The sequence below is a fragment of the Ovis canadensis genome, chromosome 21 (genome assembly GCF_042477335.2).
Source record: "Ovis canadensis isolate MfBH-ARS-UI-01 breed Bighorn chromosome 21, ARS-UI_OviCan_v2, whole genome shotgun sequence".
Lineage (NCBI taxonomy): Eukaryota > Metazoa > Chordata > Mammalia > Artiodactyla > Bovidae > Ovis > Ovis canadensis.
The window spans coordinates 1,607,308-1,749,271 of NC_091265.1; positions in this window are offsets into that span (position 1 = coordinate 1,607,308).

The window sequence follows — 141,964 nt, forward strand, 5'->3', positions numbered from 1 at the left end:
CAGATGTGTCAGTCCATTCCAGAGGAACCTGTTTTCCCTGCACTGCCTTGACGTTCAAGCCGAGGATGAACTCCCACCACGTGTGCACGTGGGACAGCCCTGTGGGAAAGCCTCGTGGGAAAGCCTCGTGGGAAAGACTCGAGGGAAAACCATAGATCCTTTGATCCACGCGGCGGACTGCGTGACACTGCTGCTACCGCTCTGGAGGAAAGCGCAAGTGCATGCCCGCATTCGAGACGAGGACTGACTCCCCTGGGGAGACTCCAGAAGTACCCCAAGATCCATGTCAGCACTGGAGAGGAATCCTCAGGTTCCGGCCCCGACTCCACACAAGGTCTTAGGCCCCGGCATCGACGGGAGAGGAATCCCGAGAGGCCCACGAGGAACTCGCATGGGGACTGGCCTTTCCTGAGGCCACCAGAGCGGGTCCCTGAGGTCCCCGTCGTAAGTCGAGAGCACCTGCCGCAACTCGAGAAAATCCAGGAGGTTTTGCCCTCCAGGCGAGATGAGGCCCATTTCCGCTGAGGCTTCTCGAGGCTAATCACGTCTAACCACTGGAACTTCCAAAGGGTCCTTCACACCCTTGCTGCAACTCAAGAAGTTCCCCGACATACCCGTCTCCACTCGAGAGGAAGCACGTGGGGTCCCGCACACATCCAGGGGAGCCCCGTTTCCGCCTCCTAGCTCGAGATGAGGGATCCTTTCCCTGTTTCTTAGGGAAAGAATTCCCGGCGTTCCCGTCGCATCTCAAGAGGAGGCGCTCTCCACAGGAAAGGCGAGAGGAACTCCAGGGTCGTGCCACCATTCCAAGAGTCCCCCAGATGTGTCAGTCCATTCCAGAGGAACCTGTTTTCCCTGCACTGCCTTGACGTTCAAGCCGAGGATCGACTCCCACCACGTGTGCACGTGGGACAGCCCTGTGGGAAAGCCTCGTGGGAAAGCCTCGTGGGAAAGACTCGAGGGAAAACCATAGATCCTTTGATCCACGCGGCGGACTGCGTGACACTGCTGCTACCGCTCTGGAGGAAAGCGCAAGTGCATGCCCGCATTGGAGGCGAGGACTGACTCCCCTGGGGAGACTCCAGAAGTACCCCAAGATCCATGTCAGCACTGGAGAGGAATCCTCAGGTTCCGGCCCCGACTCCACACAAGGTCTTAGGCCCGGCATCGACGGGAGAGGAATGCCGAGAGGCCCCCGAGGAACTCGCCTGGGGACTGGCCTTTCCTGAGGCCACCAGAGCGGGTCCCTGAGGTCCCCATCGTAAGTCGAGAGCACCTGCCGCAACTCGAGAAAATCCAGGAGGTTTTGCCCTTCAGGCGAGATGAGGCCCATTTCCGCTGAGGCTTCTCGAGGCTAATCACATCTAACCGCTGGAACTTCCAAAGGGTCCTTCACACCCTTGCTGCAACTCAAGCAGTTCCCCGACATACCCGTCTCCACTCGAGAGGAAGCACGTGGGGTCCCGCACACATCCAGGGGAGCCCCGTTTCCGCCTCCTAGCTCGAGATGAGGGATCCTTTCCCTGTTTCGTAGGGAAAGAATTCCCGGCGTTCCCGTCGCATCTCAAGAGGAGGCGCTCTCCACAGGAAAGGCGAGAGGAACTCCAGGGTCGTGCCACCATTCCAAGAGTCCACCAGATGTGTCAGTCCATTCCAGAGGAACCTGTTTTCCCTGCACTGCCTAGACGTTCAAGCCGAGGATCTACTCCCACCACGTGTGCACGTGGGACAGCCCTGTGGGAAAGCCTCGTGGGAATGCCTCGTGGGAAAGACTCGAGGGAAAACCATAGATCCTTTGATCCACGCGGCGGACTGCGTGACACTGCTGCTACCGCTCTGGAGGAAAGCGCAAGTGCATGCCCGCATTCGAGACGAGGACTGACTCCCCTGGGGAGACTCCAGAAGTACCCCAAGATCCATGTCAGCACTGGAGAGGAATCCTCAGGTTCCGGTCCCGACTCCACACAAGGTCTTAGGCCCCGGCATCGACGGGAGAGGAATCCCGAGAGGCCCCCGAGGAACTCGCATGGGGACTGGCCTTTCCTGAGGCCACCAGAGCGGGTCCCTGAGGTCCCCGTCGTAAGTCGAGAGCACCTGCCGCAACTCGAGAAAATCCAGGAGGTTTTGCCCTCCAGGCGAGATGAGGCCCATTTCCGCTGAGGCTTCTCGAAGCTAATCACGTCTAACCACTGGAACTTCCAAAGGGTGCTTCACACCCTTGCTGCAACTCAAGAAGTTCCCCGACATACCCGTCTCCATTCGAGAGGAAGCACGTGGGGTCCCGCACACATCCAGGGGAGCCCCGTTTCCGCCTCCTAGCTCGAGATGAGGGATCCTTTCCCTGTTTCGTAGGGAAAGAATTCCTGGCGTTCCCGTCGCATCTCAAGAGGAGGCGCTCTCCACAGGAAAGGCGAGAGGAACTCCAGGGTCGTGCCACCATTCCAAGAGTCCCCCAGATGTGTCAGTCCATTCCAGAGGAACCTGTTTTCCCTGCACTGCCTTGACGTTCAAGCCGAGGATCGACTCCCACCACGTGTGCACGTGGGACAGCCCTGTGGGAAAGCCTCGTGGGAATGCCTCGTGGGAAAGACTCGAGGGAAAACCATAGATCCTTTGATCCACGCGGCGGACTGCGTGACACTGCTGCTACCGCTCTGGAGGAAAGCGCAAGTGCATGCCCGCATTCGAGACGAGGACTGACTCCCCTGGGGAGACTCCAGAAGTACCCCAAGATCCATGTCAGCACTGGAGAGGAATCCTCAGGTTCCGGTCCCGACTCCACACCAGGTCTTAGGCCCCGGCATCGACGGGAGAGGAATCCCGAGAGGCCCCCGAGGAACTCGCATGGGGACTGGCCTTTCCTGAGGCCACCAGAGCGGGTCCCTGACGTCCCCGTCGTAAGTCGAGAGCACCTGCCGCAACTCGAGAAAATCCAGGAGGTTTTGCCCTCCAGGCGAGATTAGGCCCATTTCGGCTGAGGCTTCTCGAGGCGAATCACGTCTAACCACTGGAATTTCCAAAGGGTCCTTCACACCCTTGCTGCAACTCAAGAAGTTCCCGACATACCCGTCTCCACTCGAGAGGAAGCACGTGGGGTCCCGCACACATCCAGGGGAGCCCCGTTTCCGCCTCCTAGCTCGAGATGAGGGATCCTTTCCCTGTTTCGTAGGGAAAGAATTCCCGGCGTTCCCGTCGCATCTCAAGAGGAGGGGCTCTCCACAGGAGAGGCGAGAGGAACTCCAGGGTCGTGCCACCATTCCAAGAGACGCCCAGATGTGTCAGTCCATTACAGAGGAACCTGTTTTCCCTGCACTGCCTTGACTTTCAAGCCGAGGATCGACTCCCACCACGTGTGCACGTGGGACAGCCCTGTGGGAAAGCCTCGTGGGAAAGCCTCGTGGGAAAGACTCGAGGGAAAACCATAGATCCTTTGATCCATGCCGCGGATTGCATAACACTGCTGCTACCGCTCTAGAGGAAAGCGCAAGTGCATGCCCGCATTCGAGACGAGGACTGACTCCCCTGGGGAGACTCCAGAAGTACCCCAAGATCCATGTCAGCACTGGAGAGGAATCCTCAGGTTCCGGCCCCGACTCCACACAAGGCCTTAGGCCCCGGTATCGACGGGAGAGGAATCCCGAGAGGCCTCCGAGGAATTCGCATGGGGACTGGCCTTTCCTGAGGCCACCAGAGCGGGTCCCTGAGGTCCCCGTCGTAAGTCGAGAGCACCTGCCGCAACTCGAGAAAATCCAGGAGGTTTTGCCCTTCAGGCGAGATGAGGCCCATATCAGCTGAGGCTTCTCGAGGCGAATCACGTCTAACCACTGAAACTTCCAAAGGGTCCTTCACACCCTTGCTGCAACTCAAGAAGTTCCCCGACATACCCGTCTCCACTCGAGAGGAAGCACGTGTGGTCCCGCACACATCCAGGGGAGCCCCGTTTCCGCCTCCTAGCTCGAGATGAGGGATCCTTTCCCTGTTTCGTAGGGAAAGAATTCCCGGCGTTCCCGTCGCATCTCAAGAGGAGGGGCTCTCCACAGGAGAGGCGAGAGGAACTCCAGGGTCGTGCCACCATTCCAAGAGACGCCCAGATGTGTCAGTCCATTACAGAGGAACCTGTTTTCCCTGCACTGCCTTGACGTTCAAGCCGAGGATCGACTCCCACCACCTGTGCACGTGGGACAGCCCTGTGGGAAAGCCTCGTGGGAAAGCCTCGTGGGAAAGACTCGAGGGAAAACCATAGATCCTTTGATCCACGCGCCGGACTGCGTGACACTGCTGCTACCGCTCTGGAGGAAAGCGCAAGTGCATGCCCGCATTCGAGACGAGGACTGACTCCCCTGGGGAGACTCCAGAAGTACCCCAAGATCCATGTCAGCACTGGAGAGGAATCCTCAGGTTCAGGCCCCGACTCCACACAAGGTCTTAGGACCCGGCATGGACGGGAGAGGAATCCCGAGAGGACCCCGAGGAACTCGCATGGGGACTGGCCTTTCCTGAGGCCACCAGAGTGTGTCCCTGAGGTCCCTGTCGTAAGTCGAGAGCACCTGCCGCAACTCGAGAAAATCCAGGAGGTTTTGCCCTCCAGGCGAGATGAGGCCCATTTCCGCTGAGGCTTCTCGAGGCTAATCACGTCTAACCACTGGAACTTCCAAAGGGTCCTTCACACCCTTGCTGCAACTCAAGAAGTTCCCCGACATACCCGTCTCCACTCGAGAGGAAGCACGTGGGGTCCCGCACACATCCAGGGGAGCCCCGTTTCCGCCTCCTAGCTCGAGATGAGGGATCCTTTCCCTGTTTCGTACGGAAAGAATTCCCGGCGTTCCCGTCGCATCTCAAGAGGAGGCGCTCTCCACAGGAAAGGCGAGAGGAACTCCAGGGTCGTGCCACCATTCCAAGAGTCCCCCAGATGTGTCAGTCCATTCCAGAGGAACCTGTTTTCCCTGCACTGCCTTGACGTTCAAGCCGAGGATCGACTCCCACCACGTGTGCACGTGGGACAGCCCTGTGGGAAAGCCTCGTGGGAAAGACTCGTGGGAAAGACTCGAGGGAAAACCATAGATCCTTTGATCCACGCGGCGGACTGCGTGACACTGCTGCTACCGCTCTGGAGGAAAGCGCAATTGCATGCCCGCATTCGAGACGAGGACTGACTCCCCTGGGGAGACTCCAGAAGTACCCCAAGATCCATGTCAGCACTGGAGAGGAATCCTCAGGTTCCGGCCCCGACTCCACACAAGGTCTTAGGCCCCGGCATGGACGGGAGAGGAATGCCGAGAGGCCCCTGAGGAACTCGCATGGGGACTGGCATTTCCTGAGGTCACCAGAGCGGGTCCCCGAGGTCCCCGTCGTAAGTCGAGAGCACATGCCGCAACTCGAGAAAATCCAGGAGGTTTTGCCCTCCAGGCGAGATGAGGCCCATTTCCGCTGAGGCTTCTCGAGGCTAATCACATCTAACCACTGGAACTTCCAAAGGGTCCTTCACACCCTTGCTGCAACTCAAGAAGTTCCCCGACATACCCGTCTCCACTCGAGAGGAAGCACGTGGGGTCCCGCACACATCCAGGGGAGCCCCGTTTCCGCCTCCTAGCTCGAGATGAGGGATCCTTTCCCTGTTTCTTAGGGAAAGAATTCCCGGCGTTCCCGTCGCATCTCAAGAGGAGGGGCTCTCCACAGGAGAGGCGAGAGGAACTCCAGGGTCGTGCCACCATTCCAAGAGACGCCCAGATGTGTCAGTCCATTACAGAGGAACCTGTTTTCCCTGCACTGCCTTGACGTTCAAGCCGAGGATCGACTCCCACCACGTGTGCACGTGGGAGAGCCCTGTGGGAAAGCCTCGTGGGAAAGCCTCGTGGGAAAGACTCGAGGGAAAACCATAGATCCTTTGATCCACGCGGCGGACTGCGTGACACTGCTGCTACCGCTCTGGAGGAAAGCGCAAGTGCATGCCCGCATTCGAGACGAGGACTGACTCCCCTGGGGAGACTCCAGAAGTACCCCAAGATCCATGTCAGCACTGGAGAGGAATCCTCAGGTTCCGGCCCCGACTCCACACAAGGTCTTAGGCCCCGGCATCGACGGGAGAGGAATCCCGAGAGGCCCCCGAGGAACTCGCATGGGGACTGGCCTTTCCTGAGGCCACCAGAGTGTGTCCCTGAGGTCCCCGTCGTAAGTCGAGAGCACCTGCCGCAACTCGAGAAAATCCAGGAGGTTTTGCCCTCCAGGCGAGATGAGGCCCATTTCCGCTGAGGCTTCTCGAGGCTAATCACGTCTAACCACTGGAACTTCCAAAGGGTCCTTCACACCCTTGCTGCAACTCAAGAAGTTCCCGGACATACCCGTCTCCACTCGAGAGGAAGCACGTTCGGTCCCGCACACATCCAGGGGAGCCCCGTTTCCGCCTCCTAGCTCGAGATGAGGGATCCTTTCCCTGTTTCGTAGGGAAAGAATTCCCGGCGTTCCCGTCGCATCTCAAGAGGAGGCGCTCTCCACAGGAAAGGCGAGAGGAACTCCAGGGTCGTGCCACCATTCCAAGAGTCCCCCAGATGTGTCAGTCCATTCCAGAGGAACCTGTTTTCCCTGCACTGCCTTGACGTTCAAGCCGAGGATCGACTCCCACCAGGTGTGCACGTGGGACAGCCCTGTGGGAAAGCCTCGTGGGAAAGCCTCGTGGGAAAGACTTGAGGGAAAACCATAGATCCTTTGATCCACGCGGCGGACTGCGTGACACTGCTGCTACCGCTCTGGAGGAAAGCGCAAGTGCATGCCCGCATTGGAGGCGAGGACTGACTCCCCTGGGGAGACTCCAGAAGTACCCCAAGATCCATGTCAGCACTGGAGAGGAATCCTCAGGTTCCGGCCCCGACTCCACACAAGTTCTTAGGCCCGGCATCGACGGGAGAGGAATCCCGAGAGGCCCCCGAGGAACTCGCATGGGGACTGGCCTTTCCTGAGGCCACCAGAGCGGGTCCCTGAGGTCCCCGTCGTAAGTCGAGAGCACCTGCCGCAACTCGAGAAAATCCAGGAGGTTTTGCCCTCCAGGCGAGATGAGGCCCATTTCCGCTGAGGCTTCTCGAGGATAATCACGTCTAACCACTGGAACTTCCAAAGGGTCCTTCACACCCTTGCTGCAACTCAAGAAGTTCCCCGACATACCCGTCTCCACTCGAGAGGAAGCACGTGGGGTCCCGCACACATCCAGGGGAGCCCCGTTTCCGCCTCCTAGCTCGAGATGAGGGATCCTTTCCCTGTTTCGTAGGGAAAGAATTCCCGGCGTTCCCGTCGCATCTCAAGAGGAGGCGCTCTCCACAGGAAAGGCGAGAGGAACTCCAGGGTCGTGCCACCATTCCAAGAGTCCCCCAGATGTGTCAGTCCATTCCAGAGGAACCTGTTTTCCCTGCACTGCCTTGACGTTCAAGCCGAGGATCGACTCCCACCACGTGTGCACGTGGGACAGCCCTGTGGGAAAGCCTCGTGGGAAAGCCTCGTGGGAAAGACTCGAGGGAAAACCATAGATCCTTTAATCCACGCGGCGGACTGCGTGACACTGCTGCTACCGCTCTGGAGGAAAGCGCAAGTGCATGCCCGCATTCGAGACGAGGACTGACTCCCCTGGGGAGACTCCAGAAGTACCCCAAGATCCATGTCAGCACTGGAGAGGAATCCTCAGGTTCCGGCCCCGACTCCACACAAGGTCTTCGGCCCCGGCATCGACGGGAGAGGAATGCCGAGAGGCCCCCGAGGAACTCGCCTGGGGACTGGCCTTTCCTGAGGCCACCAGAGCGGGTCCCTGACGTCCCCGTCGTAAGTCGAGAGCACCTGCCGCAACTCGAGAAAATCCAGGAGGTTTTGCCCTCCAGGCGAGATGAGGCCCATTTCCGCTGAGGCTTCTCGAGGCTAATCACGTCTAACCACTGGAACTTCCAAAGGGTCCTTCACACCCTTGCTGCAACTCAAGAAGTTCCCCGACATACCCGTCTCCACTCGAGAGGAAGCACGTGGGGTCCCGCACACATCCAGGGGAGCCCCGTTTCCGCCTCCTAGCTCGAGATGAGGGATCCTTTCCCTGTTTCGTAGGGAAAGAATTCCCGGCGTTCCCGTCGCATCTCAAGAGGAGGCGCTCTCCACAGGAAAGGCGAGAGGAACTCCAGGGTCGTGCCACCATTCCAAGAGTCCCCCAGATGTGTCAGTCCATTCCAGAGGAACCTGTTTTCCCTGCACTGCCTTGACGTTGAAGCCGAGGATCGACTCCCACCACGTGTGCACGTGGGACAGCCCTGTGGGAAAGCCTCGTGGGAAAGCCTCGTGGGAAAGACTCGAGGGAAAACCATAGATCCTTTGATCCACGCGGCGGACTGCGTGACACTGCTGCTACCGCTCTGGAGGAAAGCGCAAGTGCATGCCCGCATTGGAGGCGAGGACTGACTCCCCTGGGGAGACTCCAGAATTACCCCAAGATCCATGTCAGCACTGGAGAGGAATCCTCAGGTTCCGGCCCCGACTCCACACAAGGTCTTAGGCCCGGCATCGACGGGAGAGGAATGCCGAGAGGCCCCCGAGGAACTCGCCTGGGGACTGGCCTTTCCTGAGGCCACCAGAGCGGGTCCTTGAGGTCCCCATCGTAAGTCGAGAGCACCTGCCGCAACTCGAGAAAATCCAGGAGGTTTTGCCCTCCAGGCGAGATGAGGCCCATTTCCGCTGAGGCTTCTCCAGGCTAATCACATCTAACCGCTGGAACTTCCAAAGGGTCCTTCACACCCTTGCTGCAACTCAAGCAGTTCCCCGACATACCCGTCTCCACTCGAGAGGAAGCACGTGGGGTCCCGCACACATCCAGGGGAGCCCCGTTTCCGCCTCCTAGCTCGAGATGAGGGATCCTTTCCCTGTTTCGTAGGGAAAGAATTCCCGGCGTTCCCGTCGCATCTCAAGAGGAGGCGCTCTCCACAGGAAAGGCGAGAGGAACTCCAGGGTCGTGCCACCATTCCAAGAGTCCACCAGATGTGTCAGTCCATTCCAGAGGAACCTGTTTTCCCTGCACTGCCTAGACGTTCAAGCCGAGGATCCACTCCCACCACGTGTGCACGTGGGACAGCCCTGTGGGAAAGCCTCGTGGGAAAGCCTCGTGGGAAAGACTCGAGGGAAAACCATAGATCCTTTGATCCACGCGGCGGACTGCGTGACACTGCTGCTACCGCTCTGGAGGAAAGCGCAAGTGCATGCCCGCATTGGAGGCGAGGACTGACTCCCCTGGGGAGACTCCAGAAGTACCCCAAGATCCATGTCAGCACTGGAGAGGAATCCTCAGGTTCCGGCCCCGACTCCACACAAGGTCTTAGGCCCGGCATCGACGGGAGAGGAATGCCGAGAGGCCCCCGAGGAACTCGCCTGGGGACTGGCCTTTCCTGAGGCCACCAGAGCGGGTCCCTGAGGTCCCCATCGTAAGTCGAGAGCACCTGCCGCAACTCGAGAAAATCCAGGAGGTTTTGCCCTCCAGGCGAGATGAGGCCCATTTCCGCTGAGGCTTCTCGAGGCTAATCACATCTAACCGCTGGAACTTCCAAAGGGTCCTTCACACCCTTGCTGCAACTCAAGCAGTTCCCCGACATACCCGTCTCCACTCGAGAGGAAGCACGTGGGGTCCCGCACACATCCAGGGGAGCCCCGTTTCCGCCTCCTAGCTCGAGATGAGGGATCCTTTCCCTGTTTCGTAGGGAAAGAATTCCCGGCGTTCCCGTCGCATCTCAAGAGGAGGCGCTCTCCACAGGAAAGGCGAGAGGAACTCCAGGGTCGTGCCACCATTCCAAGAGTCCACCAGATGTGTCAGTCCATTCCAGAGGAACCTGTTTTCCCTGCACTGCCTAGACGTTCAAGCCGAGGATCCACTCCCACCACGTGTGCACGTGGGACAGCCCTGTGGGAAAGCCTCGTGGGAATGCCTCGTGGGAAAGACTCGAGGGAAAACCATAGATCCTTTGATCCACGCGGCGGACTGCGTGACACTGCTGCTACCGCTCTGGAGGAAAGCGCAAGTGCATGCCCGCATTCGAGACGAGGACTGACTCCCCTGGGGAGACTCCAGAAGTACCCCAAGATCCATGTCAGCACTGGAGAGGAATCCTCAGGTTCCGGTCCCGACTCCACACAAGGTCTTAGGCCCCGGCATCGACGGGAGAGGAATCCCGAGAGGCCCCCGAGGAACTCGCATGGGGACTGGCCTTTCCTGAGGCCACCAGAGCGGGTCCCTGAGGTCCCCGTCGTAAGTCGAGAGCACCTGCCGCAACTCGAGAAAATCCAGGAGGTTTTGCCCTCCAGGCGAGATGAGGCCCATTTCCGCTGAGGCTTCTCGAGGCTAATCACGTCTAACCACTGGAACTTCCAAAGGGTGCTTCACACCCTTGCTGCAACTCAAGAAGTTCCCCGACATACCCGTCTCCATTCGAGAGGAAGCACGTGGGGTCCCGCACACATCCAGGGGAGCCCCGTTTCCGCCTCCTAGCTCGAGATGAGGGATCCTTTCCCTGTTTCGTAGGGAAAGAATTCCTGGCGTTCCCGTCGCATCTCAAGAGGAGGCGCTCTCCACAGGAAAGGCGAGAGGAACTCCAGGGTCGTGCCACCATTCCAAGAGTCCCCCAGATGTGTCAGTCCATTCCAGAGGAACCTGTTTTCCCTGCACTGCCTTGACGTTCAAGCCGAGGATCGACTCCCACCACGTGTGCACGTGGGACAGCCCTGTGGGAAAGCCTCGTGGGAAAGCCTCGTGGGAAAGACTCGAGGGAAAACCATAGACCCTTTGATCCACGCGGCGTACTGCGTGACACTGCTGCTACCGCTCTGGAGGAAAGCGCAAGTGCATGCCCGCATTCGAGACGAGGACTGACTCCCCTGGGGAGACTCCAGAAGTACCCCAAGATCCATGTCAGCACTGGAGAGGAATCCTCAGGTTCCGGCCCCCACTCCACACAAGGTCTTAAGCCCCGGCATCGACGGGAGAGGAATCCCGAGAGGCCCCCGAGGAACTCGCATGGGGACTGGCCTTTCCTGAGGCCACCAGAGCGGGTCCCTGAGGTCCCCGTCGTATGTCGAGAGCACCTGCCGCAACTCGAGAAAATCCAGGAGGTTTTGCCCTCCAGGCGAGATGAGGCCCATTTCCGCTGAGGCTTCTCGAGGCTAATCACGTCTAACCACTGGAACTTCCAAAGGGTCCTTCACACCCTTGCTGCAACTCAAGAAGTTCCCCGACATACCCGTCTCCACTCGAGAGGAAGCACGTGGGGTCCCGCACCCATCCAGGGGAGCCCCGTTTCCGCCTCCTAGCTCGAGATGAGGGATCCTTTCCCTGTTTCGTAGGGAAAGAATTCCCGGCGTTCCCGTCGCATCTCAAGAGGAGGCGCTCTCCACAGGAAAGGCGAGAGGAACTGAAGGGTCGTGCCACCATTCCAAGAGTCCCCCAGATGTGTCAGTCCATTCCAGAGGAACCTGTTTTCCCTGCACTGCCTTGACGTTCAAGCCGAGGATCGACTCCCACCACGTGTGCACGTGGGACAGCCCTGTGGGAAAGCCTCGTGGGAAAGCCTCGTGGGAAAGACTCGAGGGAAAACCATAGATCATTTAATCCACGCGGCGGACTGCGTGACTCTACTGCTACCGCTCTGGAGGAAAGCGCAAGTGCATGCCCGCATTCGAGACGAGGACTGACTCCCCTGGGGAGACTCCAGAAGTACCCCAAGATCCATGTCAGCACTGGAGAGGAATCCTCAGGTTCCGGCCCCGACTCCACACAAGGTCTTCCGCCCCGGCATCGACGGGAGAGGAATGCCGAGAGGCCCCCGAGGAACTCGCCTGGGGACTGGCCTTTCCTGAGGCCACCAGAGCGGGTCCCTGACGTCCCCGTCGTAAGTCGAGAGCACCTGCCGCAACTCGAGAAAATCCAGGAGGTTTTGCCCTCCAGGCGAGATGAGGCCCATTTCCACTGAGGCTTCTCGAGGCTAATCACGTCTAACCACTGGAACTTCCAAAGGGTCCTTCACACCCTTGCTGCAACTCAAGAAGTTCCCCGACATACCCGTCTCCACTCGAGAGGAAGCACGTGGGGTCCCGCACACATCCAGGGGAGCCCCGTTTCCGCCTCCTAGCTCGAGATGAGGGATCCTTTCCCTGTTTCGTAGGGAAAGAATTCCCGGCGTTCCCGTCGCATCTCAAGAGGAGGCGCTCTCCACAGGAAAGGCGAGAGGAACTCCAGGGTCGTGCCACCATTCCAAGAGTCCCCCAGATGTGTCAGTCCATTCCAGAGGAACCTGTTTTCCCTGCACTGCCTTGACGTTGAAGCCGAGGATCGACTCCCACCACGTGTGCACGTGGGACAGCCCTGTGGGAAAGCCTCGTGGGAAAGCCTCGTGGGAAAGACTCGAGGGAAAACCATAGATCCTTTGATCCACGCGGCGGACTGCGTGACACTGCTGCTACCGCTCTGGAGGAAAGCGCAAGTGCATGCCCGCATTCGAGACGAGGACTGACTCCCCTGGGGAGACTCCAGAAGTACCCCAAGATCCATGTCAGCACTGGAGAGGAATCCTCAGGTTCCGGCCCCGACTCCACACAAGGTCTTAGGCCCCGGCATCGACGGGAGAGGAATCCCGAGAGGCCCCCGAGGAACTCGCATGGGGACTGGCCTTTCCTGAGGCCACCAGAGCGGGTCCCTGAGGTCCCCGTCGTAAGTCGAGAGCACCTGCCGTAACTCGAGAAAATCCAGGAGGTTTTGCCCTCCAGGCGAGATGAGGCCCATTTCCGCTGAGGCTTCTCGAGGCCAATCACATCTAACCACTGGAACTTCCAAAGGGTCCTTCACACCCTTGCTGCTACTCAAGAAGTTCCCCGACATACCCGTCTCCACTCGATAGGAAGCACGTGGTATCCCGCACACATCCAGGGGAGCCCCGTTTCCGCCTCCTAGCTCGAGATGAGGGATCCTTTCCCTGTTTCGTAGGGAAAGAATTCCCGGTGTTCCCGTCGCATCTCAAGAGGAGGCGCTCTCCACAGGAATGGCGAGAGGAACTCCAGGGTCGTGCCACCATTCCAAGAGTCCCCCAGATGTGTCAGTCCATTCCAGAGGAACCTGTTTTCCCTGCACTGCCTTGACGTTCAAGCCGAGGATCCACTCCCACCACGTGTGCACGAGGTACAGCCCTGTGGGAAAGCCTCGTGGGAAAGCCTCGTGGGAAAACTCGAGGGAAAACCATAGATCCTTTGATCCACGCGGCGGACTGCGTGACACTGCTGCTACCGCTCTGGAGGAAAGCGCAAGTGCATGCCCGCATTCGAGACGAGGACTGACTCCCCTGGGGAGACTCCAGAAGTACCCCAAGATCCATGTCAGCACTGGAGAGGAATCCTCAGGTTCCGGCCCCGACTCCACACAAGGTCTTAGGCCCCGGCATCGACGGGAGAGGAATCCCGAGAGGCCCCCGAGGAACTCGCATGGGGACTGGCCTTTCCTGAGGTCACCAGAGCGGGTCCCTGAGGTCCCCGTCGTATGTCGAGAGCACATGGCGCAACTCGAGAAAATCCAGGAGGTTTTGCCCTCCAGGCGAGATGAGGCCCATTTCCGCTGAGGCTTCACAAGGCTAATCACGTCTAACCACTGGAACTTCCAAAGGGTAATTCACACCCTTGCTGCAACTCAAGAAGTTCCCCGACATACCCGTCTCCACTCGAGAGGAAGCACGTGGGGTCCCGCACACATCCAGGGGAGCCCCGTTTCCGCCTCCTAGCTCGAGATGAGGGATCCTTTCCCTGTTTCGTAGGGAAAGAATTCCCGGCGTTCCCGTCGCATCTCAAGAGGAGGCGCTCTCCACAGGAAAGGCGAGAGGAACTCCAGGGTCGTGCCACCATTCCAAGAGTCCCCCAGATGTGACAGTCCATTCCAGAGGAACCTGTTTTCCCTGCACTGCCTTGACGTTCAAGCCGAGGATCGACTCCCACCACGTGTGCACGTGGGACAGCCCTGTGGGAAAGCCTCGTGGGAAAGCCTCGTGGGAAAGACTCGAGGGAAAACCATAGATCCTTTGATCCACGCGGCGGACTGCGTGACACTGCTGCTACCGCTCTGGAGGAAAGCGCAAGTGCATGCCCGCATTCGAGACGAGGACTGACTCCCCTGGGGAGACTCCAGAAGTACCCCAAGATCCATGTCAGCACTGGAGAGGAATCCTCAGGTTCCGGCCCCGACTCCACACAAGGTCTTAGGCCCCGGCATCGACGGGAGAGGAATCCCGAGAGGCCCCCGAGGAACTCGCATGGGGACTGGCCTTTCCTGAGGCCACCAGAGCGGGTCCCTGAGGTCCCCGTCGTAAGTCGAGAGCACCTGCCGCAACTCGAGAAAATCCAGGAGGTTTTGCCCTCCAGGCGAGATTAGGCCCATTTCCGCTGAGGCTTCTCGAGGCCAATCACATCTAACCACTGGAACTTCCAAAGGGTCCTTCACACCCTTGCTGCTACTCAAGAAGTTCCCCGACATACCCGTCTCCACTCGATAGGAAGCACGTGGTATCCCGCACACATCCAGGGGAGCCCCGTTTCCGCCTCCTAGCTCGAGATGAGGGATCCTTTCCCTGTTTCGTAGGGAAAGAATTCCCGGTGTTCCCGTCGCATCTCAAGAGGAGGCGCTCTCCACAGGAAAGGCGAGAGGAACTCCAGGGTCGTGCCACCATTCCAAGAGTCCCCCAGATGTGTCAGTCCATTCCAGAGGAACCTGTTTTCCCTGCACTGCCTTGACGTTCAAGCCGAGGATCCACTCCCACCACGTGTGCACGAGGTACAGCCCTGTGGGAAAGCCTCGTGGGAAAGCCTCGTGGGAAAACTCGAGGGAAAACCATAGATCCTTTGATCCACGCGGCGGACTGCGTGACACTGCTGCTACCGCTCTGGAGGAAAGCGCAAGTGCATGCCCGCATTCGAGACGAGGACTGACTCCCCTGGGGAGACTCCAGAAGTACCCCAAGATCCATGTCAGCACTGGAGAGGAATCCTCAGGTTCCGGCCCCGACTCCACACAAGGTCTTAGGCGCCGGCATCGACGGGAGAGGAATGCCGAGATGCCCCCGAGGAACTCGCCTGGGGACTGACCTTTCCTGAAGCCACCAGAGCGGGTCCCTGACGTCCCCGTCGTAAGTCGAGAGCACCTGCCGCAACTCGAGAAAATCCAGGAGGTTTTGCCCTCCAGGCGAGATGAGGCCCATTTCCGCTGAGGCTTCTCGAGGCTAATCACGTCTAACCACTGGAACTTCCAAAGGGTCCTTCACACCCTTGCTGCAACTCAAGAAGTTCCCCGACATACCCGTCTCCACTCGAGAGGAAGCACGTGGGGTCCCGCACACATCCAGGGGAGCCCCGTTTCCGCCTCCTAGCTCGAGATGAGGGATCCTTTCCCTGTTTCGTAGGGAAAGAATTCCCGGCGTTCCCGTCGCATCTCAAGAGGAGGCGCTCTCCACAGGAAAGGCGAGAGGAACTCCAGGGTCGTGCCACCATTCCAAGAGTCCCCCAGATGTGTCAGTCCATTCCAGAGGAACCTGTTTTCCCTGCACTGCCTTGACGTTGAAGCCGAGGATCGACTCCCACCACGTGTGCACGTGGGACAGCCCTGTGGGAAAGCCTCGTGGGAAAGCCTCGTGGGAAAGACTCGAGGGAAAACCATAGATCCTTTGATCCACGCGGCGGACTGCGTGACACTGCTGCTACCGCTCTGGAGGAAAGGCAAGTGCATGCCCGCATTGGAGGCGAGGACTGACTCCCCTGGGGAGACTCCAGAAGTACCCCAAGATCCATGTCAGCACTGGAGAGGAATCCTCAGGTTCCGGCCCCGACTCCACACAAGGTCTTAGGCCCGGCATCGACGGGAGAGGAATGCCGAGAGGCCCCCGAGGAACTCGCATGGGGACTGGCCTTTCCTGAGGCCACCAGAGCGGGTCCCTGAGGTCCCCATCGTAAGTCGAGAGCACCTGCCGCAACTCGAGAAAATCCAGGAGGTTTTGCCCTCCAGGCGAGATGAGGCCCATTTCCGCTGAGGCTTCTCGAGGCTAATCACATCTAACCGCTGGAACTTCCAAAGGGTCCTTCACACTCTTGCTGCAACTCAAGCAGTTCCGCCACATACCCGTCTCCACTCGAGAGGAAGCACGTGGGGTCCCGCACACATCCAGGGGAGCCCCGTTTCCGCCTCCTAGCTCGAGATGAGGGATCCTTTCCCTGTTTCGTAGGGAAAGAAGTCCCGGCGTTCCCGTCGCATCTCAAGAGGAGGCGCTCTCCACAGGAAAGGCGAGAGGAACTCCAGGGTCGTGCCACCATTCCAAGAGTCCCCCAGATGTGTCAGTCCATTCCAGAGGAACCTGTTTTCCCTGCACTGCCTAGACGTTCAAGCCGAGGATCCACTCCCACCACGTGTGCACGTGGGACAGCCCTGTGGGAAAGCCTCGTGGGAAAGCCTCGTGGGAAAGACTCGAGGGAAAACCATAGATCCTTTGATCCACGCGGCGGACTGCGTGACACTGCTGCTACCGCTCTGGAGGAAAGCGCAAGTGCATGCCCGCATTCGAGACGAGGACTGACTCCCCTGGGGAGACTCCAGAAGTACCCCAAGATCCATGTCAGCATTGGAGAGGAATCCTCAGGTTCCGGCCCCGACTCCACACAAGGTCTTAGGCCCCGGCATCGACGGGAGAGGAATCCCGAGAGGCCCCCGAGGAACTCGCATGGGGACTGGCCTTTCCTGAGGCCACCAGAGCAGGTCCCTGACGTCCCCATCGTAAGTCGAGAGACCTGCCGCAACTCGAGAAAATCCAGGAGGTTTTGCCCTCCAGGCGAGATGAGGCCCATTTCCGCTGAGGCTTCTCGAGGCGAATCACGTCTAACCACTGGAATTTCCAAAGGGTCCTTCACACCCTTGCTGCAACTCAAGAAGTTCCCGACATACCCGTCTCCACTCGAGAGGAAGCACGGGTGGTCCCGCACACATCCAGGGGAGCCCCGTTTCCGCCTCCTAGCTCGAGATGAGGGATCCTTTCCCTGTTTCGTAGGGAAAGAATTCCCGGCGTTCCCGTCGCATCTCAAGAGGAGGCGCTCTCCACAGGAAAGGCGAGAGGAACTCCAGGGTCGTGCCACCATTCCAAGAGTCCCCCAGATGTGTCAGTCCATTCCAGAGGAACCTGTTTTCCCTGCACTGCCTTGACGTTCAAGCCGAGGATCGACTCCCACCACCTGTGCACGTGGGACAGCCCTGTGGGAAAGCCTCGTGGGAAAGCCTCGTGGGAAAGCCTCGTGGGAAAGACTCGAGGGAAAACCATAGATCCTTTGATCCACGCGGCGGACTGCGTGACACTGCTGCTACCGCTCTGGAGGAAAGCGCAAGTGCATGCCCGCATTCGAGACGAGGACTGACTCCCCTGGGGAGACTCCAGAAGTACCCCAAGATCCATGTCAGCACTGGAGAGGAATCCTCAGGTTCCGGCCCCGACTCCACACAAGGTCTTAGGCCCCGGCATCGACGGGAGAGGAATGCCGAGAGGCCCCTGAGGAACTCGCATGGGGACTGGCATTTCCTGAGGTCACCAGAGCGGGTCCCCCAGGTCCCCGTCGTAAGTCGAGAGCACATGCCGCAACTCGAGAAAATCCAGGAGGTTTTGCCCTCCAGGCGAGATGAGGCCCATTTCCGCTGAGGCTTCTCGAGGCTAATCACATCTAACCACTGGAACTTCCAAAGGGTCCTTCACACCCTTGCTGCAACTCAAGAAGTTCCCCGACATACCCGTCTCCACTCGAGAGGAAGCACGTGGGGTCCTGCACACATCCAGGGGAGCCCCGTTTCCGCCTCCTAGCTCGAGATGAGGGATCCTTTCCCTGTTTCTTAGGGAAAGAATTCCCGGCGTTCCCGTCGCATCTCAAGAGGAGGGGCTCTCCACAGGAGAGGCGAGAGGAACTCCAGGGTCGTGCCACCATTCCAAGAGACGCCCAGATGTGTCAGTCCATTACAGAGGAACCTGTTTTCCCTGCACTGCCTTGACTTTCAAGCCGAGGATCGACTCCCACCACGTGTGCACGTGGGACAGCCCTGTGGGAAAGCCTCGTGGGAAAGCCTCGTGGGAAAGACTCGAGGGAAAACCATAGATCCTTTGATCCACGCGGCGGATTGCGTAACACTGCTGCTACCACTCTAGAGGAAAGCGCAAGTGCATGCCCGCATTCGAGACGAGGACTGACTCCCCTGGGGAGACTCCAGAAGTACCCCAAGATCCATGTCAGCACTGGAGAGGAATCCTCAGGTTCCGGCCCCGACTCCACACAAGGTCTTAGGCCCCGGTATCGACGGGAGAGGAATCCCGAGAGGCCTCCGAGGAATTCGCATGGGGACTGGCCTTTCCTGAGGCCACCAGAGCGGGTCCCTGAGGTCCCCGTCGTAAGTCGAGAGCACCTGCCGCAACTCGAGAAAATCCAGGAGGTTTTGCCCTCCAGGCGAGATGAGGCCCATTTCCGCTGAGGCTTCTCGAGGCTAATCACGTCTAACCACTGGAACTTCCAAAGGGTCCTTCACACCCTTGCTGCAACTCAAGAAGTTCCCCGACATACCCGTCTCCACTCGAGAGGAAACACGTGGGTCCAGCACACATCCAGGGGAAACCCGTTTCCGCCTCCTAGCTCGAGATGAGGGATCCTTTCCCTGTTTCGTAGGGAAAGAATTCCCGGCGTTCCCGTCGCATCTCAAGAGGAGGCGCTCTCCACAGGAAAGGCGAGAGGAACTCCAGGGTCGTGCCACCATTCCAAGAGTCCCCCAGATGTGTCAGTCCTTTCCAGAGGAACCTGTTTTCCCTGCACTGCCTTGACGTTCAAGCCGAGGATCGACTCCCACCACGTGTGCACGTGGGACAGCCCTGTGGGAAAGCCTCGTGGGAAAGCCTCGTGGGAAAGACTCGAGGGAAAACCATAGATCCTTTGATCCACGCGGCGGACTGCGTGACACTGCTGCTACCGCTCTGGAGGAAAGCGCAAGTGCATGCCCGCATTCGAGACGAGGACTGACTCCCCTGGGGAGACTCCAGAAGTACCCCAATATCCATGTCAGCACTGGAGAGGATCCTCAGGTTCCGGCCCCGACTCCACACAAGGTCTTAGGCCCCGGCATCGACGGGAGAGGAATCCCGAGAGGCCCCCGAGGAACTCGCATGGGGACTGGTCTTTCCTGAGGCCACCAGAGCGGGTCCCTGAGGTCCCCGTCGTAAGTAGAGAGCACCTGCCGCAACTCGAGAAAATCCAGGAGGTTTTGCCCTCCAGGCGAGATGAAGCCCATTTCCGCTGAGGCTTCTCGAGGCTAATCACATCTAACCACTGGAACTTCCAAAGGGTCCTTCACACCCTTGCTGCAACTGAAGAAGTTCCCCGACATACCCGTCTCCACTCGAGAGGTAGCACGTGGGGTCCCGCACACATCCAGGGGAGCCCCGTTTACGCCTCCTAGTTCGAGATGAGGGATCCTTTCCCTGTTTCGCAGGGAAAGAATTCCCGGCGTTCCCGTCTCATCTCAAGGGGAGGCGCTCTCCACAGGAAAGGCGAGAGGAACTCCAGGGTCGTGCCACCATTCCAAGAGACCCCCAGATGTGTCAGTCCATTCCAGAGTAACCTGTTTTCCCTGCACTGCCTTGACGTTCAAGCCGAGGATCGACTCCCATCACGTGTGCACGTGGGACAGCCCTGTGGGAAAGCCTCGTGGGAAAGCCTCGTGGGAAAGACTCGAGGGAAAACCATAGATCCTTTGATCCACGCGGCGGACTGCGTGACACTGCTGCTACCGCTCTGGAGGAAAGTGCAAGTGCAATCCCGCATTCGAGACGAGGACTGACTCCCCTGGGGAGACTCCAGAAGTACCCCAAGATCCATGTCAGCACTGGAGAGGAATCCTCAGGTTCCGGCCCCGACTCCACACAAGGTCTTAGGCCCCGGCATCGACGGGAGAGGAATCCCGAGACGCCCCCGAGGAACTCGCATGGGGACTGGCCTTTCCTGAGGCCACCAGAGCGGTTCCCTGAGGTCCCCGTCGTAAGTCGAGAGCACCTGCCGCAACTCGAGAAAATCCAGGAGGTTTTGCCCTCCAGGCGAGATGAGGCCCATTTCCGCTGAGGCTTCTCGAGGCCAATCACATCTAACCACTGCAACTTCCAAAGGGTCCTTCACACCCTTGCTGCAACTCAAGAAGTTCCCCGACATACCCGTCTCCACTCGAGAGGAAGCACGTGGGGTCCCGCACACATCCAGGGGAGCCCCGTTTCCGCCTCCTAGCTCGAGATGAGGGATCCTTTCCCTGTTTCGTAGGGATAGAATTCCCGGTGTTCCCGTCGCATCTCAAGAGGAGGCGCTCTCCACAGGAAAGGCGAGAGGAACTCCAGGGTCGTGCCACCATTCCAAGAGTCCCCCAGATGTGTCAGTCCATTCCAGAGGAACCTGTTTTCCCTGCACTGCCTTGACGTTCAAGCCGATGATCGACTCCCACCACGTGTGCACGTGGGACAGCCCTGTGGGAAAGCCTCGTGGGAAAGCCTCATGATAAAAACTCGAGGGAAAACCATAGATCCTTTGATCCACGCAGCGGACTGCGTGACACTGCTGCTACCGCTCTGGAGGAAAGCGCAAGTGCATGCCCGCATTCGAGACGAGGACTGACTCCCCGGGGACACTCCAGAAGTACCCCAAGATCCATGTCAGCACTGGAGAGGAATCCTCAGGTTCCGGCCCCGAATCCACACAAGGTCTTAGGCCCCGGCATCGACGGGAGAGGAATCCCGAGAGGCCCCCGAGGAACTCGCATGGGGACTGGCCTTTCCTGAGGCCACCAGAGCGGGTCCCTGAGGTCCCCGTCGTAAGTCGAGAGCACCTGCCGCAACTCGAGAAAATCCAGGAGGTTTTGCCCTCCAGGCGAGATGAGGCCCATTTCCGCTGAGGCTTCTCGAGGCCAATCACGTCTAACCACTGGAACTTCCAAAGGGTCCTTCACACCCTTGCTGCAACTCAAGAAGTTCCCCGACATACCCGTCTCCACTCGAGAGGAAGCACGTGGGGTCCCGCACACATCCAGGGGAGCCCCGTTTCCGCCTCCTAGCTCGAGATGAGGGATCCTTTCCCTGTTTCGTAGGGAAAGAATTCCCGGCGTTCCCGTCGCATCTCAAGAGGAGGCGCTCTCCACAGGAAAGGCGAGAGGAACTCCAGGGTCGTGCCACCATTCCAAGAGTCCCCCAGATGTGTCAGTCCATTCCAGAGGAACCTGTTTTCCCTGCACTGCCTTGACGTTCAAGCCGAGGATCGACTCCCACCACGTGTGCACGTGGGACAGCCCTGTGGGAAAGCCTCGTGGGAAAGCCTCGTGGGAAAGACTCGAGGGAAAACCATAGATCCTTTGATCCACGCGGCGGACTGCGTGACACTGCTGCTACCGCTCTGGAGGAAAGCGCAAGTGCATGCCCGCATTCGAGACGAGGACTGACTCCCCTGGGGAGACTCCAGAAGTACCCCAAGATCCATGTCAGCACTGGAGAGGAATCCTCAGGTTCCGGCCCCGACTCCACACAAGGTCTTAGGCCCCGGCATCGACGGGAGAGGAATCCCGAGAGGCCCCCGAGGAACTCGCATGGGGACTGGCCTTTCCTGAGGCCACCAGAGCGGTTCCCTGAGGTCCCCGTCGTAAGTCGAGAGCACCTGCCGCAACTCGAGAAAATCCAGGAGGTTTTGCCCTCCAGGCGAGATGAGGCCCATTTCCGCTGAGGCTTCTCGAGGCCAATCACATCTAACCACTGGAACTTCCAAAGGGTCCTTCACACCCTTGCTGCAACTCAAGAAGTTCCCCGACATACCCGTCTCCACTCGAGAGGAAGCACGTGGGGTCCCGCACACATCCAGGGGAGCCCCGTTTCCGCCTCCTAGCTCGAGATGAGGGATCCTTTCCCTGTTTCGTAGGGATAGAATTCCCGGCGTTCCCGTCGCATCTCAAGAGGAGGCGCTCTCCACAGGAAAGGCGAGAGGAACTCCAAGGTCGTGCCACCATTCCAAGAGTCCCCCAGATGTGTCAGTCCATTCCAGAGGAACCTGTTTTCCCTGCACTGCCTTGACGTTCAAGCCGAGGATCGACTCCCACCACGTGTGCACGTGGGACAGCCCTGTGGGAAAGCCTCGTGGGAAAGCCTCGTGGGAAAAACTCGAGGGAAAACCATAGATCCTTTGATCCACGCGGCGGACTGCGTGACACTGCTGCTACCGCTCTGGAGGAAAGCGCAAGTGCATGCCCGCATTCGAGACGAGGACTGACTCCCCGGGGAAACTCCAGAAGTACCCCAAGATCCATGTCAGCACTGGAGAGGAATCCTCAGGTTCCGGCCCCGACTCCACACAAGGTCTTAGGCCCCGGCATCGACGGGAGAGGAATCCCGAGAGGCCCCCGAGGAACTCGAATGGGGACTGGCCTTTCCAGGGGCCAACAGAGCGGGTCCCTGAGGTCCCCGTCGTAAGTCGAGAGCACCTGCCGCAACTCGAGAAAATCCAGGAGGTTTTGCCCTCCAGGCGAGATGAGGCCCATTTCCGCTGAGGCTTCTCGAGGCTAATCACGTCTAACCACTGGAACTTCCAAAGGGTCCTTCACACCCTTGCTGCAACTCAAGAAGTTCCCCGACATACCCGTCTCCACTCGAGAGGAAGCACGTTTGTCCCGCACACATCCAGGGGAGCCCCGTTTCCGCCTCCTAGCTCGAGATGAGGGATCCTTTCCCTGTTTCGTAGGGAAAGAATTCCCGGCGTTCCCGTCGCATCTCAAGAGGAGGCGCTCTCCACAGGAAAGGCGAGAGGAACTCCAGGGTCGTGCCACCATTCCAAGAGTCCCCCAGATGTGTCAGTCCATTCCAGAGGAACCTGTTTTCCCTGCACTGCCTTGACGTTCAAGCCGAGGATCGACTCCCACCACGTGTGCACGTGGGACAGCCCTGTGGGAAAGCCTCGTGGGAAAGCCTCGTGGGAAAGACTCTAGGGAAAACCATAGATCCTTTGATCCACGCGACGAACTGCGTGACACTGCTGCTACCGCTCTGGAGGAAAGCGCAAGTGCATGCCCGCATTCGAGACGAGGACTGATTCCCTGGGGAGACTCCAGAAGTACCCCAAGATCCATGTCAGCACTGGAGAGGAATCCTCAGGTTCCGGCCCCGACTCCACACAAGGTCTTTGGCCCCGGCATGGACGGGAGAGGAATCCCGAGAGGCCCCCGAGGAACTCGCCTGGGGACTGGCCTTTCCTGAGGCTACCAGAGCGGGTCCCTGAGGTCCCCGTCGTAAGTCGAGAGCACCTGCCGCAACTCGAGAAAATCCAGGAAGTTTTGCCCTCCAGGTGAGATGAGGCCCATTTCCGCTGAGGCTTCTCGAGGCCAATCACATCTAACCACTGGAACTTCCAAAGGGTCCTTCACACCCTTGCTGCAACTCAAGAAGTTCCCCGACATACCCGTCTCCACTCGAGAGGAAGCACGTGGTGTCCCGCACACATCCAGGGGAGCCCCGTTTCCGCCTCCTAGCTCGAGATGAGGGATCCTTTCCCTGTTTCGTAGGGAAAGAATTCCCGGCGTTCCCGTCGCATCTCAAGAGGAGGCGCTCTCCACAGGAAAGGCGAGAGGAACTCCAGGGTCATGCCACCATTCCAAGAGTCCCCCAGATGTGTCAGTCCTTTCCAGAGGAACCTGTTTCCCCTGCACTGCCTTGACGTTCAAGCCGAGGATCGACTCCCACCACGTGTGCACGTGGGACAGCCCTGTGGGAAAGCCTCGTGGGAAAGCCTCGTGGGAAAGACTCGAGGGAAAACCATAGATCCTTTGATCCACGCGGCGGACTGCGTGACACTGCTGCTACCGCTCTGGAGGAAAGCGCAAGTGCATGCCCGCATTCGAGACGAGGACTGACTCCCCTGGGGAGACTCCAGAAGTACCCCAAGATCCATGTCAGCACTGGAGAGGAATCCTCAGGTTCCGGCCCCGACTCCACACAAGGTCTTAGGCCCCGGCATCGACGGGAGAGGAATCCCGAGAGGCCCCCGAGGAACTCGCATGGGGACTGGCCTTTCCTGAGGCCACCAGAGCGGGTCCCTGAGGTCCCCATCGTAAGTCGAGAGCACCTTCCGCAACTCGAGAAAATCCAGGAGGTTTTGCCCTCCAGGCGAGATGAGGCCCGTTTCCGCTGAGGCTTCTCGAGCCTAATCACATCTAACCACTGAACTTCCAAAGGGTCCTTCACACCCTTGCTGCAACTCAAGCATTTCCGCGACATACCCGTCTACACTCGAGAGGAAGCACGTGGAGTCCCGCACACATCCAGCGGAGCCCCGTTTCCGCCTCATAGCTGGAGATGAGGGATCCTTTCCCTGTTTCGTAGGGAAAGAATTCCCGGCGTTCCCTTCGCATCTCAAGAGGTGGCGCTCTCCACAGGAAAGGCGAGAGGAACTCCAGGGTCGTGGCACCAATCCAAGAGACCCCCAGATGTGTCAGTCCATTCCAGAGGAACCTGCTTTCCCTGCACTGTCTTGACGTTCATGCCGAGGATCGACTCCCACCACGTGTGCACGTGGGACAGCCCTGTGGGAAAGCCTCGTGGGAAAGACTCGAGGGAAAACCATAGATCCTTTGATCCACGCGGCGGACTGCGTGACACTGCTGCTACCGCTCTGGAGGAAAGCGCAAGTGCATGCCCGCATTCGAGACGAGGACTGACTCCCCTGGGGAGACTCCAGAAGTACCCCAAGATCCATGTCAGCACTCGAGAGGAATCCTCAGGTTTCGGCCCCGAATTCCACACAAGGTCTTAGGCCCCGGCATCGACGGGAGAGGGATCCCGAGAGGCCCCCGAGGAACTCGCATGGGGACTGGCCTTTCCTGAGGCCACCAGAGCGGGTCCCTGAGGTCCCCGTCGTAAGTCGAGAGCACCTGCCGCAACTCGAGAAAATCCAGGAGGTTTTGCCCTCCAGGCGAGATGAGGCCCATTTCCGCTGAGGCTTCTCGAGGCTAATCACGTCTAACCACTGGAACTTCCAAAGGGTCCTTCACACCCTTGCTGCAACTCAAGAAGTTCCCCGACATACCCGTCTCCACTCGAGAGGAAGCACGTGGGGTCCCGCACACATCCAGGGGAGCCCCGTTTCCGCCTCCTAGCTCGAGATGAGGGATCCTTTCCCTGTTTCGTAGGGAAAGAATTCCCGGCGTTCCCTTCGCATCTCAAGAGGAGGCGCTCTCCACAGGAAAGGCGAGAGGAACTCCAGGGTCGTGCCACCATTCCAAGAGTCCCCCAGATGTGTCAGTCCATTCCAGAGGAACCTGTTTTCCCTGCACTGCCTTGACGTTCAAGCCGAGGATCCACTCCCACCACGTGTGCACGTGGGACAGCCCTGTGGGAAAGCCTCGTGGGAAAGCCTCGTGGGAAAGACTCGAGGGAAAACCATAGATCCTTTGATCCACGCGGAGGACTGCGTGACACTGCTGCTACCGCTCTGGAGGAAAGCACAAGTGCATGCCCGCATTCGAGACGAGGACTGACTCCCCTGGGGAGGCTCCAGAAGTACCCCAAGATCCATGTCAGCACTGGAGAGGAATCCTCAGGTGCCGGCCCCGACTCCACACAAGGTCTTAGGACCCGGCATCGACGGGAGAGGAATCCCGAGAGGCCCCCGAGGAACTCGCATGGGGACTGGCCTTTCCTGAGGCCACCAGAGCGGGTCCCTGAGGTCCCCGTCGTAAGTCGAGAGCACCTGCCGCAACTCGAGAAAATCCAGGAGGTTTTGCCCTCCAGGCGAGATGAGGCCCATTTCCGCTGAGGCTTCTCGAGGCTAATCACGTCTAACCACTGGAACTTCCAAAGGGTCCTTCACACCCTTGCTGCAACTCAAGAAGTTCCCCGACATACCCGTCTCCACTCGAGAGGAAGCACGTGGGGTCCCGCACACATCCAGGGGAGCCCCGTTTCCGCCTCCTAGCTCGAGATGAGGGATCCTTTCCCTGTTTCGTAGGGAAAGAATTCCCGGCGTTCCCGTCGCATCTCAAGAGGAGGCGCTCTCCACAGGAAAGGCGAGAGGAACTCCAGAGTCGTGCCACCATTCCAAGAGTCCCCCAGATGTGTCAGTCCATTCCAGAGGAACCTGTTTTCCCTGCACTGCCTTGACGTTCAAGCCGAGGATCGACTCCCACCACGTGTGCACCTGGGACAGCCCTGTGGGAAAGCCTCGTGGGAAAGACTCGAGGGAAAACCATAGATCCTTTGATCCACGCGGCGGACTGCGTGACACTGCTGCTACCGCTCTGGAGGAAAGCGTAAGTGCATGCCCGCATTCGAGACGAGGACTGACTCCCCTGGGGAGACTCCAGAAGTACCCCAAGATCCATGTCAGCACTGGAGAGGAATCCTCAGGTTCCGGCCCAGACTCCACACAAGGTCTTAGGCCCCGGCATCGACGGGAGAGGAATCCCGAGAGGCCCCCGAGGAACTCGCATGGGGACTGGCCTTTCCTGAGGCCACCAGAGCGGGTCCCTGAGGTCCCCGTCGTAAGTTGAGAGCACCTGCCGCAACTCGAGAAAATCCAGGAGGTTTTGCCCTCCAGGCGAGATGAGGCCCATTTCCGCTGAGGCTTCTCGAGGCTAATCACGTCTAACCACTGGAACTTCCAAAGGGTCCTTCACACCCTTGCTGCAACTCAAGAAGTTCCCCGACATACCCGTCTCCACTCGAGAGGAAGCACGTGGGGTCCCGCACACATCCAGGGGAGCCCCGTTTCCGCCTCCTAGCTCGAGATGAGGGATCCTTTCCCTGTTTCGTAGGGAAAGAATTCCCGGCGTTCCCGTCGCATCTCCAGAGGAGGCGCTCTAAACAGGAAAGGCGAGAGGAACTCCAGGGTCGTGCCACCATTCCAAGAGTCCCCCAGATGTGTCAGTCCATTCCAGAGGAACCTGTTTTCCCAGCACTGCCTTGACGTTCAAGCCGAGGATCGACTCCCACCACGTGTGCACGTGGGACAGCCCTGTGGGAAAGCCTCGTGGGAAAGCCTCGTGGGAAAGACTCGAGAGAAAACCATAGATCCTTTGATCCACGCGGCGGACTGCGTGACACTGCTGCTACCGCTCTGGAGGAAAGCGCAAGTGCATGCATGCATTCGAGACGAGGACTGACTCCCCTGGGGAGACTCCAGAAGTACCCCAAGATCCATGTCAGCACTGGGGAGGAATCCTCAGGTTCCGGCCCCGACTCCACACAAGGTCTTAGGCCCCGGCATCGACGGAGAGGAATGCCGAGAGGCCCCCGACGAACTCGCATGGGGACTGGCCTTTCCTGAGGCCACCAGAGCGGGTCCCTGAGGTCCCCGTCGTAAGTCGAGAGCACCTGCCGCAACTCGAGAAAATCCAGGAGGTTCTGCCCTCCAGGAGAGATGAGGCCCATTTCCGCTGAGGCTTCTCGAGGCTAATCACGACTAACCACTGGAACTTCCAAAGGGTCCTTCACACCCTTGCTGCATCTCAAGAAGTTCCCCGACAAACCCGTCTCCACTCGATAGGAAGCACGTGGGGTCCCGCACACATCCAGGGGAGCCCCGTTTCCGCCTCCTAGCTCGAGATGAGGGATCCTTTCCCTGTTTCGTAGGGAAAGAATTCCCGGCGTTCCCGTCGCATCTCAAGAGGAGGCGCTCTCCACAGGAAAGGCGAGAGGAACTCCAGGGTCGTGCCACCATTCCAAGAGTCCCCCAGATGTGTCAGTCCATTCCAGAGGAACCTGTTTTCCCTGCACTGCCTTGACGTTCAAGCCGAGGATCGACTCCCACCACGTGTGCACGTGGGACAGCCCTGTGGGAAAGCCTCGTGGGAAAGCCTCGTGGGAAAGACTCGAGGGAAAACCATAGATCCTTTGATCCACGCGGCGGACTGCGTGACACTGCTGCTACCGCTCTGGAGGAAAGCGCAAGTGCATGCCCGCATTCGAGACGAGGACTGACTCCCCTGGGGAGACTCCAGAAGTACCCCAAGATCCATGTCAGCACTGGAGAGGAATCCTCAGGTTCCGGCCCCGACTCCACACAAAGTCTTAGGCCCCGGCATCGACGGGAGAGGAATGCCGAGAGGCCCCCGAGGAACTCGCATGGGGACTGGCCTTTCCTGAGGCCACCAGAGCGGGTCCCTGAGGTCCCCGTCGTAAGTCGAGAGCACCTGCCGCAACTCGAGAAAATCCAGGAGGTTTTGCCCTCCAGGCGAGATGAGGCCCATTTCCGCTGAGGCTTCTCGAGGCTAATCACGTCTAACCACTGGAACTTCCAAAGGGTCCTTCAAACCCTTGCTGCATCTCAAGAAGTTCCCCGACATACCCGTCTCCACTCGAGAGGAAGCACGTGGGGTCCCGCACACATCCAGGGGAGCCCCGTTTCCGCCTCCTAGCTCGAGATGAGGGATCCTTTCCCTGTTTCGTAGGGAAAGAATTCCCGGCGTTCCCGTCGCATCTCAAGAGGAGGCGCTCTCCACAGGAAAGGCGAGAGGAACTCCAGGGTCGTGCCACCATTCCAAGAGTCCCCCAGATGTGTCAGTCCATTCCAGAGGAACCTGTTTTCCCTGCACTGCCTTGACGTTCAAGCCGAGGATCGACTCCCACCACGTATGCACGTGGGACAGCCCTGTGGGAAAGCCTCGTGGGAAAGCCTCGTGGGAAAGACTCGAGGGAAAACCATAGATCCTTTGATCCACGCGGCGGACTGCGTGACACTGCTGCTACCGCTCTGGAGGAAAGCGCAAGTGCATGCCCGCATTCGAGACGAGGACTGACTCCCCTGGGGAGACTCCAGAATTACCCGAAGATCCATGTCAGCACTGGAGAGGAATCCTCAGGTTCCGGCCCCGACTCCACACAAGGTCTTAGGCCCCGGCATCGACGGGAGAGGAATCCCGAGAGGCCCCCGAGGAACTCGCATGGGGACTGGCCTTTCCTGAGGCCACCAGAGCGGGTCCCTGAGGTCCCCGTCGTAAGTCGAGAGCACCTGCCGCAACTCGAGAAAATCCAGGAGGTTTTGCCCTCCAGGCGAGATGAGGCCCATTTCCGCTGAGGCTTCTCGAGGCTAATCACGTCTAACCACTGGAACTTCCAAAGGGTCCTTCACACCCTTGCTGCATCTCAAGAAGTTCCCCGACATACCCGTCTCCACTCGAGAGGAAGCACGTGGGGTCCCTCACACATCCAGGGGAGACCCGTTTCCGCCTCCTAGCTCGAGATGAGGGATCCTTTCCCTGTTTCGTAGGGAAAGAATTCCCGGCGTTCCCGTCGCATCTCAAGAGGAGGCGCTCTCCACAGGAAAGGCGAGAGGAACTCCAGGGTCGTGCCACCATTCCAAGAGTCCCCCAGATGTGTCAGTCCATTCCAGAGGAACCTGTTTTCCCTGCACTGCCTTGACGTTCAAGCCGAGGATCGACTCCCACCACGTGTGCACGTGGGACAGCCCTGTGGGAAAGCCTCGTGGGAAAGCCTCGTGGGAAAGACTCGAGGGAAAACCATAGATCCTTTGATCCACGCGGCGGACTGCGTGACACTGCTGCTACCGCTCTGGAGGAAAGCGCAAGTGCATGCCCGCATTCGAGACGAGGACTGACTCCCCTGGGGAGACTCCAGAAGTACCCCAAGATCCATGTCAGCACTGGAGAGGAATCCTCAGGTTCCGGCCCCGACTCCACACAAGGTCTTAGGCCCCGGCATCGACGGGAGAGGAATCCCGAGAGGCCCCCGAGGAACTCGCATGGGGACTGGCCTTTCCTGAGGCCACCAGACCGGGTCCCTGAGGTCCCCGTCGTAAGTCGAGAGCACCTGCCGCAACTCGAGAAAATCCAGGAAGTTTTGCCCTCCAGGCGAGATGAGGCCCATTTCCGCTGAGGCTTCTCGAGGCTAATCACGTCTAACCACTGGAACTTCCAAAGGGTCCTTCACACCCTTGCTGCAACTCAAGAAGTTCCCCGACATACCCGTCTCCACTCGAGAGGAAGCACGTGGGGTCCCGCACACATCCAGGGGAGCCCCGTTTCCGCCTCCTAGCTCGAGATGAGGGATCCTTTCCCTGTTTCGTAGGGAAAGAATTCCCGGCGTTCCCGTCGCATCTCAAGAGGAGGCGCTCTCCACAGGAAAGGCGAGAGGAACTCCAGGGTCGTGCCACCATTCCAAGAGTCCCCCAGATGTGTCAGTCCATTCCAGAGGAACCTGTTTTCCCTGCACTGCCTTGACGTTCAAGCCGAGGATCCACTCCCACCACGTGTGCACGTGGGACAGCCCTGTGGGAAAGCCTCGTGGGAAAGCCTCGTGGGAAAGACTCGAGGGAAAACCATAGATCCTTTGATCCACGCGGCGGACTGCGTGACACTGCTGCTACCGCTCTGGAGGAAAGCGCAAGTGCATGCCCGCATTCGAGACGAGGACTGACTCCCCTGGGGAGACTCCAGAATTACCCGAAGATCCATGTCAGCACTGGAGAGGAATCCTCAGGTTCCGGCCCCGACTCCACACAAGGTCTTAGGCCCCGGCATCGACGGGAGAGGAATCCCGAGAGGCCCCCGAGGAACTCGCATGGGGACTGGCCTTTCCTGAGGCCACCAGAGCGGATCCCTGAGGTCCCCGTCGTAAGTCGAGAGCACCTGCCGCAACTCGAGAAAATCCAGGAGGTTTTGCCCTCCAGGCGAGATGAGGCCCATTTCCGCTGAGGCTTCTCGAGGCTAATCACGTCTAACCACTGGAACTTCCAAAGGGTCCTTCACACCCTTGCTGCATCTCAAGAAGTTCCCCGACATACCCGTCTCCACTCGAGAGGAAGCACGTGGGGTCCCGCACACATCCAGGGGAGACCCGTTTCCGGCTCCTAGCTCGAGATGAGGGATCCTTTCCCTGTTTCGTAGGGAAAGAATTCCCGGCGTTCCCGTCGCATCTCAAGAGGAGGCGCTCTCCACAGGAAAGGCGAGAGGAACTCCAGGGTCGTGCCACCATTCCAAGAGTCCCCCAGATGTGTCAGTCCATTCCAGAGGAACCTGTTTTCCCTGCACTGCCTTGACGTTCAAGCCGAGGATCGACTCCCACCACGTGTGCACGTGGGACAGCCCTGTGGGAAAGCCTCGTGGGAAAGCCTCGTGGGAAAGACTCGAGAGAAAACCATAGATCCTTTGATCCACGCGGCGGACTGCGTGACACTGCTGCTACCGCTCTGGAGGAAAGCGCAGGTGCATGCATGCATTCGAGACGAGGACTGACTCCCCTGGGGAGACTCCAGAAGTACCCCAAGATCCATGTCAGCACTGGGGAGGAATCCTCAGGTTCCGGCCCCGACTCCACACAAGGTCTTAGGCCCCGGCATCGACGGGAGAGGAATGCCGAGAGGCCCCCGAGGAACTCGCATGGGGACTGGCCTTTCCTGAGGCCACCAGAGCGGGTCCCTGAGGTCCCCGTCGTAAGTCGAGAGCACCTGCCGCAACTCGAGAAAATCCAGGAGGTTTTGCCCTCCAGGCGAGATGAGGCCCATTTCCGCTGAGGCTTCTCGAGGCTAATCACGTCTAACCACTGGAACTTCCAAAGGGTCCTTCACACCCTTGCTGCATCTCAAGAAGTTCCCCGACAAACCCGTCTCCACTCGAGAGGAAGCACGTGGGGTCCCGCACACATCCAGGGGAGCCCCGTTTCCGCCTCCTAGCTCGAGATGAGGGATCCTTTCCCTGTTTCGTAGGGAAAGAATTCCCGGCGTTCCCGTCGCATCTCAAGAGGAGGCGCTCTCCACAGGAAAGGCGAGAGGAACTCCAGGGTCGTGCCACCATTCCAAGAGTCCCCCAGATGTGTCAGTCCATTCCAGAGGAACCTGTTTTCCCTGCACTGCCTTGACGTTCAAGCCGAGGATCGACTCCCACCACGTGTGCACGTGGGACAGCCCTGTGGGAAAGCCTCGTGGGAAAGCCTCGTGGGAAAAACTCGAGGGAAAACCATAGATCCTTTGATCCACGCGGCGGACTGCGTGACACTGCTGCTACCGCTCTGGAGGAAAGCGCAAGTGCATGCCCGCATTCGAGACGAGGACTGACTCCCCTGGGGAGACTCCAGAAGTACCCCAAGATCCATGTCAGCACTGGAGAGGAATCCTCAGGTTCCGGCCCCGACTCCACACAAGGTCTTAGGCCCCGGCATCGACGGGAGAGGAATCCCGAGAGGCCCCCGAGGAACTCGCATGGGGACTGGCCTTTCCTGAGGCCACCAGAGCGGGTCCCTGAGGTCCCCGTCGTAAGTCGAGAGCACCTGCCGCAACTCGAGAAAATCCAGGAGGTTTTGCCCTCCAGGCGAGATGAGGCCCATTTCCGCTGAGGCTTCTCGAGGCTAATCACGTCTAACCACTGGAACTTCCAAAGGGTCCTTCACACCCTTGCTGCAACTCAAGAAGTTCCCCGACATACCCGTCTCCACTCGAGAGGAAGCACGTGGGGTCCCGCACACATCCAGGGGAGCCCCGTTTCCGCCTCCTAGCTCGAGATGAGGGATCCTTTCCCTGTTTCGTAGAGAAAGAATTCCCGGCGTTCCCGTCGCATCTCAAGAGGAGGCGCTCTCCACAGGAAAGGCGAGAGGAACTCCAGGGTCGTGCCACCATTCCAAGAGTCCCCCAGATGTGTCAGTCCATTCCAGAGGAACCTGTTTTCCCTGCACTGCCTTGACGTTCAAGCCGAGGATCGACTCCCACCACGTGTGCACGTGGGACAGCCCTGTGGGAAAGCCTCGTGGGAAAGCCTCGTGGGAAAGACTCGAGGGAAAACCATAGATCCTTTGATCCACGCGGCGGACTGCGTGACACTGCTGCTACCGCTCTGGAGGAAAGCGCAAGTGCATGCCCGCATTCGAGACGAGGACTGACTCCCCTGGGGAGACTCCAGAAGTACCCCAAGATCCATGTCAGCACTGGAGAGGAATCCTCAGGTTCCGGCCCCGACTCCACACAAGGACTTAGGCCCCGGCATCGACGGGAGAGGAATCCCGATACGCCCCCGAGGAACTCGCATGGGGACTGGCCTTTCCTGAGGCCACCAGAGCGGGTCCCTGAGGTCCCCGTCGTAAGTCGAGAGCACCTGCCGCAACTCGAGAAAATCCAGGAGGTTTTGCCCTCCAGGCGAGATGAGGCCCATTTCCGCTGAGGCTTCTCGAGGCTAATCACGTCTAACCACTGGAACTTCCAAAGGGTCCTTCACACCCTTGCTGCATCTCAAGAAGTTCCCCGACATACCCGTCTCCACTCGAGAGGAAGCACGTGGGGTCCCGCACACATCCAGGGGAGCCCCGTTTCCGCCTCCTAGCTCGAGATGAGGGATCCTTTCCCTGTTTCGTAGGGAAAGAATTCCCGGCGTTCCCGTCGCATCTCAAGAGGAGGCGCTCTCCACAGGAAAGGCGAGAGGAACTCCAGAGTCGTGCCACCATTCCAAGAGTCCCCCAGATGTGTCAGTCCATTCCAGAGGAACCTGTTTTCCCTGCACTGCCTTGACGTTCAAGCCGAGGATCGACTCCCACCACGTGTGCACGTGGGACAGCCCTGTGGGAAAGCCTCGTGGGAAAGCCTCGTGGGAAAGACTCGAGGGAAAACCATAGATCCTTTGATCCACGCGGCGGACTGCGTGACACTGCTGCTACCGCTCTGGAGGAAAGCGCAAGTGCATGTCCGCATTCGAGACGAGGACTGACTCCCCTGGGGAGACTCCAGAAGTACCCCAAGATCCATGTCAGCACTGGAGAGGAATCCTCAGGTTCCGGCCCCGACTCCACACAAGGTCTTAGGCCCCGGCATCGACGGGAGAGGAATGCCGAGAGGCCCCCGAGGAACTCGCATGGGGACTGGCCTTTCCTGAGGCCACCAGAGCGGGTCCCTGAGGTCCCCGTCGTAAGTCGAGAGCACCTGCCGCAACTCGAGAAAATCCAGGAGGTTTTGCCCTCCAGGCGAGATGAGGCCCATTTCCGCTGAGGCTTCTCGAGGCTAATCACGTCTAACCACTGGAACTTCCAAAGGGTCCTTCACACCCTTGCTGCAACTCAAGAAGTTCCCCGACATACCCGTCTCCACTCGAGAGGAAGCACGTGGGGTCCCTCACACATCCAGGGGAGCCCCGTTTCCGCCTCCTAGCTCGAGATGAGGGATCCTTTCCCTGTTTCGTAGGGAAAGAATTCCCGGCGTTCCTGTCGCATCTCAAGAGGAGGCGCTCTCCACAGGAAAGGCGAGAGGAACTCCAGGGTCGTGCCACCATTCCAAGAGTCCCCCAGATGTGTCAGTCCATTCCAGAGGAACCTGTTTTCCCTGCACTGCCTTGACGTTCAAGCCGAGGATCGACTCCCACCACGTGTGCACGTGGGACAGCCCTGTGGGAAAGCCTCGTGGGAAAGCCTCGTGGGAAAGACTCGAGGGAAAACCATAGATCCTTTGATCCACGCGGCGGACTGAGTGACACTGCTGCTACCGCTCTGGAGGAAAGCGCAAGTGCATGCCCGCATTCGAGACGAGGACTGACTCCCCTGGGGAGACTCCAGAAGTACCCCAAGATCCATGTCAGCACTGGAGAGGAATCCTCAGGTTCCGGCCCCGACTCCACACAAGGTCTTAGGCCCCGGCATCGACGGGAGAGGAATCCCGAGAGGCCCCCGAGGAACTCGCATGGGGACTGGCCTTTCCTGAGGCCACCAGAGCGGGTCCCTGAGGTCCCCGTCGTAAGTCGAGAGCACCTGCCGCAACTCGAGAAAATCCAGGAGGTTTTGCCCTCCAGGCGAGATGAGGCCCATTTCCGCTGAGGCTTCTCGAGGCCAATCACATCTAACCACTGGAACTTCCAAAGGGTCCTTCACACCCTTGCTGCAACTCAAGAAGTTCCCCGACATACCCGTCTCCACTCGAGAGGAAGCACGTGGGGTCCCGCACACATCCAGGGGAGCCCCGTTTCCGCCTCCTAGCTCGAGATGAGGGATCCTTTCCCTGTTTCGTAGGGAAAGAATTCCCGGCGTTCCCGTCGCATCTCAAGAGGAGGCGCTCTCCACAGGAAAGGCGAGAGGAACTCCAGGGTCGTGCCACCATTCCAAGAGTCCCCCAGATGTGTCAGTCCATTCCAGAGGAACCTGTTTTCCCTGCACTGCCTTGACGTTCAAGCCGAGGATCCACTCCCACCACGTGTGCACGTGGGACAGCCCTGTGGGAAAGCCTCGTGGGAAAGCCTCGTGGGAAAGACTCGAGGGAAAACCATAGATCCTTTGATCCACACGGCGGACTGCGTGACACTGCTGCTACCGCTCTGGAGGAAAGCGCAAGTGCATGCCCGCATTCGAGACGAGGACTGACTCCCCTGGGGAGACTCCAGAATTACCCGAAGATCCATGTCAGCACTGGAGAGGAATCCTCAGGTTCCGGCCCCGACTCCACACAAGGTCTTAGGCCCCGGCATCGACGGGAGAGGAATCCCGAGAGGCCCCCGAGGAACTCGCATGGGGACTGGCCTTTCCTGAGGCCACCAGAGCGGGTCCCTGAGGTCCCCGTCGTAAGTCGAGAGCACCTGCCGCAACTCGAGAAAATCCAGGAGGTTTTGCCCTCCAGGCGAGATGAGGCCCATTTCCGCTGAGGCTTCTCGAGGCTAATCACGTCTAACCACTGGAACTTCCAAAGGGTCCTTCACACCCTTGCTGCAACTCAAGAAGTTCCCCGACATACCCGTCTCCACTCGAAAGGAAGCACGTGGGGTCCCGCACACATCCAGGGGAGCCCCGTTTCCGCCTCCTAGCTCGAGATGAGGGATCCTTTCCCTGTTTCGTAGGGAAAGAATTCCTGGCGTTCCCGTCGCATCTCAAGAGGAGGCGCTCTCCACAGGAAAGGCGAGAGGAACTCCAGGGTCGTGCCACCATTCCAAGAGTCCCCCAGATGTGTCAGTCCATTCCAGAGGAACCTGTTTTCCCTGCACTGCCTTGACGTTCAAGCCGAGGATCGACTCCCACCACGTGTGCACGTGGGACAGCCCTGTGGGAAAGCCTCGTGGGAAAGCCTCGTGGGAAAGACTCGAGGGAAAACCATAGATCCTTTGATCCACGCGGCGGACTGCGTGACACTGCTGCTACCGCTCTGGAGGAAAGCGCAAGTGCATGCCCGCATTCGAGACGAGGACTGACTCCCCTGGGGAGACTCCAGAATTACCCGAAGATCCATGTCAGCACTGGAGAGGAATCCTCAGGTTCCGGCCCCGACTCCACACAAGGTCTTAGGCCCCGGCATCGACGGGAGAGGAATCCCGAGAGGCCCCCGAGGAACTCGCATGGGGACTGGCCTTTCCTGAGGCCACCAGAGCGGGTCCCTGAGGTCCCCGTCGTAAGTCGAGAGCACCTGCCGCAACTCGAGAAAATCCAGGAGGTTTTGCCCTCCAGGCGAGATGAGGCCCATTTCCGCTGAGGCTTCTCGAGGCTAATCACGTCTAACCACTGGAACTTCCAAAGGGTCCTTCACACCCTTGCTGCAACTCAAGAAGTTCCCCGACATACCCGTCTCCACTCGAGAGGAAGCACGTGGGGTCCCTCACACATCCAGGGGAGCCCCGTTTCCGCCTCCTAGCTCGAGATGAGGGATCCTTTCCCTGTTTCGTAGGGAAAGAATTCCCGGCGTTCCCGTCGCATCTCAAGAGGAGGCGCTCTCCACAGGAAAGGCGAGAGGAACTCCAGGGTCGTGCCACCATTCCAAGAGTCCCCCAGATGTGTCAGTCCATTCCAGAGGAAACTGTTTTCCCTGCACTGCCTTGACGTTCAAGCCGAGGATCGACTCCCACCACGTGTGCACGTGGGACAGCCCTGTGGGAAAGCCTCGTGGGAAAGCCTCGTGGGAAAGACTCGAGGGAAAACCATAGATCCTTTGATCCACGCGGCGGACTGCGTGACACTGCTGCTACCGCTCTGGAGGAAGGCGCAAGTGCATGCCCGCATTCGAGACGAGGACTGACTCCCCTGGGGAGACTCCAGAAGTACCCCAAGATCCATGTCAGCACTGGAGAGGAATCCTCAGGTTCCGGCCCCGACTCCACACAAGGTCTTAGGCCCCGGCATCGACGGGAGAGGAATCCCGAGAGGACCCCGAGGAACTCGCATGGGGACTGGCCTTTCCTGAGGCCACCAGAGCGGGTCCCTGAGGTCCCCGTCGTAAGTCGAGAGCACCTGCCGCAACTCGAGAAAATCCAGGAGGTTTTGCCCTCCAGGCGAGATGAGGCCCATTTCCGCTGAGGCTTCTCGAGGCAAATCACGTCTAACCACTGGAACTTCCAAAGGGTCCTTCACACCCTTGCTGCAACTCAAGAAGTTCCCCGACATACCCGTCTCCACTCGAGAGGAAGCACGTGGGGTCCCGCACACATCCAGGGGAGCCCCGTTTCCGCCTCCTAGCTCGAGATGAGGGATCCTTTCCCTGTTTCGTAGGGAAAGAATTCCCGGCGTTCCCGTCGCATCTCAAGAGGAGGCGCTCTCCACAGGAAAGGCGAGAGGAACTCCAGGGTCGTGCCGCCATTCCAAGAGTCCCCCAGATGTGTCAGTCCATTCCAGAGGAACCTGTTTTCCCTGCACTGCCTTGACGTTCAAGCCGAGGATCCACTCCAACCACGTGTGCACGTGGGACAGCCCTGTGGGAAAGCCTCGTGGGAAAGCCTCGTGGGAAAGACTCGAGGGAAAACCATAGATCCTTTGATCCACGCGGCGGACTGCGTGACACTGCTGCTACCGCTCTGGAGGAAAGCGCAACTGCATGCCCGCATTCGAGACGAGGACTGACTCCCCTGGGGAGACTCCAGAATTACCCGAAGATCCATGTCAGCACTGGAGAGGAATCCTCAGGTTCCGGCCCCGACTCCACACAAGGTCTTAGGCCCCGGCATCGACGGGAGAGGAATCCCGAGAGGCCCCAGAGGAACTCGCATGGGGACTGGCCTTTCCTGAGGCCACCAGAGCGGGTCCCTGAGGTCCCCGTCGTAAGTCGAGAGCACCTGCCGCAACTCGAGAAAATCCAGGAGGTTTTGCCCTCCAGGCGAGATGAGGCCCATTTCCGCTGAGGCTTCTCGAGGCTAATCACGTCTAACCACTGGAACTTCCAAAGGGTCCTTCACACCCTTGCTGCAACTCAAGAAGTTCCCCGACATACCCGTCTCCACTTGAGAGGAAGCACGTGGGGTCCCGCACACATCCAGGGGAGCCCCGTTTCCGCCTCCTAGCTCGAGATGAGGGATCCTTTCCCTGTTTCGTAGGGAAAGAATTCCTGGCGTTCCCGTCGCATCTCAAGAGGAGGCGCTCTCCACAGGAAAGGCGAGAGGAACTCCAGGGTCGTGCCACCATTCCAAGAGTCCCCCAGATGTGTCAGTCCATTCCAGAGGAACCTGTTTTCCCTGCACTGCCTTGACGTTCAAGCCGAGGATCCACTCCCACCACGTGTGCACGTGGGACAGCCCTGTGGGAAAGCCTCGTGGGAAAGCCTCGTGGGAAAGACTCGAGGGAAAACCATAGATCCTTTGATCCACGCGGCGGACTGCGTGACACTGCTGCTACCGCTCTGGAGGAAAGCGCAAGTGCATGCCCGCATTCGAGACGAGGACTGACTCCCCTGGGGAGACTCCAGAATTACCCGAAGATCCATGTCAGCACTGGAGAGGAATCCTCAGGTTCCGGCCCCGACTCCACACAAGGTCTTAGGCCCCGGCATCGACGGGAGAGGAATCCCGAGAGGCCCCCGAGGAACTCGCATGGGGACTGGCCTTTCCTGAGGCCACCAGAGCGGATCCCTGAGGTCCCCGTCGTAAGTCGAGAGCACCTGCCGCAACTCGAGAAAATCCAGGAGGTTTTGCCCTCCAGGCGAGATGAGGCCCATTTCCGCTGAGGCTTCTCGAGGCTAATCACGTCTAACCACTGGAACTTCCAAAGGGTCCTTCACACCCTTGCTGCATCTCAAGAAGTTCCCCGACATACCCGTCTCCACTCGAGAGGAAGCACGTGGGGTCCCGCACACATCCAGGGGAGCCCCGTTTCCGCCTCCTAGCTCGAGATGAGGGATCCTTTCCCTGTTTCGTAGGGAAAGAATTCCCGGCGTTCCCGTCGCATCTCAAGAGGAGGCGCTCTCCACAGGAAAGGCGAGAGGAACTCCAGGGTCGTGCCACCATTCCAAGAGTCCCCCAGATGTGTCAGTCCATTCCAGAGGAACCTGTTTTCCCTGCACTGCCTTGACGTTCAAGCCGAGGATCCACTCCCACCACGTGTGCACGTGGGACAGCCCTGTGGGAAAGCCTCGTGGGAAAGCCTCGTGGGAAAGACTCGAGGGAAAACCATAGATCCTTTGATCCACGCGGCGGACTGCGTGACACTGCTGCTACCGCTCTGGAGGAAAGCGCAAGTGCATGTCCGCATTCGAGACGAGGACTGACTCCCCTGGGGAGACTCCAGAAGTACCCCAAGATCCATGTCAGCACTGGAGAGGAATCCTCAGGTTCCGGCGCCGACTCCACACAAGGTCTTAGGACCCGGCATCGATGGGAGAGGAATCCCGAGACGCCCCCGAGGAACTCGCATGGGGACTGGCCTTTCCTGAGGCCACCAGAGCGGGTCCCTGAGGTCCCCGTCGTAAGTCGAGAGCACCTGCCGCAACTCGAGAAAATCCAGGAGGTTTTGCCCTCCAGGCGAGATGAGGCCCATTTCCGCTGAGGCTTCTCGAGGCTAATCACGTCTAACCACTGGAACTTCCAAAGGGTCCTTCACACCCTTGCTGCAACTCAAGAAGTTCCCCGACATACCCTTCTCCACTCGAGAGGAAGCACGTGGGGTCCCTCACACATCCAGGGGAGCCCCGTTTCCGCCTCCTAGCTCGAGATGAGGGATCCTTTCCCTGTTTCGTAGGGAAAGAATTCCCGGCGTTCCCGTCGCATCTCAAGAGGAGGCGCTCTCCACAGGAAAGGCGAGAGGAACTCCAGGGTCGTGCCACCATTCCAAGAGTCCCCCAGATGTGTCAGTCCATTCCAGAGGAACCTGTTTTCCCTGCACTGCCTTGACGTTCAAGCCGAGGATCGACTCCCACCACGTGTGCACGTGGGACAGCCCTGTGGGAAAGCCTCGTGGGTAAGCCTCGTGGGAAAGACTCGAGGGAAAACCATAGATCCTTTGATCCACGCGGCGGACTGCGTGACACTGCTGCTACCGCTCTGGAGGAAAGCGCAAGTGCATGCCCGCATTCGAGACGAGGACTGACTCCCCTGGGGAGACTCCAGAAGTACCCCAAGATCCATGTCAGCACTGGAGAGGAATTCTCAGGTTCCGGCCCCGACTCCACACAAGGTCTTAGGCCCCGGCATCGACGGGAGAGGAATCCCGAGAGGCCCCCGAGGAACTCGCATGGGGACTGGCCTTTCCTGAGGCCACCAGAGCGGGTCCCTGAGGTCCCCGTCGTAAGTCGAGAGCACCTGCCGCAACTCGAGAAAATCCAGGAGGTTTTGCCCTCGAGGCGAGATAAGGCCCATTTCCGATGAGGCTTCTCGAGGCTAATCACGTCTAACCACTGGAACTTCCAAAGGGTCCTTCACACCCTTGCTGTAACTCAAGAAGTTCCCCGACATACCCGTCTCCACTCGAGAGGAAGCACGTGGGGTCCCGCACACATCCAGGGGAGCCCCGTTTCCGCCTCCTAGCTCGAGATGAGGGATCCTTTCCCTGTTTCGTAGGGAAAGAATTCCCGGCGTTCCCATCGCATCTCAAGAGGAGGCGCTCTCCACAAGAAAGGCGAGAGGAACTCCAGGGTCGTGCCACCATTCCAAGAGTCCCCCAGATGTGTCAGTCCATTCCAGAGGAACCTTTTTTCCCTGCACTGCCTTGACGTTCAAGCCGAGGATCCACTCCCACCACGTGTGCACGTGGGACAGCCCTGTGGGAAAGCCTCGTGGGAAAGCTTCGTGGGAAAGACTCGAGGGAAAACCATAGATCCTTTGATCCACGCGGCGGACTGCGTGACACTGCTGCTACCGCTCTGGAGGAAAGCGCAAGTGCATGCCCGCATTCGAGACGAGGACTGACTCCCCTGGGGAGACTCCAGAAGTACCCCAAGATCCATGTCAGCACTGGAGAGGAATCCTCAGGTTCCTACCCCGACCCACACAAGGTCTTAGGCCCCGGCATCGACGGGAGAGGAATGCCAAGAGGCCCCCGAGGAACTCGCATGGGGACTGGCCTTTCCTGAGGCCACCAGAGCGGGTCCCTGAGGTCCCCGTCGTAAGTCGAGAGCACCTGCCGCAACTCGAGAAAATCCAGGAGGTTTTGCCCTCCAGGCGAGATGAGGCCCATTTCCGCTGAGGCTTCTCGAGGCTAATCACGTCTAACCACTGGAACTTCCAAAGGGTCCTTCACACCCTTGCTGCAACTCAAGAAGTTCCCCGACATACCCTTCTCCACTCGAGAGGAAGCACGTGGGGTCCCTCACACATCCAGGGGAGCCCCGTTTCCGCCTCCTAGCTCGAGATGAGGGATCCTTTCCCTGTTTCGTAGGGAAAGAATTCCCGGCGTTCCCGTCGCATCTCAAGAGGAGGCGCTCTCCACAGGAAAGGCGAGAGGAACTCCAGGGTCGTGCCACCATTCCAAGAGTCCCCCAGATGTGTCAGTCCATTCCAGAGGAACCTGTTTTCCCTGCACTGCCTTGACGTTCAAGCCGAGGATCGACTCCCACCACGTGTGCATGTGGGACAGCCCTGTGGGAAAGCCTCGTGGGTAAGCCTCGTGGGAAAGACTCGAGGGAAAACCATAGATCCTTTGATCCACGCGGCGGACTGCGTGACACTGCTGCTACCGCTCTGGAGGAAAGCGCAAGTGCATGCCCGCATTCGAGACGAGGACTGACTCCCCTGGGGAGACTCCAGAAGTACCCCAAGATCCATGTCAGCACTGGAGAGGAATCCTCAGGTTCCGGCCCCGACTCCACACAAGGTCTTAGGCCCCGGCATCGACGGGAGAGGAATCCCGAGAGGCCCCCGAGGAACTCGCATGGGGACTGGCCTTTCCTGAGGCCACCAGAGCGGGTCCCTGAGGTCCCCGTCGTAAGTCGAGAGCACCTGCCGCAACTCGAGAAAATCCAGGAGGTTTTGCCCTCGAGGCGAGATAAGGCCCATTTCCGATGAGGCTTCTCGAGGCTAATCACGTCTAACCACTGGAACTTCCAAAGGGTCCTTCACACCCTTGCTGTAACTCAAGAAGTTCCCCGACATACCCGTCTCCACTCGAGAGGAAGCACGTGGGGTCCCGCACACATCCAGGGGAGCCCCGTTTCCGCCTCCTAGCTCGAGATGAGGGATCCTTTCCCTGTTTCGTAGGGAAAGAATTCCCGGCGTTCCCGTCGCATCTCAAGAGGAGGCGCTCTCCACAGGAAAGGCGAGAGGAACTCCAGGGTCGTGCCGCCATTCCAAGAGTCCCCCAGATGTGTCAGTCCATTCCAGAGGAACCTGTTTTCCCTGCACTGCCTTGACGTTCAAGCCGAGGATCCACTCCAACCACGTGTGCACGTGGGACAGCCCTGTGGGAAAGCCTCGTGGGAAAGCCTCGTGGGAAAGACTCGAGGGAAAACCATAGATCCTTTGATCCACGCGGCGGACTGCGTGACACTGCTGCTACCGCTCTGGAGGAAAGCGCAAGTGCATGCCCGCATTCGAGACGAGGACTGACTCCCCTGGGGAGACTCCAGAATTACCCGAAGATCCATGTCAGCACTGGAGAGGAATCCTCAGGTTCCGGCCCCGACTCCACACAAGGTCTTAGGCCCCGGCATCGACGGGAGAGGAATCCCGAGAGGCCCCAGAGGAACTCGCATGGGGACTGGCCTTTCCTGAGGCCACCAGAGCGGGTCCCTGAGGTCCCCGTCGTAAGTCGAGAGCACCTGCCGCAACTCGAGAAAATCCAGGAGGTTTTGCCCTCCAGGCGAGATGAGGCCCATTTCCGCTGAGGCTTCTCGAGGCTAATCACGTCTAACCACTGGAACTTCCAAAGGGTCCTTCACACCCTTGCTGCAACTCAAGAAGTTCCCCGACATACCCGTCTCCACTTGAGAGGAAGCACGTGGGGTCCCGCACACATCCAGGGGAGCCCCGTTTCCGCCTCCTAGCTCGAGATGAGGGATCCTTTCCCTGTTTCGTAGGGAAAGAATTCCTGGCGTTCCCGTCGCATCTCAAGAGGAGGCGCTCTCCACAGGAAAGGCGAGAGGAACTCCAGGGTCGTGCCACCATTCCAAGAGTCCCCCAGATGTGTCAGTCCATTCCAGAGGAACCTGTTTTCCCTGCACTGCCTTGACGTTCAAGCCGAGGATCCACTCCCACCACGTGTGCACGTGGGACAGCCCTGTGGGAAAGCCTCGTGGGAAAGCCTCGTGGGAAAGACTCGAGGGAAAACCATAGATCCTTTGATCCACGCGGCGGACTGCGTGACACTGCTGCTACCGCTCTGGAGGAAAGCGCAAGTGCATGCCCGCATTCGAGACGAGGACTGACTCCCCTGGGGAGACTCCAGAATTACCCGAAGATCCATGTCAGCACTGGAGAGGAATCCTCAGGTTCCGGCCCCGACTCCACACAAGGTCTTAGGCCCCGGCATCGACGGGAGAGGAATCCCGAGAGGCCCCCGAGGAACTCGCATGGGGACTGGCCTTTCCTGAGGCCACCAGAGCGGATCCCTGAGGTCCCCGTCGTAAGTCGAGAGCACCTGCCGCAACTCGAGAAAATCCAGGAGGTTTTGCCCTCCAGGCGAGATGAGGCCCATTTCCGCTGAGGCTTCTCGAGGCTAATCACGTCTAACCACTGGAACTTCCAAAGGGTCCTTCACACCCTTGCTGCATCTCAAGAAGTTCCCCGACATACCCGTCTCCACTCGAGAGGAAGCACGTGGGGTCCCGCACACATCCAGGGGAGCCCCGTTTCCGCCTCCTAGCTCGAGATGAGGGATCCTTTCCCTGTTTCGTAGGGAAAGAATTCCCGGCGTTCCCGTCGCATCTCAAGAGGAGGCGCTCTCCACAGGAAAGGCGAGAGGAACTCCAGGGTCGTGCCACCATTCCAAGAGTCCCCCAGATGTGTCAGTCCATTCCAGAGGAACCTGTTTTCCCTGCACTGCCTTGACGTTCAAGCCGAGGATCCACTCCCACCACGTGTGCACGTGGGACAGCCCTGTGGGAAAGCCTCGTGGGAAAGCCTCGTGGGAAAGACTCGAGGGAAAACCATAGATCCTTTGATCCACGCGGCGGACTGCGTGACACTGCTGCTACCGCTCTGGAGGAAAGCGCAAGTGCATGTCCGCATTCGAGACGAGGACTGACTCCCCTGGGGAGACTCCAGAAGTACCCCAAGATCCATGTCAGCACTGGAGAGGAATCCTCAGGTTCCGGCGCCGACTCCACACAAGGTCTTAGGCCCCGGCATCGATGGGAGAGGAATCCCGAGACGCCCCCGAGGAACTCGCATGGGGACTGGCCTTTCCTGAGGCCACCAGAGCGGGTCCCTGAGGTCCCCGTCGTAAGTCGAGAGCACCTGCCGCAACTCGAGAAAATCCAGGAGGTTTTGCCCTCCAGGCGAGATGAGGCCCATTTCCGCTGAGGCTTCTCGAGGCTAATCACATCTAACCACTGGAACTTCCAAAGGGTCCTTCACACCCTTGCTGCAACTCAAGAAGTTCCCCGACATACCCTTCTCCACTCGAGAGGAAGCACGTGGGGTCCCTCACACATCCAGGGGAGCCCCGTTTCCGCCTCCTAGCTCGAGATGAGGGATCCTTTCCCTGTTTCGTAGGGAAAGAATTCCCGGCGTTCCCGTCGCATCTCAAGAGGAGGCGCTCTCCACAGGAAAGGCGAGAGGAACTCCAGGGTCGTGCCACCATTCCAAGAGTCCCCCAGATGTGTCAGTCCATTCCAGAGGAACCTGTTTTCCCTGCACTGCCTTGACGTTCAAGCCGAGGATCGACTCCCACCACGTGTGCACGTGGGACAGCCCTGTGGGAAAGCCTCGTGGGTAAGCCTCGTGGGAAAGACTCGAGGGAAAACCATAGATCCTTTGATCCACGCGGCGGACTGCGTGACACTGCTGCTACCGCTCTGGAGGAAAGCGCAAGTGCATGCCCGCATTCGAGACGAGGACTGACTCCCCTGGGGAGACTCCAGAAGTACCCCAAGATCCATGTCAGCACTGGAGAGGAATTCTCAGGTTCCGGCCCCGACTCCACACAAGGTCTTAGGCCCCGGCATCGACGGGAGAGGAATCCCGAGAGGCCCCCGAGGAACTCGCATGGGGACTGGCCTTTCCTGAGGCCACCAGAGCGGGTCCCTGAGGTCCCCGTCGTAAGTCGAGAGCACCTGCCGCAACTCGAGAAAATCCAGGAGGTTTTGCCCTCGAGGCGAGATAAGGCCCATTTCCGATGAGGCTTCTCGAGGCTAATCACGTCTAACCACTGGAACTTCCAAAGGGTCCTTCACACCCTTGCTGTAACTCAAGAAGTTCCCCGACATACCCGTCTCCACTCGAGAGGAAGCACGTGGGGTCCCGCACACATCCAGGGGAGCCCCGTTTCCGCCTCCTAGCTCGAGATGAGGGATCCTTTCCCTGTTTCGTAGGGAAAGAATTCCCGGCGTTCCCATCGCATCTCAAGAGGAGGCGCTCTCCACAAGAAAGGCGAGAGGAACTCCAGGGTCGTGCCACCATTCCAAGAGTCCCCCAGATGTGTCAGTCCATTCCAGAGGAACCTTTTTTCCCTGCACTGCCTTGACGTTCAAGCCGAGGATCCACTCCCACCACGTGTGCACGTGGGACAGCCCTGTGGGAAAGCCTCGTGGGAAAGCTTCGTGGGAAAGACTCGAGGGAAAACCATAGATCCTTTGATCCACGCGGCGGACTGCGTGACACTGCTGCTACCGCTCTGGAGGAAAGCGCAAGTGCATGCCCGCATTCGAGACGAGGACTGACTCCCCTGGGGAGACTCCAGAAGTACCCCAAGATCCATGTCAGCACTGGAGAGGAATCCTCAGGTTCCTACCCCGACCCACACAAGGTCTTAGGCCCCGGCATCGACGGGAGAGGAATGCCAAGAGGCCCCCGAGGAACTCGCATGGGGACTGGCCTTTCCTGAGGCCACCAGAGCGGGTCCCTGAGGTCCCCGTCGTAAGTCGAGAGCACCTGCCGCAACTCGAGAAAATCCAGGAGGTTTTGCCCTCCAGGCGAGATGAGGCCCATTTGCGCTGAGGCAACTCGAGGCTAATCACGTCTAACCACTGGAACTTCCAAAGGGTCCTTCACACCCTTGCTGCAACTCAAGCATTTCCGCGACATACCCGTATCCACTCGAGAGGAAGCACGTGGGGTCCCGCACACATCCAGGGGAGCCCCGTTTCCGCCTCCTAGCTCGAGATGAGTGATCCTTTCCCTGTTTCGTAGGGAAAGAATTCCCGGCGTTCCCGTCGCATCTCAAGAGGAGGCGCTCTCCACAGGAAAGGCGAGAGGAACTCCAGGGTCGTGCCACCATTCCAAGAGTCCCCCAGATGTGTCAGTCCATTCCAGAGGAACCTGTTTTCCCTGCACTGCCTTGACGTTCAAGCCGAGGATCGACTCCCACCACGTGTGCACGTGGGACAGCCCTGTGGGAAAGCCTCGTGGGAAAGCCTCGTGGGAAAGACTCGAGGGAAAACCATAGATCCTTTGATCCACGCGGCGGACTGCGTGACACTGCTGCTACCGCTCTGGAGGAAAGCGCAAGTGCATGTCCGCATTTGAGACGAGGACTGACTCCCCTGGGGAGACTCCAGAAGTACCCCAAGATCCATGTCAGCACTGGAGAGGAATCCTCAGGTTCCGGCGCCGACTCCACACAAGGTCTTAGGCCCCGGCATCGATGGGAGAGGAATCCCGAGACGCCCCCGAGGAACTCGCATGGGGACTGGCCTTTCCTGAGGCCACCAGAGCGGGTCCCTGAGGTCCCCGTCGTAAGTCGAGAGCACCTGCCGCAACTCGAGAAAATCCAGGAGGTTTTGCCCTCGAGGCGAGATGAGGCCCATTTCCGCTGAGGCTTCTCGAGGCTAATCACGTCTAACCACTGGAACTTCCAAAGGGTCCTTCACACCCTTGCTGCAACTCAAGAAGTTCCCCGACATACCCTTCTCCACTCGAGAGGAAGCACGTGGGGTCCCTCACACATCCAGGGGAGCCCCGTTTCCGCCTCCTAGCTCGAGATGAGGGATCCTTTCCCTGTTTCGTAGGGAAAGAATTCCCGGCGTTCCCGTCGCATCTCAAGAGGAGGCGCTCTCCACAGGAAAGGCGAGAGGAACTCCAGGGTCGTGCCACCATTCCAAGAGTCCCCCAGATGTGTCAGTCCATTCCAGAGGAACCTGTTTTCCCTGCACTGCCTTGACGTTCAAGCCGAGGATCGACTCCCACCACGTGTGCACGTGGGACAGCCCTGTGGGAAAGCCTCGTGGGTAAGCCTCGTGGGAAAGACTCGAGGGAAAACCATAGATCCTTTGATCCACGCGGCGGACTGCGTGACACTGCTGCTACCGCTCTGGAGGAAAGCGCAAGTGCATGCCCGCATTCGAGACGAGGACTGACTCCCCTGGGGAGACTCCAGAAGTAACCCAAGATCCATGTCAGCACTGGAGAGGAATCCTCAGGTTCCGGCCCCGACTCCACACAAGGTCTTAGGCCCCGGCATCGACGGGAGAGGAATCCCGAGAGGCCCCCGAGGAACTCGCATGGGGACTGGCCTTTCCTGAGGCCACCAGAGCGGGTCCCTGAGGTCCCCGTCGTAAGTCGAGAGCACCTGCCGCAACTCGAGAAAATCCAGGAGGTTTTGCCCTCGAGGCGAGATAAGGCCCATTTCCGATGAGGCTTCTCGAGGCTAATCACGTCTAACCACTGGAACTTCCAAAGGGTCCTTCACACCCTTGCTGTAACTCAAGAAGTTCCCCGACATACCCGTCTCCACTCGAGAGGAAGCACGTGGGGTCCCGCACACATCCAGGGGAGCCCCGTTTCCGCCTCCTAGCTCGAGATGAGGGATCCTTTCCCTGTTTCGTAGGGAAAGAATTCCCGGCGTTCCCATCGCATCTCAAGAGGAGGCGCTCTCCACAAGAAAGGCGAGAGGAACTCCAGGGTCGTGCCACCATTCCAAGAGTCCCCCAGATGTGTCAGTCCATTCCAGAGGAACCTTTTTTCCCTGCACTGCCTTGACGTTCAAGCCGAGGATCCACTCCACCACGTGTGCACGTGGGACAGCCCTGTGGGAAAGCCTCGTGGGAAAGCCTCGTGGGAAAGACTCGAGGGAAAACCATAGATCCTTTGATCCACGCGGCGGACTGCGTGACACTGCTGCTACCGCTCTGGAGGAAAGCGCAAGTGCATGCCCGCATTCGAGACGAGGACTGACTCCCCTGGGGAGACTCCAGAAGTACCCCAAGATCCATGTCAGCACTGGAGAGGAATCCTCAGGTTCCTACCCCGACCCACACAAGGTCTTAGGCCCCGGCATCGACGGGAGAGTAATGCCAAGAGGCCCCCGAGGAACTCGCATGGGGACTGGCGTTTCCTGAGGCCACCAGAGCGGGTCCCTGAGGTCCCCGTCGTAAGTCGAGAGCACCTGCCGCAACTCGAGAAAATCCAGGAGGTTTTGCCCTCCAGGCGAGATGAGGCCCATTTGCGCTGAGGCAACTCGAGGCTAATCACGTCTAACCACTGGAACTTCCAAAGGGTCCTTCACACCCTTGCTGCAACTCAAGCATTTCCGCGACATACCCGTATCCACTCGAGAGGAAGCACGTGGGGTCCCGCACACATCCAGGGGAGCCCCGTTTCTGCCTCCTAGCTCGAGATGAGTGATCCTTTCCCTGTTTCGTAGGGAAAGAATTCCCGGCGTTCCCGTCGCATCTCAAGAGGAGGCGCTCTCCACAGGAAAGGCGAGAGGAACTCCAGGGTCGTGGCACCATTCCAAGAGACCCCCAGATGTGTCAGTCCATTCCAGAGGAACCTGTTTTCCCTGCACTGCCTTGACGTTCAAGCCGAGGATCGACTCCCACCACGTGTGCACGTGGGACAGCCCTGTGGGAAAGCCTCGTGGGAAAGCCTCGTGGGAAAGACTCTAGGGAAAACCTTAGATCCTTTGATCCACGCGGCGGACTGCGTGACACTGCTGCTACCGCTCTGGAGGGAAGCGCAAGTGCATGCCCGCATTCGAGACGAGGACTGACTCCCCTGGGGAGACTCCAGAAGTACCCCAAGATCCATGTCAGCACTGGAGAGGAATCCTCAGGTTCCGGCCCCGACTCCACACAAGGTCTTAGGCCCCGGCATCGACGGGAGAGGAATCCCGAGAGGCCCCCGAGGAACTCGCCTGGGGACTGGCCTTTCCTGAGGCCACCAGAGCGGGTCCCTGAGGTCCCCGTCGTAAGTCGAGAGCACCTGCCGCAACTCGAGAAAATCCAGGAGGTTTTGCCCTCCAGGCGAGATGAGGCCCATTTCCGCTGAGGCTTCTCGAGGCTAATCACGTCTAACCACTGGAACTTCCAAAGGGTCCTTCACACCCTTGCTGCAACTCAAGAAGTTCCCCGACATACCCGTCTCCACTCGAGAGGAAGCACGTGGGGTCCCTCACACATCCAGGGGAGCCCCGTTTCCGCCTCCTAGCTCGAGATGAGGGATCCTTTCCCTGTTTCGTAGGGAAAGAATTCCCGGCGTTCCCGTCGCATCTCAAGAGGAGGCGCTCTCCACAGGAAAGGCGAGAGGAACTCCAGGGTCGTGCCACCATTCCAAGAGTCCCCCAGATGTGTCAGTCCATTCCAGAGGAATCTGTTTTCCCTGCACTGCCTTGACGTTCAAGCCGAGGATCGACTCCCACCACGTGTGCACGTGGGACAGCCCTGTGGGAAAGCCTCGTGGGAAAGCCTCGTGGGAAAGACTCGAGGGAAAACCATAGATCCTTTGATCCACGCGGCGTACTGCGTGACACTGCTGCTACCGCTCTGGAGGAAAGCGCAAGTGCATGCCCGCATTCGAGACGAGGACTGACTCCCCTGGGGAGACTCCAGAAGTACCCCAAGATCCATGTCAGCACTGGAGAGGAATCCTCAGGTTCCGGCCCCGACTCCACACAAGGTCTTAGGCCCCGGCATCGACGGGAGAGGAATCCCGAGAGGCCCCCGAGGAACTCGCATGGGGACTGGCCTTTCCTGAGGCCACCAGAGCGGGTCCCTGAGGTCCCCGTCGTAAGTCGAGAGCACCTGCCGCAACTCGAGAAAATCCAGGAGGTTTTGCCCTCCAGGCGAGATAAGGCCCATTTCCGCTGAGGCTTCTCGAGGTTAATCACGTCTAACCACTGGAACTTCCAAAGGGTCCTTCACACCCTTGCTGCAAATCAAGAAGTTCCCCGACATACCCGTCTCCACTCGAGAGGAAGCACGTGGGGTCCCGCACACATCCAGGGGAGCCCCGTTTCCGCCTCCTAGCTCGAGATGAGGGATCCTTTCCCTGTTTCGTAGGGAAAGAATTCCCGGCGTTCCCGTCGCATCTCAAGAGGAGGCGCTCTCCACAGGAAAGGCGAGAGGAACTCCAGGGTCGTGCCACCATTCCAAGAGTCCCCCAGATGTGTCAGTCCATTCCAGAGGAACCTGTTTTCCCTGCACTGCCTTGACGTTCAAGCCGAGGATCCACTCCCACCACGTGTGCACGTGGGACAGCCCTGTGGGAAAGCCTCGTGGGAAAGCTTCGTGGGAAAGACTCGAGGGAAAACCATAGATCCTTTGATCCACGCGGCGGACTGCGTGACACTGCTGCTACCGCTCTGGAGGAAAGCGCAAGTGCATGCCCGCATTCGAGACGAGGACTGACTCCCCTGGGGAGACTCCAGAAGTACCCCAAGATCCATGACAGCACTGGAGAGGAATCCTCAGGTTCCTACCCCGACCCACACAAGGTCTTAGGCCCCGGCATCGACGGGAGAGGAATGCCAAGAGGCCCCCGAGGAACTCGCATGGGGACTGGCCTTTCCTGAGGCCACCAGAGCGGGTCCCTGAGGTCCCCATCATAAGTCGAGAGCACCTGCCGCAACTCGAGAAAATCCAGGAGGTTTTGCCCTCCAGGCGAGATGAGGCCCATTTCCGCTGAGGCAACTCGAGGCTAATCACGTCTAACCACTGGAACTTCCAAAGGGTCCTTCACACCCTTGCTGCAACTCAAGCATTTCCGCGACATACTCGTATCCACTCGAGAGGAAGCACGTGGGGTCCCGCACACATCCAGGGGAGCCCCGTTTCCGCCTCCTAGCTCGAGATGAGTGATCCTTTCCCTGTTTCGTAGGGAAAGAATTCCCGGCGTTCCCGTCGCATCTCAAGAGGAGGCGCTCTCCACAGGAAAGGCGAGAGGAACTCCAGGGTCGTGGCACCATTCCAAGAGACCCCCAGATGTGTCAGTCCATTCCAGAGGAACCTGTTTTCCCTGCACTGCCTTGACGTTCAAGCCGAGGATCGACTCCCACCACGTGTGCACATGGGACAGCCCTGTGGGAAAGCCTCCTGTGAAAGCCTCGTGGGAAAGACTCTAGGGAAAACCTTAGATCCTTTGATCCACGCGGCGGACTGCGTGACACTGCTGCTACCGCTCTGGAGGGAAGCGCAAGTGCATGCCCGCATTCGAGACGAGGACTGACTCCCCTGGGGAGACTCCAGAAGTACCCCAAGATCCATGTCAGCACTGGAGAGGAATCCTCAGGTTCCGGCCCCGACTCCACACAAGGTCTTAGGCCCCGGCATGGACGGGAGAGGAATCCCGAGAGGCCCCCGAGGAACTCGCCTGGGGACTGGCCTTTCCTGAGGCCAACAGAGCGGGTCCCTGAGGTCCCCGTCGTAAGTCGAGAGCACCTGCCGCAACTCGAGAAAATCCAGGAGGCTTTGCCCTCCAGGCGAGATGAGGCCCATTTCCGCTGAGGCTTCTCGAGGCTAATCACGTCTAACCACTGGAACTTCCAAAGGGTCCTTCACACCCTTGCTGCAACTCAAGAAGTTCCCCGACATACCCGTCTCCACTCGAGAGGAAGCACGTGGGGTCCCTCACACATCCAGGGGAGCCCCGTTTCCGCCTCCTAGCTCGAGATGAGGGATCCTTTCCCTGTTTCGTAGGGAAAGAATTCCCGGCGTTCCCGTCGCATCTCAAGAGGAGGCGCTCTCCACAGGAAAGGCGAGAGGAACTCCAGGGTCGTGCCACCATTCCAAGAGTCCCCCAGATGTGTCAGTCCATTCCAGAGGAACCTGTTTTCCCTGCACTGCCTTGACGTTCAAGCCGAGGATCGACTCCCACCACGTGTGCACCTGGGACAGCCCTGTGGGAAAGCCTCGTGGGAAAGCCTCGTGGGAAAGACTCGAGGGAAAACCATAGATCCTTTGATCCACGCGGCGGACTGCGTGACACTGCTGCTACCGCTCTGGAGGTAAGCGCAAGTGCATGCCCGCATTCGAGACGAGGACTGACTCCCCTGGGGAGAATCCAGAATTACCCGAAGATCCATGTCAGCACTGGAGAGGAATCCTCAGGTTCCGGCCCCGACTCCACACAAGGTCTTAGGCCCCGGCATCGACGGGAGAGGAATCCCGAGAGGCCCCCGAGGAACTCGCATGGGGACTGGCCTTTCCTGAGGCCACCAGAGCGGGTCCCTGAGGTCCCCGTCGTAAGTCGAGAGCACCTGCCGCAACTCGAGAAAATCCAGGAGGTTTTGCCCTCCAGGCGAGATGAGGCCCATTTCCGCTGAGGCTTCTCGAGGCTAATCACGTCTAACCACTGGAACTTCCAAAGGGTCCTTCACACCCTTGCTGCATCTCAAGAAGTTCCCCGACAAACCCGTCTCCACTCGAGAGGAAGCACGTGGGGTCCCGCACACATCCAGGGAAGCCCCGTTTCCGCCTCCTAGCTCGAGATGAGGGATCCTTTCCCTGTTTCGTAGGGAAAGAATTCCCGGCGTTCCCGTCGCATCTCAAGAGGAGGCGCTCTCCACAGGAAAGGCGAGAGGAACTCCAGGGTCGTGCCACCATTCCAAGAGTCCCCCAGATGTGTCAGTCCATTCCAGAGGAACCTGTTTTCCCTGCACTGCCTTGACGTTCAAGCCGAGGATCGACTCCCACCACGTGTGCACGTGGGACAGCCCTGTGGGAAAGCCTCGTGGGAAAGCCTCGTGGGAAAGACTCGAGGGAAAACCATAGATCCTTTGATCCACGCGGCGGACTGCGTGACACTGCTGCTACCGCTCTGGAGGAAAGCGCAAGTGCATGCCCGCATTCGAGACGAGGACTGACTCCCCTGGGGAGACTCCAGAAGTACCCCAAGATCCATGTCAGCACTGGAGAGGAATCCTCAGGTTCCGGCCCCGACTCCACACAAGGTCTTAGGCCCCGGCATCGACGGGAGAGGAATGCCGAGAGGCCCCCGAGGAACTCGCATGGGGACTGGCCTTTCCTGAGGCCACCAGAGCGGGTCCCTGAGGTCCCCGTCGTAAGTGGAGAGCACCTGCCGCAACTCGAGAAAATCCAGGAGGTTTTGCCCTCCAGGCGAGATGAGGCCCATTTCCGCTGAGGCTTCTCGAGGCTAATCACGTCTAACCACTGGAACTTCCAAAGGGTCCTTCACACCCTTGCTGCAACTCAAGAAGTTCCCCGACATACCCGTCTCCACTCGAGAGGAAGCACGTGGGGTCCCTCACACATCCAGGGGAGCCCCGTTTCCGCCTCCTAGCTCGAGATGAGGGATCCTTTCCCTGTTTCGTAGGGAAAGAATTCCCGGCGTTCCCGTCGCATCTCCAGAGGAGGCGCTCTCCACAGGAAAGGCGAGAGGAACTCCAGGGTCGTGCCACAATTCCAAGAGTCCCCCAGATGTGTCAGTCCATTCCAGAGGAACCTGTTTTCCCTGCACTGCCTTGACGTTCAAGCCGAGGATCGACTCCCACCACGTGTGCACGTGGGACAGCCCTGTGGGAAAGCCTCGTGGGAAAGCCTCGTGGGAAAGACTCGAGGGAAAACCATAGATCCTTTGATCCACGCGGCGGACTGCGTGACACTGCTGCTACCGCTCTGGAGGAAAGCGCAAGTGCATGCCCGCATTCGAGACGAGGACTGACTCCCCTGGGGAGACTCCAGAAGTACCCCAAGATCCATGTCAGCACTGGAGAGGAATCCTCAGGTTCCGGCCCCGACTCCACACAAGGTATTAGGCCCCGGCATCGACGGGAGAGGAATCCCGAGACGCCACCGAGGAACTCGCATGGGGACTGGCCTTTCCTGAGGCCACCAGAGCGGGTCCCTGAGGTCCCCGTCGTAAGTCGAGAGCACCTGCCGCAACTCGAGAATATCCAGGACTTTTGCCCTCCAGGCGAGATGAGGCCCATTTCCGCTGAGGCTTCTCGAGGCTAATCACGTCTAACCACTGGAACTTCCAAAGGGTCCTTCACACCCTTGCTGCAACTCAAGAAGTTCCCCGACATACCCGTCTCCACTCGAGAGGAAGCACGTGGGGTCCCGCACACATCCAGGGGAGCCCCGTTTCCGCCTCCTAGCTCGAGATGAGGGATCCTTTCCCTGTTTCGTAGGGAAAGAATTCCCGGCGTTCCCGTCGCATCTCAAGTGGAGGCGCTCTCCACAGGAAAGGCGAGAGGAACTCCAGGGTCGTGCCACCATTCCAAGAGTCCCCCAGATGTGTCAGTCCATTCCAGAGGAACCTGTTTTCCCTGCACTGCCTTGACGTTCAAGCCGAGGATCGACTCCCACCACGTGTGCACGTGGGACAGCCCTGTGGGAAAGCCTCGTGGGAAAGCCTCGTGGGAAAGACTCGAGGGAAAACCATAGATCCTTTGATCCACGCGGCGGACTGCGTGACACTGCTGCTACCGCTCTGGAGGAAAGCGCAAGTGCATGCCCGCATTCGAGACGAGGACTGACTCCCCTGGGGAGACTCCAGAAGTACCCCAAGATCCATGTCAGCACTGGAGAGGAATCCTCAGGTTCCGGCCCCGACTCCACACAAGGTCTTAGGCCCCGGCATCGACGGGAGAGGAATCCCGAGAGGCCCCCGAGGAACTCGCATGGGGACTGGCCTTTCCTGAGGCCACCAGAGCGGGTCCCTGAGGTCCCCGTCGTAAGTCGAGAGCACCTGCCGCAACTCGAGAAAATCCAGGAGGTTTTGCCCTCCAGGCGAGATAAGGCCCATTTCCGATGAGGCTTCTCGAGGCTAATCACGTCTAACCACTGGAACTTCCAAAGGGTCCTTCACACCCTTGCTGCATCTCAAGAAGTTCCCCGACATACCCGTCTCCACTCGAGAGGAAGCACGTGGGGTCCCGCACACATCCAGGGGAGCCCCGTTTCCGCCTCCTAGCTCGAGATGAGGGATCCTTTCCCTGTTTCGTAGGGAAAGAATTCCCGGCGTTCCCGTCGCATCTCAAGAGGAGGCGCTCTCCACAGGAAAGGCGAGAGGAACTCCAGGGTCGTGCCACCATTCCAAGAGTCCCCCAGATGTGTCAGTTCATTCCAGAGGAACCTTTTTTCCCTGCACTGCCTTGACGTTCAAGCCGAGGATCGACTCCCACCACGTGTGCACGTGGGACAGCCCTGTGGGAAAGCCTCGTGGGAAAGCCTCGTGGGAAAGACTCGAGGGAAAACCATAGATCCTTTGATCCACGCGGCGGACTGCGTGACACTGCTGCTACCGCTCTGGAGGAAAGCGCAAGTGCATGCCCGCATTCGAGACGAGGACTGACTCCCCTGGGGAGACTCCAGAAGTACCCCAAGATCCATGTCAGCACTGGAGAGGAATCCTCAGGTTCCTACCCCGACCCACACAAGGTCTTAGGCCCCGGCATCGACGGGAGAGGAATGCCGAGAGGCCCCCGAGGAACTCGCATGGGGACTGGCCTTTCCTGAGGCCACCAGAGCGGGTCCCTGAGGTCCCCATCGTAAGTCGAGAGCACCTGCCGCAACTCGAGAAAATCCAGGAGGCTTTGCCCTCCAGGCGAGATGAGGCCCATTTCCGCTGAGGCTTCTCGAGGCTAATCACGTCTAACCACTGGAACTTCCAAAGGGTCCTTCACACCCTTGCTGCATCTCAAGAAGTTCCCCGACATACCCGTCTCCACTCGAGAGGAAGCACATGGGGTCCCGCACACATCCAGGGGAGCCCCGTTTCCGCCTCCTAGCTCGAGATGAGGGATCCTTTCCCTGTTTCGTAGGGAAAGAATTCCCGGCGTTCCTGTCGCATCTCAAGAGGAGGCGCTCTCCACAGGAAAGGCGAGAGGAACTCCAGGGTCGTGCCACCATTCCAAGAGTCCCCCAGATGTGTCAGTCCATTCCAGAGGAACCTGTTTTCCCTGCACTGCCTTGACGTTCAAGCCGAGGATCGACTCCCACCACGTGTGCACGTGGGACAGCCCTGTGGGAAAGCCTCGTGGGAAAGCCTCGTGGGAAAGACTCGAGGGAAAACCATAGATCCTTTGATCCACGCGGCGGACTGAGTGACACTGCTGCTACCGCTCTGGAGGAAAGCGCAAGTGCATGCCCGCATTCGAGACGAGGACTGACTCCCCTGGGGAGACTCCAGAAGTACCCCAAGATCCATGTCAGCACTGGAGAGGAATCCTCAGGTTCCGGCCCCGACTCCACACAAGGTCTTAGGCCCCGGCATCGACGGGAGAGGAATCCCGAGAGGCCCCCGAGGAACTCGCATGGGGACTGGCCTTTCCTGAGGCCACCAGAGCGGGTCCCTGAGGTCCCCGTCGTAAGTCGAGAGCACCTGCCGCAACTCGAGAAAATCCAGGAGGTTTTGCCCTCCAGGCGAGATGAGGCCCATTTCCGCTGAGGCTTCTCGAGGCCAATCACATCTAACCACTGGAACTTCCAAAGGGTCCTTCACACCCTTGCTGCAACTCAAGAAGTTCCCCGACATACCCGTCTCCACTCGAGAGGAAGCACGTGGGGTCCCGCACACATCCAGGGGAGCCCCGTTTCCGCCTCCTAGCTCGAGATGAGGGATCCTTTCCCTGTTTCGTAGGGAAAGAATTCCCGGCGTTCCCGTCGCATCTCAAGAGGAGGCGCTCTCCACAGGAAAGGCGAGAGGAACTCCAGGGTCGTGCCACCATTCCAAGAGTCCCCCAGATGTGTCAGTCCATTCCAGAGGAACCTGTTTTCCCTGCACTGCCTTGACGTTCAAGCCGAGGATCCACTCCCACCACGTGTGCACGTGGGACAGCCCTGTGGGAAAGCCTCGTGGGAAAGCCTCGTGGGAAAGACTCGAGGGAAAACCATAGATCCTTTGATCCACGCGGCGGACTGCGTGACACTGCTGCTACCGCTCTGGAGGAAAGCGCAAGTGCATGCCCGCATTCGAGACGAGGACTGACTCCCCTGGGGAGACTCCAGAATTACCCGAAGATCCATGTCAGCACTGGAGAGGAATCCTCAGGTTCCGGCCCCGACTCCACACAAGGTCTTAGGCCCCGGCATCGACGGGAGAGGAATCCCGAGAGGCCCCCGAGGAACTCGCATGGGGACTGGCCTTTCCTGAGGCCACCAGAGCGGGTCCCTGAGGTCCCCGTCGTAAGTCGAGAGCACCTGCCGCAACTCGAGAAAATCCAGGAGGTTTTGCCCTCCAGGCGAGATGAGGCCCATTTCCGCTGAGGCTTCTCGAGGCTAATCACGTCTAACCACTGGAACTTCCAAAGGGTCCTTCACACCCTTGCTGCAACTCAAGAAGTTCCCCGACATACCCGTCTCCACTCGAAAGGAAGCACGTGGGGTCCCGCACACATCCAGGGGAGCCCCGTTTCCGCCTCCTAGCTCGAGATGAGGGATCCTTTCCCTGTTTCGTAGGGAAAGAATTCCTGGCGTTCCCGTCGCATCTCAAGAGGAGGCGCTCTCCACAGGCAAGGCGAGAGGAACTCCAGGGTCGTGCCACCATTCCAAGAGTCCCCCAGATGTGTCAGTCCATTCCAGAGGAACCTGTTTTCCCTGCACTGCCTTGACGTTCAAGCCGAGGATCGACTCCCACCACGTGTGCACGTGGGACAGCCCTGTGGGAAAGCCTCGTGGGAAAGCCTCGTGGGAAAGACTCGAGGGAAAACCATAGATCCTTTGATCCACGCGGCGGACTGCGTGACACTGCTGCTACCGCTCTGGAGGAAAGCGCAAGTGCATGCCCGCATTCGAGACGAGGACTGACTCCCCTGGGGAGACTCCAGAATTACCCGAAGATCCATGTCAGCACTGGAGAGGAATCCTCAGGTTCCGGCCCCGACTCCACACAAGGTCTTAGGCCCCGGCATCGACGGGAGAGGAATCCCGAGAGGCCCCCGAGGAACTCGCATGGGGACTGGCCTTTCCTGAGGCCACCAGAGCGGGTCCCTGAGGTCCCCGTCGTAAGTCGAGAGCACCTGCCGCAACTCGAGAAAATCCAGGAGGTTTTGCCCTCCAGGCGAGATGAGGCCCATTTCCGCTGAGGCTTCTCGAGGCTAATCACGTCTAACCACTGGAACTTCCAAAGGGTCCTTCACACCCTTGCTGCAACTCAAGAAGTTCCCCGACATACCGGTCTCCACTCGAGAGGAAGCACGTGGGGTCCCTCACACATCCAGGGGAGCCCCGTTTCCGCCTCCTAGCTCGAGATGAGGGATCCTTTCCCTGTTTCGTAGGGAAAGAATTCCCGGCGTTCCCGTCGCATCTCAAGAGGAGGCGCTCTCCACAGGAAAGGCGAGAGGAACTCCAGGGTCGTGCCACCATTCCAAGAGTCCCCCAGATGTGTCAGTCCATTCCAGAGGAAACTGTTTTCCCTGCACTGCCTTGACGTTCAAGCCGAGGATCGACTCCCACCACGTGTGCACGTGGGACAGCCCTGTGGGAAAGCCTCGTGGGAAAGCCTCGTGGGAAAGACTCGAGGGAAAACCATAGATCCTTTGATCCACGCGGCGGACTGCGTGACACTGCTGCTACCGCTCTGGAGGAAGGCGCAAGTGCATGCCCGCATTCGAGACGAGGACTGACTCCCCTGGGGAGACTCCAGAAGTACCCCAAGATCCATGTCAGCACTGGAGAGGAATCCTCAGGTTCCGGCCCCGACTCCACACAAGGTCTTAGGCCCCGGCATCGACGGGAGAGGAATCCCGAGAGGACCCCGAGGAACTCGCAAGGGAATGGCCTTTCCTGAGGCCACCAGAGCGGGTCCCTGAGGTCCCCGTCGTAAGTCGAGAGCACCTGCCGCAACTCGAGAAAATCCAGGAGGTTTTGCCCTCCAGGCGAGATGAGGCCCATTTCCGCTGAGGCTTCTCGAGGCAAATCACGTCTAACCACTGGAACTTCCAAAGGGTCCTTCACACCCTTGCTGCAACTCAAGAAGTTCCCCGACATACCCGTCTCCACTCGAGAGGAAGCACGTGGGGTCCCGCACACATCCAGGGGAGCCCCGTTTCCGCCTCCTAGCTCGAGATGAGGGATCCTTTCCCTGTTTCGTAGGGAAAGAATTCCCGGCGTTCCCGTCGCATCTCAAGAGGAGGCGCTCTCCACAGGAAAGGCGAGAGGAACTCCAGGGTCGTGCCGCCATTCCAAGAGTCCCCCAGATGTGTCAGTCCATTCAAGAGGAACCTGTTTTCCCTGCACTGCCTTGACGTTCAAGCCGAGGATCCACTCCAACCACGTGTGCACGTGGGACAGCCCTGTGGGAAAGACTCGTGGGAAAGCCTCGTGGGAAAGACTCGAGGGAAAACCATAGATCCTTTGATCCACGCGGCGGACTGCGTGACACTGCTGCTACCGCTCTGGAGGAAAGCGCAACTGCATGCCCGCATTCGAGACGAGGACTGACTCCCCTGGGGAGACTCCAGAATTACCCGAAGATCCATGTCAGCACTGGAGAGGAATCCTCAGGTTCCGGCCCCGACTCCACACAAGGTCTTAGGCCCCGGCATCGACGGGAGAGGAATCCCGAGAGGCCCCAGAGGAACTCGCATGGGGACTGGCCTTTCCTGAGGCCACCAGAGCGGGTCCCTGAGGTCCCCGTCGTAAGTCGAGAGCACCTGCCGCAACTCGAGAAAATCCAGGAGGTTTTGCCCTCCAGGCGAGATGAGGCCCATTTCCGCTGAGGCTTCTCGAGGCTAATCACGTCTAACCACTGGAACTTCCAAAGGGTCCTTCACACCCTTGCTGCAACTCAAGAAGTTCCCCGACATACCCGTCTCCACTTGAGAGGAAGCACGTGGGGTCCCGCACACATCCAGGGGAGCCCCGTTTCCGCCTCCTAGCTCGAGATGAGGGATCCTTTCCCTGTTTCGTAGGGAAAGAATTCCTGGCGTTCCCGTCGCATCTCAAGAGGAGGCGCTCTCCACAGGAAAGGCGAGAGGAACTCCAGGGTCGTGCCACCATTCCAAGAGTCCCCCAGATGTGTCAGTCCATTCCAGAGGAACCTGTTTTCCCTGCACTGCCTTGACGTTCAAGCCGAGGATCCACTCCCACCACGTGTGCACGTGGGACAGCCCTGTGGGAAAGCCTCGTGGGAAAGCCTCGTGGGAAAGACTCGAGGGAAAACCATAGATCCTTTGATCCACGCGGCGGACTGCGTGACACTGCTGCTACCGCTCTGGAGGAAAGCGCAAGTGCATGCCCGCATTCGAGACGAGGACTGACTCCCCTGGGGAGACTCCAGAATTACCCGAAGATCCATGTCAGCACTGGAGAGCAATCCTCAGGTTCCGGCCCCGACTCCACACAAGGTCTTAGGCCCCGGCATCGACGGGAGAGGAATCCCGAGAGGCCCCCGAGGAACTCGCATGGGGACTGGCCTTTCCTGAGGCCACCAGAGCGGATCCCTGAGGTCCCCGTCGTAAGTCGAGAGCACCTGCCGCAACTCGAGAAAATCCAGGAGGTTTTGCCCTCCAGGCGAGATGAGGCCCATTTCCGCTGAGGCTTCTCGAGGCTAATCACGTCTAACCACTGGAACTTCCAAAGGGTCCTTCACACCCTTGCTGCATCTCAAGAAGTTCCCCGACATACCCGTCTCCACTCGAGAGGAAGCACGTGGGGTCCCGCACACATCCAGGGGAGCCCCGTTTCCGCCTCCTAGCTCGAGATGAGGGATCCTTTCCCTGTTTCGTAGGGAAAGAATTCCCGGCGTTCCCGTCGCATCTCAAGAGGAGGCGCTCTCCACAGGAAAGGCGAGAGGAACTCCAGGGTCGTGCCACCATTCCAAGAGTCCCCCAGATGTGTCAGTCCATTCCAGAGGAACCTGTTTTCCCTGCACTGCCTTGACGTTCAAGCCGAGGATCCACTCCCACCACGTGTGCACGTGGGACAGCCCTGTGGGAAAGCCTCGTGGGAAAGCCTCGTGGGAAAGACTCGAGGGAAAACCATAGATCCTTTGATCCACGCGGCGGACTGCGTGACACTGCTGCTACGCTCTGGAGGAAAGCGCAAGTGCATGTCCGCATTCGAGACGAGGACTGACTCCCCTGGGGAGACTCCAGAAGTACCCCAAGATCCATGTCAGCACTGGAGAGGAATCCTCAGGTTCCGGCGCCGACTCCACACAAGGTCTTAGGCCCCGGCATCGATGGGAGAGGAATCCCGAGACGCCCCCGAGGAACTCGCATGGGGACTGGCCTTTCCTGAGGCCACCAGAGCGGGTCCCTGAGGTCCCCGTCGTAAGTCGAGAGCACCTGCCGCAACTCGAGAAAATCCAGGAGGTTTTGCCCTCCAGGCGAGATGAGGCCCATTTCCGCTGAGGCTTCTCGAGGCTAATCACGTCTAACCACTGGAACTTCCAAAGGGTCCTTCACACCCTTGCTGCAACTCAAGAAGTTCCCCGACATACCCTTCTCCACTCGAGAGGAAGCACGTGGGGTCCCTCACACATCCAGGGGAGCCCCGTTTCCGCCTCCTAGCTCGAGATGAGGGATCCTTTCCCTGTTTCGTAGGGAAAGAATTCCCGGCGTTCCCGTCGCATCTCAAGAGGAGGCGCTCTCCACAGGAAAGGCGAGAGGAACTCCAGGGTCGTGCCACCATTCCAAGAGTCCCCCAGATGTGTCAGTCCATTCCAGAGGAACCTGTTTTCCCTGCACTGCCTTGACGTTCAAGCCGAGGATCGACTCCCACCACGTGTGCACGTGGGACAGCCCTGTGGGAAAGCCTCGTGGGTAAGCCTCGTGGGAAAGACTCGAGGGAAAACCATAGATCCTTTGATCCACGCGGCGGACTGCGTGACACTGCTGCTACCGCTCTGGAGGAAAGCGCAAGTGCATGCCCGCATTCGAGACGAGGACTGACTCCCCTGGGGAGACTCCAGAAGTACCCCAAGATCCATGTCAGCACTGGAGAGGAATTCTCAGGTTCCGGCCCCGACTCCACACAAGGTCTTAGGCCCCGGCATCGACGGGAGAGGAATCCCGAGAGGCCCCCGAGGAACTCGCATGGGGACTGGCCTTTCCTGAGGCCACCAGAGCGGGTCCCTGAGGTCCCCGTCGTAAGTCGAGAGCACCTGCCGCAACTCGAGAAAATCCAGGAGGTTTTGCCCTCGAGGCGAGATAAGGCCCATTTCCGATGAGGCTTCTCGAGGCTAATCACGTCTAACCACTGGAACTTCCAAAGGGTCCTTCACACCCTTGCTGTAACTCAAGAAGTTCCCCGACATACCCGTCTCCACTCGAGAGGAAGCACGTGGGGTCCCGCACACATCCAGGGGAGCCCCGTTTCCGCCTCCTAGCTCGAGATGAGGGATCCTTTCCCTGTTTCGTAGGGAAAGAATTCCCGGCGTTCCCATCGCATCTCAAGAGGAGGCGCTCTCCACAAGAAAGGCGAGAGGAACTCCAGGGTCGTGCCACCATTCCAAGAGTCCCCCAGATGTGTCAGTCCATTCCAGAGGAACCTTTTTTCCCTGCACTGCCTTGACGTTCAAGCCGAGGATCCACTCCCACCACGTGTGCACGTGGGACAGCCCTGTGGGAAAGCCTCGTGGGAAAGCTTCGTGGGAAAGACTCGAGGGAAAACCATAGATCCTTTGATCCACGCGGCGGACTGCGTGACACTGCTGCTACCGCTCTGGAGGAAAGCGCAAGTGCATGCCCGCATTCGAGACGAGGACTGACTCCCCTGGGGAGACTCCAGAAGTACCCCAAGATCCATGTCAGCACTGGAGAGGAATCCTCAGGTTCCTACCCCGACCCACACAAGGTCTTAGGCCCCGGCATCGACGGGAGAGGAATGCCAAGAGGCCCCCGAGGAACTCGCATGGGGACTGGCCTTTCCTGAGGCCACCAGAGCGGGTCCCTGAGGTCCCCGTCGTAAGTCGAGAGCACCTGCCGCAACTCGAGAAAATCCAGGAGGTTTTGCCCTCCAGGCGAGATGAGGCCCATTTGCGCTGAGGCAACTCGAGGCTAATCACGTCTAACCACTGGAACTTCCAAAGGGTCCTTCACACCCTTGCTGCAACTCAAGCATTTCCGCGACATACCCGTATCCACTCGAGAGGAAGCACGTGGGGTCCCGCACACATCCAGGGGAGCCCCGTTTCCGCCTCCTAGCTCGAGATGAGTGATCCTTTCCCTGTTTCGTAGGGAAAGAATTCCCGGCGTTCCCGTCGCATCTCAAGAGGAGGCGCTCTCCACAGGAAAGGCGAGAGGAACTCCAGGGTCGTGCCACCATTCCAAGAGTCCCCCAGATGTGTCAGTCCATTCCAGAGGAACCTGTTTTCCCTGCACTGCCTTGACGTTCAAGCCGAGGATCCACTCCAACCACGTGTGCACGTGGGACAGCCCTGTGGGAAAGCCTCGTGGGAAAGCCTCGTGGGAAAGACTCGAGGGAAAACCATAGATCCTTTGATCCACGCGGCGGACTGCGTGACACTGCTGCTACCGCTCTGGAGGAAAGCGCAAGTGCATGTCCGCATTCGAGACGAGGACTGACTCCCCTGGGGAGACTCCAGAAGTACCCCAAGATCCATGTCAGCACTGGAGAGGAATCCTCAGGTTCCGGCGCCGACTCCACACAAGGTCTTAGGCCCCGGCATCGATGGGAGAGGAATCCCGAGACGCCCCCGAGGAACTCGCATGGGGACTGGCCTTTCCTGAGGCCACCAGAGCGGGTCCCTGAGGTCCCCGTCGTAAGTCGAGAGCACCTGCCGCAACTCGAGAAAATCCAGGAGGTTTTGCCCTCGAGGCGAGATGAGGCCCATTTCCGCTGAGGCTTCTCGAGGCTAATCACGTCTAACCACTGGAACTTCCAAAGGGTCCTTCACACCCTTGCTGTAACTCAAGAAGTTCCCCGACATACCCGTCTCCACTCGAGAGGAAGCACGTGGGGTCCCGCACACATCCAGGGGAGCCCCGTTTCCGCCTCCTAGCTCGAGATGAGGGATCCTTTCCCTGTTTCGTAGGGAAAGAATTCCCGGCGTTCCCGTCGCATCTCAAGAGGAGGCGCTCTCCACAGGAAAGGCGAGAGGAACTCCAGGGTCGTGCCGCCATTCCAAGAGTCCCCCAGATGTGTCAGTCCATTCCAGAGGAACCTGTTTTCCCTGCACTGCCTTGACGTTCAAGCCGAGGATCCACTCCAACCACGTGTGCACGTGGGACAGCCCTGTGGGAAAGCCTCGTGGGAAAGCCTCGTGGGAAAGACTCGAGGGAAAACCATAGATCCTTTGATCCACGCGGCGGACTGCGTGACACTGCTGCTACCGCTCTGGAGGAAAGCGCAAGTGCATGCCCGCATTCGAGACGAGGACTGACTCCCCTGGGGAGACTCCAGAATTACCCGAAGATCCATGTCAGCACTGGAGAGGAATCCTCAGGTTCCGGCCCCGACTCCACACAAGGTCTTAGGCCCCGGCATCGACGGGAGAGGAATCCCGAGAGGCCCCAGAGGAACTCGCATGGGGACTGGCCTTTCCTGAGGCCACCAGAGCGGGTCCCTGAGGTCCCCGTCGTAAGTCGAGAGCACCTGCCGCAACTCGAGAAAATCCAGGAGGTTTTGCCCTCCAGGCGAGATGAGGCCCATTTCCGCTGAGGCTTCTCGAGGCTAATCACGTCTAACCACTGGAACTTCCAAAGGGTCCTTCACACCCTTGCTGCAACTCAAGAAGTTCCCCGACATACCCGTCTCCACTTGAGAGGAAGCACGTGGGGTCCCGCACACATCCAGGGGAGCCCCGTTTCCGCCTCCTAGCTCGAGATGAGGGATCCTTTCCCTGTTTCGTAGGGAAAGAATTCCTGGCGTTCCCGTCGCATCTCAAGAGGAGGCGCTCTCCACAGGAAAGGCGAGAGGAACTCCAGGGTCGTGCCACCATTCCAAGAGTCCCCCAGATGTGTCAGTCCATTCCAGAGGAACCTGTTTTCCCTGCACTGCCTTGACGTTCAAGCCGAGGATCCACTCCCACCACGTGTGCACGTGGGACAGCCCTGTGGGAAAGCCTCGTGGGAAAGCCTCGTGGGAAAGACTCGAGGGAAAACCATAGATCCTTTGATCCACGCGGCGGACTGCGTGACACTGCTGCTACCGCTCTGGAGGAAAGCGCAAGTGCATGCCCGCATTCGAGACGAGGACTGACTCCCCTGGGGAGACTCCAGAATTACCCGAAGATCCATGTCAGCACTGGAGAGGAATCCTCAGGTTCCGGCCCCGACTCCACACAAGGTCTTAGGCCCCGGCATCGACGGGAGAGGAATCCCGAGAGGCCCCCGAGGAACTCGCATGGGGACTGGCCTTTCCTGAGGCCACCAGAGCGGATCCCTGAGGTCCCCGTCGTAAGTCGAGAGCACCTGCCGCAACTCGAGAAAATCCAGGAGGTTTTGCCCTCCAGGCGAGATGAGGCCCATTTCCGCTGAGGCTTCTCGAGGCTAATCACGTCTAACCACTGGAACTTCCAAAGGGTCCTTCACACCCTTGCTGCATCTCAAGAAGTTCCCCGACATACCCGTCTCCACTCGAGAGGAAGCACGTGGGGTCCCGCACACATCCAGGGGAGCCCCGTTTCCGCCTCCTAGCTCGAGATGAGGGATCCTTTCCCTGTTTCGTAGGGAAAGAATTCCCGGCGTTCCCGTCGCATCTCAAGAGGAGGCGCTCTCCACAGGAAAGGCGAGAGGAACTCCAGGGTCGTGCCACCATTCCAAGAGTCCCCCAGATGTGTCAGTCCATTCCAGAGGAACCTGTTTTCCCTGCACTGCCTTGACGTTCAAGCCGAGGATCCACTCCCACCACGTGTGCACGTGGGACAGCCCTGTGGGAAAGCCTCGTGGGAAAGCCTCGTGGGAAAGACTCGAGGGAAAACCATAGATCCTTTGATCCACGCGGCGGACTGCGTGACACTGCTGCTACCGCTCTGGAGGAAAGCGCAAGTGCATGTCCGCATTCGAGACGAGGACTGACTCCCCTGGGGAGACTCCAGAAGTACCCCAAGATCCATGTCAGCACTGGAGAGGAATCCTCAGGTTCCGGCGCCGACTCCACACAAGGTCTTAGGCCCCGGCATCGATGGGAGAGGAATCCCGAGACGCCCCCGAGGAACTCGCATGGGGACTGGCCTTTCCTGAGGCCACCAGAGCGGGTCCCTGAGGTCCCCGTCGTAAGTCGAGAGCACCTGCCGCAACTCGAGAAAATCCAGGAGGTTTTGCCCTCCAGGCGAGATGAGGCCCATTTCCGCTGAGGCTTCTCGAGGCTAATCACGTCTAACCACTGGAACTTCCAAAGGGTCCTTCACACCCTTGCTGCAACTCAAGAAGTTCCCCGACATACCCTTCTCCACTCGAGAGGAAGCACGTGGGGTCCCTCACACATCCAGGGGAGCCCCGTTTCCGCCTCCTAGCTCGAGATGAGGGATCCTTTCCCTGTTTCGTAGGGAAAGAATTCCCGGCGTTCCCGTCGCATCTCAAGAGGAGGCGCTCTCCACAGGAAAGGCGAGAGGAACTCCAGGGTCGTGCCACCATTCCAAGAGTCCCCCAGATGTGTCAGTCCATTCCAGAGGAACCTGTTTTCCCTGCACTGCCTTGACGTTCAAGCCGAGGATCGACTCCCACCACGTGTGCACTTGGGACAGCCCTGTGGGAAAGCCTCGTGGGTAAGCCTCGTGGGAAAGACTCGAGGGAAAACCATAGATCCTTTGATCCACGCGGCGGACTGCGTGACACTGCTGCTACCGCTCTGGAGGAAAGCGCAAGTGCATGCCCGCATTCGAGACGAGGACTGACTCCCCTGGGGAGACTCCAGAAGTACCCCAAGATCCATGTCAGCACTGGAGAGGAATTCTCAGGTTCCGGCCCCGACTCCACACAAGGTCTTAGGCCCCGGCATCGACGGGAGAGGAATCCCGAGAGGCCCCCGAGGAACTCGCATGGGGACTGGCCTTTCCTGAGGCCACCAGAGCGGGTCCCTGAGGTCCCCGTCGTAAGTCGAGAGCACCTGCCGCAACTCGAGAAAATCCAGGAGGTTTTGCCCTCCAGGCGAGATAAGGCCCATTTCCGATGAGGCTTCTCGAGGCTAATCACGTCTAACCACTGGAACTTCCAAAGGGTCCTTCACACCCTTGCTGTAACTCAAGAAGTTCCCCGACATACCCGTCTCCACTCGAGAGGAAGCACGTGGGGTCCCGCACACATCCAGGGGAGCCCCGTTTCCGCCTCCTAGCTCGAGATGAGGGATCCTTTCCCTGTTTCGTAGGGAAAGAATTCCCGGCGTTCCCATCGCATCTCAAGAGGAGGCGCTCTCCACAAGAAAGGCGAGAGGAACTCCAGGGTCGTGCCACCATTCCAAGAGTCCCCCAGATGTGTCAGTCCATTCCAGAGGAACCTTTTTTCCCTGCACTGCCTTGACGTTCAAGCCGAGGATCCACTCCCACCACGTGTGCACGTGGGACAGCCCTGTGGGAAAGCCTCGTGGGAAAGCTTCGTGGGAAAGACTCGAGGGAAAACCATAGATCCTTTGATCCACGCGGCGGACTGCGTGACACTGCTGCTACCGCTCTGGAGGAAAGCGCAAGTGCATGCCCGCATTCGAGACGAGGACTGACTCCCCTGGGGAGACTCCAGAAGTACCCCAAGATCCATGTCAGCACTGGAGAGGAATCCTCAGGTTCCTACCCCGACCCACACAAGGTCTTAGGCCCCGGCATCGACGGGAGAGGAATGCCAAGAGGCCCCCGAGGAACTCGCATGGGGACTGGCCTTTCCTGAGGCCACCAGAGCGGGTCCCTGAGGTCCCCGTCGTAAGTCGAGAGCACCTGCCGCAACTCGAGAAAATCCCGGAGGTTTTGCCCTCCAGGCGAGATGAGGCCCATTTGCGCTGAGGCAACTCGAGGCTAATCACGTCTAACCACTGGAACTTCCAAAGGGTCCTTCACACCCTTGCTGCAACTCAAGCATTTCCGCGACATACCCGTATCCACTCGAGAGGAAGCACGTGGGGTCCCGCACACATCCAGGGGAGCCCCGTTTCTGCCTCCTAGCTCGAGATGAGTGATCCTTTCCCTGTTTCGTAGGGAAAGAATTCCCGGCGTTCCCGTCGCATCTCAAGAGGAGGCGCTCTCCACAGGAAAGGCGAGAGGAACTCCAGGGTCGTGCCACCATTCCAAGAGTCCCCCAGATGTGTCAGTCCATTCCAGAGGAACCTGTTTTCCCTGCACTGCCTTGACGTTCAAGCCGAGGATCCACTCCAACCACGTGTGCACGTGGGACAGCCCTGTGGGAAAGCCTCGTGGGAAAGCCTCGTGGGAAAGACTCGAGGGAAAACCATAGATCCTTTGATCCACGCGGCGGACTGCGTGACACTGCTGCTACCGCTCTGGAGGAAAGCGCAAGTGCATGTCCGCATTTGAGACGAGGACTGACTCCCCTGGGGAGACTCCAGAAGTACCCCAAGATCCATGTCAGCACTGGAGAGGAATCCTCAGGTTCCGGCGCCGACTCCACACAAGGTCTTAGGCCCCGGCATCGATGGGAGAGGAATCCCGAGACGCCCCCGAGGAACTCGCATGGGGACTGGCCTTTCCTGAGGCCACCAGAGCGGGTCCCTGAGGTCCCCGTCGTAAGTCGAGAGCACCTGCCGCAACTCGAGAAAATCCAGGAGGTTTTGCCCTCGAGGCGAGATGAGGCCCATTTCCGCTGAGGCTTCTCGAGGCTAATCACGTCTAACCACTGGAACTTCCAAAGGGTCCTTCACACCCTTGCTGCAACTCAAGAAGTTCCCCGACATACCCTTCTCCACTCGAGAGGAAGCACGTGGGGTCCCTCACACATCCAGGGGAGCCCCGTTTCCGCCTCCTAGCTCGAGATGAGGGATCCTTTCCCTGTTTCGTAGGGAAAGAATTCCCGGCGTTCCCGTCGCATCTCAAGAGGAGGCGCTCTCCACAGGAAAGGCGAGAGGAACTCCAGGGTCGTGCCACCATTCCAAGAGTCCCCCAGATGTGTCAGTCCATTCCAGAGGAACCTGTTTTCCCTGCACTGCCTTGACGTTCAAGCCGAGGATCGACTCCCACCACGTGTGCACGTGGGACAGCCCTGTGGGAAAGCCTCGTGGGTAAGCCTCGTGGGAAAGACTCGAGGGAAAACCATAGATCCTTTGATCCACGCGGCGGACTGCGTGACACTGCTGCTACCGCTCTGGAGGAAAGCGCAAGTGCATGCCCGCATTCGAGACGAGGACTGACTCCCCTGGGGAGACTCCAGAAGTAACCCAAGATCCATGTCAGCACTGGAGAGGAATCCTCAGGTTCCGGCCCCGACTCCACACAAGGTCTTAGGCCCCGGCATCGACGGGAGAGGAATCCCGAGAGGCCCCCGAGGAACTCGCATGGGGACTGGCCTTTCCTGAGGCCACCAGAGCGGGTCCCTGAGGTCCCCGTCGTAAGTCGAGAGCACCTGCCGCAACTCGAGAAAATCCAGGAGGTTTTGCCCTCGAGGCGAGATAAGGCCCATTTCCGATGAGGCTTCTCGAGGCTAATCACGTCTAACCACTGGAACTTCCAAAGGGTCCTTCACACCCTTGCTGTAACTCAAGAAGTTCCCCGACATACCCGTCTCCACTCGAGAGGAAGCACGTGGGGTCCCGCACACATCCAGGGGAGCCCCGTTTCCGCCTCCTAGCTCGAGATGAGGGATCCTTTCCCTGTTTCGTAGGGAAAGAATTCCCGGCGTTCCCATCGCATCTCAAGAGGAGGCGCTCTCCACAAGAAAGGCGAGAGGAACTCCAGGGTCGTGCCACCATTCCAAGAGTCCCCCAGATGTGTCAGTCCATTCCAGAGGAACCTTTTTTCCCTGCACTGCCTTGACGTTCAAGCCGAGGATCCACTCCACCACGTGTGCACGTGGGACAGCCCTGTGGGAAAGCCTCGTGGGAAAGCCTCGTGGGAAAGACTCGAGGGAAAACCATAGATCCTTTGATCCACGCGGCGGACTGCGTGACACTGCTGCTACCGCTCTGGAGGAAAGCGCAAGTGCATGCCCGCATTCGAGACGAGGACTGACTCCCCTGGGGAGACTCCAGAAGTACCCCAAGATCCATGTCAGCACTGGAGAGGAATCCTCAGGTTCCTACCCCGACCCACACAAGGTCTTAGGCCCCGGCATCGACGGGAGAGTAATGCCAAGAGGCCCCCGAGGAACTCGCATGGGGACTGGCCTTTCCTGAGGCCACCAGAGCGGGTCCCTGAGGTCCCCGTCGTAAGTCGAGAGCACCTGCCGCAACTCGAGAAAATCCAGGAGGTTTTGCCCTCCAGGCGAGATGAGGCCCATTTGCGCTGAGGCAACTCGAGGCTAATCACGTCTAACCACTGGAACTTCCAAAGGGTCCTTCACACCCTTGCTGCAACTCAAGCATTTCCGCGACATACCCGTATCCACTCGAGAGGAAGCACGTGGGGTCCCGCACACATCCAGGGGAGCCCCGTTTCCGCCTCCTAGCTCGAGATGAGTGATCCTTTCCCTGTTTCATAGGGAAAGAATTCCCGGCGTTCCCGTCGCATCTCAAGAGGAGGCGCTCTCCACAGGAAAGGCGAGAGGAACTCCAGGGTCGTGGCACCATTCCAAGAGACCCCCAGATGTGTCAGTCCATTCCAGAGGAACCTGTTTTCCCTGCACTGCCTTGACGTTCAAGCCGAGGATCGACTCCCACCACGTGTGCACGTGGGACAGCCCTGTGGGAAAGCCTCGTGGGAAAGCCTCGTGGGAAAGACTCTAGGGAAAACCTTAGATCCTTTGATCCACGCGGCGGACTGCGTGACACTGCTGCTACCGCTCTGGAGGGAAGCGCAAGTGCATGCCCGCATTCGAGACGAGGACTGACTCCCCTGGGGAGACTCCAGAAGTACCCCAAGATCCATGTCAGCACTGGAGAGGAATCCTCAGGTTCCGGCCCCGACTCCACACAAGGTCTTAGGCCCCGGCATCGACGGGAGAGGAATCCCGAGAGGCCCCCGAGGAACTCGCCTGGGGACTGGCCTTTCCTGAGGCCACCAGAGCGGGTCCCTGAGGTCCCCGTCGTAAGTCGAGAGCACCTGCCGCAACTCGAGAAAATCCAGGAGGTTTTGCCCTCCAGGCGAGATGAGGCCCATTTCCGCTGAGGCTTCTCGAGGCTAATCACGTCTAACCACTGGAACTTCCAAAGGGTCCTTCACACCCTTGCTGCAACTCAAGAAGTTCCCCGACATACCCGTCTCCACTCGAGAGGAAGCACGTGGGGTCCCTCACACATCCAGGGGAGCCCCGTTTCCGCCTCCTAGCTCGAGATGAGGGATCCTTTCCCTGTTTCGTAGGGAAAGAATTCCCGGCGTTCCCGTCGCATCTCAAGAGGAGGCGCTCTCCACAGGAAAGGCGAGAGGAACTCCAGGGTCGTGCCACCATTCCAAGAGTCCCCCAGATGTGTCAGTCCATTCCAGAGGAATCTGTTTTCCCTGCACTGCCTTGACGTTCAAGCCGAGGATCGACTCCCACCACGTGTGCACGTGGGACAGCCCTGTGGGAAAGCCTCGTGGGAAAGCCTCGTGGGAAAGACTCGAGGGAAAACCATAGATCCTTTGATCCACGCGGCGTACTGCGTGACACTGCTGCTACCGCTCTGGAGGAAAGCGCAAGTGCATGCCCGCATTCGAGACGAGGACTGACTCCCCTGGGGAGACTCCAGAAGTACCCCAAGATCCATGTCAGCACTGGAGAGGAATCCTCAGGTTCCGGCCCCGACTCCACACAAGGTCTTAGGCCCCGGCATCGACGGGAGAGGAATCCCGAGAGGCCCCCGAGGAACTCGCATGGGGACTGGCCTTTCCTGAGGCCACCAGAGCGGGTCCCTGAGGTCCCCGTCGTAAGTCGATAGCACCTGCCGCAACTCGAGAAAATCCAGGAGGTTTTGCCCTCCAGGCGAGATAAGGCCCATTTCCGCTGAGGCTTCTCGAGGTTAATCACGTCTAACCACTGGAACTTCCAAAGGGTCCTTCACACCCTTGCTGCAAATCAAGAAGTTCCCCGACATACCCGTCTCCACTCGAGAGGAAGCACGTGGGGTCCCGCACACATCCAGGGGAGCCCCGTTTCCGCCTCCTAGCTCGAGATGAGGGATCCTTTCCCTGTTTCGTAGGGAAAGAATTCCCGGCGTTCCCGTCGCATCTCAAGAGGAGGCGCTCTCCACAGGAAAGGCGAGAGGAACTCCAGGGTCGTGCCACCATTCCAAGAGTCCCCCAGATGTGTCAGTCCATTCCAGAGGAACCTGTTTTACCTGCACTGCCTTGACGTTCAAGCCGAGGATCCACTCCCACCACGTGTGCACGTGGGACAGCCCTGTGGGAAAGCCTCGTGGGAAAGCTTCGTGGGAAAGACTCGAGGGAAAACCATAGATCCTTTGATCCACGCGGCGGACTGCGTGACACTGCTGCTACCGCTCTGGAGGAAAGCGCAAGTGCATGCCCGCATTCGAGACGAGGACTGACTCCCCTGGGGAGACTCCAGAAGTACCCCAAGATCCATGACAGCACTGGAGAGGAATCCTCAGGTTCCTACCCCGACCCACACAAGGTCTTAGGCCCCGGCATCGACGGGAGAGGAATGCCAAGAGGCCCCCGAGGAACTCGCATGGGGACTGGCCTTTCCTGAGGCCACCAGAGCGGGTCCCTGAGGTCCCCATCATAAGTCGAGAGCACCTGCCGCAACTCGAGAAAATCCAGGAGGTTTTGCCCTCCAGGCGAGATGAGGCCCATTTCCGCTGAGTCAACTCGAGGCTAATCACGTCTAACCACTGGAACTTCCAAAGGGTCCTTCACACCCTTGCTGCAACTCAAGCATTTCCGCGACATACTCGTATCCACTCGAGAGGAAGCACGTGGGGTCCCGCACACATCCAGGGGAGCCCCGTTTCCGCCTCCTAGCTCGAGATGAGTGATCCTTTCCCTGTTTCGTAGGGAAAGAATTCCCGGCGTTCCCGTCGAATCTCAAGAGGAGGCGCTCTCCACAGGAAAGGCGAGAGGAACTCCAGGGTCGTGGCACCATTCCAAGAGACCCCCAGATGTGTCAGTCCATTCCAGAGGAACCTGTTTTCCCTGCACTGCCTTGACGTTCAAGCCGAGGATCGACTCCCACCACGTGTGCACGTGGGACAGCCCTGTGGGAAAGCCTCCTGGGAAAGCCTCGTGGGAAAGACTCTAGGGAAAACCTTAGATCCTTTGATCCACGCGGCGGACTGCGTGACACTGCTGCTACCGCTCTGGAGGGAAGCGCAAGTGCATGCCCGCATTCGAGACGAGGACTGACTCCCCTGGGGAGACTCCAGAAGTACCCCAAGATCCATGTCAGCACTGGAGAGGAATCCTCAGGTTCCGGCCCCGACTCCACACAAGGTCTTAGGCCCCGGCATGGACGGGAGAGGAATCCCGAGAGGCCCCCGAGGAACTCGCCTGGGGACTGGCCTTTCCTGAGGCCAACAGAGCGGGTCCCTGAGGTCCCCGTCGTAAGTCGAGAGCACCTGCCGCAACTCGAGAAAATCCAGGAGGCTTTGCCCTCCAGGCGAGATGAGGCCCATTTCCGCTGAGGCTTCTCGAGGCTAATCACGTCTAACCACTGGAACTTCCAAAGGGTCCTTCACACCCTTGCTGCAACTCAAGAAGTTCCCCGACATACCCGTCTCCACTCGAGAGGAAGCACGTGGGGTCCCTCACACATCCAGGGGAGCCCCGTTTCCGCCTCCTAGCTCGAGATGAGGGATCCTTTCCCTGTTTCGTAGGGAAAGAATTCCCGGCGTTCCCGTCGCATCTCAAGAGGAGGCGCTCTCCACAGGAAAGGCGAGAGGAACTCCAGGGTCGTGCCACCATTCCAAGAGTCCCCCAGATGTGTCAGTCCATTCCAGAGGAACCTGTTTTCCCTGCACTGCCTTGACGTTCAAGCCGAGGATCGACTCCCACCACGTGTGCACCTGGGACAGCCCTGTGGGAAAGCCTCGTGGGAAAGCCTCGTGGGAAAGACTCGAGGGAAAACCATAGATCCTTTGATCCACGCGGCGGACTGCGTGACACTGCTGCTACCGCTCTGGAGGTAAGCGCAAGTGCATGCCCGCATTCGAGACGAGGACTGACTCCCCTGGGGAGAATCCAGAATTACCCGAAGATCCATGTCAGCACTGGAGAGGAATCCTCAGGTTCCGGCCCCGACTCCACACAAGGTCTTAGGCCCCGGCATCGACGGGAGAGGAATCCCGAGAGGCCCCCGAGGAACTCGCATGGGGACTGGCCTTTCCTGAGGCCACCAGAGCGGGTCCCTGAGGTCCCCGTCGTAAGTCGAGAGCACCTGCCGCAACTCGAGAAAATCCAGGAGGTTTTGCCCTCCAGGCGAGATGAGGCCCATTTCCGCTGAGGCTTCTCGAGGCTAATCACGTCTAACCACTGGAACTTCCAAAGGGTCCTTCACACCATTGCTGCATCTCAAGAAGTTCCCCGACAAACCCGTCTCCACTCGAGAGGAAGCACGTGGGGTCCCGCACACATCCAGGGAAGCCCCGTTTCCGCCTCCTAGCTCGAGATGAGGGATCCTTTCCCTGTTTCGTAGGGAAAGAATTCCCGGCGTTCCCGTCGCATCTCAAGAGGAGGCGCTCTCCACAGGAAAGGCGAGAGGAACTCCAGGGTCGTGCCACCATTCCAAGAGTCCCCCAGATGTGTCAGTCCATTCCAGAGGAACCTGTTTTCCCTGCACTGCCTTGACGTTCAAGCCGAGGATCGACTCCCACCACGTGTGCACGTGGGACAGCCCTGTGGGAAAGCCTCGTGGGAAAGCCTCGTGGGAAAGACTCGAGGGAAAACCATAGATCCTTTGATCCACGCGGCGGACTGCGTGACACTGCTGCTACCGCTCTGGAGGAAAGCGCAAGTGCATGCCCGCATTCGAGACGAGGACTGACTCCCCTGGGGAGACTCCAGAAGTACCCCAAGATCCATGTCAGCACTGGAGAGGAATCCTCAGGTTCCGGCCCCGACTCCACACAAGGTCTTAGGCCCCGGCATCGACGGGAGAGGAATGCCGAGAGGCCCCCGAGGAACTCGCATGGGGACTGGCCTTTCCTGAGGCCACCAGAGCGGGTCCCTGAGGTCCCCGTCGTAAGTCGAGAGCACCTGCCGCAACTCGAGAAAATCCAGGAGGTTTTGCCCTCCAGGCGAGATGAGGCCCATTTCCGCTGAGGCTTCTCGAGGCTAATCACGTCTAACCACTGGAACTTCCAAAGGGTCCTTCACACCCTTGCTGCAACTCAAGAAGTTCCCCGACATACCCGTCTCCACTCGAGAGGAAGCACGTGGGGTCCCTCACACATCCAGGGGAGCCCCGTTTCCGCCTCCTAGCTCGAGATGAGGGATCCTTTCCCTGTTTCGTAGGGAAAGAATTCCCGGCGTTCCCGTCGCATCTCCAGAGGAGGCGCTCTCCACAGGAAAGGCGAGAGGAACTCCAGGGTCGTGCCACAATTCCAAGAGTCCCCCAGATGTGTCAGTCCATTCCAGAGGAACCTGTTTTCCCTGCACTGCCTTGACGTTCAAGCCGAGGATCGACTCCCACCACGTGTGCACGTGGGACAGCCCTGTGGGAAAGCCTCGTGGGAAAGCCTCGTGGGAAAGACTCGAGGGAAAACCATAGATCCTTTGATCCACGCGGCGGACTGCGTGACACTGCTGCTACCGCTCTGGAGGAAAGCGCAAGTGCATGCCCGCATTCGAGACGAGGACTGACTCCCCTGGGGAGACTCCAGAAGTACCCCAAGATCCATGTCAGCACTGGAGAGGAATCCTCAGGTTCCGGCCCCGACTCCACACAAGGTATTAGGCCCCGGCATCGACGGGAGAGGAATCCCGAGACGCCACCGAGGAACTCGCATGGGGACTGGCCTTTCCTGAGGCCACCAGAGCGGGTCCCTGAGGTCCCCGTCGTAAGTCGAGAGCACCTGCCGCAACTCGAGAATATCCAGGACTTTTGCCCTCCAGGCGAGATGAGGCCCATTTCCTCTGAGGCTTCTCGAGGCAAATCACGTCTAACCACTGGAACTTCCAAAGGGTCCTTCACACCCTTGCTGCAACTCAAGAAGTTCCCCGACATACCCGTCTCCACTCGAGAGGAAGCACGTGGGGTCCCGCACACATCCAGGGGAGCCCCGTTTCCGCCTCCTAGCTCGAGATGAGGGATCCTTTCCCTGTTTCGTAGGGAAAGAATTCCCGGCGTTCCCGTCGCATCTCAAGAGGAGGCGCTCTCCACAGGAAAGGCGAGAGGAACTCCAGGGTCGTGCCACCATTCCAAGAGTCCCCCAGATGTGTCAGTCCATTCCAGAGGAATCTGTTTTCCCTGCACTGCCTTGACGTTCAAGCCGAGGATCGACTCCCACCACGTGTGCACGTGGGACAGCCCTGTGGGAAAGCCTCGTGGGAAAGCCTCGTGGGAAAGACTCGAGGGAAAACCATAGATCCTTTGATCCACGCGGCGGACTGCGTGACACTGCTGCTACCGCTCTGGAGGAAAGCGCAAGTGCATGCCCGCATTCGAGACGAGGACTGACTCCCCTGGGGAGACTCCAGAAGTACCCCAAGATCCATGTCAGCACTGGAGAGGAATCCTCAGGTTCCGGCCCCGACTCCACACAAGGTCTTAGGCCCCGGCATCGACGGGAGAGGAATCCCGAGAGGCCCCCGAGGAACTCGCATGGGGACTGGCCTTTCCTGAGGCCACCAGAGCGGGTCCCTGAGGTCCCCGTCGTAAGTCGAGAGCACCTGCCGCAACTCGAGAAAATCCAGGAGGTTTTGCCCTCCAGGCGAGATAAGGCCCATTTCCGATGAGGCTTCTCGAGGCTAATCACGTCTAACCACTGGAACTTCCAAAGGGTCCTTCACACCCTTGCTGCATCTCAAGAAGTTCCCCGACATACCCGTCTCCACTCGAGAGGAAGCACGTGGGGTCCGGCACACATCCAGGGGAGCCCCGTTTCCGCCTCCTAGCTCGAGATGAGGGATCCTTTCCCTGTTTCGTAGGGAAAGAATTCCCGGCGTTCCCGTCGCATCTCAAGAGGAGGCGCTCTCCACAGGAAAGGCGAGAGGAACTCCAGGGTCGTGCCACCATTCCAAGAGTCCCCCAGATGTGTCAGTTCATTCCAGAGGAACCTTTTTTCCCTGCACTGCCTTGACGTTCAAGCCGAGGATCGACTCCCACCACGTGTGCACGTGGGACAGCCCTGTGGGAAAGCCTCGTGGGAAAGCCTCGTGGGAAAGACTCGAGGGAAAACCATAGATCCTTTGATCCACGCGGCGGACTGCGTGACACTGCTGCTACCGCTCTGGAGGAAAGCGCAAGTGCATGCCCGCATTCGAGACGAGGACTGACTCCCCTGGGGAGACTCCAGAAGTACCCCAAGATCCATGTCAGCACTGGAGAGGAATCCTCAGGTTCCTACCCCGACCCACACAAGGTCTTAGGCCCCGGCATCGACGGGAGAGGAATGCCGAGAGGCCCCCGAGGAACTCGCATGGGGACTGGCCTTTCCTGAGGCCACCAGAGCGGGTCCCTGAGGTCCCCATCGTAAGTCGAGAGCACCTGCCGCAACTCGAGAAAATCCAGGAGGCTTTGCCCTCCAGGCGAGATGAGGCCCATTTCCGCTGAGGCTTCTCGAGGCTAATCACGTCTAACCACTGGAACTTCCAAAGGGTCCTTCACACCCTTGCTGCAACTCAAGAAGTTCCCCGACATACCCGTCTCCACTCGAGAGGAAGCACGTGGGGTCCCTCACACATCCAGGGGAGCCCCGTTTCCGCCTCCTAGCTCGAGATGAGGGATCCTTTCCCTGTTTCGTAGGGAAAGAATTCCCGGCGTTCCCGTCGCATCTCAAGAGGAGGCGCTCTCCACAGGAAAGGCGAGAGGAACTCCAGGGTCGTGCCACCATTCCAAGAGTCCCCCAGATGTGTCAGTCCATTCCAGAGGAACCTGTTTTCCCTGCACTGCCTTGACGTTCAAGCCGAGGATCGACTCCCACCACGTGTGCACCTGGGACAGCCCTGTGGGAAAGCCTCGTGGGAAAGCCTCGTGGGAAAGACTCGAGGGAAAACCATAGATCCTTTGATCCACGCGGCGGACTGCGTGACACTGCTGCTACCGCTCTGGAGGTAAGCGCAAGTGCATGCCCGCATTCGAGACGAGGACTGACTCCCCTGGGGAGAATCCAGAATTACCCGAAGATCCATGTCAGCACTGGAGAGGAATCCTCAGGTTCCGGCCCCGACTCCACACAAGGTCTTAGGCCCCGGCATCGACGGGAGAGGAATCCCGAGAGGCCCCCGAGGAACTCGCATGGGGACTGGCCTTTCCTGAGGCCACCAGAGCGGGTCCCTGAGGTCCCCGTCGTAAGTCGAGAGCACCTGCCGCAACTCGAGAAAATCCAGGAGGTTTTGCCCTCCAGGCGAGATGAGGCCCATTTCCGCTGAGGCTTCTCGAGGCTAATCACGTCTAACCACTGGAACTTCCAAAGGGTCCTTCACACCCTTGCTGCATCTCAAGAAGTTCCCCGACAAACCCGTCTCCACTCGAGAGGAAGCACGTGGGGTCCCGCACACATCCAGGGGAGCCCCGTTTCCGCCTCCTAGCTCGAGATGAGGGATCCTTTCCCTGTTTCGTAGGGAAAGAATTCCCGGCGTTCCCGTCGCATCTCAAGAGGAGGCGCTCTCCACAGGAAAGGCGAGAGGAACTCCAGGGTCGTGCCACCATTCCAAGAGTCCCCCAGATGTGTCAGTCCATTCCAGAGGAACCTGTTTTCCCTGCACTGCCTTGACGTTCAAGCCGAGGATCCACTCCCACCACGTGTGCACGTGGGACAGCCCTGTGGGAAAGCCTCGTGGGAAAGCCTCGTGGGAAAGACTCGAGGGAAAACCATAGATCCTTTGATCCACGCGGCGGACTGCGTGACACTGCTGCTACCGCTCTGGAGGAAAGCGCAAGTGCATGCCCGCATTCGAGACGAGGACTGACTCCCCTGGGGAGACTCCAGAAGTACCCCAAGATCCATGTCAGCACTGGAGAGGAATCCTCAGGTTCCGGCCCCGACTCCACACAAGGTCTTAGGCCCCGGCATCGACGGGAGAGGAATGCCGAGAGGCCCCCGAGGAACTCGCATGGGGACTGGCCTTTCCTGAGGCCACCAGAGCGGGTCCCTGAGGTCCCCGTCGTAAGTCGAGAGCACCTGCCGCAACTCGAGAAAATCCAGGAGGTTTTGCCCTCCAGGCGAGATGAGGCCCATTTCCGCTGAGGCTTCTCGAGGCTAATCACGTCTAACCACTGGAACTTCCAAAGTGTCCTTCACACCCTTGCTGCATCTCAAGAAGTTCCCCGACATACCCGTCTCCACTCGAGAGGAAGCACATGGGGTCCCGCACACATCCAGGGGAGACCCGTTTCCGCCTCCTAGCTCGAGATGAGGGATCCTTTCCCTGTTTCGTAGGGAAAGAATTCCCGGCGTTCCCGTCGCATCTCAAGAGGAGGCGCTCTCCACAGGAAAGGCAAGAGGAACTCCAGGGTCGTGCCACAATTCCAAGAGTCCCCCAGATGTGTCAGTCCATTCCAGAGGAACCGGTTTTCCCTGCACTGCCTTGACGTTCAAGCCGAGGATCGACTGCCACCATGTGTGCACGTGGGACAGCCCTGTGGGAAAGCCTCGTGGGAAAGCCTCGTGGGAAAGACTCGAGGGAAAACCATAGATCCTTTGATCCACGCGGCGGACTGCGTGACACTGCTGCTACCGCTCTGGAGGAAAGCGCAAGTGCATGCCCGCATTCGAGACGAGGACTGACTCCCCTGGGGAGACTCCAGAAGTACCCCAAGATCCATGTCAGCACTGCAGAGGAATCCTCAGGTTCCGGCCCCGACTCCACACAAGGTCTTAGGCCCCGGCATCGACGGGAGAGGAATCCCGAGAGGCCCCCGAGGAACTCGCATGGGGACTGGCCTTTCCTGAGGCCACCAGAGCGGGTCCCTGAGGTCCCCGTCGTAAGTCGAGAGCACCTGCCGCAACTCGAGAAAATCCAGGAGGTTTTGCCCTCCAGGCGAGATGAGGCCCATTTCCGCTGAGGCTTCTCGAGGCTAATCACGTCTAACCACTGGAACTTCCAAAGGGTCCTTCACACCCTTGCTGCAACTCAAGAAGTTCCCCGACATACCCGTCTCCACTCGAGAGGAAGCACGTGGGGTCCCGCACACATCCAAGGGAGCCCCGTTTCCGCCTCCTAGCTCGAGATGAGGGATCCTTTCCCTGTTTCGTAGGGAAAGAATTCCCGGCGTTCCCGTCGCATCTCAAGAGGAGGCGCTCTCCACAGGAAAGGCGAGAGGAACTCCAGGATCGTGCCACCATTCCAAGAGTCCCCCAGATGTGTCAGTCCATTCCAGAGGAACCTGTTTTCCCTGCACTGCCTTGACGTTCAAGCCGAGGATCGACTCCCACCACGTGTGCACGTGGGACAGCCCTGTGGGAAAGCCTCGTGGGAAAGCCTCGTGGGAAAGACTCGAGGGAAAACCATAGATCCTTTGATCCACGCGGCGGACTGCGTGACACTGCTGCTACCGCTCTGGAGGAAAGCGCAAGTGCATGCCCGCATTCGAGACGAGGACTGACTCCCCTGGGGAGACTCCAGAAGTACCCCAAGATCCATGTCAGCACTGGAGAGGAATCCTCAGGTTCCGGCCCCGTCTCCACACAAGGTCTTAGGCCCCGGCATCGACGGGAGAGGAATCCCGAGAGGCCCCCGAGGAACTCGCATGGGGACTGGCCTTTCCTGAGGCCACCAGAGCGGGTCCCTGAGGTCCCCGTCGTAAGTCGAGAGCACCTGCCGCAACTCGAGAAAATCCAGGAGGTTTTGCCCTCCAGGCGAGATGAGGCCCATTTCCGCTGAGGCTTCTCGAGGCTAATCACGTCTAACCACTGGAACTTCCAAACGGTGCTTCACACCCTTGCTGCAACTCAAGAAGTTCCCCGACATACCCGTCTCCACTCGAGCGGAAGCACGTGGGGTCCCGCACACATCCAGGGGAGCCCCGTTTCCGCCTCCTAGCTCGAGATGAGGGATCCTTTCCCTGTTTCGTAGGGAAAGAATTCCCGGCGTTCCCGTCGCATCTCCAGAGGAGGCGCTCTCCACAGGAAAGGCGAGAGGAACTCCAGGGTCGTGCCACAATTCCAAGAGTCCCCCAGATGTGTCAGTCCATTCCAGAGGAACCTGTTTTCCCTGCACTGCCTTGACGTTCAAGCCGAGGATCGACTCCCACCACGTGTGCACGTGGGACAGCCCTGTGGGAAAGCCTCGTGGGAAAGCCTCGTGGGAAAGACTCGAGGGAAAACCATAGATCCTTTGATCCACGCGGCGGACTGCGTGACACTGCTGCTACCGCTCTGGAGGAAAGCGCAAGTGCATGCCCGCATTCGAGACGAGGACTGACTCCCCTGGGGAGACTCCAGAAGTACCCCAAGATCCATGTCAGCACTGGAGAGGAATCCTCAGGTTCCGGCCCCGACTCCACACAAGGTATTAGGCCCCGGCATCGACGGGAGAGGAATCCCGAGACGCCACCGAGGAACTCGCATGGGGACTGGCCTTTCCTGAGGCCACCAGAGCGGGTCCCTGAGGTCCCCGTCGTAAGTCGAGAGCACCTGCCGCAACTCGAGAAAATCCAGGACTTTTGCCCTCCAGGCGAGATGAGGCCCATTTCCGCTGAGGCTTCTCGAGGCTAATCACGTCTAACCACTGGAACTTCCAAAGGGTCCTTCACACCCTTGCTGCAACTCAAGAAGTTCCCCGACATACCCGTCTCCACTCGAGAGGAAGCACGTGGGGTCCCGCACACATCCAGGGGAGCCCCGTTTCCGCCTCCTAGCTCGAGATGAGGGATCCTTTCCCTGTTTCGTAGGGAAAGAATTCCCGGCATTCCCGTCGCATCTCAAGTGGAGGCGCTCTCCACAGGAAAGGCGAGAGGAACTCCAGGGTCGTGCCACCATTCCAAGAGTCCCCCAGATGTGTCAGTCCATTCCAGAGGAACCTGTTTTCCCTGCACTGCCTTGACGTTCAAGCCGAGGATCGACTCCCACCACGTGTGCACGTGGGACAGCCCTGTGGGAAAGCCTCGTGGGAAAGCCTCGTGGGAAAGACTCGAGGGAAAACCATAGATCCTTTGATCCACGCGGCGGACTGCGTGACACTGCTGCTACCGCTCTGGAGGAAAGCGCAAGTGCATGCCCGCATTCGAGACGAGGACTGACTCCCCTGGGGAGACTCCAGAAGTACCCCAAGATCCATGTCAGCACTGGAGAGGAATCCTCAGGTTCCGGCCCCGACTCCACACAAGGTCTTAGGCCCCGGCATCGACGGGAGAGGAATCCCGAGAGGCCCCCGAGGAACTCGCATGGGGACTGGCCTTTCCTGAGGCCACCAGAGCGGGTCCCTGAGGTCCCCGTCGTAAGTCGAGAGCACCTGCCGCAACTCGAGAAAATCCAGGAGGTTTTGCCCTCCAGGCGAGATAAGGCCCATTTCCGCTGAGGCTTCTCGAGGCTAATCACGTCTAACCACTGGAACTTCCAAACGGTGCTTCACACCCTTGCTGCAACTCAAGAAGTTCCCCGACATACCCGTCTCCACTCGAGAGGAAGCACGTGGGGTCCCTCACACATCCAGGGGAGCCACGTTTCCGCCTCCTAGCTCGAGATGAGGGATCCTTTCCCTGTTTCGTAGGGAAAGAATTCCCGGCGTTCCCGTCGCATCTCCAGAGGAGGCGCTCTAAACAGGAAAGGCGAGAGGAACTCCAGGGTCGTGCCACCATTCCAAGAGTCCCCCAGATGTGTCAGTCCATTCCAGAGGAACCTGTTTTCCCTGCACTGCCTTGACGTTCAAGCCGAGGATCGACTCCCACCACGTGTGCACGTGGGACAGCCCTGTGGGAAAGCCTCGTGGGAAAGCCTCGTGGGAAAGACTCGAGGGAAAACCATAGATCCTTTGATCCACGCGGCGGACTGCGTGACACTGCTGCTACCGCTCTGGAGGAAAGCGCAAGTGCATGCCCGCATTCGAGACGAGGACTGACTCCCCTGGGGAGACTCCAGAAGTACCCCAAGATCCATGTCAGCACTGGAGAGGAATCCTCAGGTTCCGGCCCCGACTCCACACAAGGTCTTAGGCCCCGGCATCGACGGGAGAGGAATCCCGAGACGCCACCGAGGAACTCGCATGGGGACTGGCCTTTCCTGAGGCCACCAGCGCGGGTCCCTGAGGTCCCCGTCGTAAGTCGAGAGCACCTGCCGCAACTCGAGAAAATCCAGGACTTTTGCCCTCCAGGCGAGATGAGGCCCATTTCCGCTGAGGCTTCTCGAGGCTAATCACGTCTAACCACTGGAACTTCCAAAGGGTCCTTCACACCCTTGCTGCAACTCAAGAAGTTCCCCGACATACCCGTCTCCACTCGAGAGGAAGCACGTGGGGTCCCGCACACATCCAGGGGAGCCCCGTTTCCGCCTCCTAGCTCCAGATGAGGGATCCTTTCCCTGTTTCGTAGGGAAAGAATTCCCGGCGTTCCCGTCGCATCTCAAGTGGAGGCGCTCTCCACAGGAAAGGCGAGAGGAACTCCAGGGTCGTGCCACCATTCCAAGAGTCCCCCAGATGTGTCAGTCCATTCCAGAGGAACCTGTTTTCCCTGCACTGCCTTGACGTTCAAGCCGAGGATCGACTCCCACCACGTGTGCACGTGGGACAGCCCTGTGGGAAAGCCTCGTGGGAAAGCCTCGTGGGAAAGACTCGAGGGAAAACCATAGATCCTTTGATCCACGCGGCGGACTGCGTGACACTGCTGCTACCGCTCTGGAGGAAAGCGCAAGTGCATGCCCGCATTCGAGACGAGGACTGACTCCCCTGGGGAGACTCCAGAAGTACCCCAAGATCCATGTCAGCACTGGAGAGGAATCCTCAGGTTCCGGCCCCGACTCCACACAAGGTCTTAGGCCCCGGCATCGACGGGAGAGGAATGCCGAGAGGCCCCCGAGGAACTCGCATGGGGACTGGCCTTTCCTGAGGCCACCAGAGCGGGTCCCTGAGGTCCCCGTCGTAAGTCGAGAGCACCAGCCGCAACTCGAGAAAATCCAGGAGGTTTTGCCCTCCAGGCGAGATAAGGCCCATTTCCGATGAGGCTTCTCGAGGCTAATCACGTCTAACCACTGGAACTTCCAAAGGGTCCTTCACACCCTTGCTGCAACTCAAGAAGTTCCCCGACATACCCGTCTCCACTCGAGAGGAAGCACGTGGGGTCCCGCACACATCCAGGGGAGCCCCGTTTCCGCCTCCTAGCTCGAGATGAGGGATCCTTTCCCTGTTTCGTAGGGAAAGAATTCCCGGCGTTCCCGTCGCATCTCAAGAGGAGGCGCTCTCCACAGGAAAGGCGAGAGGAACTCCAGGATCGTGCCACCATTCCAAGAGTCCCCCAGATGTGTCAGTCCATTCCAGAGGAACCTGTTTTCCCTGCACTGCCTTGACGTTCAAGCCGAGGATCGACTCCCACCATGTGTGCACGTGGGACAGCCCTGTGGGAAAGCCTCGTGGGAAAGCCTCGTGGGAAAGACTCGAGGGAAAACCATAGATCCTTTGATCCACGCGGCGGACTGCGTGACACTGCTGCTACCGCTCTGGAGGAAAGCGCAAGTGCATGCCCGCATTCGAGACGAGGACTGACTCCCCTGGGGAGACTCCAGAAGTACCCCAAGATCCATGTCAGCACTGCAGAGGAATCCTCAGGTTCCGGCCCCGTCTCCACACAAGGTCTTAGGCCCCGGCATCGACGGGAGAGGAATCCCGAGAGGCCCCCGAGGAACTCGCATGGGGACTGGCCTTTCCTGAGGCCACCAGAGCGGGTCCCTGAGGTCCCCGTCGTAAGTCGAGAGCACCTGCCGCAACTCGAGAAAATCCAGGAGGTTTTGCCCTCCAGGCGAGATGAGGCCCATTTCCGCTGAGGCTTCTCGAGGCTAATCACGTCTAACCACTGGAACTTCCAAACGGTGCTTCACACCCTTGCTGCAACTCAAGATGTTCCCCGACATACCCGTCTCCACTCGAGAGGAAGCACGTGGGGTCCCGCACACATCCAGGGGAGCCCCGTTTCCGCCTCCTAGCTCGAGATGAGGGATCCTTTCCCTGTTTCGTAGGGAAAGAATTCCCGGCGTTCCCGTCGCATCTCCAGAGGAGGCGCTCTCCACAGGAAAGGCGAGAGGAACTCCAGGGTCGTGCCACAATTCCAAGAGTCCCCCAGATGTGTCAGTCCATTCCAGAGGAACCTGTTTTCCCTGCACTGCCTTGACGTTCAAGCCGAGGATCGACTCCCACCACGTGTGCACGTGGGACAGCCCTGTGGGAAAGCCTCGTGGGAAAGCCTCGTGGGAAAGACTCGAGGGAAAACCATAGATCCTTTGATCCACGCGGCGGACTGCGTGACACTGCTGCTACCGCTCTGGAGGAAAGCGCAAGTGCATGCCCGCATTCGAGACGAGGACTGACTCCCCTGGGGAGACTCCAGAAGTACCCCAAGATCCATGTCAGCACTGGAGAGGAATCCTCAGGTTCCGGCCCCGACTCCACACAAGGTCTTAGGCCCCGGCATCGACGGGAGAGGAATGCCGAGAGGCCCCCGAGGAACTCGCATGGGGACTGGCCTTTCCTGAGGCCACCAGAGCGGGTCCCTGAGGTCCCCGTCGTAAGTCGAGAGCACCTGCCGCAACTCGAGAATATCCAGGACTTTTGCCCTCCAGGCGAGATGAGGCCCATTTCCGCTGAGGCTTCTCGAGGCTAATCACGTCTAACCACTGGAACTTCCAAAGGGTCCTTCACACCCTTGCTGCAACTCAAGAAGTTCCCCGACATACCCGTCTCCACTCGAGAGGAAGCACGTGGGGTCCCGCACACATCCAGGGGAGCCCCGTTTCCGCCTCCTAGCTCGAGATGAGGGATCCTTTCCCTGTTTCGTAGGGAAAGAATTCCCGGCGTTCCCGTCGCATCTCAAGTGGAGGCGCTCTCCACAGGAAAGGCGAGAGGAACTCCAGGGTCGTGCCACCATTCCAAGAGTTCCCCAGATGTGTCAGTCCATTCCAGAGGAACCTGTTTTCCCTGCACTGCCTTGACGTTCAAGCCGAGGATCGACTCCCACCACGTGTGCACGTGGGACAGCCCTGTGGGAAAGCCTCGTGGGAAAGCCTCGTGGGAAAGACTCGAGGGAAAACCATAGATCCTTTGATCCACGCGGCGGACTGCGTGACACTGCTGCTACCGCTCTGGAGGAAAGCGCAAGTGCATGCCCGCATTCGAGACGAGGACTGACTCCCCTGGGGAGACTCCAGAAGTACCCCAAGATCCATGTCAGCACTGGAGAGGAATCCTCAGGTTCCGGCCCCGACTCCACACAAGGTCTTAGGCCCCGGCATCGACGGGAGAGGAATCCCGAGAGGCCCCCGAGGAACTCGCATGGGGACTGGCCTTTCCTGAGGCCACCAGAGCGGGTCCCTGAGGTCCCCGTCGTAAGTCGAGAGCACCTGCCGCAACTCGAGAAAATCCAGGAGGTTTTGCCCTCCAGGCGAGATAAGGCCCATTTCCGATGAGGCTTCTCGAGGCTAATCACGTCTAACCACTGGAACTTCCAAAGGGTCCTTCACACCCTTGCTGCAACTCAAGAAGTTCCCCGACATACCCGTCTCCACTCGAGAGGAAGCACGTGGGGTCCCGCACACATCCAGGGGAGCCCCGTTTCCGCCTCCTAGCTCGAGATGAGGGATCCTTTCCCTGTTTCGTAGGGAAAGAATTCCCGGCGTTCCCGTCGCATCTCAAGAGGAGGCGCTCTCCACAGGAAAGGCGAGAGGAACTCCAGGGTCGTGCCACCATTCCCAGAGTCCCCCAGATGTGTCAGTTCATTCCAGAGGAACCTTTTTTCCCTGCACTGCCTTGACGTTCAAGCCGAGGATCGACTCCCACCACGTGTGCACGTGGGACAGCCCTGTGGGAAAGCCTCGTGGGAAAGCCTCGTGGGAAAGACTCGAGGGAAAACCATAGATCCTTTGATCCACGCGGCGGACTGCGTGACACTGCTGCTACCGCTCTGGAGGAAAGCGCAAGTGCATGCCCGCATTCGAGACGAGGACTGACTCCCCTGGGGAGACTCCAGAAGTACCCCAAGATCCATGTCAGCACTGGAGAGGAATCCTCAGGTTCCTACCCCGACCCACACAAGGTCTTAGGCCCCGGCATCGACGGGAGAGGAATGCCGAGAGGCCCCCGAGGAACTCGCATGGGGACTGGCCTTTCCTGAGGCCACCAGAGCGGGTCCCTGAGGTCCCCATCGTAAGTCGAGAGCACCTGCCGCAACTCGAGAAAATCCAGGAGGTTTTGCCCTCCAGGCGAGATGAGGCCCATTTCCGCTGAGGCAACTCGAGGCTAATCACGTCTAACCACTGGAACTTCCAAAGGGTCCTTCACACCCTTGCTGCAACTCAAGCATTTCCGCGACATACCCGTATCCACTCGAGAGGAAGCACGTGGGGTCCCGCACACATCCAGGGGAGCCCCGTTTCCGCCTCCAAGCTCGAGATGAGTGATCCTTTCCCTGTTTCGTAGGGAAAGAATTCCCGGCGTTCCCGTCGCATCTCAAGAGGAGGCGCTCTCCACAGGAAAGGCGAGAGGAACTCCAGGGTCGTGGCACCATTCCAAGAGACCCCCAGATGTGTCAGTCCATTCCAGAGGAACCTGTTTTCCCTGCACTGCCTTGACGTTCAAGCCGAGGATCGACTCCCACCACGTGTGCACGTGGGACAGCCCTGTGGGAAAGCCTCGTGGGAAAGCCTCGTGGGAAAGACTCGAGGGAAAACCATAGATCCTTTGATCCACGCGGCGGACTGCGTGACACTGCTGCTACCGCTCTGGAGGAAAACGCAAGTGCATGCCCGCATTCGAGACGAGGACTGACTCCCCTGGGGAGACTCCAGAAGTACCCCAAGATCCATGTCAGCACTGGAGAGGAATCCTCAGGTTCCGGCCCCGACTCCACACAAGGTCTTAGGCCCCGGCATGGACGGGAGAGGAATCCCGAGAGGCCCCCGAGGAACTCGCCTGGGGACTGGCCTTTCCTGAGGCCACCAGAGCGGGTCCCTGAGGTCCCCGTCGTAAGTCGAGAGCACCTGCCGCAACTCGAGAAAATCCAGGAGGTTTTGCCCTCCAGGCGAGATGAGGCCCATTTCCGCTGAGGCTTCTCGAGGCTAATCACGTCTAACCACTGGAACTTCCAAAGGGTCCTTCACACCCTTGCTGCATCTCAAGAAGTTCCCCGACATACCCGTCTCCACTCGAGAGGAAGCACATGGGGTCCCGCACACATCCAGGGGAGACCCGTTTCCGCCTCCTAGCTCGAGATGAGGGATCCTTTCCCTGTTTCGTAGGGAAAGAATTCCCGGCGTTCCCGTCGCATCTCAAGAGGAGGCGCTCTCCACAGGAAAGGCAAGAGGAACTCCAGGGTCGTGCCACAATTCCAAGAGTCCCCCAGATGTGTCAGTCCATTCCAGAGGAACCGGTTTTCCCTGCACTGCCTTGACGTTCAAGCCGAGGATCGACTCCCACCATGTGTGCACGTGGGACAGCCCTGTGGGAAAGCCTCGTGGGAAAGCCTCGTGGGAAAAACTCGAGGGAAAACCATAGATCCTTTGATCCACGCGGCGGACTGCGTGACACTGCTGCTACCGCTCTGGAGGAAAGCGCAAGTGCATGCCCGCATTCGAGACGAGGACTGACTCCCCTGGGGAGACTCCAGAAGTACCCCAAGATCCATGTAAGCACTGCAGAGGAATCCGCAGGTTCCGGCCCCGACTCCACACAAGGTCTTAGGCCCCGGCATCGACGGGAGAGGAATCCCGAGAGGCCCCCGAGGAACTCGCATGGGGACTGGCCTTTCCTGAGGCCACCAGAGCGGGTCCCTGAGGTCCCCGTCGTAAGTCGAGAGCACCTGCCGCAACTCGAGAAAATCCAGGAGGTTTTGCCCTCCAGGCGAGATGAGGCCCATTTCCGCTGAGGCTTCTCGAGGCTAATCACGTCTAACCACTGGAACTTCCAAAGGGTCCTTCACACCCTTGCTGCAACTCAAGAAGTTCCCCGACATACCCGTCTCCACTCGAGAGGAAGCACGTGGGGTCCCGCACACATCCAAGGGAGCCCCGTTTCCGCCTCCTAGCTCGAGATGAGGGATCCTTTCCCTGTTTCGTAGGGAAAGAATTCCCGGCGTTCCCGTCGCATCTCAAGAGGAGGCGCTCTCCACAGGAAAGGCGAGAGGAACTCCAGGATCGTGCCACCATTCCAAGAGTCCCCCAGATGTGTCAGTCCATTCCAGAGGAACCTGTTTTCCCTGCACTGCCTTGACGTTCAAGCCGAGGATCGACTCCCACCACGTGTGCACGTGGGACAGCCCTGTGGGAAAGCCTCGTGGGAAAGCCTCGTGGGAAAGACTCGAGGGAAAACCATAGATCCTTTGATCCACGCGGCGGACTGCGTGACACTGCTGCTACCGCTCTGGAGGAAAGCGCAAGTGCATGCCCGCATTCGAGACGAGGACTGACTCCCCTGGGGAGACTCCAGAAGTACCCCAAGATCCATGTCAGCACTGGAGAGGAATCCTCAGGTTCCGGCCCCGACTCCACACAAGGTCTTAGGCCCCGGCATCGACGGGAGAGGAATGCCGAGAGGCCCCCGAGGAACTCGCATGGGGACTGGCCTTTCCTGAGGCCACCAGAGCGGGTCCCTGAGGTCCCCGTCGTAAGTCGAGAGCACCTGCCGCAACTCGAGAAAATCCAGGAGGTTTTGCCCTCCAGGCGAGATGAGGCCCATTTCCGCTGAGGCTTCTCGAGGCTAATCACGTCTAACCACTGGAACTTCCAAAGGGTGCTTCACACCCTTGCTGCAACTCAAGAAGTTCCCCGACATACCCGTCTCCACTCGAGAGGAAGCACGTGGGGTCCCTCACACATCCAGGGGAGCCACGTTTCCGCCTCCTAGCTCGAGATGAGGGATCCTTTCCCTGTTTCGTAGGGAAAGAATTCCCGGCGTTCCCGTCGCATCTCCAGAGGAGGCGCTCTAAACAGGAAAGGCGAGAGGAACTCCAGGGTCGTGCCACAATTCCAAGAGTCCCCCAGATGTGTCAGTCCATTCCAGAGGAACCTGTTTTCCCTGCACTGCCTTGACGTTCAAGCCGAGGATCGACTCCCACCACGTGTGCACGTGGGACAGCCCTGTGGGAAAGCCTCGTGGGAAAGCCTCGTGGGAAAGACTCGAGGGAAAACCATAGTTCCTTTGATCCACGCGGCGGACTGCGTGACACTGCTGCTACCGCTCTGGAGGAAAGCGCAAGTGCATGCCCGCATTCGAGACGAGGACTGACTCCCCTGGGGAGACTCCAGAAGTACCCCAAGATCCATGTCAGCACTGGAGAGGAATCCTCAGGTTCCGGCCCCGACTCCACACAAGGTCTTAGGCCCCGGCATCGACGGGAGAGGAATCCCGAGACGCCACCGAGGAACTCGCATGGGGACTGGCCTTTCCTGAGGCCACCAGAGCGGGTCCCTGAGGTCCCAGTCGTAAGTCGAGAGCACCTGCCGCAACTCGAGAAAATCCAGGACTTTTGCCCTCCAGGCGAGATGAGGCCCATTTCCGCTGAGGCTTCTCGAGGCTAATCACGTCTAACCACTGGAACTTCCAAAGGGTCCTTCACACCCTTGCTGCAACTCAAGAAGTTCCCCGACATACCCGTCTCCACTCGAGAGGAAGCACGTGGGGTCCCGCACACATCCAGGGGAGCCCCGTTTCCGCCTCCTAGCTCGAGATGAGGGATCCTTTCCCTGTTTCGTAGGAAAAGAATTCCCGGCGTTCCCGTCGCATCTCAAGTGGAGGCGCTCTCCACAGGAAAGGCGAGAGGAACTCCAGGGTCGTGCCACCATTCCAAGAGTCCACCAGATGTGTCAGTCCATTCCAGAGGAACCTGTTTTCCCTGCACTGCCTTGACGTTCAAGCCGAGGATCGACTCCCACCACGTGTGCACGTGGGACAGCCCTGTGGGAAAGCCTCGTGGGAAAGCCTCGTGGGAAAGACTCGAGGGAAAACCATAGATCCTTTGATCCACGCGGCGGACTGCGTGACACTGCTGCTACCGCTCTGGAGGAAAGCACAAGTGCATGCCCGCATTCGAGACGAGGACTGACTCCCCTGGGGAGACTCCAGAAGTACCCCAAGATCCATGTCAGCACTGGAGAGGAATCCTCAGGTTCCGGCCCCGACTCCACACAAGGTCTTAGGCCCCGGCATCGACGGGAGAGGAATCCCGAGAGGCCCCCGAGGAACTCGCATGGGGACTGGCCTTTCCTGAGGCCACCAGAGCGGGTCCCTGAGGTCCCCGTCGTAAGTCGAGAGCACCTGCCGCAACTCGAGAAAATCCAGGAGGTTTTGCCCTCCAGGCGAGATGAGGCCCATTTCCGCTGAGGCTTCTCGAGGCTAATCACGTCTAACCACTGGAACTTCCAAAGGGTGCTTCACACCCTTGCTGCAACTCAAGAAGTTCCCCGACATACCCGTCTCCACTCGAGAGGAAGCACGTGGGGTCCCTCACACATCCAGGGGAGCCACGTTTCCGCCTCCTAGCTCGAGATGAGGGATCCTTTCCCTGTTTCGTAGGGAAAGAATTCCCGGCGTTCCCGTCGCATCTCCAGAGGAGGCGCTCTAAACAGGAAAGGCGAGAGGAACTCCAGGGTCGTGCCACCATTCCAAGAGTCCCCCAGATGTGTCAGTCCATTCCAGAGGAACCTGTTTTCCCTGCACTGCCTTGACGTTCAAGCCGAGGATCGACTCCCACCACGTGTGCACGTGGGACAGCCCTGTGGGAAAGCCTCGTGGGAAAGCCTCGTGGGAAAGACTCGAGGGAAAACCATAGATCCTTTGATCCACGCGGCGGACTGCGTGACACTGCTGCTACCGCTCTGGAGGAAAGCGCAAGTGCATGCCCGCATTCGAGACGAGGACTGACTCCCCTGGGGAGACTCCAGAAGTACCCCAAGATCCATGTCAGCACGGGAGAGGAATCCTCAGGTTCCGGCCCCGACTCCACACAAGGTCTTAGGCCCCGGCATCGACGGGAGAGGAATCCCGAGAGGCCCCCGAGGAACTCGCATGGGGACTGGCCTTTCCTGAGGCCACCAGAGCGGGTCCCTGAGGTCCCCGTCGTAAGTCGAGAGCACCTGCCGCAACTCGAGAAAATCCAGGACTTTTGCCCTCCAGGCGAGATGAGGCCCATTTCCGCTGAGGCTTCTCGAGGCTAATCACGTCTAACCACTGGAACTTCCAAAGGGTCCTTCACACCCTTGCTGCAACTCAAGAAGTTCCCCGACATACCCGTCTCCACTCGAGAGGAAGCACGTGGGGTCCCGCACACATCCAGGGGAGCCCCGTTTCCGCCTCCTAGCTCGAGATGAGGGATCCTTTCCCTGTTTCGTAGGGAAAGAATTCCCGGCGTTCCCGTCGCATCTCAAGAGGAGGCGCTCTCCACAGGAAAGGCGAGAGGAACTCCAGGGTCGTGCCACCATTCCAAGAGTCCCCCAGATGTGTCAGTCCATTCCAGAGGAACCTGTTTTCCCTGCACTGCCTTGACGTTCAAGCCGAGGATCGACTCCCACCACGTGTGCAAGTGGGACAGCCCTGTGGGAAAGCCTCGTGGGAAAGCCTCGTGGGAAAGACTCGAGGGAAAACCATAGATCCTTTGATCCACGCGGCGGACTGCGTGACACTGCTGCTACCGCTCTGGAGGAAAGCGCAAGTGCATGCCCGCATTCGAGACGAGGACTGACTCCCCTGGGGAGACTCCAGAAGTACCCCAACATCCATGTCAGCACTGCAGAGGAATCCTCAGGTTCCGGCCCCGACTCCACACAAGGTCTTAGGCCCCGGCATCGACGGGAGAGGAATCCCGAGAGGCCCCCGAGGAACTCGCATGGGGACTGGCCTTTCCTGAGGCCACCAGAGCGGGTCCCTGAGGTCCCCGTCGTAAGTCGAGAGCACCTGCCCCAACTCGAGAAAATCCAGGAGGTTTTGCCCTCCAGGCGAGATGAGGCCCATTTCCGCTGAGGCTTCTCGAGGCTAATCACGTCTAACCACTGGAACTTCCAAAGGGTGTTTCACACCCTTGCTGCAACTCAAGAAATTCCCCGACATACCCGTCTCCACTCGAGAGGAAGCACGTGGGGTCCCGCACACATCCAAGGGAGCCCCGTTTCCGCCTCCTAGCTCGAGATGAGTGATCCTTTCCCTGTTTCGTAGGGAAAGAATTCCCGGCGTTCCCGTCGCATCTCAAGAGGAGGCGCTCTCCACAGGAAAGGCGAGAGGAACTCCAGGGTCGTGCCACCATTCCAAGAGTCCCCCAGATGTGTCAGTCCATTCCAGAGGAACCTGTTTTCCCTGCACTGCATTGACGTTCAAGCCGAGGATCGACTCCCACCACGTGTGCACGTGGGACAGCCCTGTGGGAAAGCCTCGTGGGAAAGACTCGAGGGAAAACCATAGATCCTTTGATCCACGCGGCGGACTGCGTGACACTGCTGCTACCGCTCTGGAGGAAAGCGCAAGTGCATGCCCGCATTCGAGACGAGGACTGACTCCCCTGGGGAGACTCCAGAAGTACCCCAAGATCCATGTCAGCACTGGAGAGGAATCCTCAGGTTCCGGCCCCGACTCCACACAAGGTCTTAGGCCCCGGCATCGATGGGCGAGGAATCCCGAGACGCCCCCGAGGAACTCGCATGGGACTGGCCTTTACTGAGGCCACCAGAGCGGGTCCCTGAGGTCCCCGTCGTAAGTCGAGAGCACCTGCCGCAACTCGAGAAAATCCAGGAGGTTTTGCCCTCCAGGCGAGATGAGGCCCATTTCCGCTGAGGCTTCTCGAGGCTTATCACGTCTAACCACTGGAACTTCCAAAGGGTCCTTCACACCCTTGCTGCAACTCAAGAAGTTGCCCGACATACCCGTCTCCACTCGAGAGGAAGCACGTGGGGTTCCGCACACATCCAGGGGAGCCCCGTTTCAGCCTCCTAGCTCGAGATGAGGGATCCTTTCCCTGTTTCGTAGGGAAAGAATTCCCGGCGTTCCCGTCGCATCTCAAGAGGAGGCGCTCTCCACAGGAAAGGCGAGAGGAACTCCAGGGTCGTGCCACCATTCCAAGAGTCCCCCAGATGTGTCAGTCCATTCCAGAGGAACCTGTTTTCCCTGCACTGCCTTGACGTTCAAGCCGAGGATCGACTCCCACAACGTGTGCACGTGGGACAGCCCTGTGGGAAAGCCTCGTGGGAAAGCCTCTTGGGAAAGACTCGAGGGAAAACCATAGATCCTTTGATCCACGCGGCGGACTGCGTGACACTGCTGCTACCGTTCTGGAGGAAAGCGCAAGTGCATGCCCGCATTCGAGACGAGGACTGACTCCCCTGGGGAGACTCCAGAATTACCCCAAGATCCATGTCAGCACTGGAGAGGAATCCTCAGGTTCCGGCCCCGACTCCACACAAGGTCTAAGGCCCCGGCATCGACGGGAGAGGAATCCCGAGAGGCCCCCGAGGAACTCGCATGGGGACTGGCCTTTCCTGAGGCCACCAGAGCGGGTCCCTGAGGTCCCCGTCGTAAGTCGAGAGCACCTGTCACAACTCGAGAAAATCCAGGAGGTTTTGCCCTCCAGGCGAGATGAGGCCCATTTCCGCTGAGGCTTCTCGAGGCTAATCACGTCTAAACACTGGAACTTCCAAAGGGTCCTTCACACCCTTGCTGCAACTCAAGAAGTTCCCCGACTTACCCGTCTCCACTCGAGAGGAAGCACGTGGGGTCCCGCACACATCCAGGGGAGCCCCGTTTCCGCCTCCTAGCTCGAGATGAGGGATCCTTTCCCTGTTTCGTAGGGAAAGAATTCCCGGCGTTCCCGTCGCATCTCAAGAGGAGGCGCTCTCCACAGGAAAGTCGAGAGGAACTCCAGGGTCGTGCCACCATTCCAAGAGTCCCCCAGATGTGTCAGTCCATTCCCGAGGAACCTGTTTTACCTGCACTGCCTTGACGTTCAAGCCGAGGATCCACTCCCACCACGTGTGCACGTGGGACAGCCCTGTGGGAAAGCCTCGTGGGAAAGCCTCGTGGGAAAGACTCGAGGGAAAACCATAGATCCTTTGATCCACGCGGCGGACTGCGTGACACTGCTGCTACCGCTCTGGAGGAAAGCGCAAGTGCATGCCCGCATTCGAGACGAGGACTGACTCCCCTGGGGAGACTCCAGAAGTACCCCAAGATCCATGTCAGCACTGGAGAGGAATCCTCAGGTTCCGGCCCCGACTCCACACAAGGTCTTAGGCCCCGGCATCGACGGGAGAGGAATCCCGAGAGGCCCCCGAGGAACTCGCATGGGGACTGGCCTTTCCTGAGGCCACCAGAGCGGGTCCCTGAGGTCCCCGTCGTAAGTCGAGAGCACCTGCCGCAACTCGAGAAAATCCAGGAGGTTTTGCCCTCCAGGCGAGATGAGGCCCATGTCCGCTGAGGCTTCTCGAGGCTAATCACTTCTAACCACTGGAACTTCCAAAGGGTCCTTCACACCCTTGCTGCAACTCAAGAAGTTCCCCGACATACCCGTCTCCACTCGAGAGGAAGCACGTGGGGTCCCTCACACATCCAGGGGAGCCCCGTTTCCGCCTCCTAGCTCGAGATGAGGGATCCTTTCCCTGTTTCGTAGGGAAAGAATTCCCGGCGTTCCCGTCGCATCTCAAGAGGAGGCGCTCTCCACAGGAAAGGCGAGAGGAACTCCAGGGTCGTGCCACCATTCCAAGAGTCCCCCAGATGTGTCAGTCCATTCCAGAGGAACCTGTTTTCCCTGCACTTCCTTGACGTTCAAGCCGAGGATCGACTCCCACCACGTGTGCACGTGGGACAGCCCTGTGGGAAAGCCTCGTGGGAAAGCCTCGTGGGAAAGACTCGAGGGAAAACCATAGATCCTTTGATCCACGCGGCGGACTGCGTGACACTGCTGCTACCGCTCTGGAGGAAAGCGCAAGTGCATGCCCGCATTCGAGACGAGGACTGACTCCCCTGGGGAGACTCCAGAAGTACCCCAAGATCCATGTCAGCACTGGAGAGGAATCCTCAGGTTCCGGCCCCGACTCCACACAAGGTCTTAGGCCCCGGCATCGACGGGAGAGGAATCCCGAGAGGCCCCCGAGGAACTCGCATGGGGACTGGCCTTTCCTGAGGCCACCAGAGCGGGTTCCTGAGGTCCCCGTCGTAAATCGAGAGCACCTGCCGCAACTCGAGGAAATCCAGGAGGTTTTGCCCTCCAGGCGAGATGAGGCCCATTTCCGCTGAGGCTTCACGAGGCTAATCACGTCTAACCACTGGAACTTCCAAAGGGTGCTTCACACCCTTGCTGCAACTCAAGAAGTTCCCCGACATACCCGTCTCCACTCGAGAGGAAGCACGTGGGGTCCCGCACACATCCAGGGGAGACCCGTTTCCGCCTCCTAGCTCGAGATGAGGGATCCTTTCCCTGTTTCGTAGGGAAAGAATTCCCGGCGTTCCCGTCGCATCTCAAGAGGAGGCGCTCTCCACAGGAAAGGCGAGAGGAACTCCAGGGTCGTGCCACCATTCCAAGAGTCCCCCAGATGTGTCAGTCCATTCCAGAGGAACCTGTTTTCCCTGCACTGCCTTGACGTTCAAGCCGAGGATCCACTCCCACCACGTGTGCACGTGGGACAGCCCTGTGGGAAAGCCTCGTGGGAAAGCCTCGTGGGAAAGACTCGAGGGAAAACCATAGATCCTTTGATCCACGCGGAGGACTGCGTGACACTGCTGCTACCGCTCTGGAGGAAAGCGCAAGTGCATGACCGCATTCGAGACGAGGACTGACTCCCCTGGGGAGACTCCAGAAGTACCCCAAGATCCATGTCAGCACTGGAGAGGAATCCTCAGGTTCCGGCCCCGACTCCACACAAGGTCTTAGACCCCGGCATCGACGGGAGAGGAATCCCGAGAGGCCCCCGAGGAATTCGCATGGGGACTGGCCTTTCCTGAGGCCACCAGAGCGGGTCCCTGAGGTCCCCGACGTAAGTCGAGAGCTCCTGACGCAACTCGAGAAAATCCAGGAGGTTTTGCCCTCCAGGCGAGATGAGGCCCATTTCCGCTGAGGCTTCTCGAGGCTAATCACGTCTAAACACTGGAACTTCCAATGGGTCCTTCACACCCTTGCTGCATCTCAAGAAGTTCCCCGACATACCCGTCTCCACTCAAGAGGAAGCACGTGGGGTCCCGCACACATCCAGGGGAGCCCCGTTTCCGCCTCCTAGCTCGAGATGAGGGATCCTTTCCCTGTTTCGTAGGGAAAGAATTCCCGGCGTTCCCGTCGCATCTCAAGAGGAGGCGCTCTCCACAGGAAAGGCGAGAGGAACTCCAGGGTGGTGCCACCATTCCAAGAGTCCCCCAGATGTGTCAGTCCATTCCAGAGGAACCTGTTTTCCCTGCACTGCCTTGACGTTCAAGCCGAGGATCGACTCCCACCACGTGTGCACGTGGGACAGCCCTGTGGGAAAGCCTCGTGGGAAAGACTCGAGGGAAAACCATAGATCCTTTGATCCACGCGGCGGACTGCGTGACACTGCTGCTACCGCTCTGGAGGAAAGCGCAAGTGCATGCCCGCATTCGAGACGAGGACTGACTCCCCTGGGGAGACTCCAGAAGTACCCCAAGATCCATGTCAGCATTGGAGAGGAATCCTCAGGTTCCGGCCCCGACTCCACACAAGGTCTTAGGCCCCGGAATCGACGGGAGAGGAATCCCGAGAGGCCCCCGAGGAACTCGCATGGGGACTGGCCTTTCCTGAGGCCACCAGAGCGGGTCCCTGAGGTCCCCGTCGTAAGTCGAGAGCACCTGCCGCAACTCGAGAAAATCCAGGAGGTTTTGCCCTCCAGGCGAGATGAGGCCCATTTCCGCTGAGGCTTCTCGAGGCTAATCACGTCTAACCACTGGAACTTCCAAAGGGTCCTTCACACCCTTGCTGCAGCTCAAGAAGTTCCCCGACATACCCGTCTCCACTCGAGAGGAAGCACGTGGGGTCCCGCACACATCCAGGGGAGCCCCGTTTCCCCCTCCTAGCTCGAGATGAGGGATCCTTTCCCTGTTTCATAGGGAAAGAATTCCCGGCGTTCCCGTCGCATCTCAAGAGGAGGCGCTCTCCACAGGAAAGGCGAGAGGAACTCCAGGGTCGTGCCACCATTCCAAGAGTCCCCCAGATGTGTCAGTCCATTACAGAGGAACCTGTTTTCCCTGCACTGCCTTGACGTTCAAGCCGAGGATCGACTCCCACCACGTGTGCACGTGGGACAGCCCTGTGGGAAAGCCTCGTGGGAAAGCCTCGTGGGAAAGACTCGAGGGAAAACCATAGATCCTTTGATCCACGCGGCGGACTGCGTGACACTGCTGCTACCGCTCTGGAGGAAAGCGCAAGTGCATGCCCGCATTCGAGACGAGGACTGACTCCCCTGGGGAGACTCCAGAAGTACCCCAAGATCCATGTCAGCACTGGAGAGGAATCCTCAGGTTCCGGCCCCGACTCCACACAAGGTCTTAGGCCCCGGCATCGACGGGAGAGGAATCCCGAGAGGCCCCCGAGGAACTCGCATGGGGACTGGCCTTTCCTGAGGCCACCAGAGCGGGTCCCTGAGGTCCCCGTCGTAAGTCGAGAGCACCTGCCGCAACTCGAGAAAATCCAGGAGGTTTTGCCCTTCAGGCGAGATGAGGCCCATTTCAGCTGAGGCTTCTCGAGGCTAATCACGTCTAACCACTGGAACTTCCAAAGGGTCCTTCACACCCTTGCTGCAACTCAAGAAGTTCCCCGACATACCCGTCTCCACTCGAGAGGAAGCACGTGGGGTCCCGCACACATCCAGGGGAGCCCCGTTTCCGCCTCCTAGCTCGAGATGAGGGATCCTTTCCCTGTTTCGTAGGGAAAGAATTCCCGGCGTTCCCGTCGCATCTCAAGAGGAGGCGCTCTCCACAGGAAAGGCGAGAGGAACTCCAGGGTCGTGCCACCATTCCAAGAGTCCCCCAGATGTGTCAGTCCATTCCAGAGGAACCTGTTTTCCCTGCACTGCCTTGACGTTCAAGCCGAGGATCGACTCCCACCACGTGTGCACGTGGGACAGCCCTGTGGGAAAGCCTCGTGGGAAAGCCTCGTGGGAAAGACTCGAGGGAAAACCATAGATCCTTTGATCCACGCGGCGGACTGCGTGACACTGCTGCTACCGCTCTGGAGGAAAGCGCAAGTGCATGCCCGCATTCGAGACGAGGACTGACTCCCCTGGGGAGACTCCAGGAGTACCCCAAGATCCATGTCAGCACTGGAGAGGAATCCTCAGGTTCCGGCCCCGACTCCACACAAGGTCTTAGGCCCCGGCATCGACGGGAGAGGAATCCCGAGAGGCCCCCGAGGAACTCGCATGGGGACTGGCCTTTCCTGAGGCCACCAGAGCGGGTCCCTGAGGTCCCCGTCGTAAGTCGAGAGCACCTGCCGCAACTCGAGAAAATCCAGGAGGTTTTGCCCTCCAGGCGAGATGAGGCCCATTTCCGCTGAGGCTTCTCGAGGCTAATCACGTCTAACCACTGGAACTTCCAAAGGGTCCTTCACACCCTTGCTGCAACTCAAGAAGTTCCCCGACATACCCGTCTCCACTCGAGAGGAAGCACGTGGGGACCCGCACACATCCAGGGGAGCCCCGTTTCCCCCTCCTAGCTCGAGATGAGGGATCCTTTCCCTGTTTCGTAGGGAAAGAATTCCCGGCGTTCCCGTCGCATCTCAAGAGGAGGCGCTCTCCACAGGAAAGGCGAGAGGAACTCCAGGGTGGTGCCACCATTCCAAGAGTCCCCAAGATGTGTCAGTCCATTCCAGAGGAACCTGTTTTCCCTGCACTGCCTTGACGTTCAAGCCGAGGATCGACTCCCACCACGTGTGCACGTGGGACAGCCCTGTGGGAAAGCCTCGTGGGAAAGCCTCGTGGGAAAGACTCGAGGGAAAACCATAGATCCTTTGATCCACGCGGCGGACTGCGTGACACTGCTGCTACCGCTCTGGAGGAAAGCGCAAGTGCATGCCCGCATTCGAGACGAGGACTGACTCCCCTGGGGAGACTCCAGAAGTACCCCAAGATCCATGTCAGCACTGGAGAGGAATCCTCAGGTTCCGGCGCCGACTCCACACAAGGTCTTAGTCCCCGGCATCGACGGGAGAGGAATATCGAGAGGCCCCCGAGGAACTCGCATGGGGACTGGCCTTTCCTGAGGCCACCAGAGCGGGTCCCTGAGGTCCCCGTCGTAAATCGAGAGCACCTGCCGCAACTCGAGGAAATCCAGGAGGTTTTGCCCTCCAGGCGAGATGAGGCCCATTTCCGCTGAGGCTTCCCGAGGCTAATCACGTCTAACCACTGGAACTTCCAAAGGGTGCTTCACACCCTTGCTGCAACTCAAGAAGTTCCCCGACATACCCGTCTCCACTCGAGAGGAAGCACGTGGGGTCCCGCACACATCCAGGGGAGACCCGTTTCTGCCTCCTAGCTCGAGATGAGGGATCCTTTCCCTGTTTCGTAGGGAAAGAACTCCCGGCGTTCCCGTCGCATCTCAAGAGGAGGCGCTCTCCACAGGAAAGGCGAGAGGAACTGAAGGGTCGTGCCACCATTCCAAGAGTCCCCCAGATGTGTCAGTCCATTCCAGAGGAACCTGTTTTCCCTGCACTGCCTTGACGTTCAAGCCGAGGATCGACTCCCACCACGTGTGCACGTGGGACAGCCCTGTGGGAAAGCCTCGTGGGAAAGCCTCGTGGGAAAGACTCGAGGGAAAACCATAGATCCTTTGATCCACGCGGAGGACTGCGTGACACTGCTGCTACCGCTCTGGAGGAAAGCGCAAGTGCATGCCCGCATTCGAGACGAGGACTGACTCCCCTGGGGAGACTCCAGAAGTACCCCAAGATCCATGTCAGCACTGGAGAGGAATCCTCAGGTTCCGGCCCCGACTCCACAGAAGGTCTTAGGCCCCGGCATCGACGGGAGAGGAATCCCGAGAGGCCCCCGAGGAATTCGCATGGGGACTGGCCTTTCCTGAGGCCACCAGAGCGGGTCCCTGAGGTCCCCGACGTAAGTCGAGAGCACCTGACGCAACTCGAGAAAATCCAGGAGGTTTTGCCCTCCAGGCGAGATGAGGCCCATTTCCGCTGAGGCTTCTCGAGGCTAATCACGTCTAACCACTGGAACTTCCAAAGGGTCCTTCACACCCTTGCTGCAACTCAAGAAGTTCCCCGACATACCCGTCTCCACTCGAGAGGAAGCACGTGGGGTCCCGCACACATCCAGGGGAGCCCCGTTTCCCCCTCCTAGCTCGAGATGAGGGATCCTTTCCCTGTTTCGTAGGGAAAGAATTCCCGGCGTTCCCGTCGCATCTCAAGAGGAGGCGCTCTCCACAGGAAAGGCGAGAGGAACTCCAGGGTCGTGCCACCATTCCAAGAGTCCCCCAGATGTGTCAGTCCATTCCAGAGGAACCTGTTTTCCCTGCACTGCCTTGACGTTCAAGCCGAGGATCGACTCCCACCACGTGTGCACGTGGGACAGCCCTGTGGGAAAGCCTCGTGGGAAAGCCTCGTGGGAAAGACTCGAGGGAAAACCATAGATCCTTTGATCCACGCGGCGGACTGCGTGACACTGCTGCTACCGCTCTGGAGGAAAGCGCAAGTGCATGCCCGCATTCGAGACGAGGACTGACTCCCCTGGGGAGACTCCAGAAGTACCCCAAGATCCATGTCAGCACTGGAGAGGAATCCTCAGGTTCCGGCCCCCACTCCACACAAGGTCTTAGGCCCCGGCATCGACGGGAGAGGAATCCCGAGAGGCCCCAGAGGAACTCGCATGGGGACTGGCCTTTCCTGAGGCCACCAGAGCGGGTCCCTGAGGTCCCCGTCGTAAGTCGAGAGCACCTGCCGCAACTCGAGAAAATCCAGGAGGTTTTGCCCTCCAGGCGAGATGAGGCCCATTTCCGCTGTGGCTTCTCGAGGATAATCACGTCTAACCACTGGAACTTCCAAAGGGTCCTTCACACCCTTGCTGCAACTCAAGAAGTTCCCCGACATACCCGTCTCCACTCGAGAGGAAGCACGTGGGGTCCCGCACACATCCAGGGGAGCCCCGTTTCCGCCTCCTAGCTCGAGATGAGGGATCCTTTCCCTGTTTCGTAGGGAAAGAATTCCCGGCGTTCCCGTCGCATCTCAAGAGGAGGCGCTCTCCACAGGAAAGGCGAGAGGAACACCAGGGTCGTGCCACCATTCCAAGAGTCCCCCAGATGTGTCAGTCCATTCCAGAGGAACCTGTTTTCCCTGCACTGCCTTGACGTTCAAGCCGAGGATCGACTCCCACCACGTGTGCACGTGGGACAGCCCTGTGGGAAAGCCTCGTGGGAAAGCCTCGTGGGAAAGACTCGAGGGAAAACCATAGATCCTTTAATCCACGCGGCGGACTGCGTGACACTGCTGCTACCGCTCTGGAGGAAAGCGCAAGTGCATGCCCGCATTCGAGACGAGGACTGACTCCCCTGGGGAGACTCCAGAAGTACCCCAAGATCCATGTCAGCACTGGAGAGGAATCCTCAGGTTCCGGCCCCGACTCCACACAAGGTCTTAGGCCCCGGTATCGACGGGAGAGGAATCCCGAGAGGCCCCCGAGGAACTCGCATGGGGACTGGCCTTTCCTGAGGCCACCAGAGCGGGTCCCTGAGGTCCCCGTCGTAAGTCGAGAGCACCTGCCGCAACTCGAGAAAATCCAGGAGGTTTTGCCCTTCAGGCGAGATGAGGCCCATATCCGCTGAGGCTTCTCGAGGCGAATCACGTCTAACCACTGAAACTTCCAAAGGGTCCTTCACACCCTTGCTGCAACTCAAAGAGTTCCCCGACATACCCGTCTCCACTCGAGAGGAAGCACGTGGGGTCCCGCACACATCCAGGGGAGCCCCGTTTCCGCCTCCTAGCTCGAGATGAGGGATCCTTTCCCTGTTTCGTAGGGAAAGAATTCCCGGCGTTCCCGTCGCATCTCAAGAGGAGGGGCTCTCCACAGGAGAGGCGAGAGGAACTCCAGGGTCGTGCCACCATTCCAAGAGACGCCCAGATGTGTCAGTCCATTACAGAGGAACCTGTTTTCTCTGCACTGCCTTGACTTTCAAGCCGAGGATCGACTCCCACCACCTGTGCACGTGGGACAGCCCTGTGGGAAAGCCTCGTGGGAAAGCCTCGTGGGAAAGACTCGAGGGAAAACCATAGATCCTTTGATCCACGCGGCGGACTGCGTGACACTGCTGCTACCGCTCTGGAGGAAAGCGCAAGTGCATGCCCGCATTCGAGACGAGGACTGACTCCCCTGGGGAGACTCCAGAAGTACCCCAAGATCCATGTCAGCACTGGAGAGGAATCCTCAGGTTCCGGCCCCGACTCCACACAAGGTCTTAGACCCCGGCATCGACGGGAGAGGAATCCCGAGAGGCCCCCGAGGAACTCGCATGGGGACTGGCCTTTCCTGAGGCCACCAGAGCGGGTCCCTGAGGTCCCCGTCGTAAGTCGAGAGCACCTGCCGCAACTCGAGAAAATCCAGGAGGTTTTGCCCTCCAGGCGAGATGAGGCCCATTTCCGCTGAGGCTTCTCGAGGCTAATCACGTCTAACCACTGGAACTTCCAAAGGGTCCTTCACACCCTTCCTGCAACTCAAGAAGTTCCCCGACATACCCGTCTCCACTCGAGAGGAAGCACGTGGGGTCCCGCACACATCCAGGGGAGCCCCGTTTCCGCCTCCTAGCTCGAGATGAGGGATCCTTTCCCTGTTTCGTAGGGAAAGAATTCCCGGCGTTCCCGTCGCATCTCAAGAGGAGGCGCTCTCCACCGGAAAGGCGAGAGGAACTCCAGGGTCGTGCCACCATTCCAAGAGTCCCCCAGATGTGTCAGTCCATTCCAGAGGAACCTGTTTTCCCTGCACTGCCTTGACGTTCAAGCCGAGGATCGACTCCCACCACGTGTGCACGTGGGACAGCCCTGTGGGAAAGCCTCGTGGGAAAGCCTCGTGGGAAAGACTCGAGGGAAAACCATAGATCCTTTGATCCACGCGGCGGACTGCGTGACACTGCTGCTACCGCTCTGGAGGAAAGCGCAAGTGCATGCCCGCATTCGAGACGAGGACTGACTCCCCTGGGGAGACTCCAGAAGTACCCCAAGATCCATGTCAGCACTGGACAGGAATCCTCAGGTTCCGGCCCCGACTCCACACAAGGTCTTAGGCCCCGGCATCGACGGGAGAGGAATGCCGAGAGGCCCCCGAGGAACTCGCATGGGGACTGGCCTTTCCCGAGGCCACCAGAGCGGGTCCCTGAGGTCCCCATCGTAAGTCGAGAGCACCTGCCGCAACTCGAGAAAATCCAGGAGGTTTTGCCCTCCAGGCGAGATGAGGCCCATTTCCGCTGAGGCTTCTCGAGGCTAATCACGTCTAACCACTGGAACTTCCAAAGGGTCCTTCACACCCTTGCTGCAACTCAAGAAGTTCCCGGACATACCCGTCTCCACTCGAGAGGAAGCACGTTCGGTCCCGCACACATCCAGGGGAGCCCCGTTTCCGCCTCCTAGCTCGAGATGAGGGATCCTTTCCCTGTTTGGTAGGGAAAGAATTCCCGGCGTTCCCGTCGCATCTCAAGAGGAGGCGCTCTCCACAGGAAAGGCGAGAGGAACTCCAGGGTCGTGCCACCATTCCAAGAGTCCCCCAGATGTGTCAGTCCATTCCAGAGGAACCTGTTTTCCCTGCACTGCCTTGACGTTCAAGCCGAGGATCGACTCCCACCACGTGTGCACGTGGGACAGCCCTGTGGGAAAGCCTCGTGGGAAAGCCTCGTGGGAAAGACTCGAGGGAAAACCATAGATCCTTTGATCCACGCGGCGGACTGCGTGACACTGCTGCTACCGCTCTGGAGGAAAGCGCAAGTGCATGCCCGCATTCGAGACGAGGACTGACTCCCCTGGGGAGACTCCAGAAGTACCCCAAGATCCATGTCAGCACTGGAGAGGAATCCTCAGGTTCCGGCCCCCACTCCACACAAGGTCTTAGGCCCCGGCATCGACGGGAGAGGAATCCCGAGAGGCCCCCGAGGAACTCGCATGGGGACTGGCCTTTCCTGAGGCCACCAGAGCGGGTCCCTGAGGTCCCCGTCGTAAGTCGAGAGCACCTGCCGCAACTCGAGAAAATCCAGGAGGTTTTGCCCTCCAGGCGAGTTGAGGCCCATTTCCGCTGAGGCTTCTCGAGGATAATCACGTCTAACCACTGGAACTTCCAAAGGGTCCTTCACACCCTTGCTGCAACTCAAGAAGTTCCCCGACATACCCGTCTCCACTCGAGAGGAAGCACGTGGGGTCCCGCACACATCCAGGGGAGCCCCGTTTCCGCCTCCTAGCTCGAGATGAGGGATCCTTTCCCTGTTTCGTAGGGAAAGAATTCCCGGCGTTCCCGTCGCATCTCAAGAGGAGGCGCTCTCCACAGGAAAGGCGAGAGGAACACCAGGGTCGTGCCACCATTCCAAGAGTCCCCCAGATGTGTCAGTCCATTCCAGAGGAACCTGTTTTCCCAGCACTGCCTTGACGTTCAAGCCGAGGATCGACTCCCACCACGTGTGCACGTGGGACAGCCCTGTGGGAAAGCCTCGTGGGAAAGCCTCGTGGGAAAGACTCGAGGGAAAACCATAGATCCTTTAATCCACGCGGCGGACTGCGTGACACTGCTGCTACCGCTCTGGAGGAAAGCGCAAGTGCATGCCCGCATTCGAGACGAGGACTGACTCCCCTGGGGAGACTCCAGAAGTACCCCAAGATCCATGTCAGCACTGGAGAGGAATCCTCAGGTTCCGGCCCCGACTCCACACAAGGTCTTCGGCCCCGGCATCGACGGGAGAGGAATGCCGAGAGGCCCCCGAGGAACTCGCCTGGGGACTGGCCTTTCCTGAGGCCACCAGAGCGGGTCCCTGACGTCCCCGTCGTAAGTCGAGAGCACCTGCCGCAACTCGAGAAAATCCAGGAGGTTTTGCCCTCCAGGCGAGATGAGGCCCATTTCCGCTGAGGCTTCTTGAGGCTAATCACGTCTAACCACTGGAACTTCCAAAGGGTCATTCACACCCTTGCTGCAACTCAAGAAGTTCCCCGACATACCCGTCTCCACTCGAGAGGAAGCACGTGGGGTCCCGCACACATCCAGGGGAGCCCCGTTTCCGCCTCCTAGCTCGAGATGAGGGATCCTTTCCCTGTTTCGTAGGGAAAGAATTCCGGGCGTTCCAGTCGCATCTCAAGAGGAGGCGCTCTCCACAGGAAAGGCGAGAGGAACTCCAGGGTCGTGCCACCATTCCAAGAGTCCCCCAGATGTGTCAGTCCATTCCAGAGGAACCTGTTTTCCCTGCACTGCCTGACGTTCAAGCCGAGGATCGACTCCCACCACGTGTGCACGTGGGACAGCCCTGTGGGAAAGCCTCGTGGGAAAGCCTCGTGGGAAAGACTCGAGGGAAAACCATAGATCCTTTGATCCACGCGGCGGACTGCGTGACACTGCTGCTACCGCTCTGGAGGAAAGCGCAAGTGCATGCCCGCATTCGAGACGAGGACTGACTCCCCTGGGGAGACTCCAGAAGTACCCCAAGATCCATGTCAGCACTGGAGAGGAATCCTCAGGTTCCGGCCCCGACTCCACACAAGGTCTTAGGCGCCGGCATCGACGGGAGAGGAATCCCGAGAGGCCCCCGAGGAACTCGCATGGGGACTGGCCTTTCCTGAGGCCACCAGAGCGGGTCCCTGAGGTCCCCGTCGTAAGTCGAGAGCACCTGCCGCAACTCGAGAAAATCCAGGAGGTTTTGCCCTCCAGGCGAGATGAGGCCCATTTCCGCTGAGTCTTCTCGAGGCTAATCACGTCTAACCACTGGAACTTCCAAAGGGTCCTTCACACCCTTGCTGCAACTCAAGAAGTTCCCCGACATACCCGTCTCCACTCGAGAGGAAGCACGTGGGGTCCCGCACACATCCAGGGGAGCCCCGTTTCCGCCTCCTAGCTCGAGATGAGGGATCCTTTCCCTGTTTCGTAGGGAAAGAATTCCCGGCGTTCCCGTCGCATCTCAAGAGGAGGCGCTCTCCACAGGAAAGGCGAGAGGAACTCCAGGGTCGTGCCACCATTCCAAGAGTCCCCCAGATGTGTCAGTCCATTCCAGAGGAACCTGTTTTCCCTGCACTGCATTGACGTTCAAGCCGAGGATCGACTCCCACCACGTGTGCACGTGGGACAGCCCTGTGGGAAAGCCTCGTGGGAAAGCCTCGTGGGAAAGACTCGAGGGAAAACCATAGATCCTTTGATCCACGCGGCGGACTGCGTGACACTGCTGCTACCGCTCTGGAGGAAAGCGCAAGTGCATGCCCGCATTCGAGACGAGGACTGACTCCCCTGGGGAGACTCCAGAAGTACCCCAAGATCCATGTCAGCACTGGAGAGGAATCCTCAGGTTCCGGCCCCGACTCCACACAAGGTCTTAGGCCCCGGCATCGACGGGAGAGGAATGCCGAGAGGCCCCCGAGGAACTCGCATGGGGACTGGCCTTTCCTGAGGCCACCAGAGCGGGTCCCTGAGGTCCCCGTCGTAAGTCGAGAGCACCTGCCGCAACTCGAGAAAATCCAGGAGGTTTTGCCCTCCAGGCGAGATGAGGCCCATTTCCGCTGAGGCTTCTCGAGGCTAATCACATCTAACCGCTGGAACTTCCAAAGGGTCCTTCACACCATTGCTGCAACTCAAGCAGGTCCGCGACATACCCGTCTGCACTCGAGAGGAAGCACGTGTGGTCCCGCACCCATCCAGGGGAGCCCCGTTTCCGCCTCCTAGCTCGAGATGAGGGATCCTTTCCCTGTTTGGTATGGAAAGAATTCCCGGCGTTCCCGTCGCATCTCAAGAAGTGGCGCTCTCCACAGGAAAGGCGAGAGGAACTCCAGGGTCGTGCCACCATTGCAAGAGACCCCCAGATGTGTCAGTCCATTCCAGAGGAACCTGTTTTCCCTGCACTGCCTGACGTTCAAGCCGATTATCGACTCCCACCACGTGTGCACGTGGGACAGCCCTGTGAGAAAGCCTCGTGGGAAAGCCTCGTGGGAAAGACTCGAGGGAAAACCATAGATCCTTTGATCCACGCGGCGGACTGCGTGACACTGCTGCTACCGCTCTGGAGGAAAGGGCAAGTGCATGCCCGCATTCGAGACGAGTACTGACTCCCCTGGGGAGACTCCAGAAGTACCCCAAGATCCATGTCAGCACTGGAGAGGAATCCTCAGGTTCCGGCCCCGACTCCACACAAGGTCTTAGGCCCCGGCATCGACGGGAGAGGAATCCCGAGAGGCCCCCGAGGAACTCGCATGGGGACTGGCCTTTCCTGAGGCCACCAGAGCGGGTCCCTGAGGTCCCCGTCGTAAGTCGAGAGCACCTGCCGTAACTCGAGAAAATCCAGGAGGTTTTGCCCTCCAGGCGAGATGAGGCCCATTTCCGCTGAGGCTTCTCGAGGCCAATCACATCTAACCACTGGAACTTCCAAAGGGTCCTTCACACCCTTGCTGCTACTCAAGAAGTTCCCCGACATACCCGTCTCCACTCGATAGGAAGCACGTGGTATCCCGCACACATCCAGGGGAGCCCCGTTTCCGCCTCCTAGCTCGAGATGAGGGATCCTTTCACTGTTTCTTAGGGAAAGAATTCCCGGTGTTCCCGTCGCATCTCAAGAGGAGGCGCTCTCCACAGGAATGGCGAGAGGAACTCCAGGGTCGTGCCACCATTCCAAGAGTCCCCCAGATGTGTCAGTCCATTCCAGAGGAACCTGTTTTCCCTGCACTGCCTTGACGTTCAAGCCGAGGATCCACTCCCACCACGTGTGCACGAGGTACAGCCCTGTGGGAAAGCCTCGTGGGAAAGCCTCGTGGGAAAACTCGAGGGAAAACCATAGATCCTTTGATCCACGCGGCGGACTGCGTGACACTGCTGCTACCGCTCTGGAGGAAAGCGCAAGTGCATGCCCGCATTCGAGACGAGGACTGACTCCCCTGGGGAGACTCCAGAAGTACCCCAAGATCCATGTCAGCACTGGAGAGGAATCCTCAGGTTCCGGCCCCGACTCCACACAAGGTCTTAGGCCCCGGCATCGACGGGAGAGGAATCCCGAGAGGCCCCCGAGGAACTCGCATGGGGACTGGCCTTTCCTGAGGTCACCAGAGCGGGTCCCTGAGGTCCCCGTCGTATGTCGAGAGCACATGGCGCAACTCGAGAAAATCCAGGAGGTTTTGCCCTCCAGGCGAGATGAGGCCCATTTCCGCTGAGGCTTCACAAGGCTAATCACGTCTAACCACTGGAACTTCCAAAGGGTCCTTCACACCCTTGCTGCTACTCAAGAAGTTCCCCGACATACCCGTCTCCACACGAGAGGAAGCACGTGGTATCCCGCACACATCCAGGGGAGCCCCGTTTCCGCATCCTAGCTCGAGATGAGGGATCCTTTCCCTGTTTCGTAGGGAAAGAATTCCCGGCGTTCCCGTCGCATCTCAAGAGGAGGCGCTCTCCACAGGAAAGGCGAGAGGAACTCCAGGGTCGTGCCACCATTCCAAGAGTCCCCCAGATGTGACAGTCCATTCCAGAGGAACCTGTTTTCCCTGCACTGCCTTGACGTTCAAGCCGAGGATCGACTCCCACCACGTGTGCACGTGGGACAGCCCTGTGGGAAAGCCTCGTGGGAAAGCCTCGTGGGAAAGACTCGAGGGAAAACCATAGATCCTTTGATCCACGCGGCGGACTGCGTGACACTGCTGCTACCGCTCTGGAGGAAAGCGCAAGTGCATGCCCGCATTCGAGACGAGGACTGACTCCCCTGGGGAGACTCCAGAAGTACCCCAAGATCCATGTCAGCACTGGAGAGGAATCCTCAGGTTCCGGCCCCGACTCCACACAAGGTCTTAGGCCCCGGCATCGTCGGGAGAGGAATCCCGAGAGGCCCCCGAGGAACTCGCATGGGGACTGGCCTTTCCTGAGGCCACCAGAGCGTGTCCCTGAGGTCCCCGTCGTAAGTCGAGAGCACCTGCAGCAACTCGAGAAAATCCAGGAGGTTTTGCCCTCCAGGCGAGATTAGGCCCATTTCCGCTGAGGCTTCTCGAAGCCAATCACATCTAACCACTGGAACTTCCAAAGGGTCCTTCACACCCTTGCTGCTACTCAAGAAGTTCCCCGACATACCCGTCTCCACTCGATAGGAAGCACGTGGTATCCCGCACACATCCAGGGGAGCCCCGTTTCCGCCTCCTAGCTCGAGATGAGGGATCCTTTCCCTGTTTCTTAGGGAAAGAATTCCCGGTGTTCCCGTCGCATCTCAAGAGGAGGCGCTCTCCACAGGAAAGGCGAGAGGAACTCCAGGGTCGTGCCACCATTCCAAGAGTCCCCCAGATGTGTCAGTCCATTCCAGAGGAACCTGTTTTCCCTGCACTGCCTTGACGTTCAAGCCGAGGATCGACTCCCACCACGTGTGCACGTGGGACAGCCCTGTGGGAAAGCCTCGTGGGAAAGCCTCGTGGGAAAGACTCGAGGGAAAACCATAGATCCTTTGATCCACGCGGCGGACTGCGTGACACTGCTGCTACCGCTCTGGAGGAAAGCGCAAGTGCATGCCCGCATTCGAGACGAGGACTGACTCCCCTGGGGAGACTCCAGAAGTACCCCAAGATCCATGTCAGCACTGGAGAGGAATCCTCAGGTTCCGGCCCCGACTCCACACAAGGTCTTAGGCCCAGGCATCGACGGGAGAGGAATCCCGAGAGGCCCCCGAGGAACTCGCATGGGGACTGGCCTTTCCTGAGGTCACCAGAGCGGGTCCCTGAGGTCCCCGTCGTATGTCGAGAGCACATGGCGCAACTCGAGAAAATCCAGGAGGTTTTGCCCTCCAGGCGAGATGAGGCCCATTTCCGCTGAGGCTTCACAAGGCTAATCACGTCTAACCGCTGGAACTTCCAAAGGGTAATTCACACCCTTGCTGCAACTCAAGAAGTTCCCCGACATACCCGTCTCCACACGAGAGGAAGCACGTGGGGTCCCGCACACATCCAGGGGAGCCCCGTTTCCGCATCCTAGCTCGAGATGAGGGATCCTTTCCCTGTTTCGTAGGGAAAGAATTCCCGGCGTTCCCGTCGCATCTCAAGAGGAGGCGCTCTCCACAGGAAAGGCGAGAGGAACTCCAGGGTCGTGCCACCATTCCAAGAGTCCCCCAGATGTGACAGTTCATTCCAGAGGAACCTGTTTTCCCTGCACTGCCTTGACGTTCAAGCCGAGGATCGACTCCCACCACGTGTGCACGTGGGACAGCCCTGTGGGAAAGCCTCGTGGGAAAGCCTCGTGGGAAAGACTCGAGGGAAAACCATAGATCCTTTGATCCACGCGGCGGACTGCGTGACACTGCTGCTACCGCTCTGGAGGAAAGCGCAAATGCATGCCCGCATTCGAGACGAGGACTGACTCCCCTGGGGAGACTCCAGAAGTACCCCAAGATCCATGTCAGCACTGGAGAGGAATCCTCAGGTTCCGGCCCCGACTCCACACAAAGTCTTAGGCCCCGGCATCGTCGGGAGAGGAATCCCGAGAGGCCCCCGAGGAACACGCATGGGGACTGGCCTTTCCTGAGGCCACCAGAGCGGGTCCCTGAGGTCCCCGTCGTAAGTCGAGAGCACCTGCCGCAACTCGAGAAAATCCAGGAGGTTTTGCCCTCCAGGCGAGATTAGGCCCATTTCCGCTGAGGCTTCTCGAGGCCAATCACATCTAACCACTGGAACTTCCAAAGGGTCCTTCACACCCTTGCTGCTACTCAAGAAGTTCCCCGACATACCCGTCTCCACTCGAGAGGAAGCACGTGGTATCCCGCACACATCCAGGGGAGCCCCGTTTCCGCCTCCTAGCTCGAGATGAGGGATCCTTTCCCTGTTTCTTAGGGAAAGAATTCCCGGTGTTCCCGTCGCATCTCAAGAGGAGGCGCTCTCCACAGGAAAGGCGAGAGGAACTCCAGGGTCGTGCCACCATTCCAAGAGTCCCCCAGATGTGTCAGTACATTCCAGAGGAACCTGTTTTCCCTGCACTGCCTTGACGTTCAAGCCGAGGATCCACTCCCACCACGTGTGCACGAGGTACAGCCCTGTGGGAAAGCCTCGTGGGAAAGCCTCGTGGGAAAACTCGAGGGAAAACCATAGATCCTTTGATCCACGCGTCGGACTGCGTGACACTGCTGCTACCGCTCTGGAGGAAAGCGCAAGTGCATGCCCGCATTCGAGACGAGGACTGACTCCCCTGGGGAGACTCCAGAAGTACCCCAAGATCCATGTCAGCACTGGAGAGGAATCCTCAGGTTCCGGCCCCGACTCCACACAAGGTCTTAGGCGCCGGCATCGACGGGAGAGGAATGCCGAGAGGCCCCCGAGGAACTCGCATGGGGACTGACCTTTCCTGAGGCCACCAGAGCGGGTCCCTGATGTCCCCATCGTAAGTCGAGAGCACCTGCCGCAACTCGAGAAAATCCAGGAGGTTTTGCCCTCCAGGCGAGATGAGGCCCATTTCCGCTGAGGCTTCTCGAGGCTAATCACGTCTAACCACTGGAACTTCCAAAGGGTCCTTCACACCCTTGCTGCAACTCAAGAAGTTCCCCGACATACCCGTCTCCACTCGAGAGGAAGCACGTGGGGTCCCGCACACATCCAGGGGAGCCCCGTTTCCGCCTCCTAGCTCGAGATGAGGGATCCTTTCCCTGTTTCGTAGGGAAAGAATTCCCGGCGTTCCCGTCGCATCTCAAGAGGAGGCGCTCTCCACAGGAAAGGCGAGAGGAACTCCAGGGTCGTGCCACCATTCCAAGAGTCCCCCAGATGTGTCAGTCCATTCCAGAGGAACCTGTTTTCCCTGCACTGCCTTGACGTTCAAGCCGAGGATCGACTCCCACCACGTGTGCACGTGGGACAGCCCTGTGGGAAAGCCTCGTGGGAAAGCCTCGTGGGAAAGACTCGAGGGAAAACCATAGATCCTTTGATCCACGCGGCGGACTGCGTGACACTGCTGCTACCGCTCTGGAGGAAAGCGCAAGTGCATGCCCGCATTCGAGACGAGGACTGACTCCCCTGGGGAGACTCCAGAAGTACCCCAAGATCCATGTCAGCACTGGAGAGGAATCCTCAGGTTCCGGCCCCGACTCCACACAAGGTCTTAGGCCCCGGCATCGACGGGAGAGGAATCCCGAGAGGCCCCCGAGGAACTCGCATGGGGACTGGCCTTTCCTGAGGCCACCAGAGCGGGTCCCTGAGGTCCCCGTCGTAAGTCGAGAGCACCTGCCGTAACTCGAGAAAATCCAGGAGGTTTTGCCCTCCAGGCGAGATGAGGCCCATTTCCGCTGAGGCTTCTCGAGGCCAATCACATCTAACCACTGGAACTTCCAAAGGGTCCTTCACACCCTTGCTGCTACTCAAGAAGTTCCCCGACATACCCGTCTCCACTCGATAGGAAGCACGTGGTATCCCGCACACATCCAGGGGAGCCCCGTTTTCGCCTCCTAGCTCGAGATGAGGGATCCTTTCCCTGTTTCTTAGGGAAAGAATTCCCGGTGTTCCCGTCGCATCTCAAGAGGAGGCGCTCTCCACAGGAATGGCGAGAGGAACTCCAGGGTCGTGCCACCATTCCAAGAGTCCCCCAGATGTGTCAGTCCATTCCAGAGGAACCTGTTTTCCCTGCACTGCCTTGACGTTCAAGCCGAGGATCCACTCCCACCACGTGTGCACGAGGTACAGCCCTGTGGGAAAGCCTCGTGGGAAAGCCTCGTGGGAAAACTCGAGGGAAAACCATAGATCCTTTGATCCACGCGTCGGACTGCGTGACACTGCTGCTACCGCTCTGGAGGAAAGCGCAAGTGCATGCCCGCATTCGAGACGAGGACTGACTCCCCTGGGGAGACTCCAGAAGTACCCCAAGATCCATGTCAGCACTGGAGAGGAATCCTCAGGTTCCGGCCCCGACTCCACACAAGGTCTTAGGCCCCGGCATCGACGGGAGAGGAATCCCGAGAGGCCCCCGAGGAACTCGCATGGGGACTGGCCTTTCCTGAGGTCACCAGAGCGGGTCCCTGAGGTCCCCGTCGTATGTCGAGAGCACATGGCGCAACTCGAGAAAATCCAGGAGGTTTTGCCCTCCAGGCGAGATGAGGCCCATTTCCGCTGAGGCTTCACGAGGCTAATCACGTCTAACCACTGGAACTTCCAAAGGGTAATTCACACCCTTGCTGCAACTCAAGAAGTTCCCCGACATACCCGTCTCCACACGAGAGGAAGCACGTGGGGTCCCGCACACATCCAGGGGAGCCCCGTTTCCGCCTGCTAGCTCGAGATGAGGGATCCTTTCCCTGTTTCTTAGGGAAAGAATTCCCGGTGTTCCCGTCGCATCTCAAGAGGAGGCGCTCTCCACAGGAAAGGCGAGAGGAACTCCAGGGTCGTGCCACCATTCCAAGAGTCCCCCAGATGTGTCAGTCCATTCCAGAGGAACCTGTTTTCCCTGCACTGCCTTGACGTTCAAGCCGAGGATCCACTCCCACCACGTGTGCACGAGGTACAGCCCTGTGGGAAAGCCTCGTGGGAAAGCCTAGTGGGAAAACTCGAGGGAAAACCATAGATCCTTTGATCCACGCGGCGGACTGCGTGACACTGCTGCTACCGCTCTGGAGGAAAGCGCAAGTGCATGCCCGCATTCGAGACGAGGACTGACTCCCCTGGGGAGACTCCAGAAGTACCCCAAGATCCATGTCAGCACTGGAGAGGAATCCTCAGGTTCCGGCCCCGACTCCACACAAGGTCTTAGGCGCCGGCATCGACGGGAGAGGAATGCCGAGAGGCCCCCGAGGAACTCGCCTGGGGACTGACCTTTCCTGAAGCCACCAGAGCGGGTCCCTGACGTCCCCGTCGTAAGTCGAGAGCACCTGCCGCAACTCGAGAAAATCCAGGAGGTTTTGCCCTCCAGGCGAGATGAGGCCCATTTCCGCTGAGGCTTCTCGAGGCTAATCACGTCTAACCACTGGAACTTCCAAAGGGTCCTTCACACCCTTGCTGCAACTCAAGAAGTTCCCCGACATACCCGTCTCCACTTGAGAGGAAGCACGTGGGGTCCCGCACACATCCAGGGGAGCCCCGTTTCCGCCTCCTAGCTCGAGATGAGGGATCCTTTCCCTGTTTCGTAGGGAAAGAATTCCCGGCGTTCCCGTCGCATCTCAAGAGGAGGCGCTCTCCACAGGAAAGGCGAGAGGAACTCCAGGGTCGTGCCACCATTCCAAGAGTCCCCCAGATGTGTCAGTCCATTCCAGAGGAACCTGTTTTCCCTGCACTGCCTTGACGTTGAAGCCGAGGATCGACTCCCACCACGTGTGCACGTGGGACAGCCCTGTGGGAAAGCCTCGTGGGAAAGCCTCGTGGGAAAGACTCGAGGGAAAACCATAGATCCTTTGATCCACGCGGCGGACTGCGTGACACTGCTGCTACCGCTCTGGAGGAAAGCGCAAGTGCATGCCCGCATTCGAGACGAGGACTGACTCCCCTGGGGAGACTCCAGAAGTACCCCAAGATCCATGTCAGAACTGGAGAGGAATCCTCAGGTTCCGGCCCCGACTCCACACAAGGTCTTAGGCCCCGGCATCGACGGGAGAGGAATGCCGAGAGGCCCCCGAGGAACTCGCATGGGGACTGGCCTTTCCTGAGGCCACCAGAGCGGGTCCCTGAGGTCCCCGTCGTAAGTCGAGAGCACCTGCCGCAACTCGAGAAAATCCAGGAGGTTTTGCCCTCCAGGCGAGATGAGGCCCATTTCCGCTGAGGCTTCTCGAGGCTAATCACATCTAACCGCTGGAACTTCCAAAGGGTCCTTCACACCATTGCTGCAACTCAAGCAGGTCCGCGACATACCCGTCTGCACTCGAGAGGAAGCACGTGTGGTCCCGCACCCATCCAGGGGAGCCCCGTTTCCGCCTCCTAGCTCGAGATGAGGGATCCTTTCCCTGTTTGGTATGGAAAGAATTCCCGGCGTTCCCGTCGCATCTCAAGAAGTGGCGCTCTCCACAGGAAAGGCGAGAGGAACTCCAGGGTCGTGCCACCATTCCAAGAGACCCCCAGATGTGTCAGTCCATTCCAGAGGAACCTGTTTTCCCTGCACTGCCTGACGTTCAAGCCGATTATCGACTCCCACCACGTGTGCACGTGGGACAGCCCTGTGAGAAAGCCTCGTGGGAAAGCCTCGTGGGAAAGACTCGAGGGAAAACCATAGATCCTTTGATCCACGCGGCGGACTGCGTGACACTGCTGCTACCGCTCTGGAGGAAAGCGCAAGTGCATGCCCGCATTCGAGACGAGTACTGACTCCCCTGGGGAGACTCCAAAAGTACCCCAAGATCCATGTCAGCACTGGAGAGGAATCCTCAGGTTCCGGCCCCGACTCCACACAAGGTCTTAGGCCCCGGCATCGACGGGAGAGGAATCCCGAGAGGCCCCCGAGGAACTCGCATGGGGACTGGCCTTTCCTGAGGCCACCAAAGCGGGTCCCTGAGGTCCCCGTCGTAAGTCGAGAGCACCTGCCGTAACTCGAGAAAATCCAGGAGGTTTTGCCCTCCAGGCGAGATGAGGCCCATTTCCGCTGAGGCTTCTCGAGGCCAATCACATCTAACCACTGGAACTTCCAAAGGGTCCTTCACACCCTTGCTGCTACTCAAGAAGTTCCCCGACATACCCGTCTCCACTCGATAGGAAGCACGTGGTATCCCGCACACATCCAGGGGAGCCCCGTTTCCGCCTCCTAGCTCGAGATGAGGTATCCTTTCCCTGTTTCTTAGGGAAAGAATTCCCGGTGTTCCCGTCGCATCTCAAGAGGAGGCGCTCTCCACAGGAAAGGCGAGAGGAACTCCAGGGTCGTGCCACCATTCCAAGAGTCCCCCAGATGTGTCAGTCCATTACAGAGGAACCTGTTTTCCCTGCACTGCCTTGACGTTCAAGCCGAGGATCCACTCCCACCACGTGTGCACGTGGGACAGCCCTGTGGGAAAGCCTCGTGGGAAAGCCTCGTGGGAAAGACTCGAGGGAAAACCATAGATCCTTTGATCCACGCGGCGGACTGCGTGACACTGCTGCTACCGCTCTGGAGGAAAGCGCAAGTGCATGCCCGCATTCGAGACGAGGACTGACTCCCCTGGGGAGACTCCAGAAGTACCCCAAGATCCATGTCAGCACTGGAGAGGAATCCTCAGGTTCCGGCCCCGACTCCACACAAGGTCTTAGGCCCCGGCATCGACGGGAGAGGAATCCCGAGAGGCCCCCGAGGAACTCGCATGGGGACTGGCCTTTCCTGAGGTCACCAGAGCGGGTCCCTGAGGTCCCCGTCGTATGTCGAGAGCACATGGCGCAACTCGAGAAAATCCAGGAGGTTTTGCCCTCCAGGCGAGATGAGGCCCATTTCCACTGAGGCTTCACAAGGCTAATCACGTCTAACCGCTGGAACTTCCAAAGGGTAATTCACCCCCTTGCTGCAACTCAAGAAGTTCCCCGACATACCCGTCTCCACACGAGAGGAAGCACGTGGGGTCCCGCACACATCCAGGGGAGCCCCGTTTCCGCATCCTAGCTCGAGATGAGGGATCCTTTCCCTGTTTCGTAGGGAAAGAATTCCCGGCGTTCCCGTCGCATCTCAATAGGAGGCGCTCTCCACAGGAAAGGCGAGAGGAACTCCAGGGTCGTGCCACCATTCCAAGAGTCCCCCAGATGTGACAGTCCATTCCAGAGGAACCTGTTTTCCCTGCACTGCCTTGACGTTCAAGCCGAGGATCGACTCCCACCACGTGTGCACGTGGGACAGCCCTGTGGGAAAGCCTCGTGGGAAAGCCTCGTGGGAAAGACTCGAGGGAAAACCATAGATCCTTTGATCCACGCGGCGGACTGCGTGACACTGCTGCTACCGCTCTGGAGGAAAGCGCAAGTGCATGCCCGCATTCGAGACGAGGACTGACTCCCCTGGGGAGACTCCAGAAGTACCCCAAGATCCATGTCAGCACTGGAGAGGAATCCTCAGGTTCCGGCCCCGACTCCACACAAGGTCTTAGGCCCCGGCATCGTCGGGAGAGGAATCCCGAGAGGCCCCCGAGGAACTCGCATGGGGACTGGCCTTTCCTGAGGCCACCAGAGCGGGTCCCTGAGGTCCCCGTCGTAAGTCGAGGGCACCTGCCGCAACTCGAGAAAATCCAGGAGGTTTTGCCCTCCAGGCGAGATGAGGCCCATTTCCGCTGAGGCTTCTCGAGGCCAATCACATCTAACCACTGGAACTTCCAAAGGGTCCTTCACACCCTTGCTGCTACTCAAGAAGTTCCCCGACATACCCGTCTCCACTCGATAGGAAGCACGTGGTATCCCGCACACATCCAGGGGAGCCCCGTTTCCGCCTCCTAGCTCGAGATGAGGGATCCTTTCCCTGTTTCTTAGGGAAAGAATTCCCGGTGTTCCCGTCGCATCTCAAGAGGAGGCGCTCTCCACAGGAAAGGCGAGAGGAACTCCAGGGTCGTGCCACCATTCCAAGAGTCCCCCAGATGTGTCAGTACATTCCAGAGGAACCTGTTTTCCCTGCACTGCCTTGACGTTCAAGCCGAGGATCCACTCCCACCACGTGTGCACGAGGTACAGCCCTGTGGGAAAGCCTCGTGGGAAAGCCTCGTGGGAAAACTCGAGGGAAAACCATAGATCCTTTGATCCACGCGGCGGACTGCGTGACACTGCTGCTACCGCTCTGGAGGAAAGCGCAAGTGCATGCCCGCATTCGAGACGAGGACTGACTCCCCTGGGGAGACTCCAGAAGTACCCCAAGATCCATGTCAGCACTGGAGAGGAATCCTCAGGTTCCGGCCCCGACTCCACTCAAGGTCTTAGGCGCCGGCATCGACGGGAGAGGAATGCCGAGAGGCCCCCGAGGAACTCGCATGGGGACTGACCTTTCCTGAGGCCACCAGAGCGGGTCCCTGAGGTCCCCGTCGTAAGTCGAGAGCACCTGCCGCAACTCGAGAAAATCCAGGAAGTTTTGCCCTCCAGGCGAGATGAGGCCCATTTCCGCTGAGGCTTCTCGAGGCTAATCACGTCTAACCACTGGAACTTCCAAAGGGTCCTTCACACCCTTGCTGCAACTCAAGAAGTTCCCCGACATACCCGTCTCCACTCGAGAGGAAGCACGTGGGGTCCCGCACACATCCAGGGGAGCCCCGTTTCCGCCTCCTAGCTCGAGATGAGGGATCCTTTCCCTGTTTCGTAGGGAAAGAATTCCCGGCGTTCCCGTCGCATCTCAAGAGGAGGCGCTCTCCACAGGAAAGGCGAGAGGAACTCCAGGGTCGTGCCACCATTCCAAGAGTCCCCCAGATGTGTCAGTCCATTCCAGAGGAACCTGTTTTCCCTGCACTGCCTTGACGTTCAAGCCGAGGATCGACTCCCACCACGTGTGCACGTGGGACAGCCCTGTGGGAAAGCCTCGTGGGAAAGCCTCGTGGGAAAGACTCGAGGGAAAACCATAGATCCTTTGATCCACGCGGCGGACTGCGTGACACTGCTGCTACCGCTCTGGAGGAAAGCGCAAGTGCATGCCCGCATTCGAGACGAGGACTGACTCCCCTGGGGAGACTCCAGAAGTACCCCAAGATCCATGTCAGCACTGGAGAGGAATCCTCAGGTTCCGGCCCCGACTCCACACAAGGTCTTAGGCCCCGGCATCGTCGGGAGAGGAATCCCGAGAGGCCCCCGAGGAACTCGCATGGGGACTGGCCTTTCCTGAGGCCACCAGAGCGGGTCCCTGAGGTCCCCGTCGTAAGTCGAGGGCACCTGCCGCAACTCGAGAAAATCCAGGAGGTTTTGCCCTCCAGGCGAGATGAGGCCCATTTCCGCTGAGGCTTCTCGAGGCCAATCACATCTAACCACTGGAACTTCCAAAGGGTCCTTCACACCCTTGCTGCTACTCAAGAAGTTCCCCGACATACCCGTCTCCACTCGATAGGAAGCACGTGGTATCCCGCACACATCCAGGGGAGCCCCGTTTCCGCCTCCTAGCTCGATATGAGGGATCCTTTCCCTGTTTCTTAGGGAAAGAATTCCCGGTGTTCCCGTCGCATCTCAAGAGGAGGCGCTCTCCACAGGAAAGGCGAGAGGAACTCCAGGGTCGTGCCACCATTCCAAGAGTCCCCCAGATGTGTCAGTACATTCCAGAGGAACCTGTTTTCCCTGCACTGCCTTGACGTTCAAGCCGAGGATCCACTCCCACCACGTGTGCACGAGGTACAGCCCTGTGGGAAAGCCTCGTGGGAAAGCCTCGTGGGAAAACTCGAGGGAAAACCATAGATCCTTTGATCCACGCGGCGGACTGCGTGACACTGCTGCTACCGCTCTGGAGGAAAGCGCAAGTGCATGCCCGCATTCGAGACGAGGACTGACTCCCCTGGGGAGACTCCAGAAGTACCCCAAGATCCATGTCAGCACTGGAGAGGAATCCTCAGGTTCCGGCCCCGACTCCACTCAAGGTCTTAGGCGCCGGCATCGACGGGAGAGGAATGCCGAGAGGCCCCCGAGGAACTCGCATGGGGACTGACCTTTCCTGAGGCCACCAGAGCGGGTCCCTGAGGTCCCCGTCGTAAGTCGAGAGCACCTGCCGCAACTCGAGAAAATCCAGGAAGTTTTGCCCTCCAGGCGAGATGAGGCCCATTTCCGCTGAGGCTTCTCGAGGCTAATCACGTCTAACCACTGGAACTTCCAAAGGGTCCTTCACACCCTTGCTGCAACTCAAGAAGTTCCCCGACATACCCGTCTCCACTCGAGAGGAAGCACGTGGGGTCCCGCACACATCCAGGGGAGCCCCGTTTCCGCCTCCTAGCTCGAGATGAGGGATCCTTTCCCTGTTTCGTAGGGAAAGAATTCCCGGCGTTCCCGTCGCATCTCAAGAGGAGGCGCTCTCCACAGGAAAGGCGAGAGGAACTCCAGGGTCGTGCCACCATTCCAAGAGTCCCCCAGATGTGTCAGTCCATTCCAGAGGAACCTGTTTTCCCTGCACTGCCTTGACGTTCAAGCCGAGGATCGACTCCCACCACGTGTGCACGTGGGACAGCCCTGTGGGAAAGCCTCGTGGGAAAGCCTCGTGGGAAAGACTCGAGGGAAAACCATAGATCCTTTGATCCACGCGGCGGACTGCGTGACACTGCTGCTACCGCTCTGGAGGAAAGCGCAAGTGCATGCCCGCATTCGAGACGAGGACTGACTCCCCTGGGGAGACTCCAGAAGTACCCCAAGATCCATGTCAGCACTGGAGAGGAATCCTCAGGTTCCGGCCCCGACTCCACACAAGGTCTTAGGCCCCGGCATCGACGGGAGAGGAATCCCGAGAGGCCCCCGAGGAACTCGCATGGGGACTGGCCTTTCCTGAGGCCACCAGAGCGGGTCCCTGAGGTCCCCGTCGTAAGTCGAGAGCACCTGCCGTAACTCGAGAAAATCCAGGAGGTTTTGCCCTCCAGGCGAGATGAGGCCCATTTCCGCTGAGGCTTCACGAGGCTAATCACGTCTAACCACTGGAACTTCCAAAGGGTAATTCACACCCTTGCTGCAACTCAAGAAGTTCCCCGACATACCCGTCTCCACACGAGAGGAAGCACGTGGGGTCCCGCACACATCCAGGGGAGCCCCGTTTCCGCCTGCTAGCTCGAGATGAGGGATCCTTTCCCTGTTTCTTAGGGAAAGAATTCCCGGTGTTCCCGTCGCATCTCAAGAGGAGGCGCTCTCCACAGGAAAGGCGAGAGGAACTCCAGGGTCGTGCCACCATTCCAAGAGTCCCCCAGATGTGTCAGTCCATTCCAGAGGAACCTGTTTTCCCTGCACTGCCTTGACGTTCAAGCCGAGGATCCACTCCCACCACGTGTGCACGAGGTACAGCCCTGTGGGAAAGCCTCGTGGGAAAGCCTCGTGGGAAAACTCGAGGGAAAACCATAGATCCTTTGATCCACGCGGCGGACTGCGTGACACTGCTGCTACCGCTCTGGAGGAAAGCGCAAGTGCATGCCCGCATTCGAGACGAGGACTGACTCCCCTGGGGAGACTCCAGAAGTACCCCAAGATCCATGTCAGCACTGGAGAGGAATCCTCAGGTTCCGGCCCCGACTCCACACAAGGTCTTAGGCGCCGGCATCGACGGGAGAGGAATGCCGAGAGGCCCCCGAGGAACTCGCCTGGGGACTGACCTTTCCTGAAGCCACCAGAGCGGGTCCCTGAGGTCCCCGTCGTAAGTCGAGAGCACCTGCCGCAACTCGAGAAAATCCAGGAGGTTTTGCCCTCCAGGCGAGATGAGGCCCATTTCCGCTGAGGCTTCTCGAGGCTAATCACGTCTAACCACTGGAACTTCCAAAGGGTCCTTCACACCCTTGCTGCAACTCAAGAAGTTCCCCGACATACCCGTCTCCACTCGAGAGGAAGCACGTGGGGTCCCGCACACATCCAGGGGAGCCCCGTTTCCGCCTCCTAGCTCGAGATGAGGGATCCTTTCCCTGTTTCGTAGGGAAAGAATTCCCAGCGTTCCCGTCGCATCTCAAGAGGAGGCGCTCTCCACAGGAAAGGCGAGAGGAACTCCAGGGTCGTGCCACCATTCCAAGAGTCCCCCAGATGTGTCAGTCCATTCCAGAGGAACCTGTTTTCCCTGCACTGCCTTGACGTTGAAGCCGAGGATCGACTCCCACCACGTGTGCACGTGGGACAGCCCTGTGGGAAAGCCTCGTGGGAAAGCCTCGTGGGAAAGACTCGAGGGAAAACCATAGATCCTTTGATCCACGCGGCGGACTGCGTGACACTGCTGCTACCGCTCTGGAGGAAAGGCAAGTGCATGCCCGCATTGGAGGCGAGGACTGACTCCCCTGGGGAGACTCCAGAAGTACCCCAAGATCCATGTCAGCACTGGAGAGGAATCCTCAGGTTCCGGCCCCGACTCCACACAAGGTCTTAGGCCCGGCATCGACGGGAGAGGAATGCCGAGAGGCCCCCGAGGAACTCGCATGGGGACTGGCCTTTCCTGAGGCCACCAGAGCGGGTCCCTGAGGTCCCCATCGTAAGTCGAGAGCACCTGCCGCAACTCGAGAAAATCCAGGAGGTTTTGCCCTCCAGTCGAGATGAGGCCCATTTCCGCTGAGGCTTCTCGAGGCTAATCACATCTAACCGCTGGAACTTCCAAAGGGTCCTTCACACCCTTGCTGCAACTCAAGCAGTTCCGCCACATACCCGTCTCCACTCGAGAGGAAGCACGTGGGGTCCCGCACACATCCAGGGGAGCCCCGTTTCCGCCTCCTAGCTCGAGATGAGGGATCCTTTCCCTGTTTCGTAGGGAAAGAATTCCCGGCGTTCCCGTCGCATCTCAAGAGGAGGCGCTCTCCACAGGAAAGGCGAGAGGAACTCCAGGGTCGTGCCACCATTCCAAGAGTCCCCCAGATGTGTCAGTCCATTCCAGAGGAACCTGTTTTCCCTGCACTGCCTAGACGTTCAAGCCGAGGATCCACTCCCACCACGTGTGCACGTGGGACAGCCCTGTGGGAAAGCCTCGTGGGAAAGCCTCGTGGGAAAGACTCGAGGGAAAACCATAGATCCTTTGATCCACGCGGCGGACTGCGTGACACTGCTGCTACCGCTCTGGAGGAAAGCGCAAGTGCATGCCCGCATTCGAGACGAAGACTGACTCCCCTGGGGAGACTCCAGAAGTACCCCAAGATCCATGTCAGCACTGGAGAGGAATCCTCAGGTTCCGGCCCCGACTCCACACAAGGTCTTAGGCGCCGGCATCGACGGGAGAGGAATCCCGAGAGGCCCCCGAGGAACTCGCATGGGGACTGGCCTTTCCTGAGGCCACCAGAGCGGGTCCCTGAGGTCCCCGTCGTAAGTCGAGAGCACCTGCCGCAACTCGAGAAAATCCAGGAGGTTTTGCCCTCCAGGCGAGATGAGGCCCATTTCCGCTGAGGCTTCTCGAGGCTAATCACGTCTAACCACTGGAACTTCCAAAGGGTCCTTCACACCCTTGCTGCAACTCAAGAAGTTCCCCGACATATCCGTCTCCACTCGAGAGGAAGCACGTGGGGTCCCGCACACATCCAGGGGATCCCCGTTTCCGCCTCCTAGCTCGAGATGAGGGATCCTTTCCCTGTTTCGTAGGGAAAGAATTCCCGGCGTTCCCGTCGCATCTCAAGAGGTGGCGCTCTCCACAGGAAAGGCGAGAGGAACTCCAGGGTCGTGCCACCATTCCAAGAGTCCCCCAGATGTGTCAGTCCATTCCAGAGGAACCTGTTTTCCCTGCACTGCCTTGACGTTCAAGCCGAGGATCGACTCCCACCACGTGTGCACGTGGGACAGCCCTGTGGGAAAGCCTCGTGGGAAAGCCTCGTGGGAAAGACTCGAGGGAAAACCATAGATCCTTTGATCCACGCGGCGGACTGCGTGACACTGCTGCTACCGCTCTGGAGGAAAGCGCAAGTGCATGCCCGCATTCGAGACGAGGACTGACTCCCCTGGGGAGACTCCAGAAGTACCCCAAGATCCATGTCAGCACTGGAGAGGAATCCTCAGGTTCCGGCCCCGACTCCACACAAGGTCTTAGGCCCCGGCATCGACGGGAGAGGAATGCCGAGAGGCCCCCGAGGAACTCGCATGGGGACTGGCCTTTCCTGAGGCCACCAGAGCGGGTCCCTGAGGTCCCCATCGTAAGTCGAGAGCACCTGCCGCAACTCGAGAAAATCCAGGAGGTTTTGCCCTCCAGGCGAGATGAGGCCCATTTCCGCTGAGGCTTCTCGAGGCTAATCACATCTAACCGCTGGAACTTCCAAAGGGTCCTTCACACCATTGCTGCAACTCAAGCAGGTCCGCGACATACCCGTCTGCACTCGAGAGGAAGCACGTGTGGTCCCGCCCCCATCCAGGGGAGCCCCGTTTCCGCCTCCTAGCTCGAGATGACGGATCCTTTCCCTGTTTGGTAGGGAAAGAATTCCCGGCGTTCCCGTCGCATCTCAAGAAGTGGCGCTCTCCACAGGAAAGGCGAGAGGAACTCCAGGGTCGTGCCACCATTCCAAGAGACCCCCAGATGTGTCAGTCCATTCCAGAGGAACCTGTTTTCCCTGCACTGCCTGACGTTCAAGCCGAGGATCGACTCCCACCACGTGTGCACGTGGGACAGCCCTGTGGGAAAGCCTCGTGGGAAAGCCTCGTGGGAAAGACTCGAGGGAAAACCATAGATCCTTTGATCCACGCGGCGGACTGCGTGACACTGCTGCTACCGCTCTGGAGGAAAGCGCAAGTGCATGCCCGCATTCGAGACGAGGACTGACTCCCCTGGGGAGACTCCAGAAGTACCCCAAGATCCATGTCAGCACTGGAGAGGAATCCTCAGGTTCCGGCCCCGACTCCACACAAGGTCTTAGGCCCCGGCATCGACGGGAGAGGAATCCCGAGAGGCCCCCGAGGAACTCGCATGGGGACTGGCCTTTCCTGAGGCCACCAGAGCGGGTCCCTGAGGTCCCCGTCGTAAGTCGAGAGCACCTGCCGTAACTCGAGAAAATCCAGGAGGTTTTGCCCTCCAGGCGAGATGAGGCCCATTTCCGCTGAGGCTTCTCGAGGCCAATCACATCTAACCACTGGAACTTCCAAAGGGTCCTTCACACCCTTGCTGCTACTCAAGAAGTTCCCCGACATACCCGTCTCCACTCGATAGGAAGCACGTGGTATCCCGCACACATCCAGGGGAGCCCCGTTTCCGGCTCCTAGCTCGAGATGAGGGATCCTTTCCCTGTTTCTTAGGGAAAGAATTCCCGGTGTTCCCGTCGCATCTCAAGAGGAGGCGCTCTCCACAGGAATGGCGAGAGGAACTCCAGGGTCGTGCCACCATTCCAGGAGTCCCCCAGATGTGTCAGTCCATTCCAGAGGAACCTGTTTTCCCTGCACTGCCTTGACGTTCAAGCCGAGGATCCACTCCCACCACGTGTGCACGAGGTACAGCCCTGTGGGAAAGCCTCGTGGGAAAGCCTCGTGGGAAAACTCGAGGGAAAACCATAGATCCTTTGATCCACGCGGCGGACTGCGTGACACTGCTGCTACCGCTCTGGAGGAAAGCGCAAGTGCATGCCCGCATTCGAGACGAGGACTGACTCCCCTGGGGAGACTCCAGAAGTACCCCAAGATCCATGTCAGCACAGGAGAGGAATCCTCAGGTTCCGGCCCCGACTCCACACAAGGTCTTAGGCCCCGGCATCGACGGGAGAGGAATCCCGAGAGGCCCCCGAGGAACTCGCATGGGGACTGGCCTTTCCTGAGGTCACCAGAGCGGGTCCCTGAGGTCCCCGTCGTATGTCGAGAGCACATGGCGCAAGTCGAGAAAATCCAGGAGGTTTTGCCCTCCAGGCGAGATGAGTCCCATTTCCGCTGAGGCTTCTCGAGGCTAATCACGTCTAACCACTGGAACTTCCAAAGGGTAATTCACACCCTTGCTGCAACTCAAGAAGTTCCCCGACATACCCGTCTCCACACGAGAGGAAGCACGTGGGGTCCCGCACACATCCAGGGGAGCCCCGTTTCCGCATCCTAGCTCGAGATGAGGGATCCTTTCCCTGTTTCGTAGGGAAAGAATTCCCGGCGTTCCCGTCGCATCTCAAGAGGAGGCGCTCTCCACAGGAAAGGCGAGAGGAACTCCAGGGTCGTGCCACCATTCCAAGAGTCCCCCAGATGTGACAGTCCATTCCAGAGGAACCTGTTTTCCCTGCACTGCCTTGACGTGCAAGCCGAGGATCGACTCCCACCACGTGTGCACGTGGGACAGCCCTGTGGGAAAGCCTCGTGGGAAAGCCTCGTGGGAAAGACTCGAGAGAAAACCATAGATCCTTTGATCCACGCTGCGGACTGCGTGACACTGCTGCTACCGCTCTGGAGGAAAGCGCAAGTGCATGCCCGCATTCGAGACGAGGACTGACTCCCCTGGGGAGACTCCAGAAGTACCCCAAGATCCATGTCAGCACTGGAGAGGAATCCTCAGGTTCCGGCCCCGACTCCACACAAGGTCTTAGGCCCCGGCATCGACGGGAGAGGAATCCCGAGAGGCCCCCGAGGAACTCGCATGGGGACTGGCCTTTCCTGAGGCCACCAGAGCGGGTCCCTGAGGTCCCCGTCGTAAGTCGAGAGCACCTGCCGCAACTCGAGAAAATAAAGGAGGTTTTGCCCTCCAGGCGAGATGAGGCCCATTTCCGCTGAGGCTTCTCGAGGCTAATCACGTCTAACCACTGGAACTTCCAAAGGGTCATTCACACCCTTGCTGCAACTCAAGAAGTTCCCCGACATACCCGTCTCCACTCGAGAGGAAGCACGTGGGTCTCCACACATCCAGGGGAGCCCCGTTTCCGCCTCCTAGCTCGAGATGAGGGATCCTTTCCCTGTTTCGTAGGGAAAGAATTCCCGGCGTTCCCGTCGCATCTCAAGAGGAGGCGCTCTCCACAGGAAAGGCGAGAGGAACTCCAGGGTCGTGCCACCATTCCAAGAGTCCCCCAGATGTGTCAGTCCATTCCAGAGGAACCTGTTTTCCCTGCACTGCCTTGACGTTCAAGCCGAGGATCGACTCCCACCACGTGTGCACGTGGGACAGCCCTGTGGGAAAGCCTCGTGGGAAAGCCTCGTGGGAAAGACTCGAGGGAAAACCATAGATCCTTTGATCCACGCGGCGGACTGCGTGACACTGCTGCTACCGCTCTGGAGGAAAGCGCAAGTGCATGCCCGCATTCGAGACGAGGACTGACTCCCCTGGGGAGACTCCAGAAGTACCCCAAGATCCATGTCAGCACTGGAGAGGAATCCTCAGGTTCCGGCCCCGACTCCACACAAGGTCTTAGGCCCCGGCATCGACGGGAGAGGAATGCCGAGAGGCCCCCGAGGAACTCGCATGGGGACTGGCCTTTCCTGAGGCCACCAGAGCGGGTCCCTGAGGTCCCCATCGTAAGTCGAGAGCACCTGCCGCAACTCGAGAAAATCCAGGAGGTTTTGCCCTCCAGGCGAGATGAGGCCCATTTCCGCTGAGGCTTCTCGAGGCTAATCACATCTAACCGCTGGAACTTCCAAAGGGTCCTTCACACCATTGCTGCAACTCAAGCAGGTCCGCGACATACCCGTCTGCACTCGAGAGGAAGCACGTGTGGTCCCGCCCCCATCCAGGGGAGCCCCGTTTCCGCCTCCTAGCTCGAGATGACGGATCCTTTCCCTGTTTGGTAGGGAAAGAATTCCCGGCGTTCCCGTCGCATCTCAAGAAGTGGCGCTCTCCACAGGAAAGGCGAGAGGAACTCCAGGGTCGTGCCACCATTCCAAGAGACCCCCAGATGTGTCAGTCCATTCCAGAGGAACCTGTTTTCCCTGCACTGCCTGACGTTCAAGCCGAGGATCGACTCCCACCACGTGTGCACGTGGGACAGCCCTGTGGGAAAGCCTCGTGGGAAAGCCTCGTGGGAAAGACTCGAGGGAAAACCATAGATCCTTTGATCCACGCGGCGGACTGCGTGACACTGCTGCTACCGCTCTGGAGGAAAGCGCAAGTGCATGCCCGCATTCGAGACGAGGACTGACTCCCCTGGGGAGACTCCAGAAGTACCCCAAGATCCATGTCAGCACTGGAGAGGAATCCTCAGGTTCCGGCCCCGACTCCACACAAGGTCTTAGGCCCCGGCATCGACGGGAGAGGAATCCCGAGAGGCCCCCGAGGAACTCGCATGGGGACTGGCCTTTCCTGAGGCCACCAGAGCGGGTCCCTGAGGTCCCCGTCGTAAGTCGAGAGCACCTGCCGTAACTCGAGAAAATCCAGGAGGTTTTGCCCTCCAGGCGAGATGAGGCCCATTTCCGCTGAGGCTTCTCGAGGCCAATCACATCTAACCACTGGAACTTCCAAAGGGTCCTTCACACCCTTGCTGCTACTCAAGAAGTTCCCCGACATACCCGTCTCCACTCGATAGGAAGCACGTGGTATCCCGCACACATCCAGGGGAGCCCCGTTTCCGCCTCCTAGCTCGAGATGAGGGATCCTTTCCCTGTTTCTTAGGGAAAGAATTCCCGGTGTTCCCGTCGCATCTCAAGAGGAGGCGCTCTCCACAGGAATGGCGAGAGGAACTCCAGGGTCGTGCCACCATTCCAGGAGTCCCCCAGATGTGTCAGTCCATTCCAGAGGAACCTGTTTTCCCTGCACTGCCTTGACGTTCAAGCCGAGGATCCACTCCCACCACGTGTGCACGAGGTACAGCCCTGTGGGAAAGCCTCGTGGGAAAGCCTCGTGGGAAAACTCGAGGGAAAACCATAGATCCTTTGATCCACGCGGCGGACTGCGTGACACTGCTGCTACCGCTCTGGAGGAAAGCGCAAGTGCATGCCCGCATTCGAGACGAGGACTGACTCCCCTGGGGAGACTCCAGAAGTACCCCAAGATCCATGTCAGCACAGGAGAGGAATCCTCAGGTTCCGGCCCCGACTCCACACAAGGTCTTAGGCCCCGGCATCGACGGGAGAGGAATCCCGAGAGGCCCCCGAGGAACTCGCATGGGGACTGGCCTTTCCTGAGGTCACCAGAGCGGGTCCCTGAGGTCCCCGTCGTATGTCGAGAGCACATGGCGCAAGTCGAGAAAATCCAGGAGGTTTTGCCCTCCAGGCGAGATGAGTCCCATTTCCGCTGAGGCTTCTCGAGGCTAATCACGTCTAACCACTGGAACTTCCAAAGGGTAATTCACACCCTTGCTGCAACTCAAGAAGTTCCCCGACATACCCGTCTCCACACGAGAGGAAGCACGTGGGGTCCCGCACACATCCAGGGGAGCCCCGTTTCCGCATCCTAGCTCGAGATGAGGGATCCTTTCCCTGTTTCGTAGGGAAAGAATTCCCGGCGTTCCCGTCGCATCTCAAGAGGAGGCGCTCTCCACAGGAAAGGCGAGAGGAACTCCAGGGTCGTGCCACCATTCCAAGAGTCCCCCAGATGTGACAGTCCATTCCAGAGGAACCTGTTTTCCCTGCACTGCCTTGACGTGCAAGCCGAGGATCGACTCCCACCACGTGTGCACGTGGGACAGCCCTGTGGGAAAGCCTCGTGGGAAAGCCTCGTGGGAAAGACTCGAGAGAAAACCATAGATCCTTTGATCCACGCTGCGGACTGCGTGACACTGCTGCTACCGCTCTGGAGGAAAGCGCAAGTGCATGCCCGCATTCGAGACGAGGACTGACTCCCCTGGGGAGACTCCAGAAGTACCCCAAGATCCATGTCAGCACTGGAGAGGAATCCTCAGGTTCCGGCCCCGACTCCACACAAGGTCTTAGGCCCCGGCATCGACGGGAGAGGAATCCCGAGAGGCCCCCGAGGAACTCGCATGGGGACTGGCCTTTCCTGAGGCCACCAGAGCGGGTCCCTGAGGTCCCCGTCGTAAGTCGAGAGCACCTGCCGCAACTCGAGAAAATAAAGGAGGTTTTGCCCTCCAGGCGAGATGAGGCCCATTTCCGCTGAGGCTTCTCGAGGCTAATCACGTCTAACCACTGGAACTTCCAAAGGGTCATTCACACCCTTGCTGCAACTCAAGAAGTTCCCCGACATACCCGTCTCCACTCGAGAGGAAGCACGTGGGTCTCCACACATCCAGGGGAGCCCCGTTTCCGCCTCCTAGCTCGAGATGAGGGATCCTTTCCCTGTTTCGTAGGGAAAGAATTCCCGGCGTTCCCGTCGCATCTCAAGAGGAGGCGCTCTCCACAGGAAAGGCGAGAGGAACTCCAGGGTCGTGCCACCATTCCAAGAGTCCCCCAGATGTGTCAGTCCATTCCAGAGGAACCTGTTTTCCCTGCACTGCCTTGACGTTCAAGCCGAGGATCGACTCCCACCACGTGTGCACGTGGGACAGCCCTGTGGGAAAGCCTCGTGGGAAAGCCTCGTGGGAAAGACTCGAGGGAAAACCATAGATCCTTTGATCCACGCGGCGGACTGCGTGACACTGCTGCTCTCGCTCTGGAGGAAAGCGCAAGTGCATGCCCGCATTCGAGACGAGGACTGACTCCCCTGGGGAGACTCCAGAAGTACCCCAAGATCCATGTCAGCACTGGAGAGGAATCCTCAGGTTCCGGCCCTGACTCCACACAAGGTCTTAGGCACCGGCATCGACGGGAGAGGAATCCCGAGAGGCCCACGAGGAACTCGCATGGGGACTGGCCTTTCCTGAGGCCACCAGAGCGGTTCCCTGAGATCCCCGTAGTAAGTCGAGAGCACCTGCCGCAACTCGAGAAAATCCAGGAGGTTTTGCCCTCCAGGCGAGATGAGGCCCTTTTCCGCTGAGGCTTCTCGAGGCCAATCACATCTAACCACTGGAACTTCCAAAGGGTCCTTCACACCATTGCTGCAACTCAAGAAGTTCCCCGACATACCCGTCTCCACTCGAGAGGAAGCACGTGGGGTCCCGCACACATCCAGGTTAGCCCCGTTTCCGCCTCCTAGCTCGAGATGAGGGATCCTTTCCCTGTTTCGTAGGGAAAGAATTCCCGGCGTTCCCGTCGCATCTCAAGAGGAGGCGCTCTCCACAGGAAATGCGAGAGGAACTCCAGGGTCGTGGCACCATTCCAAGAGTCCCCCAGATGTGTCAGTCCATTCCAGAGGAACCTGTTTTCCCTGCACTGCCTTGACGTTCAAGCCGAGGATCGACTCCCACCACGTGTGCACGTGGGACAGCCCTGTGGGAAAGCCTCGTGGGAAAGCCTCGTGGGAAAGACTCGAGGGAAAACCATAGATCCTTTGATCCACGCGGCGGACTGCGTGACACTGCTGCTACCGCTCTGGAGGAAAGCGCAAGTGCATACCCGCATTCGAAACGAGGACTGACTCCCCTGGGGAGACTCCAGACGTACCCCAAGATTCATGTCAGCACTGGAGAGGAATCCTCAGGTTCCGACCCCGACTCCACACAAGGTCTTAGGCCCCGGCATCGACGGGAGAGGAATCCCGAGACGCCCCCGAGGAACTCGCATGGGGACTGGCCTTTCCTGAGGCCACCAGAGCGGGTCCCTGAGGTCCCCGTCGTAAGTCGAGAGCACCTGCCGCAACTCGAGAAAATCCAGGAGGTTTTGCCCTCCAGGAGAGATGAGGCCCATTTCCGCTGAGGCTTCTCGAGGCTAATCACGTCTAACCACTGGAACTTCCAAAGGGTCCTTCACACCCTTGCTGCAACTCAAGAAGTTCCCTGACATACCCGTCTCCACTCGAGAGGAAGCACGTGGTGTCCCGCCCACATACAGGGGAGCTCCGTTTCCGACTCCTAGCTCGAGATGAGGGATCCTTTCCCTGTTTCGTAGGGAAAGAATTCCCGGCGTTCCCGTCGCATCTCAAGAGGAGACGCTCTCCACAGGAAAGGCGAGAGGAACTCCAGAGTCGTGCCACCATTCCAAGAGTCCCACAGATGTGTCAGTCCATTCCAGAGGAACCTGTTTTCCCTGCACTGCCTTGACGTTCAAGCCGAGGATCGACTCCCACCACGTGTGCACGTGGGACAGCCCTGTGGGAAAGCCTCGTGGGAAAGCCTCGTGGGAAAGACTCGAGGGAAAACCATAGATCCTTTGATCCACGCGGCGGACTGCGTGACACTGCTGCTACCGCTCTGGAGGAAAGCGCAAGTGCATGCCCGCATTCGAGACGAGGACTGACTCCCCTGGGGAGACTCCAGAAGTACCCCAAGATCCATGTCAGCACTGGAGAGGAATCCTCAGGTTCCGGCCCCGACTCCACACAAGGTCTTAGGCCCCGGCATCGACGGGAGAGGAATGCCGAGAGGCCCCCGAGGAACTCGCATGGGGACTGGCCTTTCCTGAGGCCACCAGAGCGGGTCCCTGAGGTCCCCATCGTAAGTCGAGAGCACCTGCCGCAACTCGAGAAAATCCAGGAGGTTTTGCCCTCCAGGCGAGATGAGGCCCATTTCCGCTGAGGCTTCTCGAGGCTAATCACATCTAACCGCTGGAACTTCCAAAGGGTCCTTCACACCATTGCTGCAACTCAAGCAGGTCCGCGACATACCCGTCTGCACTCGAGAGGAAGCACGTGTGGTCCCGCACCCATCCAGGGGAGCCCCGTTTCCGCCTCCTAGCTCGAGATGACGGATCCTTTCCCTGTTTGGTAGGGAAAGAATTCCCGGCGTTCCCGTCGCATCTCAAGAAGTGGCGCTCTCCACAGGAAAGGCGAGAGGAACTCCAGGGTCGTGCCACCATTCCAAGAGACCCCCAGATGTGTCAGTCCATTCCAGAGGAACCTGTTTTCCCTGCACTGCCTGACGTTCAAGCCGAGGATCGACTCCCACCACGTGTGCACGTGGGACAGCCCTGTGGGAAAGCCTCGTGGGAAAGCCTCGTGGGAAAGACTCGAGGGAAAACCATAGATCCTTTGATCCACGCGGCGGACTGCGTGACACTGCTGCTACCGCTCTGGAGGAAAGCGCAAGTGCATGCCCGCATTCGAGACGAGGACTGACTCCCCTGGGGAGACTCCAGAAGTACCCCAAGATCCATGTCAGCACTGGAGAGGAATCCTCAGGTTCCGGCCCCGACTCCACACAAGGTCTTAGGCCCCGGCATCGACGGGAGAGGAATCCCGAGAGGCCCCCGAGGAACTCGCATGGGGACTGGCCTTTCCTGAGGCCACCAGAGCGGGTCCCTGAGGTCCCCGTCGTAAGTCGAGAGCACCTGCCGTAACTCGAGAAAATCCAGGAGGTTTTGCCCTCCAGGCGAGATGAGGCCCATTTCCGCTGAGGCTTCTCGAGGCCAATCACATCTAACCACTGGAACTTCCAAAGGGTCCTTCACACCCTTGCTGCTACTCAAGAAGTTCCCCGACATACCCGTCTCCACTCGATAGGAAGCACGTGGTATCCCGCACACATCCAGGGGAGCCCCGTTTCCGCCTCCTAGCTCGAGATGAGGGATCCTTTCCCTGTTTCTTAGGGAAAGAATTCCCGGTGTTCCCGTCGCATCTCAAGAGGAGGCGCTCTCCACAGGAATGGCGAGAGGAACTCCAGGGTCGTGCCACCATTCCAGGAGTCCCCCAGATGTGTCAGTCCATTCCAGAGGAACCTGTTTTCCCTGCACTGCCTTGACGTTCAAGCCGAGGATCCACTCCCACCACGTGTGCACGAGGTACAGCCCTGTGGGAAAGCCTCGTGGGAAAGCCTCGTGGGAAAACTCGAGGGAAAACCATAGATCCTTTGATCCACGCGGCGGACTGCGTGACACTGCTGCTACCGCTCTGGAGGAAAGCGCAAGTGCATGCCCGCATTCGAGACGAGGACTGACTCCCCTGGGGAGACTCCAGAAGTACCCCAAGATCCATGTCAGCACAGGAGAGGAATCCTCAGGTTCCGGCCCCGACTCCACACAAGGTCTTAGGCCCCGGCATCGACGGGAGAGGAATCCCGAGAGGCCCCCGAGGAACTCGCATGGGGACTGGCCTTTCCTGAGGTCACCAGAGCGGGTCCCTGAGGTCCCCATCGTATGTCGAGAGCACATGGCGCAAGTCGAGAAAATCCAGGAGGTTTTGCCCTCCAGGCGAGATGAGTCCCATTTCCGCTGAGGCTTCTCGAGGCTAATCACGTCTAACCACTGGAACTTCCAAAGGGTAATTCACACCCTTGCTGCAACTCAAGAAGTTCCCCGACATACCCGTCTCCACACGAGAGGAAGCACGTGGGGTCCCGCACACATCCAGGGGAGCCCCGTTTCCGCATCCTAGCTCGAGATGAGGGATCCTTTCCCTGTTTCGTAGGGAAAGAATTCCCGGCGTTCCCGTCGCATCTCAAGAGGAGGCGCTCTCCACAGGAAAGGCGAGAGGAACTCCAGGGTCGTGCCACCATTCCAAGAGTCCCCCAGATGTGACAGTCCATTCCAGAGGAACCTGTTTTCCCTGCACTGCCTTGACGTGCAAGCCGAGGATCGACTCCCACCACGTGTGCACGTGGGACAGCCCTGTGGGAAAGCCTCGTGGGAAAGCCTCGTGGGAAAGACTCGAGGGAAAACCATAGATCCTTTGATCCACGCTGCGGACTGCGTGACACTGCTGCTACCGCTCTGGAGGAAAGCGCAAGTGCATGCCCGCATTCGAGACGAGGACTGACTCCCCTGGGGAGACTCCAGAAGTACCCCAAGATCCATGTCAGCACTGGAGAGGAATCCTCAGGTTCCGGCCCCGACTCCACACAAGGTCTTAGGCCCCGGCATCGACGGGAGAGGAATCCCGAGAGGCCCCCGAGGAACTCGCATGGGGACTGGCCTTTCCTGAGGCCACCAGAGCGGGTCCCTGAGGTCCCCGTCGTAAGTCGAGAGCACCTGCCGTAACTCGAGAAAATCCAGGAGGTTTTGCCCTCCAGGCGAGATGAGGCCCATTTCCGCTGAGGCTTCTCGAGGCTAATCACGTCTAACCACTGGAACTTCCAAAGGGTCCTTCACACCCTTGCTGCAACTCAAGAAGTTCCCCGACATACCCGTCTCCACTCGAGAGGAAGCACGTGGGTCTCGCACACATCCAGGGGAGCCCCGTTTCCGCCTCCTAGCTCGAGATGAGGGATCCTTTCCCTGTTTCGTAGGGAAAGAATTCCCGGCGTTCCCGTCGCATCTCAAGAGGAGGCGCTCTCCACAGGAAAGGCGAGAGGAACTCCAGGGTCGTGCCACCATTCCTAGAGTCCCCCAGATGTGTCAGTCCATTCCAGAGGAACCTGTTTTCCCTGCACTGCCTTGACGTTCAAGCCGAGGATCGACTCCCACCACGTGTGCACGTGGGACAGCCCTGTGGGAAAGCCTCGTGGGAAAGCCTCGTGGGAAAGACTCGAGGGAAAACCATAGATCCTTTGATCCACGCGGCGGACTGCGTGACACTGCTGCTCTCGCTCTGGAGGAAAGCGCAAGTGCATGCCCGCATTCGAGACGAGGACTGACTCCCCTGGGGAGACTCCAGAAGTACCCCAAGATCCATGTCAGCACTGGAGAGGAATCCTCAGGTTCCGGCCCTGACTCCACACAAGGTCTTAGGCACCGGCATCGACGGGAGAGGAATCCCGAGAGGCCCACGAGGAACTCGCATGGGGACTGGCCTTTCCTGAGGCCACCAGAGCGGTTCCCTGAGATCCCCGTAGTAAGTCGAGAGCACCTGCCGCAACTCGAGAAAATCCAGGAGGTTTTGCCCTCCAGGCGAGATGAGGCCCTTTTCCGCTGAGGCTTCTCGAGGCCAATCACATCTAACCACTGGAACTTCCAAAGGGTCCTTCACACCATTGCTGCAACTCAAGAAGTTCCCCGACATACCCGTCTCCACTCGAGAGGAAGCACGTGGGGTCCCGCACACATCCAGGTTAGCCCCGTTTCCGCCTCCTAGCTCGAGATGAGGGATCCTTTCCCTGTTTCGTAGGGAAATAATTCCCGGCGTTCCCGTCGCATCTCAAGAGGAGGCGCTCTCCACAGGAAAGGCGAGAGGAACTCCAGGGTCGTGGCACCATTCCAAGAGTCCCCCAGATGTGTCAGTCCATTCCAGAGGAACCTGTTTTCCCTGCACTGCCTTGACGTTCAAGCCGAGGATCGACTCCCACCACGTGTGCACGTGGGACAGCCCTGTGGGAAAGCCTCGTGGGAAAGCCTCGTGGGAAAGACTCGAGGGAAAACCATAGATCCTTTGATCCACGCGGCGGACTGCGTGACACTGCTGCTACCGCTCTGGAGGAAAGCGCAAGTGCATACCCGCATTCGAAACGAGGACTGACTCCCCTGGGGAGACTCCAGACGTACCCCAAGATTCATGTCAGCACTGGAGAGGAATCCTCAGGTTCCGACCCCGACTCCACACAAGGTCTTAGGCCCCGGCATCGACGGGAGAGGAATCCCGAGACGCCCCCGAGGAACTCGCATGGGGACTGGCCTTTCCTGAGGCCACCAGAGCGGGTCCCTGAGGTCCCCGTCGTAAGTCGAGAGCACCTGCCGCAACTCGAGAAAATCCAGGAGGTTTTGCCCTCCAGGAGAGATGAGGCCCATTTCCGCTGAGGCTTCTCGAGGCTAATCACGTCTAACCACTGGAACTTCCAAAGGGTCCTTCACACCCTTGCTGCAACTCAAGAAGTTCCCTGACATACCCGTCTCCACTCGAGAGGAAGCACGTGGTGTCCCGCCCACATACAGGGGAGCTCCGTTTCCGACTCCTAGCTCGAGATGAGGGATCCTTTCCCTGTTTCGTAGGGAAAGAATTCCCGGCGTTCCCGTCGCATCTCAAGAGGAGACGCTCTCCACAGGAAAGGCGAGAGGAACTCCAGAGTCGTGCCACCATTCCAAGAGTCCCACAGATGTGTCAGTCCATTCCAGAGGAACCTGTTTTCCCTGCACTGCCTTGACGTTCAAGCCAAGGATCGACTCCCACCACGTGTGCACGTGGGACAGCCCTGTGGGAAAGCCTCGTGGGAAAGCCTCGTGGAAAAGACTCGAGGGAAAACCATAGATCCTTCGATCCACGCGGCGGACTGCGTGACACTGCTGCTACCGCTCTGGAGGAAAGCGCAAGTGCATGCCCGCATTCGAGACGAGGACTGACTCCCCTGGGGAGACTCCAGAAGTACCCCAAGATCCATGTCAGCACTGGAGAGGAATCCTCAGGTTCCGACACCGACTCCACACAAGGACTTAGGCCCTGGCATCGACGGGAGAGGAATCCCCAGAGGCCCCCGAGGAACTCGCATGGGGACTGGCCTTTCCTGAGGCCACCAGAGCGGGTCCCTGAGGTCCCCGTCGTAAGTCGAGAGCACCTGCCGCAACTCGAGAAAATCCAGGAGGTTTTGCCCTCCAGGCGAGATGAGGCCCATTTCTGCTGAGGCTTCTCGAGGCCAATCACATCTAACCACTGGAACTTTCAAAGGGTCCTTCACACCATTGCTGCAACTCAAGAAGTTCCCCGACATACCCGTCTCCACTCGAGAGGAAGCACGTGGGGTCCCTCACACATCCAGGGGAGCCCCGTTTCCGCCTCCTAGCTCGAGATGAGGGATCCTTCCCTTTTTCGTAGGGAAAGAATTCCCGGCGTTCCAGTCGCATCTCAAGAGGAGGCGCTCTCCACAGGAAAGGCGAGAGGAACTCCAGGGTCGTGACACCATTCCAAGAGTCCCCCAGATGTGTCAGTCCATTCCAGAGGAACCTGTTTTCCCTGCACTGCCTTGACGTGCAAGCCGAGGATCGACTCCCACCACGTGTGCACGTGGGACAGCCCTGTGGGGAAGCCTCGTGGGAAAGCTTCGTGGGAAAGACTCGAGGGAAAACCATAGATCCTTTGATCCACGCGGCGGACTGCGTGACACTGCTGCCACCGCTCTGGAGGAAAGCGCAAGTGCATGCCCGCATTCGAGACGAGGACTGACTCCCCTGGGGAGACTCCAGACGTACCCCAAGATCCATGTCAGCACTGGAGAGGAATCCTCAGGTTCCGGCCCCGACTCCACACAAGGTCTTAGGCCCCGGCATCGACGGGAGAGGAATCCCGAGACGCCCCCGAGGAACTCGCATGGGGACTGGCCTTTCCTGAGGCCACCAGAGCGGGTCCCTGAGGTCCCCGTCGTAAGTCGAGAGCACCTGCCGCAACTCCAGAAAATCCAGGAGGTTTTGCCCTCCAGGCGAGATGAGGCCCATTTCCGCTGAGGCTTCTCGAGGCTAATCACGTCTAACCACTGGAACTTCCAAAGGGTGCTTCACACCCTTGCTGCAACTCGAGAAGTTCCCCGACATACCCGTCTCCACTCGAGAGGAAGCACGTGGTGTCCCGCACACATCCAGGGGAGCCCCGGTTCCGCCTCCTAGCTCGAGATGAGGGATCCTTTCCCTGTTTCGTAGGGAAAGAATTCCCGGCGTTCCCGTCGCATCTCAAGAGGAGGCGCTCTCCACAGGAAAGGCGAGAGGAACTCCAGGGTCGTGCCACCATTCCAAGAGTCCCCCAGATGTGTCAGTCCATTCCAGAGGAACCTGTTTTCCCTGCACTGCCTTGACGTTCAAGCCGAGGATCGACTCCCACCACGTGTGCACGTGGGACAGCCCTGTGGGAAAGCCTCGTGGGAAAGCCTCGTGGGAAAGACTCGAGGGAAAACCATAGATCCTTTGATCCACGCGGCGGACTGCGTGACACTGCTGCTTCCGCTGTGGAGGAAAGCGCAAGTGCATGCCCGCATTCGAGACGAGGACTGACTCCCCTGGGGAGACTCCAGAAGTACCCCAAGATCCATGTCAGCACTGGAGAGGAATCCTCAGGTTCCGGCCCCGACTCCACACAAGGTCTTAGGCCCCGGCATCGAAGGGAGAGGAATCCCGAGAGGCCCCCGTGGAACTCGCATGGGGACTGCCCTTTCCTGAGGCCACCAGAGCGGTTCCCTGAGGTCCCCGTCGTAAGTCGAGAGCACCTGCCGCAACTCGAGAGAATCCAGGAGGTTTTGACCTCCAGGCGAGAGGAGGCCCATCTCCGCTGAGGCTTCTCGAGGCCAATCACATCTAACCACTGGAACTTCGAAAGGGTCCTTCACACCCTTGCTGCAACTCAAGAATTTCCCCGACATACCGTCTCCACTCGAGAGGAAGCACGTGGGGTCCCGCACACATCCAGGGGAGCTCCGTTTCCGCCCCCTAGCTCGAGGTGAGGGATCCTTTCCCTGTTTCATAGGGAAAGAATTCCCGGCGTTCCCGTCGCATCTCAAGAGGAGGCGCTCTCCACAGGAAAGGCGAGAGGAACTCCAGGGTCGTGCCACCATTCCCAGAGTCCCCCAGATGTGTCAGTCCATTCCAGAGGAACCTGTTTTCCCTGCACTGCCTTGACGTTCAAGCCGAGGATCGACTCCCACCACGTGTGCACGTGGGACAGCCCTGTGGGAAAGCCTCGTGGGAAAGCCTCGTGGGAAAGACTGAAGGGAAAACCATAGATCCTTTGATCCACGCGGCGGACTGCGTGACACTGCTGCTACCGCTCTGGAGGAAAGCGCAAGTGCATGCCCGCATTCGAGATGAGGACTGACTCCCCTGGGGAGACTCCAGAAGTACCCCAAGATCCATGTCAGCACTGGAGAGGAATCCTCAGGTTCCGGCCCCGACTCCACACAAGGTCTTAGGCCCCGGCATCGACGGGAGAGGAATCCCGAGAGGCCCCAGAGGAACTCGCATGGGGACTGGCCTTTCCTGAGGCCATCAGAGCGTGTCCCTGAGGTCCCCGTCGTAAGTCGAGAGCACCTGCCGCAACTCGAGAAAATCCAGGAGGTTTTGCCCTCCAGGCGAGATGAGGCCCATTTCCGCTGAGGCTTTTCGAGGCCAATCACATCTAACCACTGGAACTTCCAAAGGGTCCTTCACACCCTTGCTGCAACTCAAGAAGTTCCCCGACATACCCGTCTCCACTCGAGAGGAAGCACGTGGGGTCCTGCACACATCCAGGAGAGCCCCGTTTCCGCCTCCTAGCTCGAGATTAGGGATCATTTCCCTGTTTCGTAGGGAAAGAATTCCCGGCGTTCCCGTCGCATCTCAAGAGGAGGCGCTCTCCACAGGAAAGGCGAGAGGAACTCCAGGGTCGTGCCACCATTCCAAGAGTCCCCCAGATGTGTCAGTCCATTCCAGAGGAACCTGTTTTCCCTGCACTGCCTTGACGTTCAAGCCGAGGATCGACTCCCACCACGTGTGCACGTGGGACAGCCCTGTGGGAAAGCTTCGTGGGAAAGCCTCGTGGGAAAGACTCGAGGGAAAACCATAGATCCTTTGATCCACGCGGCGGACTGCGTGACACTGCTGCTACCGCTCTGGAGGAAAGCGCAAGTGCATGCCCGCATTCGAGACGAGGACTGACTCCCCTGGGGAGACTCCAGAAGTACCCCAAGATCCATGTCAGCACTGGAGAGGAATTCTCAGGTTCCGGCCCCGACTCCACACAAGGTCTTAGGCCCCGGCATCGACAGGAGAGGAATCCCGAGAGGCCCCCGAGGAACTCGCATGGGGACTGGCCTTTCCTGAGGCCACCAGAGCGGGTCCCTGAGGTCCCCGTCGTAAGTCGAGAGAACCTGCCGCAACTCGAGAAAATCCAGGAGGTTTTGCCCTCCAGGCGAGATGAGGCCCTTTTCCGCTGAGGGTTCTCGAGGCCAATCACATCTAACCAC